General features: G+C 45.8%; 1 protein-coding gene and 2 pseudogenes across 3 annotated transcripts; 2 read left to right on the top strand and 1 right to left on the bottom strand.

The window, feature by feature from the left end:
* Positions 1 to 37,162: 37,162 nt before the first annotated feature.
* On the top strand, positions 37,163 to 37,582 carry LOC114693343 (annotated as a pseudogene).
* A 3,920-nt stretch (positions 37,583 to 41,502) lies between these two features.
* On the bottom strand, positions 41,503 to 54,494 carry LOC114693342 (annotated as a pseudogene).
* A 3,014-nt stretch (positions 54,495 to 57,508) lies between these two features.
* On the top strand, positions 57,509 to 138,520 carry Cpm (carboxypeptidase M). Of its 3 annotated transcripts, none has more exons than XM_037196745.1 (9): positions 57,509 to 57,984; positions 74,096 to 74,258; positions 108,218 to 108,315; positions 118,266 to 118,438; positions 120,210 to 120,394; positions 122,097 to 122,267; positions 126,303 to 126,455; positions 130,479 to 130,627; positions 134,113 to 138,520. In XM_037196745.1, exons 1-9 carry the CDS (start codon positions 57,634 to 57,636, stop codon positions 134,353 to 134,355), a joined length of 1,686 nt encoding a protein of 561 aa, XP_037052640.1. In that variant the 5' UTR covers positions 57,509 to 57,633; the 3' UTR covers positions 134,356 to 138,520. The 3 variants fall into 3 exon arrangements, with proteins under 3 accessions (XP_037052640.1, XP_028725471.1, XP_028725472.1); XM_028869638.1 differs by lacking the exon at positions 57,509 to 57,984 and adding an exon at positions 73,798 to 73,875; XM_028869639.2 differs by lacking the exon at positions 57,509 to 57,984 and adding an exon at positions 73,907 to 73,990.
* The last annotated feature ends 5,659 nt before the right edge of the window (positions 138,521 to 144,179 follow it).

Here is a 144,179-nt window from a genome sequence, read left to right as displayed (position 1 = left end):
GCTTTTTTTTTTTTTTCAATATTTAGGGAGCTCTCACTCTCTCTTAAAGGAGGCACACTTTATATAGTTATAGAGGAAAGTTTTTTAAAAATTCATAGGTCTAAGAGAATGATTTAACTGTATTGGAAAGCTGAACTTACAAGATCTGGGTGAAGTTCATCCACATCCTCCAGAAAACTGTTTGAAGCAGAGGTCTAGATTATTTTAATATGGTCCCACATCCCCCAAGCTAAACTGAGCCACAGTTGAGCTCAAACACAAGGCACATCTGAACAAAGAACTATGCCATTAACTCTCCCTTCATGGCCAAAACAGGCCAGTGCTTTCATAAGGGCTGACTTAGGGGAACAACGGAAACGATTTGTCCCTTGACAGCAATACAGGGTGCCCTTATCTCTTCCACACAAAAAAAGGGGAGATTGTCGAAGTGTTTAATAACTGGTATAGAACCAATCTGGGCTTGCCAAGTCAAGCTGACCCATCGTGGTGTACCCACCAGTCACTGGAACCAGAGCATCCCCCTGGAATAGGAGGTTCAGCAGACAACCCACACTTCAGCCTCAATCCCAGCATTCTGGAGGAGACCCAGGCAGGTGGAGCGCTGCAACTCTGAGACTAGCCTGGTCTCCATAATGGGGACTCCACTGTGAGACCCTGTCTCAAAAAAATAAAAAACAGTGAATCAAAAATAAGCCTGTATTAAAGAAATATCATTTAAGTTGTTTTTTTTTTTTTTTTTTACAAGTTTCTCATAAAAACAATTTTGGTTAAAAACAAGAAAACCATCACGTTAATAGTTTTATTTGTTACAGTGAGTCTAGAATAAAGTTTCCCACAGATATTAGAGCCGGTCATCTATAGCTACAGGTTTAGCCTACTACAGTTCAAAATTATCTTTGGGAGTAGGGAGACGGCCCAGTGGTTGAGAGCTCTGGTTGCTCTTCCAAAGGATCCAGTTCTATTCACAGCCTTCACATGGCTGCTCACATCTATGTAGTGGGTAGCCATTCCAACTTTGATCTGAAGTTCTAACCCCCATTGAGGCTTTGGTAACTGTCATGCCTACAAGGTGGGGCCAAGGGAGGAGCCTGAAGACTCGAGATCCAGATGTGCCGGCTCTCTTAGTTCCTGGACCCTGGATGCTGGAGGTAGACCGAGCAGTGTTCTCTAGAGAACACCGCCGGACTGCGCTATGCCTTTCCCAGACTCTGTAAACTATCCATTCACTTGTAAGTTACCCCACAAAATAAACCTCCCTTTTAACTACATGGAGTGGCCTGAATAATTTCACCAATACATCTATCTGTTACTCAAGTTCCAGGGGATCCAACACCCTCTTCTGGCCTCTGTGGGCACCAGGCATGAAGAAGGTTCACAGACACAGATGCAAGCAAAACACCCATACATATAAAATGAATTAATAAAAAATATGTAAGGGAAATGCGTCTATTCTGAATCCATACAGCCTTTTCTATGTCCTTATTCCCTAAACTAGATGACGAACAATCGTTCACATGCTGTTAGATATTTCAAGTAGTCTAGAGATGTTCTAAAATATACAGGAGGCGTGGATAAGTTTGAAGCAAATGGTGCACTATTTCATATAAGGAACATGAACATCCACAGACCTGGAAATCTAAGGAGCATCATAGAACCAGCTGTTGGCAGATACTAAGAAACCAGAAGAGCTGCAGCTTTATTTTATGTTTTAATTAATTAGTTAATTAATTAATGAGCATGAGTGTTTCCTTGCATATATATCTGTGCACCACATTCGTGCATGCCTGGTGCCTTCAGAAGCCAGAAAAGGCCATCAGATCCCCTGGAACTGGAGTTATAGATGACTGTGAGCCACCATGTGGGTGCTGGGAATAGAACCTGGGTCCTCCGCAAGAGCAGCCAGTTCTCTTAACTGGTGAGCCATCTCTCTAGCCCCCAACTGTAGCTTTAAGCAGTCATGGCAATTAAAGGAAAAATATATTAATTTCACATTTTTAAAAGGAACATCTCTTCAGTGTTAAAACATGGGAAAAATGAGAAAAGAGTTAAGATCACTACAGTCCATAAATAATCAGTGTAAATAGGACAGAAGAGATTGGCTCAGCTGGTTAGCATTTGTTGGGTAAGTGCAAAGAACTGGTGTGGGATATTAGTTGAAGATGTGTTACATTCATTTATGCTGTGGAATATTTGTTTTAATGATGCAAAGGTGTGTTGCATTCTTTTATGTTGCATTTGTTTAACTCTGTGAGGCTGTGTTACTGTGCCTGTCTAAAACACCTGATGGTCTAATAAAGAACTGAATGGCCAATAGCAAGGCAGGTGAGAGGAATAGGCGGGGCTGGCAGGCAGAGAGGATAAATAGAAGGGAGAGAAGAGAAGGAGCAAGAAAAGAAGAAGGAAAGGAGGAAGCCAGGGGCCAGCCACTCAGCCACACCACCAGCCATGGAGTAAGAAGGAAAGAAAGATAGATGAGTAGAGAAAGGTAAAAGCCCAGCAGCAGAGGTGGGATAATTTAAATTAAGAAAAGCTGGCTAGAAATAAGACAAGCTAAGGCCAGGCACTCATAAGTAAGAATAAGTCTTCTTGTATTTTATTTGGGAGCTGGGTGGCGGGTTCCAAAGAGCAAAGAGTGGAAAAACAACAATAACAACAACAACTACAACTACAAAGGCCTGTTGTATTTGTTTGTTTGTTTGTTTGCCCAGAACCCTCATTAAAAAGGCCAGATATGGTGGTGCATACACGTTATGCCATCACTGGGAAGGTCAGAGGCAGGTGGGCTCTTGGGACTCAATGTCCAACCAGCCTCGCTGACTAGGCAAGTTCCAGGCTGCTAAGAGCCCAGCCTCTAAACCCACACAAAACAACAGGAACAGTGGGTGGTACCCAAGACTGTCCATGGGTTTTAGTTTTTTGTTTGTTTGTTTTTTTTACTTATTTTTTTTTTAGGGGTTTCGCTGATGTTGCTCTGTACAACAGGTCTCATTTTCTAGTTACCTCAAAACCCCTAACCAAATCTTGGAGTTTACACAGGCAAGGGGAAGAGGAAGACCCCAAACAGATGTGATTAAAAGGACAAAATAAAAAATAAAGAAAAAAAAAACGGCAGTGGGTCCCCTGGAGGGAGAGAATCCTCTTTAAGTGCCCGGCAACAGCAGGAATCGCCTCGGCTTCTCCTCACCATTTCCATGACTGTCTTACCGCCCCTCCTGCCCCCTCTCACCCTTTCTGCCTCACTGGTGTCCGAGGAGTTGCTCCACAGGCCCCTGGAACTCTAACTTTGAACTCAACTCTGACTTTGAGCTTGGCCGGTGAGGAATTCTGACCAACGTAAGGACGTAAGGACGACCGTTAAGAACGGGAACACTGAGCAGCGCTTCCTCCCCATCTCCTTCCTGGTGGCGTGGCTCTTTCTCTCCACTGGAAGTCACAACCCTTGTCAACAGCTCCTGTCCTTGAACTCTCTGGGGCTGGCTTCTGGCAAGCATGCTCTCCCCTTGTCCCTTCAGACTTGGCAAGGGTGGTGGCGTTCTGATGTTACCAGTTCTGGGGTACAGCAGCACCCCTGTGATCTCTCTATTTTCTTAGTGAACTCTGCCCCAGGCATCCAATTTGAGGAGACCTCTGTTCCCTGCCAAGACTCTGGGTGATACAATTATCAAAACCATATGTTCCTCTTCCAAGGCTAGCATGCTTTCTTCATCTTGGGAATCAGACTATTGCCCGAGCGTCCCCAGCAGGGACATTTGGGGCTAAAAAATGTGTAAATAACTTCTCTCCAGTTCTATCAAGTGGTCATTTCTAACACTGCTGCTGCTGCTGCTGAGGAGGAGGAGGAGGAGGAGGAGGAGGAGGAGGAGGAGGAGGAGAGAGAAGAGGCCAAGAGTAATGACAGCCGTTGCCAGGCCTGAGCCAGATGCTCTTCAAAATCGGCCTTCATCCTCCGAACAAATCAGTGAAGTGCCTTTTGTTTCTACCTTTGTGTTTAAAACCATTTAATGTTGGAGTTACTAAGAAACTAGATCACTTTTACCCCATTTCACACAACCCAGGAGGAGAGAGATCTCTGTTTTGTTCGTTGCTTGAACAGCACTTGAAACAATTCTAGACATACAGTAGATGCTGAATAAAGCTTTGGAATGAAGAATGAATGAGAACGATTAAGTTCAAAGCCAGGTCTCTCTTGCTTGCAGGTCTTTGTTTTGTTTTGCTTTGTTTTTCTACACCACCTTCCTCACTCAGCAAGTCACAATCAAGGTGAATAGATAATAGCCCCAAAGAGGAAGGACAATAGCTTTACTTTTTTTTTTTTAACCAGACTCAGCTACTACACAGCCTGCTATGACTGCGATGTCAGAGAGCTAGTGAAAGGCAGCATACTTTCTGTTTTCAAAAATACGTCTACTGTCGAGACAGCCAGACAGACCCATAAGAGCATGTGGGCTTTGGCGGCAATGAGGCACCGTTTGGAATGCCCGGGAGAAGAACGTGGAGCAAGAGACTCTGGTGGGAAGAGAAGCCATCCGCTGTCCACTTAGTGCGGCGCTCGCTGGATGAATGGGAGCTTTCTTCCGGATCAGGGAAACGGGTGACACAATCACGCAGCCCGAGCACAAGGCCAACCGGGGAAGCCCAGGTTGGAAGCCATAGAACTTGCTCTGGAACTGAATTCGGAACGTTGCCTTGTCCTGGTTCCGAGGGAGCCCGCTGCTTCATTCCCAAGGTACGCGCTTAGGAAATACAGAAAAAATATTGGAGGCTGAGCTGGCGGCAGGAAATAGACACAACCATGGATGTACTGAGAGATAACGTCACCAGGTGACTGGAACAAGGACTGTGGCCGCAGATACAGAGGTCTCCATCCGTTCATGCTGCTATAGTAGCATGCCACTGGCTGGTAACTTATATAATGACAATAAATTTGTTTCTTACAGTTAGGGAGACTGGTAAGTTCAATATCAAGGTGCCAGCATTTATGAGGGCTTTTTTGTTGCTATTGTATCAACCCTTGGAAGATACAAGGGAAGATACGAGGAAGATGGAAGAGCAAGAACTTCCTGCAAAGATCTTGCTTTTGTTACAAACTTACTCCAAAGTTTTTTTCTCAGCATCGATCCATCTACAAGGACTCTAATCACCGTTTAAGGGTCCCACCACTTCACACAGTTGCCTTAAGGATTCAGTTTCCACCACGGTACACGGGGTACCCTGCCTACTCCACCACTCACCTTGATCTTGAGGAGGTTACTTAACATGTCAGTCTCTGTTTCCTTGGTTACATAGATGGGTGATAACAGCAGCTACTTCATTGCTATAATCCTTGTCCTGTAAGAGGTTCCTAACAAGTAAGAGCTCAGAGTGGCCATGATGCCTGGTAACTGAACTGGAATAGAGTCCTTGCCACCTGGCGTTCATCATTCTCTTCAGTACCAGATCCCCTCTCCTTACTGGGAGGATCTCCTTACTGGGAGTGGTCTTATTTTATTTAAAAGATTTTTATTATTAATTTGAGAATCCCATACACTGTATTTTGATCATATTCACTCCTCTCCATTTCATACCCAGCCTCCTTTTTTTAATATCATCCAATTTTTAATATCCATTTTTTAACTTTACTACTTCATTTTTTAGAAATACCCATTGAGGGTTGGGGATTTAGCTCAGTGGTAGAGCGCTTGCCCAGCAAGCGCAAGGCACTGGGTTCGATTCTCAGCTCAAAAAAAAAAAGAAAGAAAGAAAGAAATACCCATTGAGTTCAATTTGTGCTTCCTGTATACTCTTGGGTGTGTAGCTACCCACGGGATTGTTGCCAACCTACCAGACTACACTATAAAAGGAGAACTAACTCTCAATTTCCCATGAACTATCAATTGCCAATAGCTCCTCAGCTGGGGACGGGACTTCTCACCTACCGCCTCTCCATGCTGGGATTTTGTCTGGCTTGATCTTGCGCAGGTGTGCTGGACAGCTCTGTGTCAGCTCAACACAGCTCAAGTCATCCGAGAGGAGGGGGTCTCAATTGAGAAAACACCTCCATAAAATCGGGTTGTAGGCAAACCTATAAGGCATTCTCTTAATTAATAATGATTGATGGGGGGAGGGCCATCCCTGGGCTGGTGGTCCTGGGTTCTATAAGAAAGCAGGCTGAGCAAGCCAGTAAGCAGCACCCCTCCATGGCCTCTGCATCAGCTCCTGCCTCCAGGTTCCTGCCCTGTTTGAGTTCCTGTCTTGACTCCCTTTGATGATGAACAGTGATGTGGAAGGGTCAGCCAAATAAACCCTTTCCTCCCCACGCTGCTTTGGTCTTGGTGTTTTGTCACAGCACTAGAAAGCCTATGACAGCACGTTTTGACTCGCTGTTCCAACTGCGGTGGGTTCATAGGAGCAGCTGTTCCGCTGAGTGTGGACAACACCATTGCTTTATAGTTTCCAACTGCTGCTGGCCCTAACGATCTTTCCGCCCCCTCTTCCACAATGATCTCTGAGCCCTGAGAGTCAGGGGCCAATGGCTGGGGGTGGGAGGAGCTTTTAAGGAAGGGAAGACAGACACAGTGATAAATAAAGGAGGAAAGGGAAATAGTGGAATAGGAAGGGTTAAATGGGGCAAGGAGTGGGAGAGCAGGATAGAGTGGGGAATACAGAGATGGAAAACGAAAATGAACGACTGTCTAAAAAAGCCACATGGAAACCTACTATCACAGAAGCTTCCCAGCATACAACAGACACACTACATACAGAAAGAGTCCAATGGAGTTACCTGATAACAGGAAGACAACGCCCCTACTAGACACCACAGACTAACAAAGAGCCCAGTGCTAGGAATGGATTATCTCTATGGAGCTGTTGGCCAGCGAGTCCCACAGACCCTCAGATATTTACAGGCTATTGCCATGGTTCTCAGTTACCTTCCAGAACTTGGCAGTGAGACCCTATTTCCAGAGGAATGATTTTGACCAAAGACTTCAGAAACTGAGGTTGCATGGGTTCTGGGGACTCAGGGTCACCAGGTGAGGAATTTCTCTTTGTGTTGTTTTCATAGGGAGCAGGTAGAATTAAAGGCCTGACTTTTTTTTTTTCCTTCAAGACATGGTTTCTCTATGTAGCCCTGACTGTCCTGGATCTCACTGTTCCAGGCCTCAAACCTGGAGATCTGCCTGCCTCTGCCTCCCAAGTGTTAGGATTAAAAATGTGTGCCATCACCGTCCGGGTGGTTTCTGGTTCTTAAGCAACAACACTAAGTTCTCTGGGTGTCCCTCCCCAGAGAAAGGCTCTAAGCCATCCAGCGTCTTCTTAGAGATTATCTCTGATTACATTTTACAATTTCTATTAGAAATATGTTGAGACTTGCCCTTCAGTGTCCCTGGTGAGATCCGAAAAATATAACTGTCACCACGGACCTACAGTTTATTTCCTGAAAGAAAATAATGAAAGGAATCAGAGGCGCTCTCTCTGAGAACATGGCCAGACCCAGCAGGCCTAGCTGTGAGGCATGAATGAATGCTCCCTTTGTTCTATCCCCAGCAATTCTGTCTGCACCTAGGTAGCATCCGGGGGGTCTTCTGTTCCATTGCTCTCTATACTATTTTTGAGACAGGATGCCTCACTGAACATACTACAACATACTGATTCAACCACATTGGCTGGTGGTCAGTGGTCCCCAGGAGGGATCATCCGATCTCTGCTTCCCTCAGTGGTGATTCCAGTTTACTAAAAGTCTTACAGATGGCTAAAGATGCTGCCTTTAGAATTTGTATTTTAAAATGTGTATTACTTTCGGTGCCGGGAGGAAGAAGATAATGTTGGTTCTCGGGCTGGCACAGGGTGATAAGGAGAAAGAGAGAACACTGTGAACCCCTCTGGTACTGTGGAGGCGCCTCTCCAGACATGACAGCATGGTCCAGAGCTTTTACGTGTCACTTTCCACTTTGAACTACACCTTTTAAAACTGTTTTCCTCCTGTTCAGGGTTCCAACTTATAAATATTAACATTTCACTTGCACAAACAACAAGATCCAGTAATCACTTCAGAGTGTTGAGAATTTAATTAAATAATATTTTAAGCCTTTCATACAGTATTTCCAATTTTTAATACATTTGACTTGGGGGCTTTCCATGATCATCAAACTTTATAATGTGTTTATAATTCTTGTACATATGTCAATTAAGATTACAAAATCAATAAGCTTAAGTTCTTTCGTTGCCCATTATTGCTTACAATCCAGGTAAAATCACATTATTCCTCTGAGATCTAAATCAATTAACACTTTCTAACTTGTTACCTTAACTTGTCAGATACATTAAAATGCAAAGTTCTTAAATACTGCAGGCATAGAACCCTCCATACGGGTATTTTTAATTTAACTTAAAAGTATAAGTCAGGCTGGGTGATGGTGGCGCATGCCTTTAATCCCAGCACTCGGGAGGCAGAGGCAGGTGGATCTCTATAAGTTCGAGGCCAGCCTGGATTACCAAGTGAGTTTCAGGAAAGGCGCAAAGCTACACAAAAAAACAAAACAAAAAAAAAGTATAAATCATTGCCGGGCGATGGTTACACACACCTTTAATCCCAGCACTTGGGAGGCAGAGGCAGGCGGATCTCTGTGAGTTCGAGGCCAGCCTGGTCTACAGAGTAAGATCCAGGACAGGCACCAAAACTACACAGAGAAACGCTGTCTCGAAAAACAAAACAAAACTATAAATCATTTAGGAGGTATTTAAAGGTTTATACATTAAATTACAAATCTTTTCAATGAGGAGGCATTTTTCAGTCAGCCCAAATCAGGTTGATGTTTTTGGCCCAAAGCACTGAGTTTCTCTCTTGTGCAGATGAGGCTCCCGTCAAGGTCTCAGTATTCCATCCTGTTTTACTTAAACAGAAGAGGTGGTACAAAGAATGAACCCTGATGACAACGGTCATGACAACGTCCCATAGCTTTCCAAATCAGTTGATGTCATAGACCATCTCCCCGAGTTTGAACCATGTGATTACCTAATTCTCCCTTTGATCGATGGAAATCTGTAGCAACTTGTTCTCCAGCTGGAAGGATGGCCCAGTGGTTAGGAGCATTTATTGCTCTTCTAGAAGACCCTGAGTTCAATTCTCAGCACCCACATGGTAGCTTACAACCATCTGTAACTCTGGATCCCAAGTTCCAGGGGATCTAGTAGCTTTTTCTAACTCAGCAGTTCTCAACCTGTGGGTCAAGACCCCTTGGGATCATATATCAGATAGCCTGCTTGTCAGATATTTACATTAAGATTCATAGCAGTAACAAAATTTCAGTTATGAAGTAGCAACAAAAATAATTTTATGGTTGTGGGGATCACCACAACATGAGGAACCATACTGAAGGGCCTCAGCGTTAGGAAGGTTGAGAACCACTACAAAGCATACTCTAACCCAGGACTGTTTAAACCAGGGCGGGTCATCTGTGCGGCTGTAAACATGGAACTAATGAGCAAGGAAGAGCAGAATTTAACTCTGGAGCCCCATAAATGACCAGGAACCCAGTTTTGTCAACATTGCTAAATATTTAGCCACATAAATTACAGCTCTGTCACCTGAGCCTGATTAAATCCAAACAGGAAAGTCCTCTGGGTTGTTATTAGAAAATCCAGGTCACTATTTAGAGGACAGAACATTCTGTGCTTCCGCCGGCGGCTGATGGCATTAGAAAGTCCGCATTTTTGTGTCTTTAATGCGCCCATCCATTTCACTTACTCGCATTTTTGAGTACACTGGTTACTGCTCTTAGCAAAAACAAGCAGTAACTTAGCACAGTATTGAAAGTTTAATTCAGCATCATGTCATAGACCAGCCCAATGTGGGCTGAGTGGGGGCTGGGATCTCCTCAGTGCTGTTATTTGGGGACCTAGGTTTCTTACATCAATGTCTTCCATGGAATCATGAGTCCCTGCCAGTAGATGGAGTAGGAACATAAAACATGGAGACCTCCCGGAGAGGGGGCGTTTAGGAGGAGGGACACACCCTTATATGGTCTTCCTGACCTCTGCCTGTACCCTATTGGCCAGAGCAGAGCTATGTGGGCTTGTCTACCCCAACAGGAAGTCTACAGACCAGGGGAAGGAGTATGATGAGCTCTCATCCATCTCCACATTATAGCCCAACTATAACAACATCCCATGTTCTGTTCAGTAATTCCCTGGACAAACACAACTGTCTACACACACACACACTGCTGTCATTGGTGAAAAACTGGTCTCACTTGATCAGATGTGAAGGTCACCACGCAGTGGCATGGGAAGGCAATGTTGCCGCTACTTGTTTGTCACTTAACTTCCGGTATACTGTGTTTGGACAGCATTTTACACGTTGGGCTAACTATCACCTCCTTCATATCACCTCCTTCAGTTAAAGTGCTGAAGGAGGCTCTTGCTGGGTGAACCACCTGGGGGTTGGGAATGCCGCCTTTGACCGAGAGAGGGCTCTCTGAGGAGAACTTGGATGGAAGAACTTGGCTTAAGCATGTTGATTTGAGGTGTTACTGTAACACAAGAAAGTTATGCAAGACATGGGTCTGAGGAGAGCAAGACCTGGGTTTGGGTCCATGATACTCCATGAGCTAGCATGGACCCCTCAAACCCATCAATATCTCTAAGCTTCAGTTGTTTATCTGGGATGTGGTGATGATTAGACCTCGTCTCAGAGCTGCCGTGAGGACGATACATGTCTGTCTTTCATTAGAACTGAGGTGTTAGAGTTCTACTCACTGCCCTGGGCACAAGCTAAGTTCTCAGTGTTGGGCAATTTTATGATAGTTTAACAAAAAAAAATTTAAAATCATCATTATCCATGAAAAAGATAGCTAGCCTGCAGATAATAACTCAAGTTTTTAGTAAGAAGCAATATCCCCAAGACCCACAAGAAGGCCTGAGTTTCAGAGTCATGCCATTCATGAGGTTGTCAAGGGACCGCTCAGGTGGCTTGTTACTCGGCCTTGTAGGGTAAGGACAAAAGTTGAGAAAAAGCCTTTAAGAAACTTCTTCACCAATTTGACATGGGTGCATCAATTTACTAAGCAGGACATGGTCTAGTTAGGGTATGGCTTGAATAGAATCATGAACCCTATGTGATGTTGCTTACGTACTGGGGGGGGGGAGATAACTGTGTGTGTGTGTGTGTGTGTGTGTGTGTGTGTGTGTGTGTGTGTGTGTGTGTGTGTGTGTGTGTGTGACTGCATGTGAACGTGAAGACCAGACATTGGCACTGAGTATCTTCCTTAATTGCTCTTCGCCCCATTTTTTGAGACAGGGTCGCCCACTAACCTGGAATTCACTGCATGGGGACTGAGTGGCCCACAAACCCCTACGACCCTCCTGTTTTCCCTCCCCCATGCCACTGGGGTTGCAGACATGTGCCACCGCGTTCGGTTTCTACATGAGTGACGGGGATGCCAACTCAAGTCCCCATACTTGCTTACCCAGCAAGTGTGTCACTGACTCACCCGTCTCCCCAGCCTCCAGCAGGTCAAACCTGAGGTTCAGTCAGCTAAAAACTAAAAGTGAGTGAAAGGTGAGCCACAGGGAAGCATCTGCGTGTGTGCATTCAAAAGCATTTCTTCTTGGCAAGAGTTTCCACCTAAAACCTGAGAAAAAGATTCTAAAATGGAGCTAAAAACAGTTCCTAGTTGTTTCTCTCAAGTTAGTGGCAGCCTGTGTATTTGAGCTACTATGGTGGGTTCCTGGCGTGTGTGCTTGACCTGCAGTATGGTGGGAATGAGGCCTCTACAAGTGGCACATTAAGCTGCCTGGTGGATTTAGCTTTTGCTAGTACAAAACAAAAAGAGGTTTCTGGGCTACACGCTGCTTTGATAGAAGCATAGACCCACTATTTCTAAGAGTTGATGGCTCCCAGAGCTGGCGGAAAACGTACCACCGCCATGTTGGGAAGCTGAAGTGGGCGGAGCCAGCAGCCACAGCGCCGTTTCAGGCTTAAAAGGCTGCAGTTTAAAGCAATAGGCTCAAGGTAATATAAAAACATAAGCCACATAAAGATGGCTACCACACAGAGAATCTGGATTATGTTCTCTTTGATATTCGTAACTGAAGAAAAACATTTGATTGCAAAAGCTGTTGAGTTATGCCAAAACGTATATTTTAAAGGTACCTTGAATTCAAAATTTGGATGTAAGGATGTGTTGCTTTGAAAAGGAGGCTCTGCTTTTGTTTCCACAGAAAGCCAGAGGCTGTGGATTTGTTCCAGATTAAGATACATCAGGTTTGACCAGCCAAGACCCCCTGAAAGGTCTCCAATGACACCAAGGCTCAGATGATCCAACATCCAGAACCATTTCAAGGCAACTGGCTCAGATGATACAGCCTCACGGACTACTCCATAACCCTAAAATTTTCTTTGTGTCCGCATAAGATACAGTGCCCCCCTCCAGCAGGAAGTAGTAAGAGAAGCTACACCCAAATTCCCAAATATACCAAGCTGGCTTTGGAGATGTGTAAAAGTTAAAATCTTCCTCTTTAAAAAAAAAAAGAAAGAAAGAAAGAAAAAGAAAAAGGGAAGTGCTGTGGGATGGTCTGTATGTCAAATTGCTCTGATTGGTCAATAAATAAAACACTGATTGGTCAGTGGCCAGGCAGGAAGTATAGGTGGGACTAACAGAGAGGAGAACAGAGAAAACAGGAAGGCAGAGGAAGGAGACACTGCCAGCCACCGCCATGACAAGCAGCATGTGAAGATGCCAGTAAGCCACGAGCTACGTGGCAAGGTATAGATTTATAGAAATGGATTAATTTAAGCTATAAGAACAGTTAGCAAGAAGCCTGCCACGGCCATACAGTTTGTAAGCAATATAAGTCTCTGTGTTTACTTGGTTGGGTCTGAGCAGCTGTGGGACTGGCGGGTGACAGAGATTTGTCCTGGCTGTGGGCAAGGCAGGAAAACTCTAGCTTCATTTCTTTCTTTCTTTCTTTTTTTAAGACTATTTTGACAAAAGAGCTAAATTGAGGAAGTAAGCTTTATAGCCTTCCTTTTTAACCTTGATTGACTCAAGACACAAGCTCTGTGATACATACATGCTTCAAAATGCGTCAGGAGAAGTAAAGCCAAATCACGACAATGGAAGTTTCTTTGGAAGAAATGAAAGCCAAAGAGTTCCTCATGCACCAAGCTCAGCGGGTAGCAGAGGGAAGAAGGTGCTGAACCTGTAATGTGCTGCATACCTTTGGAAACGTACTGACTTGGAGATGTAATTCTAAATGGTCTTATTAAATAAGAAACACAGAGCTAAATGCAGAGTTAAAAGCCCAGAGATCAAGCAGTAGCCAAGAGCTAAGACCACCTCATCTTACCACTTGCTGCCATCCTTCCCCTGAGAGAGAGAGAGATCTTCTTCCTGTGTCCTGTCTTCCTCATCATTGCCTGTCTATACAGACCTCCAGGTCTCTATGGTTGGTACTGGGATTAAAGGCATGTGTCACCAAACTGGCTGTGTCCTTGAACACTCAGAGACTCCGCCTGCCATGTGATCGGATTAAGGGCGTGTACTACCACTGCCAGACTTCTGCTAAATGGCTTGCTATTAGCTCTGATCCCCAGGCAACTTTATTTATTAACATGCAAATAAAATCACATTTCAGCACAAATAAAATATCACCATACTGACTCAAATTATGTGAATTTTGTTTTACATTTTGCATAAACATTTAAAATGCATAAGCCATCCAGTCAGTGCATTTGTGCAGACAGTCCCCTGCAGTTAAAGGAAGTCACCAAAAAATGTGAGGAGCATTTGCATACCAAATATATTTTCAAAAAAGTCAAAAGAATTGTTTGGAAAAAAAAAAAAAGGAGGATTAGGTTCAATCCCCTACAGAGACAGATGTTAACTGCTTCACATCAAAGTGGATTTACAGGCTTCTGACACAGTAGCACTCAAGGTGGCAAAGATCAAACATTCACACCACTGCCAAGGCGTGGATGCAAGACCATGCCAAAGATGTTGACTTAAAAATTGGAGGGAGGGTTTTCCAGTGAATCTATAGCCTAGACAGATCTGGGGATCAGCTGATGATATGGAGACAAAAATCACGAAAAATAAAACTATCACAGTATTGTTATGACAACTACGTGAACGCACAGATGTTATTGCAACCGATCTTGTACTTATGATTTAAATGTGATTGCCATGGGAAAGACAGAATCTTTCATCTTCTTGGCCTTATAGCCAATAAACACATCTGCGAACTATATAAAACCAGAAAGGATTAGGTTGTCCAGGAATGTGTCTGGCATTTAGGATTCTGTGTAGGATTGTATTCTGAAGGCGCAGCTGCAGGTATTGGAACATATTCTGGGTTAGTCAGCCAGAGTAAGGACTTGGAGCCAGGGTGTAAATCAACAAACCACTTTCTCCATTAAGAGAGAAGTCATTGGAATGTTAAAATTGGTGGATCTGAAATCCCACAGAAAGGTCATTTAAATGGCACTATAATTTTAGAGGACTAGTCATTGGAACTGGATATTGGTAAAGGATTAGAAGAGAATATTGCTCCATATTCTGTATTTAAAAAATTAAAATGATTACCTGGCTTCCTAGGATTACTCTGAAACATCTTCCATTCTCCTGTGTGTCTGGTTTCCCCACAAAGCAGGAAAACTACCCACTTATACAATACTCCCTACAAGTGGTATGTTATCAACTCAAGCATAACTGGAGAATTAACAGACAAGTGTGTTTATCACATGAAATCCCTTAAATATTAATAGAACTGATCTTTTGTGTGTGCAGGTATAATTTTTATTTAATTATGACCGTAGAACAATGTCTGTGTTCATCCTCCGACAGTGCCCCTACCTCCAGGAACAACATGTGGGTCTTCATAATTTTTTTTTCTTCTTTTATGTTTGACCTGATTATATTTATTGAAATGAGAGTTTATATGTAGCAATCTAACAATAAATGGATTTAATGATTAAAAACAGATTTTGTGTGTTTCATTTTTAATTTCAATTTTTTTCTGAAACAGGGTCTCATGTAGCCTAGGCTAGCCTAGAATTCCCTGTGTAGCCAAGGTAATTCTAACTTGGACTTCTCCCCTCATGTCTCTACCTCCTACATGCTGGGATTAAAGGCATGGACCACACTGTCCTATTCATGAAGCACTGGGGATCGAACCCAGAGCCTTGTATATGGTAGGAAAGCACTGGATGTCTGAACTACATCCCCAGCCCCTGTTTCAATTTTGGGAATTCATTTTTATTATCCTAAAAGAAGCACTGATCTCTAACAGACTGACATAAACAAACAGAGAAAGATTCTTAGGACATCTTTGAAAAATGCTACTTTAGAGGATCAGCCTGATCAAGGGGTCCATGAGACCAAAGAGACGTGCTTATCTAGAACCCACAGTTCTGTTCACAGTCTTAGACCTAAGCCAATGGATAAGTTTAACCCAGATGGTGGAAGGAGAAAACTGAGTGCTACACAATTTCCTCTGATCTCTACACACACACACACACACACACACACAGAGAGAGAGAGAGAGAGAGAGAGAGAGAGAGAGAGAGAGAGAGAGAGAGAGAGAGAGAGAGAGGAGAGAACCGCAGACCCAAAAGGCAGGCAGTGTGTAAGTTGTATGTACACAAGACTCCTCACAGTGTGACTAGCTCCAGGGACTAGGAGCCAGCTCCCACAGCACAGAATTTCTGAAATTCTAAATCAGAACCGGTTATTAAAAAGTTCTATTTTTCCAGGCAGGACGATAGGATGTATGTAATGGTCGGCGGCTCTGATGACAACGTCAACTGCTTTGGACACTTGGAACACGGGCACTTCACCTGTATTATATGCAGACTGAGCCCGCAATCATTAGAGAAGCACCTGTCCAGATGTGTTGTCCAGATGTTAGCCACAAGCAGAGCCCAACTGGGCAGCCCACAGGCAGGGGATTATGTGAGCTAAGGACAGGCCGGAGCACATGAAGGTGCAGTCCTACACACAAACTCCGTGTTGGCCTGCCTGGGCACCGCCTGCCGGCAGTAGCACCCAGGCCTCTCTTTCTGTATCTTGACTTTCTCATCTGTCAGCTAGAGATGGTCACTCAAAGCGTTCCTCCCTGAACGGCTTTGAGGATCAGATGAATTGGTCCAGGGGAAGCCTAGCGAACAAACCTAGCATACAGTGAGCTCTTAATGCCAAGAGAGTGTCCATCCTAATGCCAAGAGAGTGGCCAGGTCCCCGAGGAAGGACCATGGCACAGGTAGAGCTGTTGCTACAGGAAAACTCCGAAAGCAGTCTAGAAAACATCCAGAGCACAGAGAGAGTCCTCAGCTCCCAACTCGGTGCCTGGCAGGGGGAGAGTGCTTGGTATACACGGATGGATTTGAGAAGAACCCAGAGAGTGATACGGAAGAGCATTGAATAGTTCACACAGCAGAGAAGTCAAACCTGCAGAGGCCCTGTGTAAGCCTACTGGATCCATAGACAGGAAATACTTTTAAAGGATATTTCAGTCCACAGGCAGCTAGCTTGAGATAGAGTGAGTGGGTAGATACGACTCTCTTTAGTTTAGCTTAGTAATTCCAGTAGAAACTACTCCTCCAAAAAAAAAAAAAAATTGACAGCGTAAGGAATGAGGGAGGATAAAAACAGTAGCTGGAGGGGGTGCAAGGTGGAAAGTTCTTTCATGTTGAAGGAGACACGGGCAGACTTGTTGCTCAGAGAAAGAAACTGGTGGGGAGAAAGGGATGATTAATAGGGCAGGAATCTGGATGCATGGGAGGAGCCCCAGTTAAAATAAAAAGCCCTGGGAGTCGGTCTTAAGCACGCCTGGGGTGGAAGGAAGAAGGACAGTCATGGAGGAGAGAGGAATTGGGGGGCGCGTTAAGTTGAAGCAGTTTTAAAGTTCGTGCAGAGACGCTTGCCTCTCTCAGGCAGTTCAACAGCTCATGAGTTGGGAGCAAGCGTTTCTCCCCATTGTGGTAGAGAATCCAAATTTGCTTGCCCTGTCTGTCTAGCCTGTCATCCCACACCATGGAGCAGGCACCCAGCTACAAGCTAGAGGCTGAATTTAGCCCTGGTGTCTGGTTTTGTACTAGAGATGGATTTCATCTTTTTTACTGAGGTAGAATACACATGACAATTACTGTCTTAATCCACTACCCAGGGGCATTAAGTCCGTTCACAATGATGTGAAGCCATCACCACTGCCCGTGCCTAGAATGCCACCATCTCAAACAGAAACCATGTGCCCATAAACAAGAACGCTTGGTTCCATTTCTGCTCCAGGTCCTGGTACCCTCTGGTCTACTTTCCGACTTTGTGTGTCTGTGTGTCCTGGGTTCCTTACATAGATGGAGTGATAATACACTGTTTGGACTTTAATGTCTGCTTATTTCACTTACTGTCATGTTTTCAAGGCTCATCCATGCTGTGGAATTTGCCAGAATCTTGTTTCTTTTGATATATATATTACTCATATTATTATATGAGTAAATATGAGTAATAATACTCATATATATGAGCATATATAATAATACTCATATGCGTGTGTGTGTGTGTGTGTGTGTGTGTGTGTGTGTGTGTGTGTGTGTGTTCTTTTTAATCTCTTTTACTATCCAGGGGCATTAAGTACATTCACAATACTGTGAAGTCATCACACTACCCGTCTCCAGAGTGCATGCCATCTCTTTCTTCATTTATTCATTTGCTCAGACATATTTGGACCATTTTCACTCAGATTAATCGTAGAGAAAGCTGCTGTGAACATGAGTCAGTGACCTTTGTTTGAATACTTGCCTTCATTCTGTTTGCTAGCAGATGTGTGTAAGGGCCACATCACACACTCATTCTGTTGGCCAGCAGATGTGTGTAAGGGCCACACCATACACTCATTCTGTTGGCCAGCAGATGTGTGTAAGGGCCACATCACACACTCATTCTATATTTAACTTATTTTGCCTTCTGCCAGCCATGCATGAAGTCCTGTTTTTCTCTGTCCACACCAACACTTGTTATTTCTGCTTTGTTTTTGGTTTTGATAACAACCACCCCAGTGGATGCGAAGTGGTGACCTGCTGTTCTCTAATGGTGGCCAAATATGCATATTGTGACCTTCGCCACCTGTAACGTTGGAAGAGGTGCAGTTCGGCAGCATTAGCACATTCAGAGACTTCCTAAAGGAATATCATCTGCCACCTCGAATGCACGCAAGCCCATGTGACTTCACAATGCCAACCGTAGCCCATATTCCAAATCGGCTCCCACATTGCAGTTCTTGACTAGATTGCGTTCCAGACAGTCTTCTACAGGCCCAAGACCACATTCAGCCTAGTGGGTCTGTTTCTGTACAAACCTCTCCAGGACTCCTTCATCTTTCCCATTAAACGATAGCTCTCTGTTCTTGCCTACTCTCAACGCCTAGCAATACCTACTCTATCATTTTTTTTTTTTTGTCTTTATGAATTTGACTGCTCTAGGAACTTAGAATCATGAGATCCTACATAGTGTATCACTGATGACTGGCTATTTCACATCAGATAGTATTCTCAAACGTCATCTACCTCAGAGCATGCGGCGCAACTTCCTTTTAGGGGTGAGTGATAATCTATCACATGTACACGCTCCGTTTTGCTTATCTGTGGAGAGGCATTATGCTGTTTCTGCCTCTGGCTGCCATGAGCATGGGGGGGCATGGGTACGGGACTAAATTTTTACTCTCAATTTTTCTGGGTTTGTGCCCAGCAGTAGGGTTATTGCGTGGTATGGTGACATTATTTTTAAGTATTTGAGGAATTGCTTCACTTTCCATACTAGGTATACTGTTTTAGTTTCCTACCAATAATGGACAAAAGTCACATGGTCACTGGCATGAACCGGGTCGCCCATCAACAGCCATTCCAGCCATGTGAGGTGGCATTTCACTATTATTTTCGTCTACATTTCCCCTCTGTCTACTATACTGCATTTTCTCTTGTGTTTATTGAGCATTTGCATATTTTCTTCAGCAAAAAAAAAAAATGTCTAGTTAAGTCCTTGGCTCATTTTTAATCAAGTTGTTTTACTGTTGGTATTGTTGAATTTTCAGCATTTTTTATAGTCTGGGTATTAATATCTTACTAGAGACATCATTCACGATTTTCTCCCATTCTGTCAGCTGCCTTTTAATTCTGTTGGCTGTACCTGTGAGAATCTATGAGCTTGTATGTGCTAGATGTGAGCTATCTAACAGCCTTTCATAATCCCATCCTGCTCAATGTCTAGAGGAAGCTTCTGTCATCTGCAACCAAAAAAAAAAACTGATTTCTACATGCAGTTGACACAGTTACAATTAATTAATTAAAATTATAATTGATGTGTCCTCCAAAGTTAATGCTTAGAGAGACACTCTCAATATTGTGATTTTCTCCCGACTATATTTACTGATCATAGACTTCTAATATCTGTAAAACTGGTTTAATAGAATCTATATGTAATAGGGTGGATACAAGGAAGATTATCCAAAGAGTAGACCCAGGATGTGGACATGAAAAGGAGATCGCTGGAAAATGGATGCTGGAATTTCACTGTAGGAATCTCCACCCCTTACCCCCACCCCCTGCCTCCACTCCTACCCCCCACCCCCACCCCAGCATTACATTGCTGTAACCAGATCATACACAGCGGAGACAGAGAAGATTTAAGCCCTGGGAGTTTATCTTTGTAAAGCAGAGGTCCTAAGAGCACCTCCACAGAAGGCCTGTGCCACAGGAGCGATGGTCGATCGTGGAGCTGGCCAGGTTTTGGAGGCCACAGAGAGGAGATGGAGGGTCGGTCGGCTGCTGCAGACCAGAAAGAATTCCGAATTCTCATCTCAGCTTTCCCACTTTCCCACTGAATGCGTCACGTCACTCAGAGCTGCTGCTGCTGCTGCTGCTTCCAGCCCGTAATCAAACCCTTAAAAAAATAATAATAAAGTTCTCTGATTAGAGCGCTCGCTTTATTGTTTTGCGTGCTCGATGTCTTGTGGGTGACATGTGGGTGAGTAACACTGACCTCATCGCAGAAACAGAGCTCTGGACATGACCTCTGTTACAGGAGCACACTTGCCTCTCTGGCTCTTCCTCTTCTCCCCTCTACCATTTGTCTCTCTGTGGAGGATTTTGCTCTTTTGTTCCTAATGCGAGCCTACTGGTCCCGTCGAGAAAGAAACCATTCCTGTCTTGTGTCCACCTCTCCCGGACAGAAAATGGTTTGCTTTGTTTTGTTTTTCAGTCTTACTCCATGTAAGGGTAGTTGAGAGAAGGACAGGAAGAAAGTGATTGAAAATGGGAAAGAGTAAGCATACACCCTAAACGCTCACGAGATGGTTCCCAAAGAGACCAGAACCAACCGAAACCACAGAGAGAACCTAAGACGTACGGAGTGAACGGTAGGCATGGGCTAAGTGCTGACTTCAGAGAAAAGCTGAGAAGGGGTTCTTCACATGGAAGTCCACACCCACTCTGTCACCTGGGCCACCGCCCTTTGTAGGCCAAGAACACCCTGCGTAATTTGTGCCAAGGCAGCTAATGACAAGCAGCATCAGACACTTGAGAAATAATTAACTGCTCGCCCTTCATTTTCAGCCTGCAATTAAACAAGAGCAGATGTAATTATTTGTGAATGTAATTTTTCCAGCAACAAATAATTGTGGCTAAAGAACTACCTGCATTGTGAAAGGGAGGTGTAATTGGACCCCCTTTAATAAGTCAGTGCTTAAAATATAAGTTGGTGTATAATTTGATTAGTGGAAAAACACCCATGGTTCCTTTATTGCATTTTTATATTTTAACAACTGCTTTCCCTAGCCCATTTGTGGGCCTCACTGGGGCATCGTCAGCATGGCACACTCTTAATTAAGCCCTAAGCAATGCCACATCACAGAGGAGACAGCGAGGAGACCTACTCAGACCTCGTGAGTACCCTGCAGCCAGCACAGAGGAGGCACAAATAAAAGATGCAAATTACTATGTCCTGCTTGAAATATCAAGGTATGGCCGAAAGGAACCGAACCCAAGGCCTGGCACCAGAGGACACAGCCAGTCACTCCTGGTTGACAGGGTGGACTCTTCCCTCTACATGCCCTCATCCTTGAAACCTGACTTCGCTTTGGCTCTGGTTGCTCATGTCTTCGTTTGCTTATCTGTCTTGCCCCTGTCTGGAGGGCTGCCGGAGGAAAAACGCTTATGACTTTCACATCATTTCTTTACCTTGGCGTATTTGCATCTCTGCGGATGGAAAGCCACTAAAATTAGTCCAGGCCAAAAACAAAATTAAACAGAGCAACTAGTCAACAGAAGGACCGCTGGAGAGATTGGGTTTCTTTCTTTTGTGTCGTGGCTTCCCCCTCCCCTTTGGTGAGCTGGCCTCCTCTGTGGTGAGCAGAGGAATGTTCTCCAGGTAAAAGGCAATATCAGCGTCTAGCTCTCCCATTTTACTACCAAGGCTGGAGCTAGTCCCACTGGTTACCTAGAATAAATTGCTTAAGCTTGTGTGTGTGTGTGTGTGTGTGTGTGTGTGTGTGTGTGTGTGTGTGTACACGCATGCGTGCGTGCGCGCACAAACATTTGAGCATGCATTTGGAAGCCAGAGACAACTTTGGGTGTTGTTCCTTGGGAGCTGTCTATTTTCCTTGTCCCTCCCTGGCCTGAAGCTCACCAAGTTGGCCAAGCTGGCCAGTGAGCCAGGGATCCATGTGTTCCTATCTCCCCAGCACTGGGATGACAATCATAGGCCGCCATGCATGGCTCTTTCACCTGGGGATTGAACTCAGGGCCTCATAGTTTCAAGACAAGCATGTTATTGACGGTGCTATCTCCATAGTCCTATGTGAGCTCTTTGAGTCTTTGTTTTCTCCACTGTAAAAATGGAGACAATAACATGACCTACTCACTTTAATAGACTGTTATAAATAATAAACACTGTAACATACATAAGGAATCCACTACGGGCTTGACACGTAAGGTGAGCTCATTAAAGGCAAGCTTTATTAATACTGAAAGGAAGGTGTGACCCAGGCATCTATCAACCCAATGAGAGTGGCCCCTGAGATGGTTAGTTTTAAATGTCAACTTGCCACAGCCCAGAATCACCTGGAAAGAGAGCCTGAATGAAGGCTCTCTTAGCTAGGTTGGATTGGCCTGTAGGCATATCTGTGGGCCATTGTTTTCGGGGGGCCATGCGAGGGGAGCAACAGGCAGCATTGGAACTCATGGGATATGGCTGGGTGGTTGGCAAAGCCACGCCTGAGTGAGCCTTGGAGAGGCAAAGCCCAGAGGACTGTGTGTCCTGAGGACTTCATGCTGTTATTGAGCACAGCTCTGATGGTCACCACATCCCTCATAATCTATGGGTTATATGAAAACTCCCAGGGGTTTCTAGCCCCTCACTGGGCAATGTTACTGGTACTTACAATAATAGTGACTGACTTTTTCCAAGCATTGCTGCTGGGGCAGATTAATAATTTAAACACTATCTTAGAAAAATTTTAGAAATGTAGAATCGTTAGAAAGGTTAGGTTAAGGTTTTTTTGTTAATGGCTTTAAGGTAGAAAATCTTGGGGGACAACTTAAAGTCTAGAAAGACACACTTTTAATAGTTGAACAAGGGACTCGTTGAGGTCACGGAACAGGAACAATGGCAACCTGGCTACTGCTGGCTGATGTACCTTTCTTGCTAGGATGGATTGGTGATCAAAGGTGATGATCAATTCCTTGTGACCATTTCTGCCCTCAGCTTTCTGATATGAAAATCTGTTGATGAGTAGGTATACACCCTGAGGATTTAAAGTAGTGCTGACTGATTGTTTTTCATATGTAAAAGTTTAGATTTGTGATTCTTTTAAGATTTTTGTAAGATTATACCTTTTGGGATAAATAATAAAATGGGGAGACATGGTGAGATATCTGTAAATGATAAGGACTGTTGTAATACACACAAAATCAGGAAGGTCAGAGAACTACTGGGAAGCAGCACAGAACTTAGAACTCTGAAGTCTTAGTCATGCCCACATGCTTGCTTTGGGGCATCTCACATCCTCACCATATGATGGGGAGCACACCAGTGAACACAGTTTCACTCCAAGTCATTTCCTGATCCCATGGTCTAATAACTTCCCATTGCTCAAGAGCCTATTCTTGGCCCAGTCACTGATAGAGAGAGAGAGAGAAATTTAAGAAGCTGGGGAGAGGTCTCAGTCAATAAAGTGCTTGATACACGGCATGAGAGCCTGAGTTAGGATCCCCAGCTGCCATGTAGACAAATCCAGCCATGGTGACATGCTCTGGTAATCCCAGTACCTAGGAAACAGAGACAGGAGGGTCCCTTAGGACCCTTGCTGGCCAGCTAGTCTTCCTAAATTGATGAGCTCTCGATTCAGTAGGAAACCCTATCTTTAAAAATAGGTAGATAGTATTGAGGAAGACAATGTTGACCTTTGGCTTCCATACACACACACACACACACACACACACACACACACATGATTTTTACACAGGTATACCACACACACACACACACACACACACACACACAGAGTAGGGAATGCTATGATGTGGACACGGCACATATTAAGAAAGACTTCTTGCCCTCACGTTTTGAGTCAGTCTGTGGGCTCAGGGCATTCTGAAGATGGTACGATGGAGTTTTCCCTCCAAACACCTCCTCCTCGTCGCCAGGTTTCCACAGACTTCTGGAAAATTGTTTGCAGCCGGTAATTCTTTTGCACACTTTCCTTTTGTTTGCCTCTTCTCCTGGGAGTCCTAGCTCTTCTGTGCACCAACACTTCTCAGTAGACACTGAGCACCAGCTGTGCATCAGTCAGTTCCACCTCTAGGATATGTTTCTTTGAGATTTGCTGACCTTTTGCTTCTTATAAGGTCTAGTAAGCAGAACTGCACACACCTTTAATCTCAGGATTCGAGAGGCAGAGCCCGACGGGATCTCTGTGAGTTCGAGGCCAGCCTGGTCTACAGAGTGAGATCCAGGACAAGTACTAAAAGTACACAGAGAAACTCTGTCTCAAAAAAAAAAAAAAAAAAGCTTCGTATCATGGTATGAGCACTGACAGCAAGAGGAACTTTATTCAATTTTATTGCAGTAAAAGTATTGTAGCAAAGAGGGAAAAAAATAAGGCCTAGTAAAGACTGCTAGCTGTTGCTTGGAGTGAGAAGGTCATGGAAATACCAAGGGCAAGAGGATTCTTGCTGTAGTGAGTGAAGAGTGGCCGGGTATCAAGGGGAGGAGGGGTTCTCAATAAATGGATACAGCACCATGATTCTCAATCTGTGGGCCGCGACCCCTCCAGAATTGAATGACCTTGTCACAGGGGTCGCATATCAGATACCCTGCGTATCAGATATTTGCACTAGGATTCATAACAGTAACAAGATTGCAGTTATGAAGTAGCAACGAAATCAGTTCGTGGTTGGGAGTCACCACAAAGCAAGGAACAGTATGGAAGGGCCGCGGCATTAGAAAGGTTGAGAACCGTTGACATGGTGCGATCTTGCTAGAACTGAGCTAGACAGGCGAAGACAGGAGAGAGGGGGGTGCCAGGGTGGAGGCCAGGTTGAGAAGAGTGTTTGGAGGAGTCCACTAAAGTCTGGGTAAGGAGGGAGTCTTGGTCACAGTGCTGTCATTTTTAAAGTGGCTCCAGGAAATGAGCAACAGAGCATAGACGTGATCTGAGCCATGTGTTCACACAGGAGTTGTTCTTGAGGTGGATGCCGAACGTCTCTAGCATCTAGCTAAGGTCGGCATTCGGTTGCTGTGCGACCACAGAGCACGCTACGTGTTGTTCATGATGAAGGTGGTGGGCAAACTCACCCTTTCTGATCTCTCCATTGCCTTCCTATCCTTCCTTGTCTTCTCGAAACCCAGACTCGAGCCATCTCCAATTGCCTACGGAATAAAATCCACCCACATCAGCACGGCGTGTAAGCCCATCACGAACTCAGTGAGTTTGAACGAATTCCCCCAAATTTGAAAACCTCAAACTATAAACCCAGATGGTCCTTTCTGAGGTAGAACCCTGGAGTGGAATACGGAGTAGCCTAAGAAAATGGAACTCCAGGAAGAGGCCCCGGAGAATTCCAGCATGCCCCTGGGTACTGCCGAGACCAAAAGTAATGAAGTGAATCAGGTGGCCAGATGGGCGGGGCAGAAAGGAGAAGCCGAAACACTCACCCCAGCTGAGCATTTCCAGGAACTAAGAAGAGAAAGGACCAAGAGTATCAGACCTTTTGATAAGACCGACCGCAGCCTCAGAACCTCCCATTGTCCTCTCCTTGCTGGGAATATGGTGCCATGCATGGGTCAAGGCTCTGGGGGAGCCAGCCTCATAAATACACAATAACGAATACTGAACAACCCAACTCCCACACTGTTAAGTGTCTTGAGCTAGTAGTTTGCGTGACTCCACACAGAGGTCAGACATCAATGTACTTAAGATTCTGGGGTGTCCTGTGGTATCACAGAGTTGGCTATGACACCCCAGAGCAGTGGTTCTCAACCTGTGGGTCACAACCCCTTTGGGGGTTGAATCACCCTTTCATAGGGGTCACATATCAGATATCCTGCAAATCATATATTTACATTACGGTTCATAACAGTAGCAAAATTACAGTTATGAAGTAACAACAAAATAATTTTATGGTTGGGGGGTCACCACAGCGTGAGGAACTGTGTTAAAGGGTCACAGTGTTAGGAGGGCTGAGAACCACTGCTGTAGAGAACCCTGATACAATCCCCAGGATCCACTGATTTGGTGGGCACATCCTTGATTGCTTTTATACAGTTTTCTCAAAAAACAAGAACAAACAGACAAAAACTTCAAAACAATCTTATTTTTAAAAATTTGAATATTTATTTGTTGGCTGGAATTGCTTTACTGGTGGAGAAAACTCAGTGAGAAAACTCCAAAAAAAAAAAAGTGGAAAATGGGGCCAAAAAAAATCCAATGAAACCCAAGAAAATGAAAGAAAGATCCATTTAACATGTGAAAGTATGTCATAAAAGACGTGGTTTTCTTTTTCTTTCTAAGTTATGGCCCATTACTATTGTTTTGCTTTGAGTTGCAGCTTCTGGACCTAGTAGAACAGCAAGGAGTTGAAGCTCATGCCCAGGGCAAAAAACGAAGATGTTTCTCTTCTTCCTCCTTCCCCTCCTCCTCTTCCCCCTCCTCCCCCTCTCCCTCCTCCTCTCCCTCCTCCCCGTCTCCCTCTTCCTCCTCTTCCTCTCCCTCCTGCCCCTCCTCCCCTTCTCCCTCTCCTCCTCCTCTCCCTCTTCCTCTTCCTCCTCCTTCCCCTCCTCCCCTTCTCCCTCTCCTCCTCCTCTCCCTCCTCCTCCGTTTCTTCTCTTTGAACACAGGAGAGTGAGGACAGAGAAGAGGGAAAAAGTGATTACCCTGCCCTCACATCCACTGCTATTTTTAAATATAATTACACATTTGGCAGATGTCTCTACTTCATTGCCTAGAGGCAGTCATGTTTGCATCAAACGCTGCAACGCAGGATGTTAGAGACGCTCAGGGCTGGTCAGAGCGTGGGCTAAAAAGGACTAAAGCATCTTTGGACTTGCACTCCGAGCCTTCCTTCCTCCTTGTCCTGCCCCAGCTTTTTGGTGGGGTGATGCTGTGGGTCTTTTCAGCTCTCCCTTCTACATTAAACATCTTTGTTTTTCAATCTCTGGGTCCATAGGACCAGATCACGGTGAAGCCAGCCTCCCACCGGGACCAGTTTGAGTGTACGGACTACAAAATCTCCCGTCGTTCAGGAAGCGGGGGAGGGAGGGCGCACAACTGTTGTTCCCCCAGCAGGAACCTTCACCAACCAAGCAAACAGGGCTCTCCTGGGGGTTCCCTAAAACCCCATGAGTCATAACCAAAGGGGAAGCAGATTGTGAAATCTGCTGCCGCCGCCGCCGTAGAGTGGTTTGAGAACCAGAGGTGCGTTTCCACATTTGCTTCCAGATTCATGAGCTCAAGTTTCATTCTCCTGAAATCGGAGCTGGTGGTAAAAGCAGAGCGAAAGTGGATGCCTTAGGAGCCCACTGAAAATCAGCATTTTCTCTTAGAACCGGGAACAGCGGGAAGGGGTTGCGCTCGACCCACAGAGCAGCTGTGCCGACATTTCAAGCAGCTGGGTCTGAGGGCGGCAGGGGACGCTTAGCATCGATCATTTCTAGGGCTGAGTTAAACGCTCCAGGCTCGCCCCACCACAGCGGGAAGCAGGCTCAAAGACAACCAGCTAGTGAAAAGAACCAGACTCCCCACCTACAGGGGTGAAAGTTTCCCCCTTTAACTAACTACCAAAGGGGGCGGGAGCCATTGTATTTTGAGTTAGGTATTACTTATTTAAAGCTGTAGCCAAGGCACTTATCTGTAGGCCTGCATTCATCACGATAATGATTTTGTTTAATGGTGTTTGCAAAGTTCAAGTCTGCAGCGGGAAAGATTCAACCCGTTCGCGCCATCATTAGGGAATGAATGAGAGTCCTGGCATTTAGCATTGAATGCTGCACCATGAAGACGCACCCTTTGAGGTTTTTCTTTTCCCTGAGGCCCAGGTAGAACTCTAGCTTTCAGGAACACGGAATGATTAAGGCACTGTAACTGCCAAAGCTCTCCCCTCTGACTTTAGAAGCTGATGGTTCCACAGCAGAAGCGGGGTGGGAACATTTTTTCCAAAGGCGAGGAAGAAAATGCATTCGCCCTTAACCGTGGCATTAAACAAGGCCAGCAATGAGAGAGCAGGATTGCTCAGAACTGTACAAGAGAAAGAGCGGGAAGGCGGACCCACAGACGGAGGCATCAGGAGCAGTCCAGTTCAGACTTGTGCAAGACAGTTGCTTTGGGAACGGCAGAAATGGAAAAAAAATACAGGTCCCGTGGCTTCAAACTGTACCACAGAGGAAAAATAAAGGGGCGCACAGAACGCGTGTTATCTACACGGGCACAGCACTCTGACAGTCTATGAGGGTTCGCGGAGGGAGACAGGAGCCATGGGCATTTAGGGGAAGTTCGGCGGTAGAATCCTCAGATGTGGGACCTCAGAGGCGGTGTTTCTGAGAAGCAATAATGGCAATCCACACATTCTTGCCTCTCTCAGGCCTCGATCCCCTGATCTGCACAGGGCTGGCTAACTTCTTTTCGTTCATTATCACAACCCTTGAACCTCTTGCCACTGTATTGCTCTTCTCAACCGCCTTCGCCTCTCTTACCACTTGACAAGAGGGAAATCAGGCTTCTTAAGTATGGCCGGTGTTTTTTCATCTAAGGGGAGCATGTCTTGGGGGCTAGGGTTCCAGAAAGCCTACAGTCACCAAAGCAACCCCAGGTTGGTGGCTTCTGGGTGCCTTGTCTTTCGAACTTGAAGAATGCATTTCATAGGTAATGTGAGGGTGGGTTTTTAGAAAGGAACATTATTATACGTGTGTAAGTGGCCGCTTAAGAGACGGGGAGAGAGCGGAGCTCCCGTACAGTGAGAGCAGGTGCTGAGAAAATAGTTGCCGCGGAGGGTCAGTGTCCCGGTATGGGAGGTGAGCTGGCAGTTGGGTTAGCCCACCCACAAGGCATCCATGCGCCATAGCCGTCTAGTCTGGAGTTTCGGTCACTCCCTCTCACAGCTTCCAGGCAGTTGTGTAAAAGACGAAAGACAAGAAGAAACAGCATCGGGAATCAGCCCTCAAACACGGCTGACATTTCTGGACTCTGGTGACCAGGACAGAACCAAAGACATTGCTAGCTTCGGGTCAAAGATGGAAGAATCGAGGGCCCTGCGTCTTACTGATGCCCGTCTCCTGTTCCCATCACTACAGCCTGCATTTGTCTTAGTTACGATCGCTGATGTAGCTATTTCACGTTCTGCCTCTTGCTTTGTTTTCTTCGTTTCTTTCCTTTCTGATTACCATACAAAGAAATGAGTGTGCGGTATATGCATGTATACATATCCATGCGTGTGTGCAAACATGTGTGGGCATATGGAGGCCAGAGGTCAGTGTTGAGCATCTTCTATCACTGTCCACCGTAGTGTTTGTAAAAGGGTCTCTCGCTGAACCTGGAGCTTGCGTACACTGGCGGCGCAGGAAGCCCTAAAGACCTTTCTGTCTCCATTGCCCCAGCACCAGAACCTCGGGCACACATGGCCATGCCCAGCTTTTGTGTCGGCGGTGGGGCTCAGACTGGGGTTCTCGGGTCTCAGTGATAAGCCATCTCCACAGCACTACCTCTCAATCATTTTTCTTAGAATTATTCCCTAGGACTGGAAAACGCTCATGGTTAAGAACACTGGCTGTTCCTCTGGAGGACCTGGATTCAATTCTCAGCACGCACTTTGTGGCTATCAACCACCTGTAACTCCAGTTCCAGGGGATCCTACACCCTCTTCTGGCCACCACAAGTATCAGGCCCATTAAGCAGTGGGTGCATGGACAAAATATCCGTGCCCATAAAATGAAATAAACTTTTTCAAAACCTTAAATGATTTCCTAAACTATTCAGTCTAGTAAATGACAACTAACTACACATCATTTACGCTGTCATTTTGCATTCAAAGTGATCTAGAGGTGATTTAAAGTATTTGGGTGAAGCTGAGCATGAGGAGGTGGAGCCAGGGGGGTCAAGAGGTCAAGAGTGTCCTTAGCTACGTGGGAAGTTTGTGGCCAGTTGGGGGGCTACATGGCTACATGAGACATTGGAAAAACAAAACAAAACAAAAAACAAATGTAGGGTCTGAAGAAATGTTGCCGGAAGACCCCCCCAGACTCAAATAGTCTGCAAGAACAAATAGCGTTTATTAAAACCACATGCATGTGGGGTCACTCACCTATGCAAAATGGCGACAATGACCCTGGGATGAGCGCTCGGTCTCCTTTGAAGCACAGCTAAGGGGAGTTTCGGGGTCAGTTATCTAATCGGTCAGTGTATTTCTAATTGGCTGAGGCTTAGTCTTATCGCTTTTGGACAAGCTTGGACGTGACGCAGAAGGGGGCTGCTGGGTTTGTCCTTGAGACACCATGAGGCTGACTTAGACCCTCTGGGTTTGTTCTCTCCCCAGACCCTGAACGTAAGGGTCTTGTAGATAAACGGCCCTTTGTTGGAAAAGACACCTGTTTGCCCTTCTCAGAGAACCAGAACCTAAATTCAGTTGTGGAAGTGTAAGTTTAACCTCTTCACTCACACACACACACACAAAAAAAAAAAAACTAAATAAATTTTTAAAAATCATAAAATTAAAAATAAAGATGGAGGATTGTGTAGGCTAAATGTGTGCGTGTAATATGCACATATGAAAATCTACATAAAGGACTTTAGTATCTGAAATGTTGGTGTCTTCCAGAATTAATCTCCGGAGGACGGACACACACACACACACACACACACACACACACACACACATGCACACACGCACATACCGAGGGAAGACTATTTGTGGGCAGGGTCTGAATTAATAAGGCAGAAGGCTGTAGGCATAAATGAAAGAGATGTAGAGAGGGAAAAGGAAACAGAAGGGCGGGACCTCATTCATCTGTCACGGGTCCGTGCACCTCCTCCAGCTTTGAAAACAGCTCAGTCGACAAGGCTTGTGCTCCCCAAAAGGGCTCTTCACAAAGACCCCCACCCCCACCCCAAGAGAAGGCTTCCATTGCATCTGCAATTGCAAAAAACCTAATAGATTTCCCCATTGGAACTTCATCATTCGCCAGCTCTGGGCTGCCATAGAATGTCACTTTCCACCACCACCCCTTTCCTCCCACGTGCCTAACTTTCCCACGTCCCCATCCCTCACCGTTCATCCTTTCCTTTGAGAACAAACCAGCTCTGTCTTAAAACCTTTCAACTTTGTGTAACGGCAGGATATTTCCACCACCGTGAAAAAGGGATAGATCCCCAAACGTGCAGGAAAACCATCCATAGGCATAAAAATAAATCAGGATGAATTTCTGTGGCTTCAGGAAACAAACGATCCATCCCCAGGTGCTGGGCTCCCCTCCTTATGGGGCTGCAGGAGATCACATGCAATCCGTGCACTGTGCACCGAGCAACTCTGTGAACAGACCGACTAGTTTTGCTCCTGGTGCCGAGGTTCCGTCTGTGACCTCCTGTAAATTCTTCATCCCTCCTAACCTTACCTCTTTGTCTACACAATGAGGTGCAGCTCCCGGTAATAAAGATTCTATCTTGGGTAGTAAAAATAGTATCCATCTTACACACCCAGGGAGGGTCATGTTGGACATTGTATGGTGAGAACTTGCCTGATCCCAGGGCCTGGTGCTAAAGGGTTAGAGTAATCATCATTAAATCATTCCCAGCCTCAAACATTACATGTATTTGAAGGTCTACAAAATGGAACTCCAAATACTCACTTGAAAACAGCTATTTAATGACTATTGTGTGCTTGGTACTTCAAAACAAGACAAAATGAATTAACACATAAATAAACATCCACTGAGAGCCTCCTGCGGGCCAGGACCTTGAGTGTCATATTTACTCTGCCAAATAACTCACAGAGTGTTCCTACTTCTCCAGAGGAGGACCAAGAGCTCTGAGAACTTACATAACTCACTAAAAAGGGACAAATTGAACTCTATACCCAGATCTATGGCACCTCGGAGCACTTTCTCATCCATGAATCTTCTCCTTCTATTCAAAAGTAGAGCATATGTCTCAGATTGACCAAATCTTTCTTTCTTCCTTCCTTCCTTTCTTTTTTTTCTAGACAGGGTTTCTCTGTGTAGTTTTGGAGCCTTTCCTGGATCTCGCTCTGTAGACCTGGCTGGTCTTGAACTCATAGAGATCTGGCTGGCTCTGCCTCCTGAGTGCTGGGATTAAAGGCATGCACCACCACTACCTGGCCAAATCTTATATTCTAAAGAAAAAACAAGGATGAGTATTCTTTTTTAATTTATTTATTTTTTATTTGTATTGGTATTTTGCCTTCATGTGTGTCTGTGTGAGGGTGTCAGATCTTGGAGTTAGAGACAGTTGTGAGCTGCCATGTGGATGCTGGGAATTGAACCTGGGTCCTCTGGAAGATCAGTCAGTGCTCTTACCCACTGAGCATCTGTCCAGCCCAAGGATGAGTATTTTGAGGTGTGACTGCAGGAATGAGATTAGTTCATGTGAGGCAGCCATTGAGCGTTACCTAATTTGGTAACACTGGCAAGACTGCAAATTGAACAGGGAGTTGGGGAAGGGGGTGAGCACCATGGGCTTCTCTTGCCCATCTTCATGACCTGTCCTTGTGCAATTCTGTGGCTTCCTGACAACTCCAGCCAACAACAGCTGATGTCCCCCTCTCCTTTGAAAAGTTCAAACGGCAGTGTCAGAACCTGCTATCTGGTGCGACAGCTCAGTCTGTAACCTGCCCGATGGGCGAGCACAAAGATCTGAGTCCAGATTTCTAGCACACATGTAAAAGCCACGCACGGTAGCATGCATCTGTAAGCCCACACTGCTCGTGAGCAGAGACCGACGGATCCCTGGAGCTCATTGGCCAGGTTCAGGTTCAGTGAGAGACCCTGTTTCAAAAAAAAAATAAGGTGAAGAGTGATGGAAGATGTCCAGCATTGACGTCTGGCCTCCTCATGCACGCACACAGATGTATACACCCATGCACATCTCCACGTGACCACAGGCATGTATCACATACATATACAGGCACATACATATGCACAAAATCGAACTCCCTGTTCAATTTGCAGTATTACCAGCATCACCAAATTAGGTGATGCTCATTGGCTGCCTCCCATGAATTATTCTCATCCCCACGGTTACGCTGTGCACATTTTAGCTTACTCTTCCCTGGGGTGGTGGTCACGGATGACGACACACTACTAAAGGTCACGCAGTGTTTCTAAGAAGCCACGCCAGCCACTCACAGAGCTGGGAGGAGGCGGTCACGGGCTGGTTGTTGGGAAAGGAAAAGTAACTTAAGAGATATTGCAAGTGTCTTGTCAGTCCTATGAGGGTGGGAAGTGTCCCTTGAAGAGAACACCATCATGTCAGAGACCCTGGGGAGAGGTTATTTTTTAGGGTCCAGGATAAGGATGGCTGCCGGAGAGAGGCTTTCTTTGCTCTGGACACTTGGTGCGTCTCGGCGTCGTGGAGTTGCCTGGACCACTTCTGTTGGAAGAGGGGACACCTTCCCTCATCTTCAGGGAGATAACCGGGGCGGGAGGGAAGGGTCAGGCCAAGGAAAGGGCCTCACCTTGGTGCTGACTCATTCTCTGTGCTAAGTGTCTTTTCCCCATCTGCGGCAGCCTTAACCAGGTCAGGGAGGGAGCCAACCAAAATGTGGGTCAGAATAACACAGGGGAATGCTGGTCCCTTCCTTTGGGGATGGACGGTGGAGCCTGGGGATAATGTCACCTTCAGTAAAAACACATAAATGTGCTGCATCTCCGTCCCCATTCATTAGAGGAGATGAAACAATATCTGCTTCTCTGGTGTCATGAGGAATAGAGAAAACTCATACAAAGAGACTAGAATTTGTGTAGACATCAGGGATTATTCCATTCATCCCGTGTTGCTTGTAATGAACTACATACCAAGCCGCGGGCAGACAGAATTCAGCCATGAGAAGCACGCGTCTATTGCTGCTCTCTGAAGTTCAGGTTCTTTTGAGGACAGGCCATACACATGATAAGCATGATGTCACAGCTGAGATGGCGATCTTGGGTATTCACCAAAGATGTTCTCAGGAAACACCTGCACAGGGCGAGGGGAGTGAGACAGGGAGATGAGAAGACAAGCTGGAGTGTCCTCATGCTGAATCTAGCTAGCCCTGACCTGGCCCCTGTGGCTCTGGACCGGAGGCTGCACCATCAGCACCGTGCTGGAAGGTGAGAGGCTGGAGAGATGGCTGAGTGTGTAAGAGATGAGGATCCGAGTTTGAATCCCCAGCACATACCTAAAAAGCCGCATGTCTGTGATCCCAGCACTGTGAGGGACTGTTGGGGCTTCCGGGTGGCCAGCTCAGCTCCAGGTTCAATGTTAAGGAGATGGAGCAGATGGAAATAGACCAGGACCCTGACCTCCTACTGCGGCCTCTGCAGTACATGCACCCCCACACATGCCCATACACCTCATGTACATACACCCCACACATACTCAGAGGAAGTGGCTATGGGTTTTAGCTGATTGTGGTTCAAATATTTCCCCATTACCGCACTCACAAAAACACAGGCATGGAATTTGATGACTGCCTGCTCCTCCAAGACTCAAAAAAAAAAAAAAAAAAAAAAAAAAAAAAGGATACATATAAGTGAGAGGCTCCACAATGTAAATTTCACTGGCTTCAGTTAAATCCCCCTCTGCCAGGCAGAGGCCCCGAAAGGAGTGATATACGAGCTGGGAGCATCTGTGTGACACGCAGTAAGTTACTGTGAGTTGGAGACACGTTGTAAATCCACTGCAGTCTTTGAAGGCAGAGGCCACTGGCTCCATCCTGAGACTCAGACCAACTTATAAAAGACAGAAATATAGCCTTTTCCCCTAGGAAGGCCTCTGAATAGAGACAGGCTGTGTTTGAGACCCTCCCGAAGTTACCCAACTTAGGGCCTTTGGCCACCCATGTGTGCGGGCGATGAACAGTTACTGGGTATCTGTGCAGCATCGGTTGGAATCAATTAAAGTGGAAATCTGGCACTTTCGGTTGTGATGCATATCTGTTCTCACTGGACTGCCTTGGGGGTCTTAGGGTGAGGGAGTCGCTCCTACCCGCCAGGTGCTTCCTATTAGAGTCTGGGTCTCCCAGGCTCATAATGATTTGTTTGCTTGTCTATCTCATTTGCGAAATGAGCGGCTGAACTACCAATATTTTCCACTCAGAGCCTAGCACCCAGCTCAGTACACAGAAGGCTGCAAGATGAATAATATAACACGTGACAGAAAGAAAAAAAAATCCTCTTAACCATTTTTTTCTTCTGCTTGCTCCTCGAATTCCCAAGGACAGGCAAGTTACTGCCTTGTTTAATTTGCTAAAATAACAGGGCTTCTCCCTGAGTAGTTTTGCATTTTAGGTCACGTGCAGAAAATACACGCAAGTTTATAGAAATAATTTTCACAGTGTAGAAAGTAAATAAGATGAAGAAGCCATAATAGACACTACAGAGTTTTCATTCTGGCCATTCTGCACCCAAATATGGAGCTGATTGCCTACCTTATTAGTGGAAAGGACAAGACAGCCGCTTGTCCTGGATCACAGGACCACTGTTCGCTTTGTCAACTGTGTCTGTAAAAGTCCCTGTGTTCATAAGGACTTCACGTGATACAGTGAACAGGTCGACCTGAACCTCATCATCAAAGGGGTGGCAGAAGGAACGAGGGACCTCTGTGGTTTGTTTTTGCTTTTTTGTTTTGTTTTGTTTTAAGTTCTGGGTTTCTCCTTTTCTTTGGTTTTCACAGGTTAAAACACACACACACACACACATACACACACAAAAATACACACACACATACACACACAAAAATACACACACACACAAATATACACACATACACACACTTCATTTTATACTAAAGCTGAACATTTCAAACTGACGTTCAAGATACTAATGAAATCTGACATCAGGCTGAGTAAATATCAAAGAAACATTTCCCTTGTATTTAAGCTACCAACTGTGTAAAGGCAACTTGAACCCCTGACCATCTTCAGAGTTCTCTGGTCTGAAAGTGAGCCTCCTCAACTCCAAATATTTTATAAGAAATAAGTAACAAAAATATTTTCTTAAAAATGAAAATCCAAATAAGTAAATAGAAAATTAAAGTTCCTTCTAGATCTTCTAGAAAGTTCTGTGTGTATCAAGCACTCATGAGCAATGCAAGAAAAGCGTTGTTTTCGTTAATGGGAGAGTAACAAAGCTGTACGATATAAGTTTATTATGTCAAAGTCAACCCAGGCAGCCCTCTAGCCAACAGCCCTGTTTTTAAGCGTCATTTGAGATGATATTGGAAGTTTTTGCCTAATCAGACTAAACCACCTGTCTATTTCACAAAGGAAAATCCCAGCAGCCACTTCTTTCTTGAATTTGCCTCATCCTTGATGTCTTAGGCTCAACTCCCAGTTTTACGAGGAAAGAGGTGGATGCGGGGCACAGGATGAACACTTAAAACCAGCAGCGAAAGCACAGCCCCTAAGAAAGAGCTGCTGTGCCCCTGGGAGGAACACACAGAACAGGGTGGTTCACATGCCCTTCCTGCGATCAGCTCTCTCACAGGGCAAGCCACCCTGGAATGCTTTCCAAGGAGTGAGAGATTACTTTCTTTGAGGTCTCTGCTCTGCCTGTGGCATAATGGTGTCCAAACCTTGGCCAGAGCTTTGGTACATTTGTTGTTGTTGTTGTTGTTGTTGTTTATACATGCCCTGTTAAAATACAATTTGTAGATGATGCTGCAATCCCATCACCCCTTGCGACCCAGGCACTGGCCATGGTGTAGCCACAGTCACCGCTTTGGCTACATGTACGGAGCCCATCTGGAGCCGGGCACGTGGATTTACTATGGAGGACCCCTCAGTAAGGGCTCTAGCTCTCTCTGGAGGATGTTTCAGGAGGTCCCTGCAGGTGCCATACAGGGAAACGAACCCCATAAAGAGGTAAGAATGAAAACCCGGTGCAGATCGACTTCATCAACTTGGATCTGACTTCGGGGAGTCTAATGACAGAGGGTTGATTCCCAATGTATTTAAGCTCAGTATAATTTGGGGGGAAAAAGTTTCTGGTGTAATGCAATCCCCATTACACAAGGAAGCGTAATTACATTGAAACTCAGCTCTGGGTACGCGTCATTTCCTTCTAGAAGATGGGTTCTAGAGATAGACTACCTGTACTAGCTTAAGGGCCTGGCCTGGTCTCTGTCATATAGATACTGTAAAGGTCATCTGGGCTATTAGCCACCTCTAGTCCTGGCTGGGGGAGCTTGGGGGAGCCTCTGACTATACGGGTTATTTAGATTACTAGTCACCTCCAGTCCTGGTTGTAAGAGCTTGATATGCCTGGCCTAACAGATAACACAGATCACCAGGCTGTTAACAACTTCCAATTCTCAGCTTTCAGGATAGAAGAACAGGTTTTTCGTCTTTCCCATTGGAAAGATAATCCTGTGTGCTTAACATTCCTGGTTTCTCTGGACGTCTGTGGGCTCAAGGACCTTCGGGTCTGTGCGCCCAATGGATGATGAGCAGTACCCACGCGCATCTCTCTGCCGTAAAGCAAGCATCGGGTATCTGGCCTTCTACATCGACCTCTACAACAGCAGAGGCTTCGTGATCAAAGGAAACCACATCTTTGGGCCACGCACACTCCTCCCACCGACGGTGGTCCAGTGGAAGGTGGGAATCCCATTAGGATATCACTAAAGAGAGCGGCTCCGCTTTCCGGATGCTGGAGCCTAGGACCGTCGGCACCGGAAACAAGACAGAGCAGCTGCAATCCCGTCAGGCAGCAGGCATGGCTGTGGAAGGGCAGGACACGCCCAATGCGTGTGCCTCTTTCAGCTTCCGGTGTCATGATGGTCAAGTGACAGGAGCTGCCCTCATTCCCCTCCTGGAGAGACTATACTCATCTCTTTGAGTCAAGTTGCAGAATGAAACGCCAGGAATTGTCAAGGAAGGCACTGGCGCTTTGCAGAGTTCACGGACTGTCAAGGAAGGCACTGGCGCTTTGCAGAGTTCACGGACTGTCAAGGAAGGCACTGGCGCTTTGCAGAGTTCAGGGACTCCCGATGTTTTTACTACAACTCTGCTTTTTGCCACTTTCAACACGGGCCATGCTTACGCAGTGTAGTAATTTATTATACTTATTATTGCTTTTCTTTAAAAAAAAAAATACCGCATGAGGACAAGGACTTTTTGTTCGTGGATATAAGAGAAAGCTGTGTGCTTGGTAGGTTCCCCATACATACTAGATTCTCAGTACGTATTCTCAGGGGTTCTTAACATGTGGATCATGACCCTTTTGGGGTCGCCAAAATCATCGGGAAAACACTAGAGATTTACATTACGACTCATAAAAGTAACAAAATTGAAGTTATGAAGTAGCAACAAAAATAATTTTATAGTTGGGGTCGCCACAACATGAGGCGTCGCGGCATTAGAGGGTCACGGCATCAGGAAGGTTGAGAACCATTATCCTAGATGAAAGAATGAATGAATGAATGAATGAATGAATGAATGAATGGGGAGTGAATGAGTAGATGACATGCACTCAACACAAAGTCTTCACAGAAAGCAGCTAGCTAGCATCAGTGCACAGCAGACCTAGCCAGCCTTTATGCTCTTCCTGTTTCTGGAGAGCATGGGTTAGGAGTGTGCAGCTAGCTGCTCATGAGGACAAGGGAAGAGGCTGCTACAAGTGAGTTCTGTTGTGTGGGGTCCAGTCCTGTGACTCAGAAACGCACCCTGCTCATCATGGAGGTGATGGGTCATACAGTTATCCTAAGGCCTCGTGCGTGCGCGCATTCTGCTTTCATGAAATGGCCATTCACACTCAATGAAGTGAAAATGACTCGGCTAATATAAGACTGAGGCAGAGGGCAGGCAGCCCAACTTTCCATCAACGCTCCCGTAGCTCTCCTTCACTTGTGATCTACACAACTTGGGTGGGAAACTATTTTTAGAAGCGGGTATACTTAATTACAAAACAAGCACAGAACCGTGGATGTCTACATAGGGCTGTGTTCCCTTGGAAACAGCAACAACAACAGTATTTACACAATAACGTAACTAAATATTAAACAACAGTGAATCAATTCAAGAAGGAAGATGTAGGTGTAGAGGAAGAGTCCTCTGCCACTTGACTTAAAGACAAAAGAAAACAACTGGATGAAAGATACTCTTTATTTCTGGGTGGAAAAAAAAGGCATTAACGCAAAGGCATCAATTCCCAAATCAATTTATAAATTTAATTTAAAAAAATCCCCACATCAGCTGGGCAGTGGTGGCGCACGCCTTTAATCCCAGCACTCAGGAGGCAGAGCCAGGCAGATCTCTGTGAGTTCGAGGCCAGCCTGATCTACAGAGTGAGATCGAGGACAGGCTCCAAAACTACACAGAGAAATCCTGTCTCAAAAAAAAAAAAAATCCTCACACCATATTTGGACCTATTCAGAATAATTATTAGCATCATCCAAAAGCCTGAACTTATAAAGAGCAAATTATACCACTTTTTTGAAGTCAGAAAAGCAAAGTTAAGGGAAAACTTGTCATCAGCTACCTAACAAGGCAAATTATAAAGCTGTAACAAAGTATCATAAATAAGATTACTAGTCATAATGTAATTCAGTTTATTATATAATTTGCTACGGGTCATGAGCTGAGGTTTGTGAAACATTAGTTTATAAATATCCCAAGAGACCATATTGGAAATAAATATGTACAGCTATTACAAAAACAATGTGTCAGAACTATATCGTTATCGCCACAGAAAGATGTTAACGATATGTTAGTGTGGTTTGAATGACAGCGGCCCCCATAGGCTCATATATTTGAATACATTGGTCCCCCGTGGGTGGAACTGTTTGGGAAGGATAAGGAGGCATGGCCTTATTGGAGGAGGTGTGCCTTTGGGTGGGCTTTGAGGTTTCAAAAGCTCACACCATTCCCATTTAGCTCGCTACTTGTGGATCAAAAGGTGAGCTCTCAACTACTGCTTCCGGGTCATGCCTGCTGGTGCTGTGCTCCCTGCCATGATGGTCACAGACTCCGACCCCCTGAAACTGTAAGCCTCAAACGAACTCTTTTTTTTCAGAAGTTGCCTTGGTCATGGTGTCTTATCACAGCATTAGGAAAATAATGAAGACAGTAACTCTTATAGTTGCTAGAATATAGTCGTTTGGGAAGAACAAAGGGTTGTACATGTGTGCATATAAGGAGGAAAAAAAACATGAAGAGTTTTGTGCCAATATATTAATAATAGCTACAATCTACTTGGCTGCAGGTGCTGAGCTTCTGTGTGAGTCAGATCTTTTTACTCATCCATGATGAATATGTATTAGTAATTAAAATACAAATTTCCAACATTTTAGAGTGGCCATAACACGTGGATTCCATTTATTCTTATTTTCAGCCTCATTCTCAGGGGAAATAAATGCAGATCTGGCCTTTAATGCATAGTTAATATTTATCATGATCCTCTATCAAAGATAAGCCTTCATCGAAAAAGTAATTAAATCAATTTGGTTGGATTCTCTTTAACATTAAGTTTGCAGCAGTTTGACAACCCACAAACCAAAATAATTATATTTTTGTTACAAAACTGGAAACGCTTTTTCCAATTCCTGCCACAGACTTCTCCAAGAATAATACAGCTGCTCGGCTATTTAACGGGGACAGTAGGGTCTTTTAAACCCATGCTTTGTGTGGACACTGGAGTCCAGTTGCCCCGGTTGCTAGGAAACGCCACTGTGCATCTTGCAGTACAACCTTCTGGGCCTGATGGTCCAGGCTTAGACCTGGCCCTGACCCAGCTGGGAAAATTCAGGATTTATTTATGCCGGGGCAGCAGAATAAGGCAGCTACTCATGACGACTTTGAACAGGGGACAAGTACACCCAGGAGATCTCAAAGAACAAAAGTCACAAGCAGACAGCTGAATGCGTGTGTTCGTGCTGGGAGAGGAACACTGGTAAGAGCTCAAGCTTGCAGACTTCAGCTCACACCTTCCTCTGGGGCTGCTCTGCTTGCCTAAGTCTTCAGTGTCTCCCTTTCTCGTTGCTGCCCTGAATTTGACCTTTTGTGTGTGTTCCGGACACCAGCCTGCCAGTGAGTCGGCTTTGACAGAATTTAGACAAGGGTGAAAAAAAAAATGATCCTTGAGTAAATTTCATAGATTATATCTCTTCTTCAAGACCCTTATGATAAGAAATGTTACAGTTTCAGAGTATCCAGCATTCCACTGGAAAACAAATTGTTAGACATCTATGAGTTGAAAGACCTAGTGAGGTTATTTTAAATAGAATCGGAGCATTTGTGAGCACATTGTCCGGCATGTGGGAAGTTTAATAACGTGATGGGCCAGTTCTCATAGATAGTGTGTGTTGTTTCCTCATTTACGATGGTAACATTGTATGTGGTAAATCTCATCTTAACAGCAGCCTAATATTCCAAGTTGTGACTTATATAATTATTATATAAACCCTATTTCCAAATTTTTGCTGCTGATAATATTATGATCACTACATGTGAAAAAAAATTCCACATTTCAGATGATTCCCTTAGACAACTCCCAGAGTGGAATTACCATTATAAACATTTTAAGGCCACACTGAAAAATTATTTTCTAAAGGGTTGTAGCAATTTTCATCTCTGATAGTAATGTATAAAGTAGCCACTTCCTTCCAAACTCATTCATTTTTAGAATCTCTCAATATCTCTCTCTCTCTCTCTCTCTCTCTCTCTCTCTCTCTCTCTCTCTCTCTCTCTCCCTCTCCCTCTCTCTCCCCCAGACTTAATTCACTCCTATTTCTTGCATAAAAACCCTTATGTGGTCCCTACAACTGGAGTGACCTGGGTCATCTGAACAGAGACTCTGGTGTGGGTTTCACAAGGTGGTCAGTGAACTCCTGATAAGGAGACTTGGTGAACACCATCTCCTGCCAGAGGTCAGGGGTCAGGTAGCTGTAGTCTTGGAGATGGCGTCAAGGGTGGCCCTGGCAAAGTTGTCCAGGGTGGCAGTGCAGACCTCTGATGCGTAGCAGGTATCAACACTGGCCGTCATCAATAGCTTCTTGGGCACAGGAACAGAGACCATGCCAGTGCCCCTGGGGACAGGGATGAGACGCACCAACACAGAACCAAGTGGCCTGTCACCTCGGATGGAACAGTGTGGGGATTGTCAGTCCACAGGGATGATGGACAGCTTGGCCAAGATGATGGCCCCTCGGAGGGCAGTGGCTACCTCCTTGGAGGACTTATCATCAAGACCAGCATGACCATTGTAGTCCCCAATAACGACCCATGCCTTGAACCTGGTCGGCTGGCCAGCCAGCTTCTACATTGGCATGGTCTTTAAACCTCATCCTTTAGGGATGCTCCCAGGAGAAAGTCAATAGAACTCCAGGAACTTGATCTTCATGTCCTTGACCAAGCAGTCCAGCTTGATGACAGGGATCTACTCATTGTCTTCAGTTTCACCTCCACAGCCACGGCCTTGACCACAACTGTGGCCCCAAGACCCCTGGGGGGGGAGGGAGGAATCCTCCGAGCCTATTAAGCCTGGGACCCCGCATCCTCTAGACCCTCCCTCTGTACCAGCACCATCGCCATTTCATAACCGACGCCCAATTTTTATGGAAAGCGTTTGTAATTCTTTAACGCACTGTGTACTTTATGTATTTTATTTAGACTTCTGTTGAACTGTAAGCTCGCAAAGCATGATAATTCTATTTTCCCTACTAGTACTCCCTATTGAGGGCAAGTTAAAAATTGATTGGAAAGTCAGAGATAGGCCTTGTCTTAGTTAGGGTTGTTATTGCGCCATTGCCAAGGCAACTTGGGGGGCCGGTTATTGGGCTTACATTTCCACATCACTGCTCATCATTGTCTTAGCCACTGTTCTATTGCTGTGAAGAGACACCGTGACCAAGGCAACTCTTACAAAAGAAAGCATTTAACTGGGGACTTGCTTACGGTTTTAGAGGTTTAGTCCACTCTCATCATGGCGGGAAACATGGCGGCAGGCATGGCGGGCATGGTGCTGGAGAAGTAGTTGAGAGCTGCATTGTTGTGTGATATTTTGTTTGTGTTCTGACTAATAAAGCTTGCCTGGAGATCAGAGGGTGGAGCTAGCCACTAGTTAACCATGGAGGCCAGGTAGTGGTGGCACACACCTTTAATCCCAGCACTTGGGAGGAGGAAGCAGGAAGATAAGGAGTTCAAGACCACCCTGGGTTACATGAGATTGAACCAGTCTAAAAGAGAAACATTGGGAAGGTGATGGTGCATGCCTTTAATCCCAGCACTAGGGAGGTGGAGACAGGAATATAAGGGGGTGGAGACAGGATCTCGGGTCCTCCATTCAGTCTGAGGATTCCTAGAGACAGGATCTCTCTCCATTTGGTCTGAGATTTCGTAGAGGTAAGAACTCTAGTGGCTGGCTGCTCTGCTTCTCTGATCTTTCAGCTTTCACCTTTGATATCTGACTCCAGGTTTTTATTGTTAAGACTAATTAGGATCACGCCTCACTACATCCTGGTTCAAAGGCAGAAAGATTGGGACAGGGCCTGGCATGGGCTTTTAAAACCTCAAAGCCTACCCTCAGTGACATGCTTCCTCCAACGAGGCCACACCTCCTAATCCTTCTAATCCTTTCAAAGAGTTCCACTCCCTGATGACTAAGCATTCAACTATATAAGCCTATGGGGGCCATTCTTATTCAAACTACCACAGATATAGAGATTTTTTTTATTTGTTTTTTTGTTTTTTGAGACAGGATCTCTCTATGTAGCCCTAGCTGTCCTAGGCCTCCAGTAAGTACACCAGGCTGGCCTCGAACTCAGAGCTCCACCTGCCTCTGCCTCTCTAGTTGCTGGGATTAAAGGTGTGAGTCACTATACCCAGTGTGGCATATAAATTTTAATCTTCACTCTCAATCCAGGGTGGACCCTGCTCACCCTTCCTCCATCCAGAACTCCATATTAGAATCTTAGACTATTTCCCCTTCAGCTGATCAGAAGTTCTGAGGGGGGAAATCTTCTAAGCTCTTGCCTGGAGGGTGGGGTCCAACAAACTGTCAGATGGCGGAGGCTGGAGGAAAAAAGGGGGTTATAGCTACCGCGTCATTGGGGGCAGTGTGCGAGCAGGTCCTGTACCTCAGGGTACCATTCCTTCAGTCTCCCAGCTCTTAATTCTGCTTTGTCTTCTGGGAGAAGACACCTCCAGTCTTCAGGGTTCCGTGGCCTCAAACACCCAGTGGCCAGGAGTGGAGCAAAGGACGGTCAGAGTTCAGAATTCCAGAACTCACCCCAACCCCCGGGGAAGGTAAAGGAAAAAAGAAATCACCGCCCAACACACACCATTAATGAATCTGACCCAGCAGGAAATGAGTTTCAGACGTATCTCTATCTTGAATTATTAATGCACACCCTACACACCCTGGCACGTCCGCTCAGCCTATGAAAGCATGGAAGCCCATTGCTTTGCCATCCATTAAGGAATGCCCACATAAACATTCGTCTTTTTGATGTGCTCTTTAGGGCACACCAAATAAGAGGCCTGTCGCGAGACAGTAAATGCTAAGCTGAGCATTTCACAGGAGCCTGAGCTCATGCTCACAGAGTGGGGAGAAGGACTTTAGTTTAAAAGTTGGACGTCTCAGGTTTGTACAGCATTCCACAGCACCTTGATAATTACAGTGATTACATGTCTGACGGCACTCGGAAAGTTCTATACTATCCGTGTTTAGGAAACTATCTGTGAGTTTCAGAGGGGCATGTCGTCACTCCTGCCAACTTAGACGTTCCATGGGAAGATGAAGGACTAAAAAGATGCCCATCCACTTAACATTCAAAGACATGGTTCTATACAGGCTTATCTTCTCCGAGTCCTCGTCCAAGTGCCTATTATTATTATTATTATTATTATTATTATTATTATTATTTATATCCTGACTGCAGTTTCCCCTCCCTCCTCTTCTCCCAGCCCTTCCCCCTACCTCCCCTCTGCCCCATTCTCCACTCCTCTGTTTCTCTTCAGAAATAGGCAGGTCTCCCATGGATATCAACCAAACATGGCATATCAAGTTGCAGTAAGACTAAGCACCTCCCCTCATATTAAGGCTGGGCAAGGCAACCCAGTATAAGGAAAAGGGTCCCAAAAGCAGGCAAAAGAGTCAGAGACAGCCCCTGCTCCCACTGTTAGGAGTCCCACACGAAGACTAACTTGAGACCCATGCCATGAGAGGGGGCCCACCCCTGACACTGCCTGGCACTTCACCTTCCCCATTCTGTATACCCCCAGCAAAGCAGCACAGCTCTGATACTACTCATTAGCATCCCATGCGTCTATTAGGGACTTTCTGCATTGCTTTGTGGTAAGAGCACAAACTCACATTCAAATGAACTCCGTTGATCTCTGCTTCCAAGTTCTGCCTCTTCCTTTCAACAGTCTACCACTCTCTGCTATAAATCATTAGTACATTGTGCGTCTGCTCACTCCCCTTATATCTACAAAGCGTTCCACTCCAATCTCTAACGAGACTTTCTCGTTGTCATTTTATTCCAAATGAGTCACATCTCTCTTCTTTATTAGGACAGGATTTATTTATTTCCCCTACACAAACAGAGGCTTCACATAAGGACTACAGTCTCACATATTTCTAACCAAAGTGGATGATGTGAAGGAAAGGGAAGCGAAGAACTGACAGAGAGGCCAGGTGGTCCACAGAACAAGGTACTCCTGAATCTCGAGGTGCCTCAATCACCCAGACATAAAGACGCCCGCCATCTGAACTTCATCAAACCCCATGAATTCCAAGAAGAATTAACAATGTATTAATGAGAAGACTGGGGGTGGGCAAAGATGGCTTAGCAGTTATGGCCTTAAGTTCAATTCCCAGCACATGTCCAGTGGGTCACAAAGGCCTGTAACTGCAGTCTGGGGGGATCTGATGCCCTCTTCTGGACTCTGCAGGTACTGCATACACATGGCATACACTCACCTACACACACACACACACACACACACACACACACACACACACACGAGGGAAAATAAATCTTTAATAAAAAGAAGAAAGAAAATAGTTTTTCAAAATCAAATATTTGTTTGCCAAAGCTCTCATTAACAACACTGGTTCCAAGCTAGCATGCTGGAACTGAAGACAGGTCAAGATCACTGCTCAGCTGCATTTAGGCACCTTTCTCATTGAATGGCCATTGGCCCATTGACGAAAAAAAGTTTATTTTGCTTTCAAAGCCTAGTCATATTCTGATGGTAACAATGGACAAACTCGGAAGGATTCCTTTGGAGACACCATTGTGCTTCTTTTGGATGGAGGGAGTCTCAATGGACCTCTTCAGAAGTACTTACAAAAAAAAAAAAAAAAAAAAAAAAAAGACTAGCAACCGAGGTGTCCATCTGTGGTTAAGTAAATTAACAAAATCTGGTAAAGGTAGGAGGACTGTAACACCCAAATTTTGCCACTTTGGCCTGACAATTATTCTGAGTAAAGGCCAAAGGCAGGGCAGGGCTACACAGTAAGGTCTCGTCTCAAAAAGAAAAACAAAACCAAACACCAAAAACCACCCAAAACTCAGACTTCTTTCTCAACTCTTCCATCATCTCTGTGGCTTCCGATTCCATTTATAGACGAGCTGGGCGGTGGACGACGGCTTGTGACTGGCAGTTAATTGTGTCACGTTCTTCCTGTTTCTTTGTCGCGTTTTATGCCTCTCTTGAGATGAATTTGCTTTCAGTTTTGATCTCCCCTTCTTCTAATTCTATTGGATCTGAGGACTTCCTTTCTACAGGTCTGTATGGCAACAGGTGAAAGTGAGGGTAAAAAATAAAGAGGAGGCCGGGCAGTGGTGGCGCACGCCTTTAATCCCAGCACTCGGGAGGCAGAGCCAGGCGGATCTCTGTGAGTTCGAGGCCAGCCTGGGCTACCAAGTGAGTCCCAGGAAAGGTGCAAAGCTACACAGAGAAACCCTGTCTCGAAAAACAAAAAAATAAATAAATAAAATAAATAAAGAGGAGATGGAGAGAGGGTAGCATTCAGTGAAGATGGGGGACAGGGACGTTCATAGATGGACATGTTACTCCAATTATCTTGGTGTTTCTTGTGAGTTAAATCCAGCCAACATCTACCTCTGACTGGGCAAAATTCATAAAGCTAATGCAGAAAGAACCAGGAAGGCCAAAAAGAAATGTTTCCATCCTGAGCTGAAGAACGAGCCACTTGTGCATTCATAGGTTATAGAAAATATGGGTCTTTTTTTCCAGTTTGGCAAAGCCAACACCTATCAGAAACAGAAATTCTGACTTTGGCTGATTCCGAGTGGCTCTCAAGGCAGCCCAATGGCTGCTCACGGGACGGACAAAGGACTCATTTGTGTCTTTATCCGGGAACGCCTGCCAGAGTCCATTCCAAATCAGTAAGGTAACATTTGCCTTTACAGCTGTTTATTTTGCAGAATTTCATAAACCCAGACGTGAACAGACCTTTGCTTGTAGAGAAATAAGCTAATATTAGGAAGGAAAGGATACAGCAGAGCTGAAATGTTGGTGCCTCGTTCCTCAACCACCTTTGATCTCACTGGCGTCACCAGAGAGTCCATTTTCTCAGCTTCTTGGAGCCCAGCTTTGAGCTTCACCTCCTCATCCAGGCTCTCATCAAACACTAGTGTGGGGAGGGACTCATCAACTCTCTTTCACCCCAAGATATCTCATCCAATAGCAATATTTTCACACAGTGGCCAATGGGGTGAGTATGACAGTTGGAATTTCCGATTGGGCAACAGAATTTGAAATCCTTTTCTTCATTATTCCATTTATTTATTTATTTATTTATTTATTTATTTATTTATTTAGATTGGGGAATAGACATTGGTGACACACATGTGGAGGTCATAGGATAACTTGAGTGAGCCAGATCTCCCCTTCTTCCATACGAATCCCAGGGATTTGACTCAGATCATCAGGCTTGGCAGCAAATGCCGTTACTTACCAAGCTATCTGTGATGGTTTAAGTGACAAGGGCCCCCATAAGCTCATATGTTTGACGGTTTGGTCTCCACTTGGTAGAACTGTTTGGGAAGGATCAGGAGGCGCAGCCTTGTCGGAGGAGGTGTATTACTCGGAGAGAGCTTTGAGGTTTCAAAAGCTCACACCATGCCCAATTCTCTCTGTCTCTCTCTATCTCTCTCTCCCTCCCTCCCCCGCCCCCTGCTTTTGAATCAGATGTCAGCTCTTAGCCATTGCTTTGGGGCCATGCTTGCCTGCCTACCTATTGCTAGGCTCCCACCATAATGGCCATGGACTAATGAACCATGAGCCCCTAAATGAAATGTTTTCTTTTATAAGTTGGCTTGGTCATGGTAATAGAAAAGTAACTAAGACTCTGTCTCACCAGCTCTGAAACACTGAGTCGCTTTATGAAGGTGTGGACAGGACTGGCTTTTTTCTAAAAGGCATTCTTCTGTTCCCTTACTCAATCCTTGAACATGCATTGAGGACTTTCTTTGTGACGGGGACTCCTTGCTACAGCAAAGAGATACATTTTTTTAAAAAAAAATAATTTACTTATTTTTATTTTATGTGCATTGGTGTTTTTGCCATGGGTGTCAGGTTCCCTGGAACTGGGATTACAGACTGTTGTGAGCAGCCATGTGGATGCTGGGAATTGAACCCAGGTCCTCTGGAAAAGCAGCCAGTGCTCTTAACCACTGAGTCATCTCTCCAGCCCAAGATACAACATTTAACACGATGACACAGTCCCTATTTGTCGTCTTCTTTTTTTTAATGTATATATGAGTGTTTTGTCTGCATGTAAGTCTGTTTCCCATGTGCTTGCTTGGTACTTGCAGAGGCCAAAATAGGGCACTGGATCCCCTGGAACTGGAGTTCAACTGTGGACAGTTGTGAGCCACAGATCAAACTCGGGTCCTTTGGAAGAGCAGCCAGTGCTCTTAACCCCCATCTCTCTTGCCCCCCAGGACCTTGCTCCTATACAGCATACATTCCAGTGCTTGAAATGAGATGCACAGACAAATCACAGGCAGGAGTTTAGGGTCTGGGGATGTAGTTTCATGGTAGAGTGCTTACCTAGAATTTGAACCATACCCAAAAAGTTTTTATTTTATGTGTATATGTGTGTGCTGTATGTGTTTATGTGTACATGATCATGTGTATGAGCATGAGGTTATGTGTGGTGGAGTACGTGTGTGTGTGTGTGTGTGTGTGTGTGTGTGTGTGTGTGTGTGTGTGTGTTGGGGACCTGGATAGTTTTATGTCAACTTGGCACAAGCTAAAGTCCTCAGAGAGGAAGGAACGGCAATTGAGAAAATGCCTCCATTATGATCTGGCTGTAGGCAAGCCTGTAGGGCGTTTCCTTAATTAGTGATTGACAGGGAGGGCCCAGTCCATGGTGAGTGGTGCCATCTCTGGGCTGGTGGTCCTGGGTTCTATAAGAAAGCAGACTGAGCAAGCCATGGGGAGCAAGCCAGTAAGCAGCACCCCTCCATGGCCTCTGCGTCAGCTCCTGCCTCCAGGATCCTGCCCTGACTTCCTTCAGTGATGAACTGTGATGTGGAGTGTAGGTCAAATAAACTCTTCCCCCCAGAACTGGCTTTTGGTCATGGTGTTTCATCACAGCAATAGAAACCCTCACTAAGACACCCACCAATGACAAACAGGAAAGGAGTAGCCATATCTCAGGACCGTGAGAGTAGTCCAGGCACCACGTGGGAAGCATCCAGAAGCTCAGTCTGATACGTATAGCTATTATGTAATGTTTTAATAGCCAGACACTTTAAAGTAAACCTTGATTTGGTGTACATTCAGCTGGTCTTTTTGTAACTGCTAATCCTAGACCTTAGAAACTTGAATATCATATACATTGTCTTTAAAACTCATTATCTATATACCTTAAATAACTTATTTGGCTCTTTATAACTGAAAAAGCCTTTAGTCTTTTTTTATTTTATAGACATATATTATTCTAACCTTTATATACAAATCTTTACTTACTAAAATGATTTTTATCTTTTATCTTTATAATATTTTAATGCCATGAGACAGAATAGTCATATAGATAGATCTTCCCTTTTCTAGTTTTTTTTAAATGAAATTAGTTGGGAGGGCCTGTTTAATTTTTTTATTATAAAGGAGTATTAATATTTAGCAAGTATTTTGTGATAGTTTTAGGCCAGCGCAGATGAAGGTAGAGAGAAAACAGTTATTCCATTTAGAAGATAGGTCAGGAGCCCTGTATTTGGTCTTAAAATTTACTTATTTGTTTGTATTTAAAGAGTCAAAAAAATATCCTTAAAGCTGGGTCGTGGTGGCACATGCCTTTAATCCCAGCACTCAGGAGGCAGAGGCAGGTGGAGCTCTGTGAGTTCAAGGCCAGCCTGGGCTGCAGCAGGAGATCCAGGACAGACTTCAAAGTTACACAGAGAAACTGTGTCTCGAAAAACAAACAAACAAACAATCAAACAAAAATCCTTAAATTCCTTTAAGAGTGTGGTGCGGTATGTGTGTGTAGCATATTGAAAGGCATAGGCATTATTTTTATCTAAAGGAAGGAACAGTCATGTCTTTTTTTTGTGGGGGGGAGGGGGTTGGTTTTTTGAGATAGGGTTTCTCTGTGTAGTTTTGGAGCCTGTCCTGGATCTCACTCGGTAGCCCAGGCTGACCTCGAACTCACAGAGATCTGCCTGGCTCTGCCTCCCAAGTGCTGGGATTAAAGGCATGAGCCACCGCCACCCAGCAGAGCCAGGCAGATCTCTGTGAGTTCGAGGCCAGCCTGGTCTACAGAGTGAGGCCCAGGACAGGCACCAAGACTACACAGAGAAACCCTGTCTTTAAAAAAACAAAAACAAAAAACAAAAAACAGTTATCTCTTGAGAAAGTAAAACTCAACAGAGCCGACTTCCACAGCTCCTTGCTGGCAGCAGTTCTAATTGTCCCTTGAGTTGTTGTTGAAATGTGTCAATCTTAAAATGTTAACCGTGTGTGTGTGTGTGTGTGTGTGTGTGTGTGTGTGTGTGTGTGTATTAGAAACTGTCTCAAAATTAAAACAAAACAAAACATTAAAATCATAACGTAAAACATCTTCTCAGCTCAAGGAAGCGGAGAGGGTGTCGGGAGAAGAACAGGGTAGCCTTTTACATCTCTCTAGGGAATGTCACCGGCTTCATTTTAGCTTTTACCTTTTGTATTTATATCTTAGGCTGTTTTGGTCTCCTTTTTCCTGTCACACAGGCAGAGGGACCGTCTGACCCAGGACATCCTGAGTCTCGTCTGGGAGGGCCAAATCCCATGTTCTAGAATCAGCTATTTTGGCTTATACAGCACGGGACAATTCGGCGGCAATGGCTGCACCGTTTGAACTGAGAGAGGGAGCTCATTACGCTATTAGCATGTCAGAGATGATTTAGGAATTGGGTTTAGAAGCTTAAGCTTGTAAAACCTGATGTGTCGAAATGATGGACAGGAGCGAAAACAGAAAAGAGGCTTGAAGGTGGGAAACACGTTCGACCTCTCGTCATCAGGAAGTTTCCTGGGTCCGGCAGAGCCTCTCCAGTCCCCTCTGCCCGAGGCGGCGGCGGCTCTGGCCATCTTTAAAACCACACACACACACACACACACACACACACACACACACACACACACACACCCGCGCTTATTACTCCAGCTGCCAGCCAGAGCTACATGGCCATTGCTGCTCCCTGTGTTCTTTCTCTTACTCCATTTTTTCTGTAAAATCTCCTGTAGCAGTAGGGGCACAGAGCTCTGCTGAATGGGTAGAAGCTGTTGTTGGTGATTTTACAAATTGAACCACTAAAAAGGGGATCTTTTTCCTCGTTCTCATGAAGTGAAAGTAATTTAAGAACTGATGCCATGTTTTCATGGCCAGGGCCTTCTCTCTCTCTCTCTCTCTCTCTCTCTCTCTCTCTCTCTCTCTCTCTCTCTCTCTCTCTCCTTTTTATTTTTGTCTTTGATCCCCAAGTCTGTTTTGGAGTAGCCTGACCAGATTTACAGGGCTGTTGACTCACAATTGAATCAACTTCACCCTGTGGATCGAAACGATCTCTAATCCAGTTTCACAGTGCAAACCCATCTACAGGAAACCACTTGGCCCTAGTAGGTGATATTTTTGTCTTTAAACGTTTATCTACACTTCTCCATGTCTTGAAATTGACAGAACCTTTTTTGTAGAACCGGATTTTAGAAACATAGGTTTTCTTAATGAAAGTAAGCAATTTTTCCAAACACTTTAGCAAGTTTGAGAAAGCAGAAGCAAGGGAAACATCTAAGGGGGAAAGATGTTCTTTAGAATCATCCTGAGTGACGTAACCCAGCCCCACAAAGACAAACATGGTATGTACTCACTCATAAGTGGATATTAGCTGTAAGTAAAGGACAACCATGCTACAATCCACAGACCCAGAGAGGCTAGGTAACAAGGAGGGCCCAAGGGGTGGGGCACATGGATCCCCCTGGGAAGGGGAAATAGAGATCTGGTTGGACTGGGAGCATGCAGACATGAGAACTTGAGGGATCAGGTTGGGGGGTGGGTGGAGGGGCACAGTGCTGAGAGAGAAGACTGAAAGGGAGGCTTTATGGAGTCAGGCAGAAGCCTGATGCAAGGGAAACTTCCACGAGTCTACAAGGATGGCCCCAGCTAAGACCCCCAGCCGCAGTGGCTGCAAAGCCTGAACTGGCCATCCCCTGGGATCGGATTGGTGACTCACCGGGTTGTCGGTTGTCATCATCAGAGAGCCTTCGTCCAGTGACTGATGGAGGCAGATTCAGAGACCCACGGCCAAACATGGGAGGCCTGCCCCTTCCTGAGCGATTACGGAGGAGGGGCGGGTTGGAGGGGGCAGCAGAGGGGAGGAGGGTGGGGAGGCTGCAGTCGGAATGTAAAATAAATAATAAATAAATAAATGAATGAATGAATGAATGAAAAGACTCCAGCTGCCCCACGTTTGATTCCCGATTCTTCTTCGCCTCTTTCTCCTGCTTGGTTTTTCTCGTTCCTATACACTCCAGCCATGCTTACTCTTTCTTCCATACCCAGGCGCCAGTTCCATGCAGAGCAGTGACAGGGTCCTGGGGAGGAAGGTCCAGGGGATCAGAGCTAAAGATGACAGACCAGGTAAGCTCAGGAGGTCTCGCACAAGCTGCGTCTCATGCCAACTGAGCTGATTAAGAAGTACAGCTCTTATATGCTATTTCCAGGGAAGAAATGGGACAAGGTCAGAAGAAACTCTCGTGGGAGGCAGTCAGTGGGCAGCTAATCAAACAATGTTGCCTGCATCTCAGGAACCTTGTAGACAGTGTACATGGTGGTCTTGGGACCAGAGCCCCCAGTGGAGATAGAGAAGGATTCCTACCATCAGAAGCCACAGCTCTCCAAGGCCCCAGGCCACGACTGACCCTGCTCAGCATGTTCCAGATTTCAGAGAAGGAGCTATGTGTCTTCTCCACACATCCGGGCCTCAGGGAAAGCCTTGGCCTAGCCCAGGTCTCAACGGGAAGGGGCACAAGATCAATCTTAGCTCTTAGGTTTGGGGTTGAGTAACTGAGTACGGGATGGCGGTGTTTCTCAAGACAAGATTGGGGAAATTAGAACAGGTTTGGAGAGCAAAAACTTAGAATTGACGTTTTTGAAACCATGCTGCCCCTGAGGTGCTGTGCAGATATCTGAGTCAAACTGTCCTGTGCACCTGTGAGTGTGTGAGTCTGGGGCACAGAGAGGCAGAAGCAGAATGTGCACATAAGTGTCCTGGCTCCAGTCATCGTCTAGAGACAGAGGAAAAGGGGAAGAACTGAAGGCAGCGTTCCCTAGCCAAGAAGTCAACAAGGACTCGCCACTACTGAGTTGGATGGAAATCCGGACTGGGTGCGTGCCGTGCGTGTCTCAGAAGACAGAAGAGGTAGTACTTACAAGTCAGGGAGGGAAAACTGAGCCCAGGACCGATGAGAGCGACGCCAGAGGCCGACAGATGTGTGACCTTAGAGGTCTCTGTGACTGGAGCTGTTGGACAGCAAAAGAAACAGGGTGAGGGAGCTGAAGGAGCGGTTAGATCACCCCCCGCCAAATGGGGTGATGCCCCACCCCCCAGTGCTGAAATGAGTGGTGTTCTTAGAAGCTCGTCTTTTTTTTTTTTTTTCCAAAACAGAATGGCACATATAGAACAGATACACAACAACAAAAAGACGCTGTAAAAATTTCATTGCCACCCACGCATCTCATAAACTGTGAAGAGCCATGAAGGAGCTCCTGAATGACCGGCATTAATAATTTTATGGGGCAGCTCTCCAAGACATCCTGAAAGAATAACTAATAAAAGCAATTGTAAAAAGCTGAACAAAAATAGAAAAACTGGCTGGGAATAAATCACGACTGGTGAATATCTATGTTGTAATGCTACGGAAACAACCATAAACACAGGGCGATGACGTCTGTGGTTACCAAATTCCTAATATAACAAACCCCATAACTTGCAAAACACTGGTCTAGAATTGTAGCCCACTTTTATGGGACTTGTCCACAAGTGGCTACCGAACTTGTATCGTGTGTTCCATTTCATTCCACAAATGTTTTTAAGTGAGCAGATAGGAAGGACTGTCTTTGTGGCTGAAGGAGACAGAGATGAGTCACAAGCAATCCATGCCTTCAGAAGCTAGCAAGAAACCTTCCTGCCACCAGGCTGGCTGCTACAGTATTAAGGACAGGGACTCCTTCTGTCTGGGCTGAAGTCATCTACCCACAGCGGTTGAAGGCGGTCAGTGTCAGGGGATGTGTGGGTAGAGTCAAAAGGAAGGTAATGAGCATATTGGGCACACAGCTAAATAAACGAATACGTTAGTAAACAGACATTTTAGAATACGTTGGGATAAATAGGAAAATATGAGCAAAGGGTCATTGGGTGAATACTGTCCAAAAAAAAAAAAATTACTGAAAAATTGTGGCCTTGAAGGCATGTTAGCTAGACTTTCAGCAGGTAGAAGGAGATGGAAAAATACACTGGGCACAGAAATGAGAGGACAGGGCTTCCATAAGGTGTTAATGAGAAGGGTCCTTGGGTTCTTGAAAAAAAAAAAAAAGTCCCTCTGTGCACAAGGGTGTCCTTTTCACCCATAGCCCGTACTCTCTTGAGTTCATGTCTCACCACTGAATCAAGTGTTCTGTAGGCACAGTGTGTATGTATGCCCAGCTTGGTCTGCAGGGGGAAGGGTAGAAGTATGGAGGGGGGGTGGGGGGGAGGGGGGGTGGGAGGAGCTCTATTTTCTTTCTCCTCTGACTGACATTGTCTTCTTCCGAAGGAGCAGACGGGACCAGGTCACCTGGACATTTTGTACAAGAGTGGTCTTGCTAGGTCGCCCCAGCAAGATTCCTGCTGTAGACACAGGCCGAAGGCAGCTCCATGTTCTGTTGGCCTCTGTAAACACAGGGGAAGTGTTGGTTTACCACAGATGGCCTCCCTCCTGCCCTCCTGTGGTCCGTTGGTAGGTTTGTTTCGCCGTGCTAGGTGACCGACCAGAGGCTCGGCCACCAAGCCACACCCCTAGCCTCCCACTGTACTTTCAGTTTCACCGGGAAAACCTAGGCAAGTACCAGGGACCCCTGACGAGTAATGGACCAGATGGCAGCTCCTTGGAATCTCTTCCTGTGAAATTCAGAGCAAGCAGAGACTCGGGGAGGGCTGAAAAGATGATGAGCAGGAAAAACTGGAGGAAGATTCTGTGTCTCCAGCCTTCACCTGGTACTCCGCCTTAGAAATGTCCCCGTATGTGTGGGAAGGGTGGGAAGGGTAAGCCGAGGGGCTATGTTGGTCACATGGTGCTCAGGGCCCTGGATCAGAAAGAGCTGGTGCTTGGTTGAATGCTCTGCTGAAATCAGCTCAAAATCCTTAATGATCTCATTTTGCCTCACACACTCCGGAGATAGAAGCCAGCGAGCTCGGGCGTCACCTGGGACTGGGACCTTTAGGTGGTCTCTTGACCTTTTCCTCCCAATGTTAGGGCAAAGGGACGTGGGACTGTCTGATGTAGGTCTGAGGGAGGAGCAGGAAGGTTTAAAACTCAGATTTTTATCCTTTAGGAAAACATCACAAGGCTAGGGATTTGACTCAATGATAGAGGGCTCGCCTCGCATCCGTAAAGCCCTAGGCTCAAACAAACAAGACCATTAACAAATGTGTGGGGCTGGAGAGATGGCTCAGCAGTTAAGAGCACGGGGTTGCTCTTCCAGAGGACCTGAGTTCAATTCCCAGTACCCACATGGCAGCTCACACCTGTCTGTAACTCCAGTTCCAGGGCCTTTGACACCCTCACACTAATGTCCCTCCATAAAGTAAAATTAAATAAATTATTCTTTTAAATATGATTTAAGGCCAGGTGTGCTGTGGGTACATACCTGTAATCCCAGCACACCTGAGGCAGAAGCGGTAGAAACCTGAGTTTGAGGCCAGAATAGGCTGTAGTTTCCAATGTGTTTTGAACTATATAGTGAAACTTTGTCTCAAAGGGCAAACCAAAGAAAAATCATGTTTATGTTCTGTTCCCTGAGCTATCTGTCAGGCGTGTTTTCAAAAGACGATACCACCGCAGCCCCAAAGCAGTCTTCAAGTAATGCGGATGGCTCCTGAAGACTCTGTCTAGTTATCCCCGGGCTAGGAAGACCTTTCGGTCCTCCAAGCTCCTTCAAGCATCGCAGCGCTGGAGGGCAATGCATGCACTACAGTGCAGAGATAGAGCGCCAGTGCCACAGAAGCCCACCCTGGCCACAGTCTGCTCTCCCCTCACAGGGCTCCTCCCAGGCTGTCACAGGCACACACCTAACAACACAGAAGTGTCTGCTCTTTGTCTCCACCCTTCCCCCTTGCTGGAACACAGCACTTCCTTTCCACTCCAGCCCCGACTGTCTTGGGAGTCCCATTGGCTTCAGATTCAACCTTCTCCTTGCGTGCACTGCTCTGCTTGCCTGGACTCTGGCCTTCTCCAGGTCTCCACTCCTACTCCCCACTTTGGACGCAAGATCCACCAGTGTCAGGAATGTGGCCAGCACTTGGCCGATGGGATCCGAACTGCAACAACGATGAGAACCGCCGGGTCCCGTCCAACCTCCTGGGTTTGCACACGCACATGGTCCTTTCTTGTAGAGATCTGGAAGCACCCTGCTTGCCTGGTCTCAGATCTCAGTGTGGCTGACATGGCCTCTGGGACTCTGTATTGTTAGTACTTACAGTTGTAGCACTGTGAACCAACTAGCTGACGGAAATAACCCAGTGTGGGGGAGGTTTGTCGGCTCACTGTTTCAGAAAGATACGGTGCAGCCTCTCTGTCTGTGGCAGCAGGAGCGTGGTGACCCAAGAACCAGGAAGCAGAGAGCTGCAGGAGTTGGGGACAAAGTATCAGAGTCCCCCAGCATCCCTGCCTCTTAAAAGCTCCCCCAAATTCTCCAAAATTGCACCACCACCTGAGGAGCAGGTGCTTACCACATGGGAAGACCATTTCAGATTCAAACTAAGAAAATGCCCCCTCCATGCGCTATTCTCCCCCCCCCCACACACACACACACCCCACTCAGCACCAAGACAAAGCCACTGTCTCTGTCTTCTGGCCATAGGACCCAGAGCGCATTGCCTGCGCTCCTGTTAACCTGCTGGTATCCCCCACAAACGCCTGTGTCGGATCAGCATGGGAACCTTCTTGCCTTGTTCTCCGCTGACTTCCCCGAACCTGGCAAGCCAGAACGGAGAGGTAATTCTACTCTTGGAGACCAGCCATTGTTGAGTGATTTCCCTTTGTTGTATCACAATATTCCTAGAAGAAGCAGGTTCTAGCTTTCAGAGAAGCTGCCTAAGGTCCCACAGTGGGAAAGGATGCATCCAGATGATCAGCTTTCCATTTCCGCGTGCTTAATGCCCTGCTCCATCCGGGCTTCCATCTGAGAGGCAAAACCACCAGGGATGATTCCAAGTGATTTGTTTTTAAGGACTGGACTTTGTGCCATAGCAGGAACTCCTTACATGCTCCACACAAGTCTGTTGCTTCTTTGTCTGCTCCCAGTCAGCCTGGCAAAGAGAGCTGGGCATGAAGGAAACGTAAAGAGAAACCCGAGTCACAGGGATGAGCGGCTAGGACTCTCCATCATGGGCCGGAAACCATGCTGGCCTCTCTCCATCTCCAACCGCCATCTGGATGTAGCTTCCAGGAGCTACAAGGCCACTTTGTCGAGAGCACACACACCTCGGCCCAGGGTCCCAGATGCTGAAGGAAGTCCGGTAGGATCTGCACGGCTGCCACCCCACACCAACCAGGTAAGACAGTGGTCCAGCCGCCCCAGCCCCAGCCCCCTGCACTGACCCTGGTAATAAAAAGAGTCAACACAGCGCTCCCACTTCCCAAACCACAGGCACAGTGGGGGGTTTTTTGTGTGAAGCAAACAACACACAACTCTATAGGGAAGGGAGTTCTGGAACCCCTAGTTCCTGTTAACTAAAGAGATGCAGTACAAACCTACTTCATTCTCTTTTCTAGTTTTTTGTTTTGTCTTTGGTGTGTGTGTGTGTGTGTGTGTGTGTGTGTGTGTGTGTGTGTGTGTGTGTGATATTTGGGACATGGTCTCACTTTGTGGCCTTAGATAGTCAGGAATGTGCAAGCTAGACCAGGCTGGCCTCGAACTCACAGAGACCCAACTGCCTCTGCCTCCCGAGTGCTGGGATTAAAGGCGTGCACTTCCTCCCCACCTTCCCCTTCCTAGTTTCTTTACTATTACAAATTAAAACAAGATTTCCTCTCCCTGATACCCAATTTTAGATCATTGATAGAATGTCATATAACACATTAATCTCCTCAATAACTAAATCCATGACCAGCTGCTTCCCATAATTCTGAAGGGGGCAGGTTTGGACCTTCGTCAGTTTTTCTTAGGTTTGCTTTTTCTGGGACCACCCAGGAAACTGTCGCTGCAGTTTGATTCAGCTGAATAGTCTGAACCAAAGAAGTCCCTGGAATTCTCCAGAGCTGGGATTTCCACAAAGAGCACTGAATTGAGAATCTGGAATGTCGACAATTCAGAGGGATGTAAGAGAATGTGACAGACACCAATTTGTTTTTTTCCTGCATACAAGGCATTCATTGACCTTCTGGAAACACACGCCTCAGTTTCTTTTGGCGGCACCAGATCTTCCTCCAATTGTGGTCCTTTCAGTTTAAAAGCTATCTCCCTTTCTGGTCCAGAAGTTAGCAAGTCCCAAGCCAGAGAGTACATACATAGTACCCATGGCCACAGCGATGGGCCCTCCACAGCCCCACCTGATCCAGCGAGTCCACGGTACCCACGGTGGGGTGGACACGGGTCCAGGGTACTTGGCAGTCCCATCCAAGCCAGTGAGGCTTCTTCTGGAACTTTGATTTGAGGAAAATGAGCACTCCTGAGACTTGAGCCTAGGTCAGCATGGCTGAGGATGGAGCCAATGCAAGCTGAGTACCCCATCCCCACCCCACCCCCAAAGGCTCAACCCGAAGTCAGCTTCCCATTAGACTTCACAGTTGCTGTGTTTACCCATGTTCTCTTACCTGAGCACCCGCAGCATGTGAATAATCCCACAACTTAACATACTTCTCAAAGCACCTGCTGCCCAACCCCCACTAATAACTTTTCCTGATGGCCGAGCATATTGTTAAATGCTTTACATGACAAATGCATTTAACCACGCCCCCCCCAGCATCTGTATGATATAGATGCTGCCAATCACCTAAAAACAAGACATTATAAGCTTAGATATATGCTAAGTGGTGAATACATAATTACAGCTCTGCACACCAAACCCATGGTCATGCCCAGCTCTCGTGGTTTGAATCCTTATCTATTTAACTCTACAACCTGTTCTCAAAACCAGAGTGGCTTCCATTATGTGCAAAATAATGTGTTGGCCAGATGGAGGATACGGTGATTAAGAAGCCTGTTTCCTGCCTTTTGTTTGTGCCTGACCAGTTGCTAGAGGGATGTGTGTGCCCACAGACAACTACTACCTTAGCCTATCATCCCTGAGACCAATATCTGACAGAACCAACTTAAGGGAGAAAGAATTTCCTCTGCTCACAACTTCAGAGCCTTCCTTCTACCATGGTGGGGAGTAGGAGTGGAACAACCCCCATCATGATGGACAAGAGGCAGAACTAAGTAATATAGGAAGGAGCCAAGGTACTGTCAAGCCCCTAGGTACCTACACCCTCCAGTTCAGCCCCATCCACTTTTCACCAACTCAACAATACCGCCGTATTTGTGATGGTCAGTATTGTCAATTTGACAGAATCACCAAGCATTTAGAGTAAGGAATTCTTGAAGGCAAAAGCAACATCTTGATATCTCTCTTGGCAGCTACAGGGGGTGGTGGGGTGGGAAGGTTGTGCAAGCAAGCAGTTAAATACAAGCTAAGATAAGCAGTTAGTTGGAGGAGGGTGTGTTCTGCACAAGCAGGCATTTTAACAAAAGCTAAGATAAGTTATCTGGGACATCTTGACCTTGGGATCCTAGAATAGAGTTGGGTAATTTTTCACAGGACTTACAATAAAGGAGATCAAATTGTAATTAAACCTAATGGCCTCAGCAAGAATACAAGATGGAGAAACCTTTGCATTATCTTGCCCCGGCATAATGTTAATTGAGATAGGAAGGCCCATCTTATTTGTGAATGAGGATGTTTCCTGGTCAGGGGATCCTGGACTGTATGAAATAGAGTAAGTGAGCTGAGCAATAACAAGCATTTAGGGGTCTCTGCTTCATCGTAACTGTGGATACAATGTCGCCAGCTTCTTCAAGCCCCTGTCCTGTAACTTCCTCGCCATGACCGACTATAACCTGCAACTGTGGGCCAGAATAAACCTTTTGTCTGGTAGTTGTCTTTGGCAGGGTGTTTTATCACAGCAACAGGAGAAGAAACTAGGATAGTATTATAAATCCATGCCACGATTAATCCATAGACTAAGTCAGAGCCAGGACCTTTAAAGGGGGCGTGTTTCGATCTGCAACTCTACACAACTCACAGCAGCAGTGGAGATGCCCTGCACCTGGCCATGGTGGGTGATGATGTAACCTACGGCTGCCACTGCCACCACCAAGGCACTGAAGGGCAGAATGGCGGGGTGCCAATTTACAACAATAACAGTTTGGGAACTGTGTGATGGTTACGATATGTCAGACTGAGCCTCCTAAACTCTTTACATTAACTTATTTAATACCTGCAATACTATATGATTCCTAAGTCCTATAAAATCAGTATCACAATTCACTCCACCCTATAGATAAATACCTGAAAGAACATAGAAATTAAATGACTTATTCAAAGCCAGGCAGTTAGAAACAGAGCTGAGGTCTAGCCTATAGCAGCATGCTTCCATTGGTTTGTCTTAGTTAGGGTTTCTTCTCATGTGAAGAGACACCATGACCACGGCAACTCTGTTAAACTCAATTGAAGGAAAAGATTTCATTGGGCTGGCTTACAGTTCAGAGGTTCAATCCACTATCATCAGAGTGAGACATGGCTGCATGCAGGCAGACACGGTGCTGGAGGAGGAGCTGAGCATCCTACATCTTGCAGGCAACAGGAAGTGGTCTGTCTGTCAAACTGAGAGAAGCTTGAGCAAAAGCCCTCCCCGACAGTGACGCACTTCCTCCAACGAGGCCACACCTACTTCAACAAGGCCACACCTCCTGACAGTGCTCTTCTATTTGGGATTATGGGAGCCAGTTACATTCAAACTACCACAGTTACTATGTATAATATGTGTAACTATGCAAAGTTTTAACAATGCACCATTTGGTTACTAAGTATAATTCTGTGTCCTTTCTCAAGTAGCAGTTATCAGCCCCCAGGTATACACTGACCTCTGACAGAGGCTATGGAAGAAACAAAGCAACTCAGCTGTCTGGGCTTTACTCAGGCCCCCTCAGGAACTAAATTAGAGTTTCTTTCAGCTGCTGGGCAGATCAAACAGCATCTAAACTTGAACTTTGCTCCACTGCCAGTAGATACAATGTTGCATCTAAGTCACCCCATGCAGCATCAAATGCAGCACAAAGCAATGAGGGTAGATGTAGAGGCAGAAACGGTAATGTCAGGTCAACACCCTCACCCACGAAGGCCCACCAATTTCCTAAAGCGTGCGAGGTTGTGTAAAGGAGACCTTGGCTCTTGTAGACTGTGAGCTGCTCGGAGGCAGGGATTCGGCCTGTTGTGCTTCTTAGGACCTAGTAAAATACTGGGCACAGAGTAAGTAATAAATAATTAGTGGGTGCATGAGTATAAGAGAGCCAGCAGAGCAGAAATAGGTATACTCCCACAGTGACGTAATGCAGAAGGGAAATGATAGACAGAATGATGACAATGGATGCTTTCCTAACCACTGCTATCCATCATCATTATTATTACTGCCACTGTTATTATTTTCCTTCACAACTAAGAGTGACATTTTTTAATGACTTAGACAGTACTTTTAATCCATTTACTTCTTCCTGTGGACCATCAAAAAAAAATTCCAGAAGTCCATCAGAACACAAGTGATGTTGGAATGCCCCAGAATGCTACTGTACCAACAGTTGCTCACCCAAAACGGAAGAACAGCTCTGTTTGATTTTTGACAGACAAGTTGTATAGCAAACAGAAAACACAGTCACAGTTCTTACAGAAATCCTTCTGAAAGACACACAGCAAAAAATAAATAAATAAATGAATAAATAAATAAATAAATGAATAAATAAATAAATACGCTGGCCGGTGGTGGTGCACGCCTTTAATCCCAGCACTCAGGAGGCAGAGGCAGGCGGATCTCTGTGAGTTCGAGGCCAGCCTGGTCTACCAAGTGAGTTCCAGGAAAGGCGCAAAGCTACACAGAGAAACCCTGTCTCGAAAAAACCAAAAATAAATAAATAAATAAATAAATAAATAAATAAATAAATAAATAAATAAAATAAAGACAATAATAAACAAAGGAACACCTTTTTATAGTCCTAGGACAGAAAAGATAGAGCTCTCGTCTTAAATAGAGGGCTTGAGTTAAACTGTGTTCTTCAAACATCTGCTTCACAGTGTTTCCAGACAATGCTGTGGAAGTCAGGGCAAAGACAGCCACTTGGTCTTGATGAAAACTGACTACTTTTCACTAAGAACTTTCTCTCTGACCGAAAATTGCCAGCGTTCCATCCTAGAGCATCATAAAGACACATTCTTCTTTCCTTTCTCTTGAGAACTAACAGATTTGGTTTTGATGGAAGTTGAGATCTGATTTGGGGCCCTCACTTGAAAAAAAAAAAAAAAAAAGACAATAATAAGAGTGACCATGAGAAGCGGGCTTAAGATCAATGCCCAAAAGGCCTAAAAGACCTCGGAAGTAGTAAGCATTAGAATCATGGAGGGGCTGTAGGGATGGCTGAGGGGCTCAGTCTGGCTTGCTTTTCTAGAGGACCAGGGTTCAATTCCCAGCATCCACATGATACAGCTCACAACCACATATGACTCCAGCTCCAGAGGATCCCAATACCCCCTTCTTGCTTCCGGGAGCACCAGCACCCACGTGGCATACACTCACACAGACACGCACGCACGCACGCACGCACGCACACACGCACGCACGCACGCTCGCACGCGTGCGCACACATAACTAAAGATGAAAAGGCTCTGTACTTGTATGCATAGAACTTCAATAAAACTTGTCTTAATATATATATAAACATATAATTGTGTTGTATTGTAATACATAACAGGTATTTTATAAGTATGTTATATTTAACTCTAAGTTATATATTAAATATATATAAATTAAATTTTCCCTGTCATGTTGGGTGAGTTATTCATGAAGAATGGATTTTTTTTTTTTTTTGGTCAGTGGGGGATTCAGTCTTGACTGTGCCATTTGCTGGCTGAGTGACCATGTGTGCATTATTTAATCACTCAGAGCTCTGCATTCTCATTTGTAAAAATAGAAATAATGCCCTCCACCTTCTAAGCTCTTTGGAAGGGTCTTGTGAGACATGTGTGTAAATTATACATATGTATAATTTGTGTACTTACATATCTAAGTGATGGCCTGGCAGTGGTGGCGTGCAAAGCAGGTGGATCTCTGTGAGTTAGGTAAATTACATCACTAATCATCTGAAACATTCATCCCATCCAACAAGGACTGGGTAAGGGCGCACTCTGCATCTGCTTTGTCCCGTCGTGTCCCGTCCCCCCCCCCCCCCGCCTCTCCCATACACACACAACCATGTGACCAGCTATTCACAGGACTCAATCCCACAGAAACACTGGCATGCACGTGACCACACTACTTCCTTGTCTGACTCTTGAGACTTCGTTGAAGTTAATAAGTTAGCCAGCTACTACTGCTTCTCCAGAGTTCACAGAAGGTGTGAGATTCCTGGATGAAAGACAGAGAATGCTGGCATTCCTTTCCTGAGCTATTTGCTTAGCCACAGAGTCCTGCAGGGGGGTGGACCCAGGTGCAGGGGGGCGGTGTTACACAAATCTTAAAAGGTCTTATTAATAAAAACAAACCCAGAGCCAGGTTTTAAGGTGAATGGTGGAAGATCAGAGAAGCAGAACAAGCCACAGCTTCCTCACCTCACCAGTTCCTCAGCTGATCCTGTTTCCTCAGACTGGAAGCTTCTGAGTCCTCATCCAAATGGATCTCAGCTGAACTGCTGCTCAAAAGTATAAAAGCTTAACCAGGCTCTAGTTCCTGGTCCTTATATACCTTTCTGCTTCCTGCTATCACTCCCTGAGATTAAAGGTGTGAGTCACCATGCCTGGCTGTTTCCAGTGTGGCTTTGAACTCACAGAGATCCAGACAGATCTCTGCCTCTGGAATGCTAGGATTAAAGACATGCGCTACCACTGCCTAACCTCTATGTTTAATATTGTGGCTGTTCTGTTCTCTGACCCCCAGATATGTTTATTAGGGTGCACAATATTTTGGGGAGCACAATATCACCACAGAGTAGACCCATGTGCAGGGAGTGGACCCAGGGGGCGGACCCAGGGGCAGGGGGCGAACCCTGGTGCAGGTGCTGGTATAGGGGATTTATATAACACCCCAGAGTGCTGAGCTTAGAAACTCGTGCTTATTAGCCTTGCAGACACCATGGAATACCTGTGGTGGCCAGAGGACAACCTGTCGCTCCTCTCCTTCCACCACGTGGATTCTGGGGATTGAACTCAGGTCTTCAGGCTTGGCTGCAAGCACCTTTACCTACTGTGCCATCTCACCAGCCCCCTCCTTACTTTTCTCTGCTTTATAAGAAGCAGAGACCACATAGTTCATTGTCCTAGAAGAAGAAATTACTTCATCTCAAGGCTGCAGCTGACAAACACAACTCCAAGGAACAGCTTTTAGGGTTGAGTTCTTGGCACACTCAGCAGGGACATGCAGGAGCACTCCGGGTTTATGGGGGAACTTTCTGTAGTAACAGTTTTCATCCAAGAAGCAGGGAGAATAAGCGCATATGACTCATATGGCTGCGGGGATCAAATGGGGGTAATACATACTAAAATGAGAACGCTGGAAATGAGAATCCTTGAAATGAGAACACTTCAAGTAAGTTAGCAACGCCACGCACAAACGTGAGTAAGAAAAGGGGTGACTGCTAATGGGAACAGCGGATGATTGGGAGCAGGTGCTGTTTCATGGTAGTGAGCTGTCGTGGGGGTGCAACACCAGCATACTCCTACTGGGTGACAATTACCGAGATTTCACTCCATAAGTCACTGCGTAAATGTCCTTGCATGCACTTTTTCATGTAGTAGCCGTGTGCTGAGTCAGCCATACAGCTTAGCGAAAGCCCTGGGTTCAATCCTCCAGCACGAAAGAAAAACCTAAACCAAAGCTACAATTTTCCTTGTTACACAGAAGGAAAAACAAAAAAACTAAGGCACTCAAGGGAGTTTTATTCCCCGAGGTTAAACAATAATGAAATCGGGATTTGACCTTTGTCTATAAATAAAGACGTTAGACTGTATTTGTTGCTGTGACTAGATGAAAGAGACTGAGCTTTGAGCTTAGCAAAAAGGTTATAACTTTGGATGCGGGTGTTCTTTCTCCTTACTTTTCTTTAGTGTGCACTGAGGATCTAGTTTGTTTGGCCACCTGACAGCGTTAGGTAACTTTGCTTCCTTCTATAGTCTAGTATGTCCCTGACATTGGCGTGTAATAGTCATGCAGAATTCCCGCCTCACTGATTCAGGCCAGGAAATGGGAAACAAACATAGGGTTTGCTACCATTTTACTAAATATGAGATATGTTGGCTAGTTTTATGTCAATTTGACACAAGCTAGAGTCGTTTGGGAAGAGGGATTCTTATTTGAGAAAATACTTCCATAAGATTGGCTTCTAGGCAAGTCTGTGGGGGCATTTTCTTGATTGATGGTTGATGTGGGAGGGCACAGACAACTGTGGTTCATGCTGCCGTGGGCGTGTGGTCCTGGGCTGTATAAGAAAGCAGGCTGAGCGAGCAATGGAGGGCAAGCCGGTGAGTAGTGTTCCTCCATGGCCTCTGCTTCAGTTCTGGCCTCCAGGTTCCTGCCTTGAGTTCCTGCCCTGGCTTCCCTTTAAGATGGACTATAAGTTGTAAACAGAAATAAGCCGTTTCCTCCCCAAGTTGTGTTGGGTCATGGTGTTTATCACAGCAATAGAAGACGAGCTTACAAAGATCAACCATCAACTCCCATAGCAGTCATTAAAAGTCGCTTTCATATTACAATAGCCAAAGCCACCTACATACACAGTACAATCTCTATTAAAGTCCTAATAAATAAATAGAAAAGAAATCATTCTAAAATCCAAATACTCAAAAAATGAACTTGAAAAAGGAAAACAAAGCTGTAGACTTGCTGGCTTCAAAACATATTACAAAGCTATCATCATCAAAACAGCATGGTAGAGACATAAACACAAGACACGAAGTTCAGCAGAACATAAGAGAGAGTTCACACAGAAACCCTCATCAATGCAGTCAAATTATCTGTGACAAGGGAACAAAAGTGACATGGTGTTGGGGAGAAGACAGCCCCTCCCACAATGATGCTGGGAAAGCCGTATCTCCACATCCAAAAGGAATTAATTTAGACCCATGCTGTACACCGTGTGCAAAATTTTACTCAAAGCAGTTAACAACCAAACTTAGGACCTAAAACCGTAAACGTAGAAGAAAGCAGGGAACGTTCAGGTTTGGAAAGGATTTCTTGGAAAGGACACTGAAAGCACAGATAACACGAGCAAAAAATGGGCACCGGGGACAGCATGGCACTGAAGAACACATGTAGAAGCAGGGGTGAGATGGCTCAGTGCACAGAATGCATGCATACACACACACACACACACACACACACACACACACACACCTCCACGTGTACACTGCGGCACGTGCACACCCATGCACACGTGTGCACACTAACACACAAATCAATGACTAGATGGAAAACAATGGAAAAGAACCTGTGTGCAGCAGAGGAGACAGCACCCAGAGCGAGAAAGGCAGCCTATGCGAACAGAGAGGGCGCTGGCAATCGTCTGCTACTGAGGACAGACGACAGCTGACTAAATCATAAGCAAAAGGCAGGACTAGACAGTTCTCTAGAGAACACACCCAAACGGCCCACAAGCGTACAAAGAGAAACATCATCACTAGGCACTGGGAAATCTAATCAAAACCTCTAGGACAGCCAGGCTTGATGGCACGCACCTGTGATCCAAATGCTTGGGAAGCCAAAGAAGGATGCTTATGAACATGAGGCTAGCCTGGGCTACATAGCAAGACGATACCCCCCCCCCACATGCACACACTCCATCTCAACAAAACAAAAGTATAAAGAGCTGTGTGGCAGTACACACCTGGAAAGTCAGCACTCAGGAAGCTGAGGCAGGAGGATCTAAAGTTTGAGGCCAGTCTAGGCTACATATCAACACCTGCTCACCCAACCCCCATGCCCACAATGCCAATAACAGGAAACCTGTCAGGGGTGGGATGGGGTGGAAGAAAGGGGTGTGTGGGAATTCTGGGTACATGGGAAGTCTATGTACTTCCCACTCAATTTTTCTGCAAACCTGAAATTGCTCTAAAAAATTCAGTTAACTTGTTTAAATGAGACCAATGCAGAGGGGAAAAAAAGTAAAAAAATAAAAAAAACTAAAGGAAAATACAAATTAGTAACTAAGAAAAATGTTGAATTGGTAAGAAAACTCTCTCAAGAAGAACAATACAGTCTGAGAGGTGCTCAGTGGGAACAGACTCTTGCCTGACCACCCCGAGTTCCACCCCCAGGACCCCACATGGTGGAAGGAAAAAAATCAACTCTCACAAGCTTTCCTCTCACCTCAACACCTGTGCCATGCCACACACACACACACACACACACACACACACACACACACACACACAAATAGATAAAATAAGAAAGCAACTCAATTTTTTAAAAAGAAGAATACTAAACGTGAAAAATTGGGAGGGGGGATGAACAAAAGATATGAATAAACTATTTTAAGCAAAATTTCTTTAAAAAAGTGTGTGTGTGTGTGTGTGTGTGTGTGTGTGTGTGTGTGTATGTGTGTGTTCAGTGAGAACACACACACATATCATGGAGCACATGTAGAGACCCGAGGACACCTTTATCAGATGTCTGCTCGTCCCTGACACCCGTGGGTGTGTGTGTATGTGTGTGTGTGTGTTCAGTGGGAACACACACATCATGGAGCACATGTAGAGACCCGAGGACACCTTTATCAGGTGTCTGCTCGTCCCTGACACCCTGTTTTAGGCAGGGGCTCTCTTGTCTCTGCTGCTGTGCTGTGCACTCCGGGCCGGCTGGCCACACGAGCTTCCCAGTAGTTCTCTTTGCCTCTTGTCTGTCCACAGGCACTGACGTCACAGAGGAACACCACTGTGTCTGGCTTTTACTTGGCATGCAGAGCTCATGGGTCACCAGGCTTATTCAGTCAGTGCTTTGGGCGAACCGTCTCTTGGTCCCTTTATACTCCCTTCAACCCCTAAGTCTTACATCCACTCCTTGATATCCTTGTGGTTTCTTCACTAACCAATCAAAATAAAAGCTTGGCCCATGCTTACTCTGTGCTTTTCTGAGAAGTATTAATAGTTTTATTTTTAAAGATTTATCGTATTCATGTGTGTTTGTTTTGTGTCTGTGTCTGTTCAGGTGTTTGCAGAGGCCAGGGTGGGCATCAGATCCCCTGGAGCTGGGTCCACAGACATTTGGATGTGGGTGCTGAGATCTAAACAAGGCAGAGCAGTCAGTGTTCTGTCCAACCCCGGCATTTCACACTTTGAAAATAAGTTTGATATTTTATAGGAATGAAACTCGGACCTAATATTTTATATCTTTGAAATGCATGTACTCCTGTAGCTAGAAAATCCACATTTAAGAATTCATCCTAAGGAAATAAAGAGTGCTCGAAGAGTTTGCCCCAAGAATATCAATTGCTATGCTGTGTGTGAGGATGAAATCCCAGCAGGACGTGTCCTTGTTGATTGCTGAGTAGCATCTACATGTGCTCGAAAACGGTTGTTTCAAAGCAGGTGAAAACTTTTCAAAGCATCCCTATTTACTTTGAGTCATATTTTCTTGTGACCTTTCAAAAAGCTGGAAAAGGTCACCAGTGAGGTGTCTCAGCAGCCAAAGGTTGTCACCAAATCTAACAGCCTGGGTTTGATCTCCAGGCCCCACTCAAGGAGAGAGCTAACTCCTGCAAGTTGTCCTCTGGGCTCTGCGTGTGCGCACCTTCTCACACAAAATGTGTAATTCATTGAGCGTGAACTGCAGCTGGGGGGGGGAGGGATACAGGGGGAGGTACCAAGTCTAGTGACACTGTTCTTTCGGTTCTGGTCAGCATCTGCTGGGGTGTTGAACCGCTGGCTGTAGTTTTTCCCTCTGCTCCAATTCCTGCTACTATTTCGGGGGACTCAATGTCCTCCGCATGAACTCTCCAACACCTTAGCTCTTCAGTTCCTTACTATCCCACTTTTCCAGTGACCTTTTACTTCCTCTCCGGTCCTGTGACTCATGCCAGTGACATTTAGATGTCATCTTCCTTCGGAACCGTTCGTCGCTAATGCTTCTGTGCTTTCTGCTCAGCTTTGATTTCATATGAAATGCCCATTTTCAATGAAAAGAAGTAAGGAAAAAAGTTGTTCAGAAAATACATCATTTGAAAGAAAAAAAAAAAAAAGCCCAATGAGGGGGCTCAGTGAGAAGAGGCACTTGCTGCCAAGGCCAGTGTTGACCTCAGTTCATTCCTAGGCTGGCTCCATATGGTGGGAAGACGGCAAAGATTCCCTTCCAGCTGTCTGTCCTTCGGTCCCCACCAGTGTGATGACGTGGGCACGCGCACACACACCCATACACAAAGAAATAAGCGGTTTTGTTGTCTTTTTAAAGAAAGGAAAGTTAAAACACTGCTGCCCGAGGATTGCCAGTCAGTCTGCTTGAAAACTGTTCAGCATTTTGCCAGAAATGTTTTTTTTTTTTATCTGTTGTACCTCCAGAGTTCCTACTTTTTAACTTTGATCTGCCCTTTTTCCACTAAATGATCTGTCTTCCCAAGGTGATAAGCTGTAAGCGTATCCTCATTGTTATGACTGAGAAATAACTTGCAGAGCGGTCGTGCTATTATTCTTCAGCTGACTTAAGACGCCTCACCCCTCAGTATGATTGACACTTCTGCCTGGATGAGTCATTGCTGAGGCAGGAAATGCTAATACACTATAGAGCAATGGTTCTCAACCTGTGGGTCATGACTCCCTTTGAGACTGGATGACCCTTACACAGGGGTTGCCTAAGACCATCAGAAAACACGGATATTTACATTATGATTAATAACAGTAGCAAAACTACAGTTATAAAGTAGCAACAAAAATAATTTCATGGTTGGGGTCAGCACAGCATGAGGAACTGTATTAAAGGGTTGCAGTGTTAGGAAGGTTGAGAACCACTGCTATGGAGTCTTGATAGCAATCCCTCCCCACCCACTGCCTCAGGACTAGGGTGAAAACTTTCCCCCAAGTCATAACCATCAAAAATAGCTCCAGGTATTGGCCGGGTGGTGGTGGCACACGCCTTTAATCCCAGCACTCGGGAGGCAGAGCCAGGCGGATCTCTGTGAGTTCAAGGCCAGCCTGGGCTACCAAGTGAGTTCCAGGAAAGGCGCAAAGCTACACAGAGAAACCCTGTCTTGAAACACCCCCCCCCCAAAAAAAAAATAGCTCCAGGTATTGTCAAGGGACTCTTTGGGAAATATTGCCCCAGAGAGAATCACTGTTGGAAGCGGCCTGCTTAGGCCGCTTAGGTTAGACCTTTAGGTTTTATTTACTTTGTCAGGATTTGAAAGCAACACTGACTCTTCACATTCAACACAACACATTTTAAAATGACCTTAAAAGAAGAAATCGCACCCATGAAATGTTGCTATCTTTTCCCAGCAAGTGTAACTGCTTATAACACAATTGAAAGAACATAAATACCATTTCCTGGTATTGTCAGTCTTTTAAAAATCATATCTAGTGATTAGCAAAACAAAATATTATCTTCCCCTTTTGATTTGTGATTCTTTGATTGCTAGCCAGGTGGTAACATTTCCTGTGTTTATTGGCTATTTATATTGCTGCTTAAGGACCTGCCCATTGTCCGTTGCCCATTCTTGATTTTGTAAGAGCTGTTAATTCTGCCTTCTGGTATGTCAATCAGCCTTTGTTGCTATGGCAAAAGACCCGAGGAAAACAACTTACAGGAAGAAAGATTTATTTGGGTTCAAAGGTTCACAGGGTTCAGCACATAGACTCTTGGTTGTCCTGAGGCAGGTCACAGTAGGAACATAGGACACAGCAAAGCCACTCAGCTCTTTGGACGCAGGAAGCAGAGAGTGAGCAGAAAAGGCCAGACACAAGGCATGTCCTCGAAAGGCATGCGCCCAGTGACCTACTTCCTCCAACCAGGCCCTATCTCTTAGTTTTCATCATCTTGAAATAATGCCATCAATTATGTACACACCAGTGGATAGATCCACTGATGAAGTCAGCCTCCACGATCCAATCATGACTCAGCCTTCAACACAGGAGCCTGTGGGGGACATTCCTATGCAAACCATGACATCCGGTTTTGTCTTTTATTTATTTATTTGTTTGTTTGTTTGTTTTTGTAAGCTTTGTGCCGGGTTTACCTATACAGAAACCATATGCTTTTGTATCGCCAAATTATCAGCCGTTACACTACGGTTTTGCTTTAAATCATTCCGTGATAAGGAAGATCACCTCTGAAACCATAAACCTGAGGGTTTTTTTTCTCTATTAGCTTAAATTTTTCTTTTTCCACAGGTTTCATAGTCTGATAATGAACCTTTTCTTTTTCTCTTTTCCTCTCTTTCTTCCTCTAGAGCAGTGTTTCTCAAAGCGGTATGCAGGATGGATCTCTGAGCTCTGTTAACGCTTGCAATGGGATGAGAGATCCAGAATTTTCGGCATGCTCCAGGTGACATCAGTGTTCTTAAGACCACATGCAGGGTCACTAAGTGCTAAATCTTCAGGATCCCAGGCCTCTGGTTCCCCTCCCCCATCCTCTGACTGGTCCTTCTTATCTGACATGAACCTCCAGGGCAGCGACTGCAACTTTTCCTCACCTCTTCATTTTCCTGGAATTGGGAGGGCAATCCATATCAGTACTGATGAAGCCACCACCTCCCAGTCTGCAGCCAAAGAAGCCACCACAGCAGGGGTTCTCGACCTCCCTAACGCTGCGACCCTTTAATCCAGTTCCTCATGCTGTGCTGACCTCCAACCATAAAATTATTTTTATTGCTGCCTCATGACTGTGATTTCGTTATGAATCATAATGTAAATGTCTGATACGCAGGCTATCTGATGTGCGACCCCAAGGGGTCATACCCCACCTGTTGAGAACCGCCACTTTAAACCATTAATTCTTTTGTTATTATGTATGTGCATGGGGGGTGGGGGGGAGCAGCAAGGATCACTTTGCACCTGTGGAGGTCAGGAACAACTTGGTGAAGTCTGGTCTCTCCTTCTCACTTTACATGGGTTCTGAGACTCAAACTCCAGTGGCCAGTTTTGCAACCAATCTTTACCCTCTGAATCATCTCTCCCACCCTCAAGGGCCCTTTTAAGAATAACCCCCTCCTTTTGTGCTCCGGGAAGGAGATTTCACCCCATCAGATTGGGATGGCCGGCCCCTGTCGTCACTGTTTTAAAAACCTGTTCACGAGTGTTATAACTAATCAGTAGCTTTTGAATTTTGTTTTCATCAGACCCTTGCAGGAGTCGGTATTTCTCTAACAGGGTTCCGCAAATCCACCGGACAGTGGGACAGCGGGACAGCGCATGTGGTATCCTGTAGAGCATGATAGTCTGTGTCACGGACTACTGCTCATTAGTCACCGTCTGTGTTCAGCGGGATGGCCAGTGTCCCGACGCACTTCTCATCATCAGTCGTGACCTGTGTTCTGTTTAGTGCAAACACAGCCCACCCCATCCTCCCAGAAAGCAGCATTTTAGGAAGAAGCGCCGGAACTGGCCTGAGGAATCCGAGTAGCAACAGCGGCTCTGCTTCTGTCCTGCGAGTTGGTCGCAAACTTAACTCGGATTTGGTCAAATCTCGTCTGCCGTAGACTTTTGTTGGACATGCTCCCGTACTGCACGACTTGGCACTTAGAGCTCACACAACACGTTCTTTCTTAAAAGCCCCCACCCCACCCCACCCCAGCCCAGCCCAGCCCAGCCCAGCCCAGCCCAGCCCCAGCTTCACCCATGGCCGCCCAGGGCTGGAAGCCAGGTGACCCTGCACCGCCCACCGCCCTACCGCGGGCACCGTGTCCACCACCACCACCACGGCCGGCACAGCGGAGGCCGTAGGCGGCTTCTGGGCAGTGTCTCCGGGCCGCGGTGGCCGAGGGCAGGCGGCACGTCCAACAGGAGCCGGGACAGGTCGCGCTCCACACCGCCCACCAGCAGCTCAAAAACCCCGCGGGGCTCGCAGTCCCGGGAGCGACAGTGACCCCGCCCCAAGGGGCGGGCAAGGCGCCGAGTGGGCGTGTCGGTGGGCGGGGAAGCCCCGGGCCCCGCCCCTCTGGCCGGGCTATAACTCCCCGGAGCGCCCGGCGGCCGCCGGCGGGCGGAGACGCGCGCCTGGCAGTGGTGAGACGGGGCGTGCGGGAGGGTGCTGCTGCCGGGACTGGGGCGAGCTGCGGGGCTCCGGATTGCAAGGGGCCACCCTCCTCTTCCACCTCGGAAGCGGGAGCGTGGAGCTCAGGTGCCCGCCGGGTGTCCTCGGGGCCGGGAGGAGTCCCGGCTGGAGGTGCCCGCGCTTCCCCCTCGGCGGTCCCCAGCAGCTCTTTGCCTTCTCCTCCATCTCTAGGACATGGACCTCGCGCGCCTGTGGCTGGGGCTTCTGCTGCCCGTGGTGACCGCCCTGGATTTCCGATACCACCACCAGGAAGGGATGGAGGCGTTCCTCAAGAGCGTTGCCCAGGACTACAGTTCGATCACGCACTTGCACAGCATCGGGAAGTCTGTGAGAGGTAGGTAGGTCGCCTCCCGCGCACGTCCCCAACCCTCAGCGCTCCCGTTCAAAAAAAAAGTTCATTGAATGGCAGCGTCTGGTGCCCGGTCGGTGAAGCTCCAGGGACGCGCTCCACAGGTAAAGCGTACCTGGCCCGATCGGTGGTTTTGTGCTCTGTTTGTGGTTTTGTTCAATTTTGTTAGATCAGGGGAGTAATAAGAGGAGGACATTGTTTATCTGAGGGGTGTGTTTTCGTTCCCTTTCAGGGTAAACATCTCCCTAAGAAGTCTGTTTAATCTAACTCAGTTTCCCTTGTGGTTGGCTTCCTTGCATACTTATTTGGGACTGTTCGCTACTGTTTCCTCGAGTTGCTTTTAAACTGGACAGTGCCATAGTTTTGCTGAGTGCTATGCGTGTGTATTTAACCCCATGGCTTAAAATTATGAGAAAAAGCGGTTCTATGGATAAAGGCTGCTTTCAAATATATCCACTTAAAGGACACGCCTGCTAGGTAATAAGCAGCGACGGATGATAGTTTTAGCAGCCTCGTGTTTGTCACTTACTTTGCTTTAATTTAGAAACTATATATTCTCGGTGGAGGAAGCAGATGTGAATCATAGAAATTAAGTATTTTGGTCAAGTCACCTAGATGGCGGTTTTATTCACTATTTGTATTTGTTTATTTATTTATTTCACTCCTGGAGATCGAACCCACGGCCTCAGGCAGGCACTCCATCACTGCCCTAACACCCTCCTCCGCACCCCACCCCACCCCCAGCCACAGATGGTGAATTTTTAGCCAGGATTGACACCCGATCATTTCGGGCGGGACAAATTCAGTAGGTATCATTATTCCTTCATTTTCTGTTACTACATTGATTCCTCCCAAAACGTGGTTACTGGAAAACGTAATGCTTGACGTCAAAGATTCATAAAATTTCGTGTGGTTTGGATCTCAGCTTTGGAAGTTGTGTTCAGATTTTGCCTGAAGTTTTAGCTCTGGTCTTTTGACTCACTTGAGGGTCTCATAACCATATTACTAAGCAGTCACTTTTCCTAATGGTTAATATCATGATTCTTATAGCAAAACATTGAAGTACAATAAAAAAAAAAAAATCTTGGGCTGTGTGACAGAAGCTGTACTTTCAAACGACATTGCCAAGGAGTTGGTGCCAGAAATAGTCTGAAGTAAGTTGGGCTCCACAAGGCCACACTACAGAGGTTAGTTATGGGAAAAATTATATCTTGAATCAGCGTCTATATCGAACCCCTTGAAATAATTTATCCCAAGGGCCGGAGTAAATCAATTTTAATAAAGGATTTAAGAATGCTAAATATATTAATAAAAGAAATGTACAACCCAACTAACTTGATGCCATTGTTCAGTCATTTTGAAACTACAAGATTATGGGATGCTGTAAATACAAGGACGAAATGACTCGTGTGTTTTTACGTTTCCAAACACAAGGTGCTTGTGAAAGATGGCTGGGACTCTCTGAATGTGACATGAATCAGCCACTCTGACCTGTCCCACCTGAAACTGAACCACAGTGACAGCCAGTAGGACTCGGTTTTGACTTTAGCCTCGTGTGCACTTTTGTGGGTAAATAAACTCTGGCACCAGCATCAAATGTTTGTGTTGAGTGTGCATCTCTAAGCAGTTACTTAGATTAGAAAACAATCTCGAATCTGCAATTGGGTTCCAGGCAGTAGGCTAAAGTGTAGTACTACCTGTGATCAGGAGCCTGTTGCCAAGGTAGTCCTGCCTTTTGGTGTGATAACTGAGGCATGGTGCTTTTCTCCACCAGCTAAGAAATTTTCCCTGGACATTTTGCCCTCTACTGTGGGATGGATATGTGTACTCAGCAAACAGGATTACTCTAGATTTTCTTTCTCTGTGGCCAATATGGGCAGCCTCACCCAGAAGAGAGCATAATGCAAAATTGGCCAAATGTGTCTTGGGTTTTGTAAATATCCATCCCATTTCCATTGCTGCAATTATGAATTCAACCTTTTTCCTATTTCACGCTGCTTTATTATTTATTTTTCCGTAAATATGATTTGGACTACTGATTTGAATTCTTTTGATTTTATACTCTGGTTATGTGTATTTCTTAGTAATTTTTTTTGCCTCCTTGGGACATTGGAATACTTCCTGGTTATTTCTGTTATAAATGATGATATAAATCTATTGATACATATCTTATATACTTCTAGTATAACTGAGATCTTTAAGATTATTTGATTTTATTCCATGTGTATGTGTGTTTTGCTTGCATGTTTCACTGACATGCCTGCAGTGTCCACATCATCCACAGAGAGCATCGTGTCCCCTGGAACTGGAGTTCTCACTGTAGTGAGCATCCATGTGGGTGCTGGGAATCGAACTCCAGTCCTCTGGAGAAGCAGCCAGTGCTCTTAACCAGTGAACCATATTTCCAGCCACGAACTTTTATTTTTAAAAAAATTGAAACCTGCACAATAGCTGATCACAGATTTACTTTTTAACCTAGATTCAGGCATGGTCGATGAACCACATTCAACTCGAGGCTTTGAAGGAATTCTTACGACCTATTGACACACTGTAGAAAAATCTTAGGTTCAAACAAGAGAAGCAGCTCAAACCTGATGGCCAAGTTGGGATAGTTTTAGAGGGCACAATATCCACTGTGTGTGTGTGTGTGTGTGTGTGTGTGTGTGTGTGTGTGTGTGTGTGTGTGATGAACTGTATATTTGTTGAGCAAACAAAGATGTGTCCCATGTGCTGCTTGCCTTCAGGTATCCTCTTTCAGATATAGATATATTTATTATTAATTTCTCAGGCTTAGCTGTTTACACCTCACCAAATCATTTTAGGACTATTGCTTGCTCTGGGTTGTTTTTTGTTGTTGTTTTGTTTTTTTCTCTGAAAAAGGTTTTGGGTTTTCTTGTTTGTTTGATTGTTTGTTTGTTTATTGAGACAGGGTCTCACTATATAGCTCTGGCTGTCCTGGAACAGAACTCACTCTGTAGATCAGGCTGCCTCCCAAGTGCTTGAATTAAAGGCCTGTACCACCATGCCATCTTTTTGTTTTGTTTTGTTTTTGTTTTTCAAACAGGGTTTCTCTGTGTAGTTTTGGTGCCTGTCCTGGAACTTGCTCTATAGGCCAAGCTGACCTCGATCAAACTCAGAGATCCGCCTGCCTCTGCCTCCTGAGTGCTGGGATTAAAGGCATGTGTGCCACCGCCGCCCGGCTCCACCATGCCATCTTGAAGCAGTTTTAAATGTAGCTTGGTTGGCCTTAGCTCACTGTAGAGTACAGGCTTGCCTAATCACGTGGTCTGAGGGGCCCCTGCAGGTGTCATACAGGGAAGCTAATCACTCAAAGAGATAAGAATGAAAAGCAGTGTGGAAGCCGGGCGGCGGTAGCGCATGCCTTTAATCCCAGCACTTAGGAGGCAGAGGCAGGTGGATCTCTCTGAGTTTGAGGCCAGCCTGGTCTACAGAGTGAGTTCCAGGAAAGGCACAAAGCTACACAGAGATACCCTGTCTTGAAAAAAAACAAAAAAACAAAAACGAAAAGCGGTGCGGACTGACTTGTCAACCTGGATCAGACTTCAGGGAAGTCTAATAATAGGGGGTTGATTCCCGATGTATTTAAGCCCAGCATATCTTGGGAGAGTGTTTCCTGATGTAATGCAATCCCCATTGCCCAGAAAGTGTAATTACATTGAAAGTCAACTCAGGGTACATGTCATTTCTTCCAAGAAGATGGGTTCTAGAGATATGCTACCTGTACTAGCTTAAGCCCCTAAGGGCCTGGCCCAATCTCTGTCACTGTAGAGGTAGGTCATTTAGGCTGTTATCCACTTCTGGTCCTGGTTGTCTGGGTTGTGGGGGGCCTCTGGCTCTAAGGGTCATTTAGATAACTAGCCACCTCCAGTCCTGATTGTAAGAGCTTGATACGGCCTGGCTCAACAGATAACGCAGATCACCGGGCTATTAACCACTTCCAATGTGCACCTTTCTGGATAGAAGAACAGGTTTTTCATCTTTCCCATTGGAGAGACAATCCTGTGTGCTTAACATTCCTGGTTACTCTGGAGATCTGTGGACTCAAGGACCTCTGTGCCCCTAACAATGGCCCTCCTCTTCAGCTATTGTAGTATTGGAATTGTAAGCACGTGCCACCGTGCCCAGCAAAGGCTGACTTCCAATGGAGTACAGCAAAAGAGCCGTTTCTTACATATAAAATCCCAAAGTAGCGTTTGAAATGAGTTTATTCAGGATCTGAGTTGAGAATCTGCCCTTGCCTATGACCAAATCTAAGCTGCATTTTATCTGAACAAGCAGTGTTGCAAGGCAAAGGGGTAGACAGGAATTTCTGTTACCAACTATCTTCCATTTACTGAGTGTTTGAATATAATAGTTCACTATCATTGACTCGATTGGCATTATCCTGCAGAATATGTTGAGTGGGTCATGGAGAACTTACATGGGCAACATCATTAGAAGATTCAAACTCAGGGCTGGGGAGATGGTTTATTCCATGAAGTCCTTGCTATACAAGCCCAAGGACCTGAGTTCAGATACCCAGCACACATGTATATAAAAGGCTGTATGTGGTCCTTTGCACATGGAACCCCATCTGGGCACAGGAGGATTCCAAATCAGGGCTTGCCTAGTCTTGCCAAATCAGGTGAGCTCCAACTTCAGTGAAACACTCCGTCTCAACCATAAGGTGGGAAAGCAATAAAGAAAGATGCTCACTGTCCCCTCGCGCCTCTCCACACAGGCATGGACACACTCGTAAGCCACGATTCAAACTCATCTGCTAATCTTCCAAGCACATCTCCTTTCTCTTCAGAGATATGCCTTGCCACAGATGGAAATGGTTACAAGGTCTTTAGTTGATTTCTAAACTTCTCCTGTTGTGTGCGGTGCTGTGGTGAGCATCTTCAGAGCTAAGACAGCATGGTTTGAGCGCACACAGGCTTTGGAACCCTGGTACCCAAGTTCAACGTTTAGATCCTTAATGTTGCAGCTGTGAGTCCTGGACCTAACCCAAAGTAAATGCTATGTATGTAAGAGCTGATACCGGTGAATAATAATGTCATTGTGGCTATGTTTCTAAAAAGAAATTACTGAGTCTAAAGCAGTTTTAAGAACCTGATCTATATCGGGCTGGTGAGATAACTGAGTGGGTAAGGGTGCTTGTCTCCAAGCCGGACCAGGCTTTGATCCCTGGAAGCCACAGGGTGGAAGGAGATAACTGACCCCAGCTAGGTGTCCTCCTGCCTCCACACCTCACTGGGGCATGCATGCACCCGCATCCACTCATCATACAACAAAATAATTAGAACTTGATACATATTGAATATGCATGACCAAATAATTTTGTACAAATAACAAGCAAATGCCTTTTTAAATTAATTTATTGGGCCAGTTATACGGCTCAGCTGGTAAAGGCACTTGCTGGCAAGCCTGACCCGGCCTGAGTTTGCTCCCTGGAAGAACCACCTTCCACAAGGTGTCCTTTGACTTCCACACATGTGCTGAGGCATACATGCAACACATACACACACACACACACACACACACACACACACACACACACACGCACGCACGCACGCACGCACGCACATATACACGCACTCAAATTTTAAAAGTAATTAAAAAATTTATCTATTATATTGATTTATAATCTCTCAAGAAATGTATATTGGGGGAAAAATCTTCCCAAACTTACACTGTTTATAATATCTCCTATGATTAGTTGGAAAATCACTGCAGTGACTTTTCCATCATGGTTGAAGCATAAGGAGGGATTTCTTCTTCTCACTTCTTTCTCGGGGATCTCACTTCCACAGGTTGGTTAGCGCCTGTATGCCATCTCAGCTGTTCAGAAGTCTCCCCAGAATTGGCCTAGATTCTTGCCCCACAGGGAGGAGACTGAGCTTACATGTGGCCTCTCTCATGCTCTCCTGCTCTGACTGGACAGGTTACAGGCAGTGGTTTATCCTGGAGGGAGAATGAGTCCCGTATACAAAATGTGGGCACAACAGTTGGTTTTCATCACTTTCTGCTCACTTTCCAAACACACTCCCCAAAACCAATTTGCTTGAGCTCCTGAGTAAAACAATGAACATAATTGACCTATCCACGCTAAACCCCAAGACAAACACTAAAAACCTTGGAATTTCGGCTCTCACTGTCCGTGTGTGTGATTTAGTCAGATGCACTCATCAAGCACATTTCCTTTTTAACAAATCTAACAAATAAAGCCTTATTTTATAAGTACTCAAGCGTCTTAAGCATATACTACATTTTTCAAATGTAAGGAAATGTGTTATATATTCTCTGCATTTTTAGTATGATATTTTAAGTGGAAATTGAGACAGAGAATATCCAAAGAGTAAGCTAGCATTTTACTCTGCTTCATTTATAGCTGTGCGTTACAAATCTCAAATACATCTAAACAGAAATACTTTAGGGCCTTTAAAATGTAATAATGATAGCGTGCATCAAGTAACTTATGTTTTCCTGGCTGTGTGTGTGTGTGTGTGTGTGTGTGTGTGTGTGTGTGTGTGTGAGAGAGAGAGAGAGAGAGAGAGCTAATCACTCTGACAGTGATGTACAACACTATTATCACCACCTTGATTTATGTGTAAAGAACTGGAGATGGAGAGATGGCTGTGTTCAGAGCACTTGCTGCTCGCCTAGAGGACTGGAGTCCCGCACTCACATCCTGTGGTTCACAACTGCCTGTAACTCCAGCTCTAAAGGATACGATGCTCTCTTCGGGCTTCTGAGGGTACACACACACACACACACACACACACACACACACACACACACAAATCTTTTACAAATAAGAATTGGGATTAAATAACTTATCCATTCTTGGCTTAACTAAGATCAAAACCTACCTTGGCCAAGAGCTGAATCTGCAGCCTTCTGGCTATAAGGTTCTCCCAGCTATCCTTTTCTCTGTTCTTGTCCCTGCCCTGCCCTTCTATCTGTCCTCACTTGCCCTTGGACCCTATGGTTCTAGGAGTTGACAAGGTTATTAAACGCTCTTCACGGGCAGAGTGATCCCTAGTGGAATTCTTCGAGCCCTTTTTGGTACTCATAGTTGCATCCAAGTACTTTGAATTCCATCTCTTGGTATAGTTAGCCCACTCTCTTAGCTCAAGTGCCCACCGTCTTGGATTATGAAGCAAAAGGAGGATCTCTGAATTCAAGGCCAGCCGCGTCCACACAGCGAGTTCCAGGCCAGCCAGGCCTACACAGTGAAACCCTGGCTCAAGACAAAACATGCCTCTGATTTAAACCCTTTTCTTAATCTTCAAATCCTCAGGAGGTCTCCAGGCAGGACTTTCAGTGGGTGTTTAGGGAAATGGAACTCAGGAGAAGTTTGGCCGTGAAAATGAAGTTAGGAATCATCCTGCTCCTGATGATATTGACAGCAGTGAATGTAACCAAATAACCCGACAGGAGTTTGAGACAAATGGAAGGCTGGAGCAGAGCTGCAGGGCAGACCAACATTTACAGACTGGGAGAGCCAGGAGCCGACAAAGGAAGGAGAAATGAAATCAATACTGAGACAGATGAAAGCCAAGAGTAGAGCCCCAGGAAGGAGGAGGTACCCGGGGTCCCATGACTATCCACTAGGGATTTGCTGGAAGGACTCTTTTTGTTTGGTTGTTTGGAGTTGTTTTTTGTTTTTGTTTTGGAATGACTCTTATAAGTCGAGGTAAACTCACACTCAAGGCTGAGATTGCAGCAAGAATACAGAAACCTGTAGGCTGAGTCTATCATGGCAAGAGCTGGAGAGGGCCACGGAGGTTCTGTACTCCCCCTCCCCCCAGTAGCCAGTTCACACGTTGCACGTCTCTTCCCAGCTGTAAACTGTAGGGACACATGCAAAATCCCCGCATCCAGGGAAGCCCACTCAAGCCATGTAGTTCAGAGTTCTTCATAGCTGTGTGACCGAGCAGCAGGATTACAGACCTCTGGGTACCAGCTGCACGTCACACCATTTTGACAATGCTTTTATCCTCCCCCACTGCTGTGGGATTCAAAAATAGCATAACCAGTGAGCATTTCAGGACTTTAGTGCTCGGTCTGGTTCAGGGTCACTGCCAGAACCACAGGTGTTCCCAGAGATAAGCAAGAACTGAAAACAGGAGATCGGTCTGTGTTAACCATTCCCTCTCAAGGTCACAGTTAATATTAAATGTGGCTGGAAGTCAAACCTGAGAGCCATAAACTTGAGTAATATGACCCAAACTATAGTTAATGAAATCCCATTTTTCTGTAGACAGGTTTATTTGCTTTAGCAGTTGTTCAGTGCCTGAACTAGTTGGTGGCCTGGGCTGGCCTAGGAATATGGAGGTAAAGAAGTTAGACATGAAAGAGTTGGCATGAGCAGGGAGAAAGCAAGACAGCCGGAAAATATAGACATGATGAGTCCTGGGGTGGTGGGCAGAGAGGGCAGCGTGGCCAGGCTGAAGGATAGTCAGCCAGGTAGGAAGGAAAAGGCAGGACAGACAGTAGGGGCCTGGGCTGAAGGAGCCCGTCGACTTAGAGATACAGAAGAAGCTGTTATGGCTGAGGGGAGAAAGGAGGCAGGAAGGCAGACTGAGGGTCTTAAATGCCCAGTCAAAGCCTTTTTGCTTCATCTAAGGAGCATAACCATCCTGGGGGTTGACTCCTGGTAGGAAGGCAACAGGTTCATTTTCTTTCTTTCTTTTTTTTTTTTTTTTAAGATTTATTTATTTATTATGTATACAGTGTTCTGTCTACTTGTACCCCTGCAGGCCAGAAGAGGGCGCCAGATCTCATTACAGATGGTTGTGAGCCACCATGTGGTTGCTGGGAATTGAACTCAGGACCTCTGGAAGAACAACAGCCAGTGCTCTTAACTGCTGAGCCATCTCTCCAGCCCCAGGTTCATGTTCTTGATCGAAAAATTTCTAGCGATTTTATAATTGGATAGATTATTTTTTTTCTTTAATTTATATTTATCTCTCCCCTCTCTCTGTGTGTATCACAGTGTTAGTGTGGAGATCAGAGGTCAACTTTTGAGGGTTCATTCTTCCTTTCCACCATATGGGTCCTAGGGACCAAACTCAGTTTGTTGGCCCTTTACAAGAATGAATATACATTATATATAATATATATTATGAAATATATATATATATGTTACCTACGAGTGTGAGCAAACAAACACAGAAACAAACAAACGAATCAACGACTCCAGATTAGATCTTAGCTACTGACAGATTTGGTTCATTAACCCAAATCTGCCACCTTTTAGTAATTCATTTATAAATGCATTTAACACATACTTGTTCCTTGAACCCTTCCAGGAGGATATAAAGACCAGAACCCAGGCTTTCTTCCTTTCAGCACTAGAGCTGAGGGAGCTGAAACCCTGTGGCTGTGATGGGGAAAAGCATTGTTGAAAGACCATGATTCCCAGGTCTGGCCCCGGGATGCTTGGTAAAGCTGAAAAAAAGCTCATAAGAGAAGCTGATGCTTGGCCAGTGATTCCGATGCTCCTAGGCAAGCTTGCAGGGAAGAGGAATTCCAGGTGATATGGATAGGCAACCTCACTTGCTCACCTAGCCGGTCAGTGCTACATACTGGCCTGACGGACAGTACAAGGGGCAGCCCCCACCTTGTGTGTGCGGAAGAATTGCGACCTACCTCCTATGAATGGTCCAGGATGAGGGTTTGTTCCCGTGTGTCTTAGCATCCACACCATCTTAACCCACACTCACCGAAAAAGACAGCCTGGGATGTTTTTGTCATTGTGTGCTTTATTTTTGAAAACAGAATGTCCGAAGAACAGTGGTCGAGCCCGGAAAAGATCTTTGACTCCCGAAACTTCTCACTAAAACTGTCAGGCAGTATTTGCGGTCCCGGGGGAGCTGTTTCCACTGGACATTCTGTTCTTTGCCCTTGGGAAACTATGTCCCTAGAAATAAACGGGGTATGCGATGGTGAGCAATGCAGCCGGGCTCCTTCGCTGAACGCTTAGCGCTAGCCCTTACATCCTCACCCTCGGGAATGAGACACTGCCATGCTCATTTTGCAGATGAGCTACCGAGGCCCAGGGAAGGTGACTTAGCCAGTAAGGAATGGAGTTTCGTCAGGATTCAGAGCTCCAGTCCCAGTTTTCTAACAGGTCTCTAGGACCTGGTGGCTTCCATGGAGTTTAGCTGGGCTCCTTCCTCATTGAGGAGACAGGAACACTTAGGGCTCCTCACCCCAAGCCAGAGCAGCACAGCCTGGACTTCTTTCTACATTGGGTTTCCACGTGAGATCTTACTGGCATCTAGGCTCAATTCCTAGTCATGAGTATCGTGAAAAACCCTGCGTTGACTTGGGATCGTTCCAGAAGCAAACTGAGCATGCGCTATCAGGAGCAAACTGAGCATGCGCCATCAGCAGGTTAATGGGTAGAGACGCTCTGGAGGGTTCGCAAGTGGTGTGAGTCCCTGTGCTTTGGGATGCAGCATTCTAGTTGAAACATGCACGTGGGACATTTACAAAGGCCTGGAGCCTTCCGAACTTAATCGAACCAAGATGGTTAAGATGAATGGATCCCTATATTAGGCCAAATAAGGTACGCTTTACCTCTTCTCTCGAGTTGCCCGCGCTCAGGAGCCTCTCTGCTCACAACCGAGCTTTCTATTTAGACAAATTATGTAGAGGGACAAGATGGAATAAGAAAGAAAGATCCAGGGCTGGAGAGATGGCTCAGCGGTTAAGAGCACTGTCCGCTCTTCCAGAGGTCCTGAGTTCAATTCCCAGCAACCACGTGGTGGCTCACAGCCTTCTGTAATGTGATCTGGCGGCCTCTTCAGGTCAAAAGAACACTGTATACATAATAAATAAATCTCTAAAAAAGAGAGAAAGAATCCTCAGGGACGAGTGGCATCCCAGACACTATAGGTGCTAAGAATGCTGGTCCCCTGGGGCAAAAGAGTCTCTACTCAACACCTTCCCAGTCTGGGAGAAGATGCCAGTGCAGTCCTGGGCTGCGGGGAGCCGCTCCTGGACTGCTGAGGTCCCGGGAAGGGGGTTTCTATTTACACAGAATCGTTATGTCCTCGCCACTGTGGGGGTGGCGTCAGCTGGAGGGAGAAAGCCTTGCCGCGTGCACTCACTACAAGTGGAGACAGGAGTGAGTTGAGAGAAGAACACAAAATAACCCGTGGCTGACAAAACACTGAGGCGTGCTCCGTCAGCATTTCCTCTAAGGAATTACATTACAAGCGGCTGTAAAGGTGCGTGTGATCTTGTGAGAAACTGTTCCGGTGTGGAGGTGGAAGCTAGGGGAACAGAGCGAGCTGGTGGAGCGGAAGAGGTCACAGAAGCAAAGGCAACAATTTGTGTTGCCTTGACCAGCAATTTGAGTCCAAAACCACATTAGGCTCACAGGTCACGGTGTGATCTCGGTGGTCACAAATGACCAATGAGAATTTTTATAACGGCTTTTCTTATACTTCTTATTTTGACATCACCCTAATAACAAGTAATCGACTGGTAGTTATTGAAAAAAACAATGAGGCCAGGTGGTGGTGGTGCACCCCTTTAACCCAAGCCCATGGGAGGCAGAGGCAGGCGGATCTGTGAATTTGAGGCCAGCCTGGGCTACAGATCAAGTTTCAGGATAGCCAGGGCTACACAGAGAAACCCTGTCTCCAAAAAACCAAACAAAGAAAAGGAGGGAGAGAGGGAGGGAGGGAGGGAGGGAGAGAGAGAGAGGTGGAGGGAGAGAGGGAGAGAGGGAGGAGGGAGATGGGTTTCTAGGGACTGGGCATGGTAGTGCTTGGAGTTCCAGGTTCTTAGGAAACTAAAACACTAAAACAGAGGTCCCCTGAGGCCAAAATTGGGGCCAGCCTGGGGTAGGCAGACAGGGAAACAAGTCCCTGGGTCCTCAGAAAGAAGGAAAGGTTCCTGAACTAGGTGGGAGTGTGGAAATAAACTGGCAAATTCGTCTATTTGCTAACGGGGCATCAGGCTTTGTGTATGCGAGGCCGGCTCTGTACCACTGAGCTTTGTCCCCAGACTGCCATCTTGGTTTTTGAAAACTTAAGACCGTTATAACTCATATCAGTTATAGGAACTGGGGTACTATCAAAAGGAAAACACCGATTCGCGTGTTTACCCCAAACACACAGGTACGTGTAGAGAAAAAGGCAGTTAGTAGTAGCTTAGAATACAGACCTTACAAACGGGCTGGGTTCAAATCCTGGCTCTGCGGCTGAGTGGCTGTGATCTTGTCCTGGTGTCTTTCCCACTCTCCGTGTCTGTGTGGCCTCCTTCACAAAGTGCGTATAATGGTCCCTGCCTCATACACGGTTGAGAGGGCTAAACAAGCTGATGTCAGGTGCACAGAGGACAAGCCGCACGTGGACACGGTGGACGTGTGCACTGATGTTGCTGTTCCGTGGACTGTGCTGTTTGGCCGCTCTGGAGTATGACACTGACTTGGACCTCAGGGTGCCCTGAGCCACTAGGGAGTTCCTAACCGTTTGGGGCCTGGGGCACCACATCGGCAGAACTTGGCTCTCTGTTGCTGACCGGTTTTAGGCTGACCTTGTTCCTACTGTCAAATGCCGGCACACACCGGGACCTGGGCCACACGTGTTACGACATCCTGAACAGGCTCCTCTCCTGTTCAATAGGATCCTGAGGGCACAGGGTGAAGGCGGGTACCAGCGAAGAAGTTATGATGTGTGGATTAGGAAACTAGACCTCATACCAAAGCGCTGTGTCTTTTTTTTTTTTAAAGATTAATTTATTTATTATGTATGCAGCATGTATGACTGCAGGCCAGAAGAGGGCGCCAGATCTCATTACAGATGGTTGTGAGCCACCATGTGGTTGCTGGGAATTGAACTCAGGACCTCTGGAAGAGCAGTCAATGCTCTTAACCTCTGAGCCATCTCTCCAGCCCCCAAAGCTGTGTCTTTAGGTAGGTTTAGGTAGGGCCCAGCTGCTTGTGGATGTGTGGGGAAGAAAAGGAAAAAAAAAACAAAACAAACAAAAACCTCAGGGAGGTGGGAGAGGTGACTCAGTAGTTAAGAGCCCTGTTGCTCTTGCAAAGACCCAAAACCTACATGGCAGCTCCTAACTACCTCCAAATCCAGTTCGAGGGGACCCGGATCTCTCTTCTGGCCTCTGTGAACACCAGGCAGGCATGTAATGCACATGCAGACATGCAGACAAGCACTCACACCCATAAAATAAAAATAGGTCCAGATGCCGGCTTCCTTATGAACACTTCCGAGTAGCAAACCATCCTCCTCGTTCACAAGCTGTATGACTGTGCACTTGACAGGGATCAAAATTAGCTTCTGGGGGGTGGTTAATTTTCTCCGGACTTTAACGTCTCCTATCTCGTTCAAATGCTTAAAATCACATTCTGGAATAACGCAGCAGTCTTAGGGAAGGACAAACCCATTTTTCTCAGCCACCCTTTGTCTTCCCCCCTGTCCCTCATCAGAGGCTTTCTATCCTCAGGAAACCTTTGCACAGACTACAAAAAGGGACGGAGATTTGCTGCCTGGAACACAACAGTTAAAAGCAAAAATGCAGCCCTCTGGTTACAACAACCCCAAACGGCTAACGTGACAAATGTTGTTACATGGTGTGGCACAATTATCATTGTCTTGTTTTTTGAGTGGTTTTTTTTTTTTTCTCAGTAATTGTTTTAAAAACCTACTTTACAAGGTTATAAAAAAGCAATCTGAGAAGTCGGGTATCATGTTTGTTTTCAAATGTTCTTATAGGAACGTCTGTTTCAGTTTATTATAAATCCTTCTAATTTAGTTACTTGTGCAAATTTCAGATTCAATCTTCTGTTACATGGGGCAGATGAGGATGGTTGTGGACAGGATCTAATCCTCACCATGGTCAGGCTGGGGTATGCCACAGCTGTCCTTTCTCATTTCTTCTTCTTCTTCTTCTTCTTCTTCTTCTTCTTCTTCTTCTTCTTCTTCTTCTTCTTCTTCTTCTTCTTCTTCTTCTCCTCCTCCTCCTCCTCCTCCTCCTCCTCCTCCTCCTCTTCCTCCTCCTCCTTTTTTCCTTCTTCTTCTTCTTCTTCTTCTTCTTCTTCTTCTTCTTCTTCTTCTTCTTCTTCTTCTTCTTCTTCTTCTTCTTCTTCTTCTGTTAGTTTTTTGTTTGTTTGTTTGTTTTGTTTTTTGAGATAGGGTTTCTCTGTGTAACAGTCCTGTCTGTCCTGGAACTCACTTTGTAGTCCAGACTGGCCTCATACTCAGAGATCTGCCTGTCTCTGCCTCCCGACTGCTGGTGCCACCACCACCCAACATATATTTTTATTTTTGAGACATGGTCTCAGTTCATATCTCTAACTGGCCTGGAACTTGCTATGTAGACCAGGCTGGCCTGGAACTCACATAGCTCCACCTGTCTCTGCCTCCCAACTGAAAACGATTCCTTAAATCACTTTTTCTAAATGGGTTAGTATGACACATGTATTCAGTGACTAGTCATATTTAATTTCTCACACTGATTCTTTTTTTTTTTGATATATATTTTTTATTTTACAATACCATTCAGTTCTACATATCAGCCATGGGTTCCCCTATTCTCCCCCCTCCCACGCCCTCCCCTTACCCCCAGCCCACCCTCCATTTCCACCTCCTCCAGGACAAGCCCTCCCCCGAGGACTGTGATCAACTTGGTAGACTCAGTCCAGGGAGGTCCAGTCCCTTCCTCCCAGACTAAGCCAAGTGTCCCTGCATAAGTTCCAGGTTTCAGACAGCCAACTCATGGAATGAGCACAGGACTTGGTCCCACTGCCTAGATGCCTTCCAAACTGATCAAGCCAATCAACTGTCTCACCTATTCAGAGGGCCTGATCCAGCTGGGAGCCCCTCAGCCTTTGGTTCATAGTTCATGTGTTTCCATTCATTTGGCTATTTTTTTTCAATAATTGAGTAAAACTGAAATTTATTATATGCCACAGTCGTCCTAGGGACCTCCATGCTATATATATAGCCTCTATGGTTCTATGGGTTGTCTCACACTGATTCTTAAAAATTAAGAATGTGCCAGGCGTTGGTGGCGCACACCTTTAATCCCAGCACTCGGGAGGCAGAGCCAGGAGGATCTCTGTGAGTTCGAGGCCAGCCTGGGCTACCAAGTGAGCTCCAGGAAAGGTGCAAAGCTACACAGAGAAACCCTGTCTCGAAAAAAAAAAAAAAAAAAAATTAAGAATGTAATACACCACACACCATTGAATTGTTACATTTTAAGTTAGTAAATTGTGTGATGTATGAATTGTATCTTAATAAAGATTTTTTTATTTTAAGAAAACAGAAAATTGGTAAGCATATAGCAAACCCCATCAATGGAATAGTATACAACTTTTATAAAAAGGATAGAGTAGACTTATTGTTTAGACCTGGCGTGATGCCCAGAACATGTGAGGTAAAAAACACTCAGGCACAAATGTGTTTTTGTTCCTCTACAGTTCTTGTCTATGAGCATCACCCTTACAATAACTGCCCTTCTCACCTGGTGTTGGCCGGCAGGTACCGACCTCATCCTTTTTTTTTTCTTTTTTCTTTTTTCTTTTTCTTTTTTTTTCTTTTTTTCTTTTTTCTTTTCTTTCTTTCTTTTTTTTTTTGGTTTTTCGAGACAGGGTTTCTCTGTGTAGTTTTGGTGCCTATCCTGGATCTCGCCCTACAGACCAGGCTGGCCTCGAACTCACAGAGATCTGTCTGACTGGGATCAAAGGCATGCGCCACCACCAGGCTCTGACCTCATCCTTTTAAACTGCTTCATAATTACTCTGTGCTATGCTTTTTTTTAATCATGATCTATCTCATTATCCCACACCGGCGAGCATTCAGATTGTTTGCACCTTTTAGATATTCCAGACAAATGCTGTGATAAGGGCCTTTGAACAAGCGCAGGTGCTCACTCATTTCCCAGGGCGGGCACTGCTAAATCAAAAACTCCACACAGGCATCTGTGCTCTTCTTGGTAGATCCTGACCCCTACCCTTCACTCGAAGACACACTGTCTGTGCTCTGATCTCCACATGAAGCATGTACATTTGTCCCACACTCCTAACCAATGCCTGAACCTTACTTTTCCTATCTTAGGACTGAAATTGAGATTGAGTGAGTTTTCTTTTTTTTTCTTTTTTCTTTTTTTTTTTTTTTTTTTTTTGGTTTTTTCGAGAAAGGGTTTCTCTGTGTAGCTTTGCGCCTTTCCTGGAACTCACTTGGTAGCCCAGGCTGGCCTCAAACTCACAGAGATCCGCCTGGCTCTGCCTCCCAAGTGCTGGGATTAAAGGTGTGCGCCACCACCGCCCGGCAAGTTTTCTTATTATCTAGCAATAAGGAAGTGCTGGGGGACACCAGGGAAGGTGCCCAGTTGCTGCCCTTGGGGGCCTGACCTTCAGTCTGTTGCCCGTGGACATTTTCTCACGCTCCTTTCCAATTTGTCTACTAACTTGTAGACTGTCTTTGGCATCCTGTTATAAATATAGCAGACATTTTCATCTATTCTATGGCTCGTCTACTGGATTTTGTTTTCAATATTTTTTTTTCCCTGTATAAGTTTTTTAATTCTTACAAGCTCCTATTCATCAGGCTTTCTCTTTAAGCCATTACATTCCATGCATCATTTTAAAAAGTCACCTTTACCCGAAGGTCATAAACATAGTAGTCTAGCATTTTTATAGTTTCATTTTAGGACCTAAGTTCATCTGGAATCTCAGAGTAGAGGGCTTTGTTAACAGATTTCACATCCCATAATGTATATGTATGAATGTTCACATTCTCAAGGATCAGTAACTTTCCATAAACAGAAAGAACCATGAGAAGTTTGAAAAGAAATCAAGGAATGGTGTCTAGGAGAGGAAAGGAGAAGGGATGAGGAATAGGGCCATAGCCTAAGGAGAAGACTGAGGTTGGAATGGGTCCACGTGGGAACAAGAGACCAGAAGAACAACCCGGGCTTATTTTGTGTCCCGGGAGCTAAGGTACCTCAAGAAACACAGGAAGCCTAAAGAAATGTCACAGCTTTACAGGAGCCAGATGGCAAGTCAGAAGGAATCAGGGTTGTAATAGAACCTTTCAGTCCATCATCTGAGACAAAACTAAGCTTGAGATAATACTCTGTCCCAAAGGAGACCCCAGCTCTGGATTAACTGTTGATTATTTCCATTCCTTCTGCCTCGGAAAGGTGGTGGGCTGTGAAAGTGTTTAAAGGTGTTAATTAACACTCTCTTTAGATTCTAGAACAATAATGCTCTGTAGCAGAAGAATGGATAATTAATGGACGGGATTGGGTGGATAACTATTTAAAGATGGCGGAGTCAAACTCTAGGCTCACCTGCCCAAACTACCACCGTTCCTTTCCTCCTTGGGCTTTGGACCCTGTGACCCTTAGTGTCTGTGACGCTGAGTTTAGAGGTACCAGTGGACTGACCCCACACATCTGCTCCAAGAGCCTTTGGACCCTTGGCTCCTTCTCTTCTTTTTCTTAACCTGCAAGTTATATTTATTTTTCTTAAACCAATGCTTGTGTGCATTAAATAGGCAAAATGTCATTTTTCAGATCTTGACGTGTTACACTAATTCTTCCTCTCAAAGGTAAATTACAACCTTCATTTCTCTGTAGTAATAGTTTTTGAACTTTCAGTTTTTAACTTTTAGTCTTAGAGAATTTCAAACATGAAATATGATCACTTCCCATCCCCCCCACACCTCCCCCTCCCCCAGAGTACCTTCAACATACCCTCCCCTCCCACCACCAACTTAATAAAATAAAATAATCCACACAGGCCTGCTGCTGATTAACACTATCACTGATCTGCTCGCCCCTGGCCATACACAGGGCTCTGTAAGCAAAGAATTATCCAAGAAAGACTAAACTCACGTTACAGGATGTCTGTTCATGTATCCTTTTACTCACGATTTGAAAGAAAATTGCACAATAATGCAGAAGTCCGACATGAAATGCCTGCAAGCAGGTTTCTTGGTCTCCTCCTCATGCCTACCATGAGAGATGTTTTAAGACCCTTCCCATCTTTTAAGTGCAAGAAAGATAAATGCCAGCCCTGACTGTATTCTATCAGATTGTATCTCCATCAGGGGGAGTCAACCGTGTATACCTATCATATGATTCTTCCTCTGTTTCATCTCCCTCACATTCCACGTAAATGCCAAAGCTGTGGTTAAAACTGTTTCCCCGCCTTCCCTCTGGGCCTCTTCATGCCGCGCCTGCCCACTTATAAGCATGTTTGATGAGATGGTGACTTGAACATCTTACCCCTGGTTTTTTTGTTTGTTTTTTGTTTTTTTGAGACAGGGTTTCTCTGTGTAGCTTTGCACCTTTCCTGGAACTCACTTGGTAGCCCAAGCTGGCCTCGAACTCACAGAGATCCGCCTGGCCTCTTTCTGCATGGTGGTTGGGCGTTGCCCTATTAGTGATTCTCTTGCTAGCCATTGCTAACTTGGAGAGCAAGGAGAAAACCTTAACAAATCCTCTCCCCAAGAATCTGCCTCATCCGTTCAGGCCACCATTTGGCTGGGCGGTGGGGTAGATCAAAGATGATGACAGCCTCATTGTGACTCGGGTCCGCAGATTTCTTCCACTTCACTGAGGCAAGATACGCTGTCAGAGGTTCAAGGCCGGCCACCAAGTGCTGCAAGGGACAGGGCAAAGTTGTGACTGCGAGCCAGGCCTGGTGGTACACACCTGTGACCTCAGGAGGCAGAGTCAGGAGAATCCTGAATTCAAGACCAGCCTGGTCTGCACCGTGAATCTGTGGCCTGGCTAAGCTACATAGTGAGACCTTCTCTCAAAAATCACACAAAAGTTCTGATTATGCCAGTGAATTTGACGTAAACCAGGACTCCTTGAGCCCACTATGAAAAAAATCTAATGTGGTTAAGAGTGTCTTTGGAAAGTCCCTTATGATTTGGGGGACTGTCTACCAAGGTTTTCTGTATCATTCCAGAGACCTGGCTTGTACCAACCATGCACACATGTTCATTAAGTCCATAGCAGGCCTCTGGATATGGCTCGTGGCCCACTCTTTCTTGAGAATGGCTTGCCAGCAAGCCGTGTGCCATATGACCAAGCTGCCTCCTGTCCTTTGTGAAATTGTTGGGTGTGAATTGTTAATTAAATGAGTACAAGCTGAGATGAAGATAAGACACACTTGAGTGGGCGGGAAGGCTCAGCTGCTGACTGGAGAGACCGCCTGCATCACGTTCCTTCTGAGAGGTGGCGTTTCTCAACGCTTTGGAAGGCAGAAGCCGATCTGAGATACAAGCTAATTATAGTTGGATGAGGCTACCCAAATTGGGCCTTCAAACCTCCGCGGAGGTGGTCCACGTTATCTTGGATCTTCCGGCCAATGAATAGTTCAAGGCCTTAGTGTGCAACATACCTGAGCAAAAGTTGTAATGGCAGGTAGATGCTGACGTCACTGACGTTCCAGTCTCCAGTTTGGGGAAGACTTGAGATCCGGCGATTTGCAGAGTAAGCTGTGGGTCTTGCCTAGCATGTCTGGGCCGACCTTAGGGCTGGCGCTGACTCTCAACTATAAGCCGGTGTCCACGCTCTCACAGACACTAGAGAAAACAAACCAATGGCTCCCCAGGAAGCAGTGGCTTAGGGATGAGTCTGACGTCATCACCAGAACATCAGCCTTTGCTGTTGTGGGATGGGAAGAGGGATGGGAGAGGTAACGCTCTTACTCTGTTTCCAGAGTTGGATGCCTCAAGTTCTCTGTCCTAAGAAAAGAGAGCATCTGTAGCTAGAGTTTTCTTACACAACCCAGGACCACATGCCCATGGCAGCATGAACCACAGTTTTCGGGGACCTCCCACATCAAACATTCATCAAGAAAATGTGTAACTAGAGTTTTCCTGTCCTGGAACTTACTCTGTACATCAAGCTGGCCTCAAATTCAAAGAGCCACCTGTCTCTGGCTCCCAAGTGTTGGGATTAAAGGCGTGTGCCACCACTGCTTGGCTAAATTCTATTGATTTTACTGAACCATTAGAAATAGTAAATAGTGTGCCATATCCCCTCATGGGTCTCCTAAATATAACTTCCACCTAGTCACAACATACTATCTTTAAACTAAGAAACATAATAGTTCAATAATATCAAGCGACATACTTCATTATTAAAGTTCTCTATGGCTCCAGCAATGCCTTCTGTAACTTTTTCCTCTCAGAATTTTTTTTTTAATTTTATGTGTATGGGTATTCTGTATATATGTATGTATGTGTGCTGTGTGTATGCCTGATGCCTATGGAGGTCGGAAAAAGGGTGTTGGATACCCTGGAATTGGAATTGGAGTTACAGACAGTCATGAGTTGCCATGTGGGTCTTGAGAATGGAAGTCCTTTAAAAGAGCAGCCAGTGAGTGCTCTCACCCCCTGGGCCATCTGTCCAGCCTTATAATGTGGGACAATCCCTTTGCCCTGTGTTCACATCAACCAGTCATACTGAGCAAACTTTCTGTAGTAGATTGATGCCTAATGAGCCAACTCCCATATACAAGCCCTCAGCTTACCCTCCTTTGATGGTGCCTTGTAGTCTCTCTAGAGGAGCCAAGCTAGAGATTTTTCACATGGCTTCCAGCCTCATTAGCACAGAGATGGTTAAAATCTGCATGGTGACCTCAGTGCCTTCAGAAACAGGCCATGTGAGAAAAACGTTGTGTAAGATGTTTGTGTTTAATGATCCAACACAGCCAGCAAAGGTGACTTATCTTCCGGCCCTGCCCTCACGGTGGTGTGTGCATGCCACTTCCAGGCTGGGCACTGTCCTCTGGCATCATGCCCTGGGAATTATGAATGAGTTTAAAATGCAAATTCAGTCGATGCCTGATGGCGTGAGCTTCCATGGCACGTGTTCTGCTAAGGCCTTCGGAAGAGCGTGTCTTCTGAAGCCGTACTCCATTTTCCCTTCTGTGGACATCAGTGAGTGTTGCTCTATTCAAACTGAATGGCAGATTTCCTGGAGCACGCGCCTCTGCTGACTGCTGGCCAAGTACTCCATCACGTGCTTTGGACACTCTTTATGTTTTGAAATGCTGCTTTAATTGCTCTAATGAAGCGCTATCCGGAAGGACTTGAGGTTTGTCCTTTAACAAACATGTCCTTTTGTAGTTGTTTGTGTTTCATGGTGCATGGGCTCGAACCCACAGCCTCGAGCATGCTAGGGAAGTATTATACCACTGAGCCACTTCCTCAGCTCACTGGCAGTGTTTTAAGGATTGAGAGGATTAAGTGATATGGCACAATCCCATGAAGTATCAGTACTCTTAATCCCATGACATAGATGAGAAAAGTGATCCCCTGGAAGAGATGAAACATCTTGTCCCATGTCACATGGCTAGCGAGTGACAGGGCAGGATCTAAAGGCTGGCGCTTCACTTTTAGAACCAGTGAGTACCATGCCATATGTAACTGCACAGTATCTAAGAGATGAGAGACGCATGCCGCTCAAATACAGGTTTGCTCTCCTTACCAAGCAAGTGATCCATTTGGAGATTTAAATATCAGAACGGTGCTAGACATGATGGTGGCTCAGTGTCAGCACCGAGGGGGGCTGGGTATGAGGATCCCAAGCTCCAGGCCAGTCTGGGCTGCATAATGAGACCATGTCTCAAAAACCAATAAGGATGGGGAGGTAGCTCAGTGATAGAGTAACAAGCCTAACATGCCCAAGACCCTGGTTCCACCCACCCCACCCCAGCACTGCAAATGAGATCCAGAAAAATAACAATAGTAAAAACAGTCCATCTTTGTCCACCAAATCCATCAAATGTCCTAGGCTGGTCCCTGAAGGAATTTCATGTGGGTGACTTTAGACTCTTTGCTGGTTCTGGGAGTGTGCCATCCTTCATTCAAGGCCCTGGCTTGCTTGCCATTAGAGTGAAAGACTTTCTGGCTCAGACTCAGGCTGGAAGAGCCTGCCCAAAATTAATCTCTCTTCTCCAGAATAGCTTCCGGGAAAACTAGCAAATTAATGACCTTTATTCCCTGTCACCAAAAGATGAGTTCTCCTAATAGAGGGAAATAACGATGAGGATAAGCAGGCTACAAATACACACCTTTTGGGGGAGGAGTCAGTGGCTCAAAATTAACCCAGTCATAAATTACGGAAGTATGCATCTATAGACACAGTATGATGTAAGAACACCACTTTGCAGCTGGCGAGATGGCCCCGCAGGGAAAAGGTCTTGCTGTGCGAGCCTGGCAGCCAGAGTGTAATCTGTGGACCCGTGTAAAGGGAAAAGGAGAGAACCAACTCCACGACACTGTCCTCTGAGCTCTGCACATGCACTATGGTATGCAAGTCTCTACCCCTCACTATAGAAATGGGGGGAGGGAGAGGGAAAGATGGAGGGGAGGAAGAAGAGAAAGAGGAAGGAGGAGGAGGAGGAGGAGGAAGAAGAAGAAGAAGAAGAAGAAAAAGAAGAAGAAGAAGAAGAAGAAGAAGAAGAAGAAGAAGAAGAAGAAGAAGAAGAAGAAGAAGAAGAAGAAGAAAAGACAACGATGATGAGGACATTGACAACCAGCAGTTAGGCTAGAAGGACCGCAATCTCACTGTCATGGGGAGGGCCCCGGTTTTTTCCTCTGGTCTCAACTTCAACAGCTGTCTCTCGGTCCTTGTGCTCCCCGAAGAGAAGAATTCAACAAAACACAAGCAGTGTTCCAATCAAGCAGTCGAGCGTCTAATTAAAGCAAGCAAGGAAACGATATATCATCAGAGAGACTGCCCTTTGCAACAGATGGAGACCATTACAGAAAACCACAGTGAACCACAATGCAGAGAACAGTGGCCGAGTGGTGCCCGGCCCCAGCCAATCCATCCACAAAGCGACTCCTGCACCTACATGGAGCTCGGGGATCCTTGTGGAAGATGGGGTGGAAAGTTGGTAAGAGCCAGAGGACCAGGAAATCTGCCGTGAGATTGCTTCCCCTTAGAAATGTCGGGGAGGCAACACCCGTGGAATCTCAACCCTATGGCTGCCTAAGCAAGACCTGGGCAAGGATGACTCCGGTAGACTCGCTAAATCTCACCAAGCACCCTCCTAGACAAGGAGGGCAACAGACTACAGGCAACCAAATAATGCTGAGGATGGGAGAACTAGTCTTCCCTGGGGAGGAGCCCCCTGTTGGTTGTCCAATCCCCAGTGGTCAGTCTTGGGATGATAGACATGTAAGTATTATTATAGGATTATAATAGCACTCAAAGAAAAGAGGCCACGCATGAGAGAAGATGGGGTGAGGGAACATAGAGGAGAGCTTAGAGGGTAGAAGGGGAAGGAGGAAAATGATGTAATTTGTAACAGGATTTGCTAAATGGTCTTATTAATAAAAAAAACCCAGAACCAGATATTGGGGTGAAAGCTGAAAGATCAGAGGAATAGAAAAGCCAGCCACGTTCTTATTGTTAGGAAATCCTCAGCCCAAGAGATCTACTTCCTGTATACTCACACTTATACACCTTTCTGTTCTGCCATCTCACTTCCTCTCTCTGCCCAGCTACATCACTTCCTCTTTCCGCCCAGCTCTATCACTTCCTGTCTGTCTGTACAGACCTCCAGACCTCTATGGTTCACTAGTGCTGGGATTAAAGGCGTGTGCCACCATGCCTGGCTCTGTTCCCAGTGTGGCCTTGAACTCACAGATCCAGATGAATCTCTGCCTCCCGAATGCTAGGGTTAAAGGCCTGTGCTACCACTGCCTCACCTCTATGTTTAATATAGTGGCTGGCTTTGCCGTCAGATCTCCAGGTAAGCTTTATTTGTTAAGAGCACAAATAAAATATCACCACAGTAATTTGATTTTAATTCCAAAAAAAAAAAAATGTTGGTTTATTTTTTTTAAAAAAATACTCTTTAAAAATAAATAAGAGGTCTGAGTCAACCAGTCACTGGGGCTTAGATTTTTCTTCTCTCTCTTGTCCTTCCCTTGTGCCTCTCCCAGGCCATCTTCTGGAAAAATCCCCCGTTATAAGTAAATGTGTAGGATGCAAGAACATGTCGAAGAGCTTAAGTACACCTAACGTTGCAAAGTTCTCTAGAGGGAAGGGTAAGAGCCTTTTGCTTTTGTTCCTCTGGTGGAAAGAGATCTCTAAAGTCGCTTTGATCCAATCTAGGTACTGTTCACTATCACCCCTCATCCTTATTCCTGTGTTCGGAGGCCTGAGCTGGCGCAGTGACCACGATTACTATCGTTCTATCCTGACCAACATTATCTTTTATGCTGTGTCGGGGTCTCGAGTTGACCCACCCATTGGCCTTTATGTCGTATGTTTGCAGGCCAGTTAGTTAGTGCGTCCTGGGTCTAACCTGCCCGACGTCATCCCGGAACCGGAATGCTTCTGTCAATAAAACAGAAATCCCGAAGGGCAATCCATTGTAGAGTTTGCAATGGCGACCGCATCTTTTAAAACCCAAGACACTGGAGGTGTAGAGTGTGTATGGCAGAGCAAATGCATAGCATGTGTGAGGCCCTGGGTTTACCCCAACACCAAAAACATTAAAGGGACATCTAAGACATCTCTTTAAGGACTTGTTTGCACTTCAAGAGGATGCTCAACTTCTCATTATGATTACTGACCTGCCCTTCAAGAGAGGCAGATTGAGTTGCTATCTCTCCCCCAAGGGACCAATAAGGGAAGCTGGGGCTTTTTATAGTATGAGACCTCTAGAGGGTTTTTTTTTTTCCAGCTTTGGGGATTTAAAACAAATTTCCTGTCTCTGTGTGAAAAAAAAAGAAAGAAAAGACTAGGGGAAAAAAAACAGACATTATGATGGTTGGGACATGATGATATATGTCTTTTTTTTTTTTTGAAAACTCATTACACATGAATAATTTTCAGTTTGTGGTGTGGGGAAGGAGAAGAAATAGAGAAGGGGACCTAGAGAGAGGAGGGTAGCGGGGGACGAAGATGAGGATTCACCTTGGCTGTTCTGTTTGGTTGATTGCTGCTCGTTGATGACATGCATTCCTGTGTTCTCTAGGAGCCTTAACCATGCTGATATCAAACAGAAGAAGAGAATATATTCTTTCCCCTTTTCAATTAAAAACGTACCATCAGGCTGGAGGTAAAGCTCCGTGGTAGAGGGCTTGCCACTAACCACTTGTGTTCTTGGTAGAGCACACACAAATCCTGGGTTTGATGCCTGGCATTGTTTATGGCTTTGTTTTTTCTTTTTTAATAAAAAAAAAAGATAGATAAAAATGGAAAGGCCTTTTGATTTAGGAATGAAAACTCCGCAAACCACCCTATCACCTGAGAAATAAAATGAAGCCTAGCTTCGACGTTTCCATCCATGGGGACAGATGTGTGAGCAGATGAAACCCCATCCTTCAGTGTGTACTGGCAGAGTCTAACCCAGAACCAGATGTTTGCTTTGAACCTCAGGACTCACTTATACGGAAGTGCTGCAAGCAGGTCCAGCTATTCTGGAACTAACTAGAAAACTGACTCCTTTCCAGAGCCCACCCCAGAAGGCACTTGGTTGGCAGGTCACAGATGTTTCCATCAATGCTGGAAAAACCAAAAACGTCCAACTAATCTCTGGGCCAGGGGTGACCTCAGCTCCAACTGACCTCCTCTGATTTGCCTGTTCATTTAGCTGCTCGTCTGTTTATTCAGCGTCCCTGAATTGATCCTCTACGGTATTACGTGCCAGGACCGTACTAAATGCACAGAGAATCATGGCTCCTGGCCTGCATATAGCCCGTGGTCCCAGTAAGTGTGGAGAGCTGCGGGAGGAGCATCCAGCCCAGCCTGGCGGGAGGTGGGAATATGTAAGAGAAGAATAAAAAAGATGTTGGAGGCCAAGTGGCCTACGCCTCTAGCCTCGGCACTCAGAGCCAGGCAGAGGCAGGATGACTATTGCCAATTCACCATCAGCTCGGTCCACAAAGCAAGTTCTAGGCCGGCCAGGGCTACAGAGGGAGAGCCTGATTCAAAAATGTACAAGGTGGGAGGGGAGGAGATGGAGAGAAAGGAAAGGAATAGTGGCCGGGGAGGAAGAGGAGAAGAGGAGGAGGGTGGATGGAAACGGAATTTTTCTTGAGTGAGTGGAAGCCGGCCACTGCGGTCACACTATTCACGCATGTTGGCTCTTTAGGGGGCAACACATAATGAAGGCAGGCTAGAGCCTGTCCTGCGGCACTGAGCGGGGTACTCAAGGCAGGATGGAGCAGAACCTCGTGAGCCCCAGTGTGCTGCTGAAGGACACGGACTTTCTGTAGATGCCACAGGAACCATAGCAGATATAGCAACTGGCTCCAGTCTCGGGGGACTAGTCCCCCAAGACACAGTTTCCAAGCACGGAAACAGCATGCTTGCTCTGGATCCTTTTCTTCACTGATGGATGAAATAGTGATTTGCATTTGTTTCAGCTGGCCAGATGCCGGGTTCGAGAGACATCTATAAACATTTGTTGAGTGAATAAAAGATGGAAGTAGAGACCCGGCGGTGGTGGGACATACCTTTAGTTCCAGCACTGGAGAGGTAGAGGCAGGTGGATCCCTGAGTTCGAGGCCAGCCTGGTCTACAGAGCGAGTTCCAGGACAGCCAGGGCTACACAGAGAAACCCTGTCTCAAAAAACCAACAACAACAACAAAAAGTGAATCTGTGTACAGGGTGGTTGTTTGCGTGATGAACACATGTCTGATTTTATTCATGTTCATGTCAGGATTTATAAGTGGGTCATTTCCCCCTGATGGCTTCATTGACCTTGTCAAGGCCACTGATTGTAATCTAGTCTCATATTTGTAGTTTGGCCAATAGGTAGTCTAGTTGACTGTCTAGTTCCTGTGTGTGTGTGTGTGTGTGTGTGTATGTGTGTGTGTGTGTGTGTATGTGTGTGTGTGTCTGTGTGTGTCTCTGTGTGTGTCTGTGTGTGTGTGTCTGTGTGTGTGTCTGTGTGTGTATGTGTGTGTGTCTGTGTGTGTGTCTGTGTGTGTGTCTGTGTGTGTGTGTCTGTGTGTGTGTGTGTCTGTGTGTCTGTGTGCATGAGAGAGGAAGAGAGAGAATGGGTATGTTCATGTGTGTGTAAACTGGTATCTGAGGTGTGATATCTGTGAGCTAATTATTTGGAGGAGATTTCTTAGAATTCTTTGTTGTGGCCGGGCGTGGTGGCGCACGCCTTTAATCCCAGCACTTGGGAGGCAGAGGCAGGCGGATCTTTGTGAGTTCGAGGCCAGCCTGGGCTACCAAGTGAGCTCCAGGAAAGGCGCAAAGCTACACAGAGAAACCCTGTCTCGAAAAAACCAAAAAAAAAAAAAAAAAAAAAGAATTCTTTGTTGTGGAACTCACAGTACTTGGAAAGAGGCACTGCAGTGGTTGCCCTATTATACTGAGCACAACACAAGTGAAAATAAGGTCGACCAGACCCTGTAAACACAACCAGACCAGATCCCACAGCTTTGGAGCGAGCACAGTCACTACGCTTGCCTGGAGGCCCGAAGAAAGAGGAAGCTGGGCAGACAAGAGCAAACGCAGCAGAGCCCCGTGAAAAACAGACAGAAAAAACCGGGCAGCATCTGCAACCTCGCAAACCCCTTCCACAGACCCCCTCCCCTTCTCCCTCCCTCTCCTGTTCTCCTCAGGGTAGGAAGCTGAAAGTCTCCCCCATCCGAAGTTGGGTACACAACGAGCTTAACTCAGACCTTTGTGTTTGTGGGTGGTTTTGTTGTTATTGCCATGCTCATTTGAGTGTGTGTGTGTGGTGTGTGTGTGTGTGTGTGTGTGTGTGTGTGTGTGTGTGTGTTTGTGTGTGTGTGTGTGTGTTAATCTTGCTTTGGTTTTTGTTTTTTTTGCTTTTGTTTTGTTTGAGCTGAGGATCGAACCCAGGGCCTTGCGCTTGCTTGCTTTGGTTTTGTAATAACTTCTTTTCCTCCACTTCACATGCAGAGGACATGTGAACTTTGGAGACAGATTTGATTTGAAGAATTGGGGTTATACCGACCTAGAGAGCATGTGGCACTCAACTCCTCAGTGGACTCGCCATTATTTGCATGTTGCACGTAATAAGCCTCTTGTGTGTATGGTAATGGGATCGTATGCAGGGGAATGCCCTTAAGGGTTGCTGTCAGATCCAAGATCATCCTCAGGAAGAGTTAAAAGGAACTCAAAACAGTCAATAATAACTTGTTCCTGGGCACCCTTGTAGCAGCTTTCCGGTGGGCCGATTACTCCTTCTGATCTTTGAGGAAACTGAAACCTGGTACACAGGGGGAGTGCTCGCAAGCTTTGACTTAGGTCAAAGGGCACTTGTAAGGCCACAGAGAGACACGTGGAAGTCTGGGAAACCGGAAACTGATTTAGTAGTCTGAGTACCAGATACTACATTTGACAGACTCATGACAAACTGCATCTGCGGCTCTCTGCTCCAGTGGCAGGGCCATTCAAGGTCCCTGCTCCTCTCTGGACGTGTCCACTGGGACCCTCAGATTGTTACATCCACACCCACTCTGGAATGTTCCTAGAACACAGCCTCCGGTTCAGTCACTGCCAGGCAGCGAGCAGAATCCGCTCCAGGGTAAACCACAGGACATGGCGGCACTGCTTGCCTGGGGCCTTTTCCCAGGATGCACTTGGAGACTGGGGCAGTCTGGTGTTGTCAAAGAAGTCTGGGAATCAGAAGGGACTGGACTTGAACTCAGTTTCCTTGGCTATAAATTGTGGCCATCGCCCACCTCACGGAGGTTATGGGGATCAAACAGCATGAAGTGTGAACCTGACATATAATAGCTGTGCTTAACAAGTGCTATCTTCGTGTGCTGATTAATTAAAAATTGGGAAAATCAAAATGTGAAAATAAACTATTTAGTTTTCTCTCCTTATCACTTAGCTCCTTTCTCGATGCCTCCATTATTTAATTTAAAGCTTAATTTACAGATTAAAGTAGTATATTTCTCTCTCTCAACACAGAAATAAAAAATCAAAACAAACAAAAAGCCATTAAGACAAAAATTATCAAAACAAAATGAAACAAAAAGCCCATCTTAAAAAAAAATCAAAATGACAGGGCATGGTGGTGCACACCTTTAATCCCAGTACTTGGGAGGCAGAGGCAGGTGTGTCTCTGTGAGTTTGAAGCCAGCCTGGTCTACAGAGTGAGTTCTGGGATAGCCAGGGCTACACAGAGAAACCCTGTCTCAAAACAAAACAAAACAAAAAAACCATGGAGTTCATTTCGTGTTGGCCAACTACTCCTGGGCCTGGGGTCTGCCCTGGAGTGCAGTTGATTATACCCAGTGACATTCCATTATAGAAAACTGATTTTCTTTTCCCAACAGGTATCAATTGCAAATAGCTTCCTGGTTAGGGGTGGGACTCTGTGTCCACTTCCTCTCAGTGCTGGGATGATGTCTGCAGGCTTGAGCCTGTGTGGGTCCTGGGCATGCTGCCACAGTCTCTGAGTTCATGTGGGCATCAGTCCTGTCGTGTCTGGAAGACACTGTGTCCTTGGTCGTCATCCAGCCCCTCTCTTACAATCTTTCTGATTCCTCTTCCACATAGATCCCCAAGCCTTGAGAGGAAGAGTTTGAAGAAGACATCCCATTTAGGACAGCATTCAAAGTCTCTCACTATGCACATTGTCTAGCTGTGACTCTGTTAACTCCCATCTACCGGGAGATGAAGCTTCTCTGATGAGGATTGAGTAAGGCAGTGATCTATGGGTATAGCCATATGTCACCAGGAGTCAATTTATGGCCACATTCCTTTAGCAGAATAAGAGTAGTGAGTTTTCCTCTAGGCCTATGACTTATCCAGTCTCAGGTTCTTGGCCATTTCAGCAGTAGAAGGTCTGGGTTTCCACACTGAGTGGACCTTAAATCTAATTTTTTAAAGCTGTTGGTTACATGAATAACGTTTACGCCACTATTGCACATGCAGGTCACTGTTTTAGCTGACACCCTCTTCTGGCCTCCAGGCATATACGTAATGCATGTGCATACATGCAGGCGAAACTCACATACACATGACATAATTATATAACTAAATCTAGAAAGTACCCATTATTATTATGTGTACACATGCCTATGTGATCTGTATATGCATGGGCACACGTGTGCCCTGGAATCCGTGTAGAAGTTAGAGGGTAACTTTTAGGACTCAGTTCTCTCCTTCCATTGTGGGTTCTGGGGACTAAACTCAGGTCACCAGGTTGGTGGCAGACACTTATACCTCCTGAGCCCATCTTCTATATTTCAGTGAATGCTTCTAAACTGTACATCCTTTCCTGATCCCCCATACAAACCCAGTTGAGCACCCATGTGACAAACCCAGGATTTCTGTCAAACCCATGTCAGTAAATCAGATACTGAAATATCCTGAATCCGAGTTTCATTTGCTCAGTGGTAAGGAGAAAGCTGGTTCTTACCTTCCACCAGGACTTCGGCTCAGGCTTACCCAGCAAGCTGTTTTACTTGCTGAGCCTTTTTTCCCCACCTAACTCAGATCTCTTGAGCACCCCTGTGATTTGCTACAACTTTGGGAAATCAAGTACTTTCAACCTTATACTGGGGGAGGGGGAGAACTTGCTTAAATTTTACTTTGGCAACTATAGGGTTAAAAGCAAGTGGTTTGTCTTTTGCTTGTGTATTGAGTCCAAGCTAGAGAACCCAGTGTTGGTAGAGAGGGTGGTTAAAGCCCTTGATGAGGGTCCTCATGCCAAGAGGATTCTGCATTCTTCAGGTGACTGATTGCTCCTCCTTCTCAGACTTGGAGCCATTGAGGTCACTCAAGGTCAGTTTCTTGTCTTGCAGTTCACGTAGAGGTCATCCACACCGAAAGTGGGATAGAGTTTCCCCCTTGAAGGATTTTTTTTCCCACTTACATTTGATTGATTTGATTTCCTTTATACTAAATAATATTGGGTATCCATTTCAAGTAGAGTTTTGTTGTCATTCACTGCCGTGTATGGGACAAGCCAGTGACTGCAGACTTTGAATTATGAACAGCAGCTGTTGTTACGATGGTACCGAATTTTCCCCTCGACCAAGAGGAGCAAGACTATACTCAATACAAACCTGTGATGACCTATCCTTGGAAGCACTGATAATTACCAAAAAAAAAAAAAAAAAAAGAGAGTGTTTCTCAGAACAAACTCAAAGAACCATGATTAACAGCTGCCTCATTAAAACGAACAAACAAATACAACTTTGTTTCCTGTAAAAATGTTAGCCCTGTAGGACTGAAGTTCCAGATGACCAGAGAGCTCGCAGCAGTGAGGAATGGAGGAATTCTGGGTAACTAACTTCAGGTGGGGAGATGATGGGGTGGAGTGTGTCCCTCCCCACACGGCAAAGCCAGGGTCTCTCTGGAATCCTGTTCAGAAGCAGCATTGTGTTTGGAGCCCTGTAGAGCGCGTTACAGTTTCCTGCTGGGAGAAGGGTAACCATCTCTTCTTTCATTCTGCACACAGAACGGCTCCCTACAGGGGCCTCTATTGTTATATATGCCACACTGGTGTGATTGTGTTTGCATATTGCTTTGCTTCACTAAATCAGAAATTTAGGGGCTGCAGGCATAACGAAGTGGGAGAACACGGGTTTAGTATGTTGGACTCAAGTCCCGGTACCCTCGTAAAAGATGTAGAGCATGACTTATTTGTACACTCTGAATTAGGGTAGATGGATGACTGGATATAGTGGTCTTCAATAAGCTGATGAATGAATGAATGAATGAATGAATGAATGAATGAGTGAATGAATGAACGAACGAGAACTCTGCATAGGGCAGGGACTATGAATCAACTAAACCACATTCTGGGCATTGTCTAAGAGTTCTTGCAGTTTTGCTGAGTTTAAAGCATCGCTCTGTCATGGCAGAGTTCCCTAAAGTTTTATTCCAATTCACTATGGATACATGCTGATAAAGATGAGCCCAGTGTGTGCTTCCCCTTGGTCCCTCGGGACACTGAGCCTTCCTCAGCCCCTAGGTGTCCCTGACTGAAGGAGCTAGATCTGAAACCCTGCCGACGCCTGCTCAGCATTAGCCCATTTGTTGCTGTTTTTCTCCTTTCCTAGGCTCTTAAATTCCACATATAGCACAGTTATCACAGATACATGGATTCTGTGTGTGCGTATATGTATTTATATTGATGTATATATGCATGATATATCTATTTTATAATTTTTTATATATGTTTATATATTTATATAAATCTCTGAAACTGTACTAAAAGAGCTAGACAATTTTAAAATCAAAAGAGACTTCTTAATCTAGGCTTATTGGCAAGAGAGGGGGTTAAGGCAGTGTTTTGCTATATGGCCATGGCTTGCCTGGTACTTGCTTATGTAGCCCAAGGCTGGCCTTGAACTCATGGCAATCCTCCTACCTCGGCCTCCTGAGTGCTGGGATTACAGGCGTGCACCGCCATGCCTGGTTTGACTTCTTAATTGTGTTACCAGCTTGGAAATTTAGCCCCTTGAAGAGGAGTCTTGTTGGTTGGTAGGAGGAATATTAGAATTGAAGTCAAGGATTCAGTTCTTCACTCTGGGGATCAAGTCATAGTCTCTTAGTGTGTGATCATAGCAGTCTGCATAATAGCTTCTCAGGTGTGAAGTTTGATCGGCAGTCCTGCTCAGTGGTTCACGACAAGAAAGCATTTATGATTACTTGCAGCAGAGTGCCAGCTGTACGGCCTGCCACACACACAGCCTCGGTGACCCTGTTTCTGCCCTTGCTTGCCTTCATCACAGTCTGCAGCCAAAAGGGGACTTGCAAGCTTTTCCTTGGCATTCTTAGCTCAGGCTGTGGTTTCTGGCTTACTTGACGGAACTCAATAGACTCAAAGGCACAGCCAAAGCCAGGCATGGCAACTCATGCCTGTCACCCTGGCACTTGGGAGAGCTACGCAGAAGACTTGTTAGTTGGAGGCCAGCCTGGTCTCAAAAACACCAAAGAGGGAGGCTAGAGAGATGGCTTAGCAGTTAAGAGCACTGGTTGCTCTTCCAGAAGACCAGGGTTCAACTCCTGGCACCCACATGGCAGCTCACAGCCATCTGTAACTCCAGTTCCCGGAGATCCAACACCCTCTTCTGACTTCCTAGGCATCAGGCACATAGAGGTATGCATACAATGCATGCATGTGTATACATACAAAAGGTATACATACATGCATGCATGTGTATATTCATAAAAGAGGTATACATACATGTATACATGTGTATACATACATGAGGTATACATGCATGCATGCAATGTGTATACATACAAGAGGTATACATGCATGCATGCAATGTGTATACATACAAGCATACAAGCAAACACTCATAGACATAAAAAAAGATAAATAAAGCTTTAAAAAAAATGAGAGGGTGAGAGAGGATGTTCATCAGTGGGCAAGCACATGCCTTGCTGGTGTGCTGAGCTTTGGATTTCCCACCACTGGAAAGAACAAAACACAACACAAAAGGTACAAAGGCACAGTCAAGGCCACATCAGCACTAGAATACAAGGCCTACAGTATAAGACAAGAATCCAAGACCTTCCTTACTTTAAAAAAAAATCTCCCTCCTGAATTATAAGTTTTACTTTCTTGCTTACAAGCTATGGCACTCTTCCAGTCAACCATCAACTGTGATTTCACTGTATAATTGTGTGTTTCAGCAAGATTGTTGCTACAAGGCTCCGGGATCCCAGAACACAGTATGTAAACATTTGGAAAAATAAGATCAACGTAACCTAATATACTGCTCTTTTAAATTACATTCTAGGATAATAAATGTTTTTATTAAGCCGAGTTTCTTTTCACTCTGATGGTAAATAATGAGCATTTGAAGCATGGAAATGTTCGTCCCATGAACATAAGTCACCATGACATTGTAAAGTCTCCAGGAGGGAGAAGCGTGCCTCCCTTCCCATTCTCTCAGAGTTCAGTTGTCATTTTATGAGATAACTTATTTTTCTCTCCTTCTTCCCTGTGAAGGTAGAAACCTGTGGGTTCTCGTCGTGGGGAAGTCTCCAAAGGAACACAGAGTTGGAATTCCAGAATTCAAATACGTGGCTAACATGCACGGGGATGAGGTATGTACCCTGGGTGAAATTTCCCTCAGGTTTCTCGTGGTCTTGTGTCAACACGGACGAGAAAGCCTGGATGAGGATCACGCATCATCGTCAAGCAGCCAGGGCCCGAGAGGTCTTCCCTGGGAGGCCTGGGAGGAAATTGAGGGAGCCAGCTCAGGGAGCATCAGACGATGTGGCTGTACGTTTGGTCCCTTGAGAGAGTAACCAGAGCTGCTTTTGTGTTGGCCCTGTGAGCTGCCTCCAGCCCTGTCCAGCGGCTCCTTTCTGGGTTGGTTTCCCATCTCCTGTCGATGTTTAGGGAACCCAGCACAGGAGTTCTGTTGTACTTGAACTCAAAGCGATGAGGAGACACCAAACAGCCCTCCAGACTCCCAGAACCTGGCATTCTTAGTTTTCCATTTTTCATTTTAATCTTTATTTATTCATTTATGGTGCTGGGGGTTGAAACCAGGTCTTGTGCTTTCTAGGCAAGTACTTCGTTCCCGAGCTGCTCCTCCAGCCCACGAACATGACGATCATGGCGATCGGAGCTGTCCGTCACAGCTCCGGTGCGTGCCTTCAGGGTGCAAGCTTAGATGCACACGGCGTTCCTTCCAGCCACCATTCCATCATGACACTTAGACTCTTTAGTACGGTTTTTTCCAAATGAGAGGAGATGAGCACTGTTTTTATTTTGTTCCACAAAATACCCTTTTACCACTCTTGCAAGAATGGCTGGCGCCCCAGTTTGCTCTCTTCTGCAGAGATGAAGACCATGACCAAAAGCATCTTGGAGTGGGGGGAAAAAAAGGTTTATTCCAGGTCATTGAGGGAAATCAGGGCAGGAGCTCAGGACGGGAACTGAAGCAGAGATCCTGAAGGAAAAGCTGCTTACAGCCTCTTTCCCTAGCTCACAGTCAGCTTCCTTTCTCATATGTCCTAAGACCACCTGCCTAGGGGTTAGCACCGCCCACAGTGGGCTGGGCCCTCCATCATTCATTACTCAAGAAAACACCACCTACGGGCTAGTCTAATGGAGGCCTTTGCTCAACTCAGGTTCCCTCTTCCCACGTGACCCTAGCTTGTATCAAGTTGACAGAAAACTAACCAGGTGTTGGTTTTTCCCACCTTGCTTCCTCTGGATACTTTCAATGTTTTCTGTGTACCAGACTCCACACAACTGAGGAAGAAATAGTAGCACCCAGTTACCACAGTAAGGGAAATTGATCGGGGATGTGTGAGGGACCCTATATAAACTGCATATTTAGCCTTTAGGAATTTCAGAGTCAGTGCATATGGCAGGAAGCACAGCCTGCCGGTTACCAAATCATTCTCGGTTTGCAATAGCTGGAGTGGGATGCTCTCATCAATGCTGAACCTTGTGACCCGATTTAACCTCCTCAAGCTCTGGTTCCCTAGGACCTGGGCTCCACCCTCTATGACACACACGGCCAACCCTCGACAAGCATGTCACCCAACCCGTCCTGATGAGAGGATGTTTCTTGCAGCCGGAGTTAAAATGCAAATACATGCTTGCAAGAAAGGAACCTGATTTGGGGTGGGTAAAGAACAATGCAACTGTTTGTTTTTTGTTTTTTGTTTTTTAATCCTAATCCTAATGGACTGTTTCTTCAAAAGACTTTATGTTGCTGGGAGTCTGCCCAAAATTGCTTTTAATGAACGGCTGTCTGTTCCACACAGCAGCCCAGACTTCCTTTTCCTATCTAGTCCATTGATCAAGGGTCCCTGGAGTCCATTTTTAATATGAGACAGGTGGCACCCATTGTCTTCAGGAAGTTATTTATTGACTTCCCAGGGATTCAGAGGTCACAGGCTGCTGCTCAGAAATTAATCCTCAGCACTGAAACTTCCAGAGAGAAGCGTGGTCTCTGCTCTCCCTGCCTAGCTATGTTGCTTGTCCTTTCTGTGTTCTTTCACAAACTCTTGGTCCTCTCTCTCTGGAGCATCACTATGTCCCATCAAACCCAGGCTCTCCACTTCATCCCCAGTCTTTAAGGAACGCAGAGAACGGATTTGGGGTGGAGGGATGGCGGAGAAAGCCTTCGTGTGTTCTGAGTGGGGAATCTGAAGGACTGTGAATGAATGCCTTCTATGTCCCAGCCCATGGCTGTGGCTGTGGGCTCCACGGGCCTATTAAATGTGTTATTCTGCCCCCTTACTGGTGCCTCCAGGAGCTGGAGACAGGGATGACCTACCTGGAAGCAGAGGAATTACTCTAGGCATAAAATCTGAGCCCCCCCACCATGTTCCTCTTAGATCTTTTGGAACTGAAAGTATCTTCAATTCTTGATGATTTCAGTCCTCCTAAAAATCAGCATAGCTAACATCTTGGGCAGTGGCTTTATCCCTTCTTTAGAGGTATTTCTTGCTTTCCTGATATAAAGTTGAACCTCTGACCCCCAGATCTTTAGCGCTTCCGGAAGTTTAGGACCTTATAGTGAATTCCTGTAGGACGCATACACACTGAGTGGCATGGCAGACCAAATGTACCACACAATTTTTTTTGAGGACATTTCCTCTCTCCCCTAGACACGACCATATGGCAGGGAGGGGGGTCCATAATTGGTTCTATTTGCTTGACGAGATTAGTCGCAGCATCAGGGCCCATTTCTGTCCCCTTGTGAATTCCCACTTTGTCTCTTTAGCGCCTTCTTTGAAAACCATGTATCTTTACATTAAAATAATAATGTGATGGACCAGTGAGGTGGCTCACAGGGGTAAAGGCACCTGCTGCCAAGGTTGATGACCTGAGCGTCATCCCCAGGACCCGGGTGGTGGAAGGAGAGATCAGACTTCCAAAAGACGCCCTCCGACCTCCACACACCCTGGGACATGTGCACCTACACAAATAGACAGATAGACAGACAGACAGATAGACACACACATACAAATTGAGTAAATGTACATTTAAAATAATAATAATAATGTTAGCTTTTCTTCAATAAGTGCAAGTACTGCCTGGCCGGGGTGTAGCTCAGTTGGTAGAGTATTTCCTTACCATTCCTAAAGCCCTAAGGTTCAATCTCCAGCACCCACACTCATTAAATTAGACATGGCGGCCCAAGCCCACAATCCCAGTACTGGGGTGGAGAAGGCAGGAGGATCAGAAGCTTGAGATGATCCTAAGCTACATACCAAGTTCAAAGCCATCCTACGATACATGTCTTTAAAAGGTATTGGAAAAATACTGCCTTCTAGCTTCACCTGGTTATTATTCCTAGAAAAGCTTAAATATATTAAAGACAAAAATTGCAACCTATTAAAAAAAAAAAACGGGGGCTGGAGAGATGGCTCAGAGGTTAAGAGCACTGCTTGCTCTTCCAAAGGTCCTGAGTTCAATTCCCAGCAACCACATGGTGGCTCACAACCATCTGTAATGAGATCTGGTGCCCTCTTCTGGCCTGCAGGGATACATGCAGACAGAACACTGTACATAATAAATAAATAAATCTTTAAAAAAAAAAACCTAAGAGGAAGCCAGTGGCTCTTTAAAAAAAAAAAATCCATTATTACAAATTCAACATACATGTGCCTTTTAAACTACAAAAGGAAACATTGAGCCGGGCAGTGGTGGCGCACACCTTTAATCCCAGCATTCGGGAGGCAGAGCCAGGCGGATCACTGTGAGTTCGAGGCCCGCCTGGTCTACAAAGCGAGTTCCAGGAAAGGCGCAAAGCTACACTGAGAAACCCTGTCTCAAAAAACCAAAAAAAGGAAAAAAAAAAAAAAGGAAACATTGTAGATTGACATTCCAAAAACAAGAACTTTAATTCCTTCTCATTTTTATCCTTTCAGATAGATGTGTAGAGTGTGTGCTTTACCACACTCTTTCACCCTTTGCAATGTTTTAGGACCCTTTCATATCAATAAATGTTTGTCCTATCTTTCTTTACCTTACTCCTGCCTTCTAGAGATTCTCAGGTTGTCTTCAAAATTGTCCAAATCAGGATCCAGTCCAGAACCATGAATCACGTCTTGGTGACATGCCCTTCATTCTTCTTCCAAATAGCACTTGAAGAATCTTTTTATGATGCTAGGCTTACAGAACAGGCCAGCTCAGTGGTCTCCTACTGCAGAACCCACATTCTGGGATTGCTCCCTTACAGTACAACTGTGGCCCTTGTCACCTGGTTACATGATTCTAGAAGTAAGAAACAAGGTGTGATGGTTAGCTTTTATTGTCAACTTGTCACAACCCAGAGCCACCTGGAAAGAGTCTCAATGAAGGATTAGATACATTGGGTTTGGCCTGTGGACATGTCTTTAAGGATTGTGTTAAATTAATAAGGGAAGACCGTGTCCACTGTGGGTGGCACCATTTCCTAGGCAGGGAGTCTTGAACTATGTTAAGAATGGAGAGATCGCTGGCCTGGTGGCTCACACCTTTAACCCCAGCACTCAGGAGGCAGATCTCTGATCTCTGAGTTCCAGCCCAGCCTAGGACTACAGAGTGAGACCCCCGTCTCAAAAGTGGGAAGGGACTAAGTTAAGCACAAGCAAGCAAGCAAGCGAGTGGGCGTGTATACATGCCTGCTTTCTGCTCCTGACTGTGGATGTGATGTGAGGAGCCTCCTTGGGTCCTTTGCTTTGTCTCCTCCAAAATGATGGACTGCAGCCTGGAATTGTAGGCCTACTGAACCCGGTCTCCCCTGAGTTGCTTCTTGTTGGGGTGTTTTATCAGAGCAATGAAATGGAAGTAAAACCCAAGTGTTTGCCTACGTAGGTATTTCACCTACGTTTTGGCTAATGCACATCTTGGGAACTCTTCAGGGCTAATTCAGTTGATGCTGGGCCGCGCTAGCTCGCACGCGAGACTATAAAAAACAAACTGTAGGGGGCAAAAAACAAACTTAAAATGGCCATTTGCAGGCAAGTGTGGCTCTATAAGTGAGACTTTCATAAAACCCATTCTTGTTTTGTACACTTCCACGTCTCTCCTTACCGAGTTCGGATGGAGGTACTCCAGAAGAGCCCCGAGCGAGGGTGTCTCGCTTGTCTTCGGTGGCCTTGTCTGGCGTCTTTTCTGTGACATCAGCTCAGTGTGCTGCTCTAACCAGTTAGCTCTCAAAGGCAGAGCAGTAGTCAATGCTTCCTGGGCACGGGGCGACGCTGAGATCTCTGGTTGCCTCTGCAGAGGGTGGGGTTTTGTTCTGTTTCTTTTAGGAAGCCCAGATGGGGAAGGACTTCCTGGGTTTTTTTTCCTGCCAAATTCTTCCAGATGTTAATCTTAAGGTAGCTTCCTCCAGTCTCTACTCTCCTAGCTGGCACCTTGAGACTGTCAGAGGTGGGACTGCTTTCACCACCATTACCACGCACGCACGCACGCTCGCACGCACGCACGCACGCACGCACGCACGCACATGGCATGAGGTGCATGCATGGCATGTCAGGGGTGGGACTTTGATCACCATTACCACGCGCGCACACACACACACACACACACACACGCATGCACACTTCCTTCCGCTTCTGGCTTTCTTTGGAGAAAAATATAGCCAATTAAAATCGAGCTTGACTGAGAGCCACGGCCACACCCTGACACCAGGATGTTTAGCATCCTCAGCTTCCGTGGGATTGCCGGAGAGAAGCATGGGGAGGGACCCCTGTTCTCCCACGAGCTCTTCCCACTGTTTTGGACCTATTTTCTAGCCCGTGCTTTTTAAATTTTTGTAGAAAAAAAAAATGACACATGCAATCCCCAGTTTCATAAACCATCTCCTCTTGTTCTTAGGAGGAAGTACTTAGGCAGGTCACAGCTGTGCTGAAGAAGCCAGCGGCCAAGCCTTCAGCTAACCCAGCAACAAAGAGGAGGTCGGAGCCCGGGCGCTCGCTCAGGTTCCCTTGACCTCAGGGCCCACGTCCTGATTACCGTAGAAATAAATACTCAGTGAATAGTTGTTAAGTTTAACTGAACTGCAATTCTGTTTTGTTTTTTTTTTTGTTTTTTTTTTGTTTTTTTTATAGTGGTGGGGCGCTAGGGTTTTTAGGGGATTTTTTTTTCTAAAGGTTTGTATCATACCTTCCCATAATTCATAGCAATGAATTGTTTTTTACTCTGGTTGTTTATTTGCTATAGACTTTGAAAACTCCATCACATGTCGTAGCATTATGGATGTTATCAATGATCAATTTGGGAGGGTCCAGCGCACTGTGATGGTGTCAGGTGGACCTGGGTTGTGTATAAGCCGCACTCGTCCATGGCCTCTGCTTCGGTTCTTGCCTCCAGGCTCCTGCCCTGGCTTCCTTCCTAGTGGACTACAAGCTGTAAGATGACTTCAAACCTTTCTTCCCCAAGTTGGTTTTGGTCATAGAGTCTATCACAACAATAGAAAATAAACTAAGACAGCCTGGAAGGTGTGTAGTTCAATGGTCAGGGTTCCACATTTATAAAAACAAAACCCAACAGTAAAATTTGCCCTTCCAAATGTCACTTCCCAGATTTGTTTTTTTTTTTTCTTCCTATTACTGCTCTGCGTTCTCATGTAGGCAGTGTGGCTTCGGATAATTCAATTCTTCGTTTGGGGATTTAGGCAGAACTAATGAGTATTCCAGGTGAAGTAGCTAACTGATTTGAAGTATGTGTTAGTTAGACTGCTCATATGATCAGCCTGGTCTTTGTCTCCCTTTGGCCTAATGTGACCAGATATCCCGAGTTCTTGCCATAGCAGGACTATCTATCAGCTCTCACTCTGCAAAACCTGCTTAACACTGAGAGTCTTTTGGCTAAATTTATCACGTGCACATTTCTCCCTGAGGGCCTCTTGCTTCTTCCTTAGAATAGTCCTGATCTTGTAACGTGTTTGGCAATGGTAATTTATTAGCAGTTGTTCATTGGATGGCCTGCTATGCCAGAAGCTAGGTAAGACAGTCCCGAGGACCTGAGGGTCAAGAGGAGAACAGTTGGGATCCCTCCTCTGAAGGCTTCAGTGGAATGGGCAGGGGTGGTTAGTTCCGAGACTATAGCCTGTTTTAGTAACAGAGATGTCCAATGTAATGGGGCCGCAGCCCAGACGTGGAGACCAGAGAAAGCACGCTAGTTAATGTAATAGTTAGGCCAACATTTGAGCAAGGAGGACCACACAATCAGACAAATGGATTAACCCTGTAACAACCCAAATGAACAGACTTATTGCTGCTGCCACCACCCCCAGCTGCCTTACAGCATAGTTTTTGATTGTTTGTTTGTTTGTTTGTTTTGAGATTCAGCCTCACTATGCTGTCCTGTCTGGTGTAGAACTCACTCTGTAGACCAGGTTGGCCTTGAACTCACAGATTGCCTGCCTCTGCCTCGGGAATGCTGGGATTAAAGACAGGTGCTGCCATACCCAGGGAGCAGTTTAAAAACAACTCCCCCTGGTTCAAGTTTTCTCCTCCCTTCCTTTCATTCTCTCTCTCTCTCTCTCCTGCTCTCTCGCCCTCCTCCTTTCCACCTGCTCTCTCACTGGTACCTGAGAGATTCTTTCAAAATTTTCCACTACTTCTAAGCATTCTTTGTAGAATGAGACTCGGACTCGTTTTTACCTGTCTGGCCAGCTTCCACTTGGCTGCATTGAACTAAACTGATCAGGAATTTGTTTTCTGCTCTCTGAGTTGAGTAGAGAAGGGGGAGGTTGGGGAGGGTGTCCCAGGAGCTGGCGTGTGTCTCGGGCCTGCCATCATTCTTGGGGACCCTCGTGAGCCATCTGCAGTCTCTAGCAAGTCCGTGGGGAGAAAAGCTGGTTAAGCTAAGGGGCCATTTCACACCACATCCTGTCTTCACGTTTGAGCGCCCGAGGTTTCAAACTCCAAGCCTTAAACTTAAGGAAGAAAGGGAGGTTTATACATAAAACATGAATGAGTATTTGAGGCATTTATATTCGGGCTGGGAAGAATACATTTGAATAATATTTGTCATAAATCACAGGGGCAGCAAATAGGGCCCCATAAAGAAAATAACAAGAGGATTCTGTTTAACTCCCTCTGAGACATGGTGTGTGTTTGCCTCAGCCTTTTAAACTAACTGGTGCCTGGTTGTTTCTTCATATTCATGAGACTTTTTTTTTTAACCTTCTGTAGTTAAGCATTAGGGATTTATTTTGGAATATTAAGACAGACACTTCTCTGGTTACAGACAGATTTCCTCTAAAAGAAACGTTTTATTATTTTATGAAGACAACGTGGGTTTTCTCCAGTTTCAAACGTGATACTAGAAAAATAAGCATTGAGAAGCAATCCAGGAACTATCACCCAGAATGGCCGTTGTTAATATTTTCAAAATCTTTCTAGAAATTCATATCTTTCAGGAGAAATTAAAATAATCTGGCAGGGGAGGTGGGAGGAGTCTGGAGAGATGGCTCAGCAATTAAGAGCACTGGCCGTTCTTCAAGAGGACCCGGGTTCAGTTCCCAGCACCCAATGGCAGCTCACAGCTGTCTACAAGTCCAGTTCCAGGGACCTGATGCCCTTCTCTGGCCCCACCTGCCATGCGCGTGTGCACAGACATACGTGCAAGAAATACAGCCATACACAGAGAACAAAATTTTAAAGTTAAACAGAAAGTTTAAAAATCTAGAATAAAATGTGTGGCATATTCGGTATGTAAAAATGTATGAAATTCAGTCAAATTTAATGTATTAACCAGAAAACAAAACTGAAGTAAAACTGCATGGGGAGGGGCTGGAGAGATGGCTCAGAGGTTAAGAGCACTGACTGCTCTTCCAGAGGTCCCAAGTTCAATTCCCAGCAACCACATGGTGGCTCACAACCATCTGTAATGAGATCTGGTGCCCTCTTCTGACCTGCAGGGACACATGCAGGCAGAACACTGTATACATAATAAATAAAATAGATCTAAAAAAAGAAAAAAAAAAAAAACTGGATGGAGAGGTTGATATTCTGGACTTTTTTTTTTCAGTTTCTATATTATGTGTTATTTATTGGGTGTACTTGAGAGAGACGGTGTGTGTGTGTGTGTGTGTGTGTGTGTGTGTGTGTGTGTGTACACGTGTACGTGTGTGCAAGTGTTTGGGCACACACGTGTCACGGGCTTACATGTGGAGGTCAGAGGACAACCTGTTGGAATCAGTCGGTTTTGCTTTAATTTTTGATTACTAGTTTTATTTTATGTCTGGGTCTTTTGCCCACATGTATGTGCACCACATTAGTGCTTGGTGCCGACAGAGGCCAAAAGAGGGCCCTGGACCCTGGCACTGGAGTTATGAGCTGCCATGTGGGACTCGAACCCGGGTCCCCTGGAAGAGCAGCCCAGTGCTCTTAACTATAGAGCCCTCTCTCCAGCCAGAAGTTTTACTTCCCATGTAAACAAGAAAGTAAGCGTATTTGAAGAAAATGGAAATAACAGCATATAACACATTCAGATGGCAAAAACTGAATGGTATGTGGATCATAAGCAAACAATAAAGTTATTATTTGCCATGGCCATGAGAATGCAAAAATCAGAAATATACAGAAAAATAGCACAGATGTACAAAAGCAGAGGCTGCCAAAGCAGACTATGGAACTCTGAAAGCCGCTTCAACCCTGAGATTACTTAATGAAATTAACCACATTAAAACCCAGTATCCGGGCGGCGGTGGCGCACGCCTTTAATCCCAGCACTCGGGAGGCAGAGCCAGGTGGATCTCTGTGAGTTCGAGGCCAGCCTGGGCTACAGAGTGAGCTCAGGACAGCCAAGGCTATTACACAAAGAAACCCTGTTTCAGGGGAAAGGAGAGAGGGAGAGAGGGAGAGAGGGAGAGAGAGAGAGAGAGAGAGAGAGAGAGAGAGACAGAGAGAGAGAGAGACAGAGAGAGAAGAAAAGGAAAGAAAAGAAAACCAATGATCTCACAAATGAATTTTGACCTAAGATAGCAAATGTGGAGACCCCTACAGGAGGAGCTGTGCTTTGGGGGAACTCTTTCCTCGTTACTTCTGACTTAATAACCATAGCCCCATGCCTCTTTTGCACACAGACCGTGGGGCGGGAGTTGCTGCTCCACCTGATCGACTATCTGGTGACCAGTCACGGGAAAGACGCCGAAATTACACACCTAATCAACAGCACCCGGATCCACATCATGCCGTCCATGAACCCCGATGGATTTGAAGCCGTCAAGAAGCCCGACTGTTACTACAGTAACGGAAGGTAAAGAGGGCTTGCTCTCCCATCAGGCACCCACCAGCCCTGCCCGGAGGGAGTCACCCCCCAATAAAGCACCCCAGAGCCAGTGCTTGCCACAGGTGCCCTGAGGCTCTTCAGGCCTCCATCCTGGAGGACGATACACGGTGCCTACCTAGTCCCTGGACCTCTCCTGACCACTCCTCACCCTCCCTGCTTCGTGCGGCCTCTCTCTTTCTCCTGGAACTCTCTCGGGTGCTTTCTCAGCTCAAGTCCTGTGTCCATTCATTTCCATTCTTCACCCCCATCAACTGCCGGAATAGCATTCCCACAAAGACTCTTTTCCCACACGTGTAGGTAGCGTGTATTCAGTCTCCTGTGTGCATTCCGACCCTCTGACACTATACCTTCATGGTACAATTTTTATTATGTTTATTTATTTATTTGTGGGGCATGATTGAGGGCCTGCCACGGTGGGCATGGAGAGATCAGAGAATAACTTATGGGAGATGATTCTTCTTTTCACCATGTGGGTGGGTCCTGGGGAGCAAATTCAGGCCACCGGGCTTGATTGGCATCGGGCACTTTACCTGTTAACCCATCTCACGGGCCCCTGAAGTCTAATTTCTTCTTTAATATCTTTCTCTCCACAAACCTGCAAGCTACTAAGGGCAGTTTATCATTGTGTTTCTCATCGTTAGCTCGGCATTGGCCTCGCACAATGGTTCTCAACCTTCCCAATGCTGCAGCCCCTTAATCCAGCTCCTCATGCTGTGGTGACCCCCAACCATAAAATTATTTAGTTGCGACTTCATAACTGTAATTTTGCTACTGTTATGAATCACAATGTAAATATCTGATATTCAGGATATCCGATATGCGGCCCCTGTGAAAAGATTGTTTGATCTCCCCAAGTATGTCGTGACCCACGGGGTTGAGAACCAATGCCTAAGCATCATACACAGGCCCTCCCAAATGACCCATTGGTTTATTAATCCAATACCCTAAGGAGTGTGGGTGTTATGGCGCGGTCTCATAGTGTATTTTGTTTCAAAGTGCCTCAGGGAGTTTAGAGTTTCTCTGTGCTTCATAGACAACATGTATTTGCACGGTTTATAAATTTGTTGGGTTCCCCAAAAATAAATAAGTAAACTCTCACTACTGGAATCCTTTCATCTTGAACCTCCCTAGCACAGCTAAGCCTGGTCACGTCGGCGTTCTGAGGCGTGTTTATATAAAGTGACCAGTCTCTGCCCTCGGGTGCAGGGTAAGGAGCCACTGCCAAGCGTGGTGACCGGAGCCTTTTTATGGACTGTTGGTTCCAGAAGTCCCGAATTTAAGAGGGGGCAAAGCTGGATGGATGTCAGTCCCTGCTTCATCTGGGGCCTCAGCTCAGGTCTGAGACAGTTAGCCTGGGGCTGTGTGTCTGGCGTCGTCCTCGAATTCTGGCTGTCACCTGTTTCCTCATTGTTCTGCACAGCCCACATGTGGCTACCCGTGGTGCCTCGGTGTCTAAAAGGCAGTGTTCCAAGAACAAAAAGTCCCAGAATGCAGACAATTGTCCAGCCTTCTGCTGGCGACACAGTAGCTCACGTCCCATCGGGAAAGCAAATCACAGCACCGTAGGGGACGGGGAACTTTAGGTAGATTCGTGAGAGGTCCCCACATCAATCATCCGCGGCGCGCTTGCATGCACATCTGGGAAACACCTGGAACCCAAGTCTCAGGTCTGTGCGCAGCAAGACCCCACTCCCCCACACCCACGCACCCCAATAAACAAAATCCCTTTCTTTCAAAGGGAAAATTACAACAATTACGACCTGAACAGAAACTTCCCGGATGCCTTTGAAAACAACAACGTGTCAAAGCAGCCTGAGACGCTGGCCATCATGAAGTGGCTGAAAACGGAGACGTTTGTCCTCTCGGCGAATCTCCATGGCGGTGCCCTGGTGGCCAGCTACCCCTTCGACAATGGCGTGCAAGGTGGGTGATGTCCCCCGCCCCCCCCACCTCGCTCTGGCAGACCTGAGCTGCATGCACTCCACTCCCCCCCACACCCCCATACCCCCACACCCACCCACCCCACCACCCCACCCCCCCACCCCACCCCCGAGCAGAATGAACCCTGCAACCCTCGATTAACTTTTTCTGGCCGGAAAAAGAGCCTTGCTGTCCCCAACCCTGAGCAACCCTTCCTGTCATTGGGTTTTTGATGTTGTTTGTTTGTTTGTTGGTGGGAGAAAAGGAGTAAGAATGAATCTCATGTGTCCCAACCAGGGCGCCTGAAACAGACAGACTCTGCGCCTGAGAGTGGCCTTGAACTTCTGACCCTCACAGGCATGCCCCACCAGGCCTGATTTATGAAATACCGGGGCTCAAACCCAGGGCTTTGTGCATGCTAGGCAAGCACTGTGGAGCCTGAATGACATGGCCAGCTCGTTCTATAATTCTTCAACAGTGGATGGGCAGTGTGGCTTGAAATGACAGCCAGTAACAAGATACCCGTGGGTGAAATCCCACAGCCAGACGTAGATTGTTTCACAGACGTAGCTCAAGTGGTTAAAAGAAAATAAAACCAGAATGGTTTACCTTTTTTTTTTTTTTTTTTTTAAATCTCATGAACAGTGTTGACTCTAGTGGTTCTCAATCTGTGGGTGGCGACCCCTTTGCAAGTCCAATGACCTTTTCACAGGGTTGCATATCGGATGCCCTGCCTAACAAATATTTCACATTATGATTCAAAACAGAAGCAAAATTACAGTTATGAAGTAGCAACAAATAGAATTTTATGCTTGGGGGGTCAGCACAGCATGAGGACCTGTATCAAAGGGTCGCAGCATCAGGGAGGTTGAGAACCCAGCCTTAGAGTCTGTTGAATGAGATGTGTTTTAAGTATAAGGGCCAGGCATGGTGTTACACGCCTTTAATCCCAGTACTTGGGAGGCAGAGGCAGGCGGATCTCTATGAGTTCAAGGCCAGCCTGTGTACATAGCGAGTTCCAGGACAGCCAGGATTACATAGAGAGACCTGTCTCAAAAAACAAAACAACTACAAAGAATTGAAAGTATGACAGCAGCATCCATTAACCCCTAGCAGCACCTAAGGGGAGTTGCTGGACTCCAGAAATGACAGGTATGATGAAGAGGTGACTTCATTTTTAGACTACTTTGTGAGATGACACCCTTGTTGGTTAAAAAGTAGAAAGAAGAAGAAGGGGGGATGGCATATCTCAGTTAGGGTTCCTACTGCTATAAAGAGACACCATGACCACAGCAACTCTTACAAAGGAAAACATTTCATTGTGGCTGGCTTACAGTTTCAGAGGTTCAGTCCATTATCCTCATGGCGGGAAGCATGGCGGCATGCAGGCAGACACGGTGCTGGAGAAGGAGCTGAGAGTCCGACACCTTGACCCACAGGAAGTGAACTGAGTGTCACACTGAGCACATAGCTTGAGCAAAAGAAACCTCAGAGCCCGCCCCCACGGTGACACACTTCCTCCAACAAGGCCACGCCTCCTAATAGCGCCACTCCCCATGCGCTTGTGGAGACCAGTCACATTCAAACCACCCCCGGGGGTGGGCGTGCCAAAGCGGGATCGAGGCTGTCTGCGCATGCTGTGATTGTGGCTGTGATCGCGTCGGCTGATGTGTGTTGGACGTGCCCCTTTGTCTTTCTAACGCAGCCACAGGGACGCTGTTGTCCCGAAGCCTCACTCCAGACGACGACGTCTTTCAGCACCTCGCGTACACCTATGCTTCCCGGAACCCCAATATGACGAAGGGAGACCAGTGTAAAAACAAAAGGAACTTCCCCAATGGAATCACTAACGGGTACTCCTGGTATCCGCTGCAAGGTGGGCTCCTCTTCCCTATACTAGCCTGTTGCCTTCGGCCGGAAGTACCAGCTAGTGTCAAAAGATCTTTAAGGCACAAGGCAGTCCCTCAGTCGGTCTCCATCCCATAATAGCACAGGAGCAGTGGAGGTGACTGGAAGTTCTGGAAGATGACCAGACATGGGCCTCTCTGCTCAGGGCCTCCTTCACTCACTCAGATGTTTGTCTGTTGACTCTGTGGCTCAGCAGTTAAGAGCACTGGCTGTTGTTCTTTCCAGAGGTCCTGAGTTCAATTCCCAGCAACCACGTGGTGGCTCACAACCACCTGTAATGAGATCTGGCGCCCTCTTCTGGCCCACAGGCATATATGCAAGCAGAACACTGTATATATAATAAATAAATCTTTAAAAAAAAAAGGTACGGTGTTGCGAAGGGGTCTACTACCCTGCTGACACCAGCAGGGGGCAGTGCAGACCTTGGAGGGAAGTGGTACTTAAGTTCTTCTTATGAGGACAGCTGCCGCCAGGCTGCCACTGATTATGACCGTGCAGTAGTGGAGCCCATGTGGCTAGTCTCTTTCCAAAGATGGCCAGACAAAGGAGGGTGATGATGGAGGAGGGAGGGTCTCAGAGGAAGGCTATTCCGCTTTTGTTTTGTCCTTTATTGTCTTCTTGGCCGTATTGGGCAGTGAAGCCAGGGCTTTGCACGTCCAAGTGCAGATTTGAAGTGCTCTAACATTGAACTAGTTCCCAACCCGCTTTTTTACTTCTCTTTGGAGACAGGGGCTTCCTAAATTGCCCAGGCTGGCTTTGAACTTTCAAATCCCCTGCCTCGGCCTCCCAAGCAGCTGGAATTTACGGGCCCGCAGTACCCTAAGGCGTGGCTCACACTTATCAGAAAGAGTGACGTCCACACAGAAGCCCGGGGGTGTGTAGAAACCGGGACTAGTCTAGATACTGAAAAACTCGAGGAGGGATGTAGGGAGAGAGGGCAGGAGGAGCTTCCTCATGCTAGAGAGGAGCAGACTTTCCTCCCAGACTAGCCGGCCTGGTCCACCGACAGCAAGCTGAAGCCTGCATGTCTGCACACAGGCCATTTCCACAGGCGCCTTCCCCGGCTGTCACTTCGGGTGCATGGGCTGTCTGGTAATCTAGCACAAACTGGTACTTTTGTGTCTGGTGGCCCGCTGCCAATTTTCCAGACGAAGTAAATAAGCATAGGCCAGAATTGATGGTGTTCAGGCAGTGGGCTCCGCCAGACACGGAGGCACCCTAAAATTCATCCCGCTGCTCGAGGTCTGCTCCCACCCACCTCAGGTCACCAGCAGAGTCCTGGACCTCCCTCTTCGTCTCGACAAAGGACCTTCTGTTCCGTGGCACAACTGTCCTTCACGGCCACTGTGACTGCCAAGACGAAAATCCAGATGTGTGGAAATTCCCAAAGCGGTTGCGAGTTATTCGCAAGTGTGTGTGTGTGTGTGTGTGTGTGTGTGTGTGTGTGTGTGTGAAAATGGATTCAGAGAGGAATAAAAAATCCTTAAGATTAAAAAAAAGAAAATTGAAAGGACAGAGGAATTCTGTCAGTAGAATCTGCGTCTGTATAGATTACTTGACATTTTAACATTTTCTTTTTGAGTTTTTTAAAAAAGATTTATTTATGTATTCATTTTCTGTATGCGAGTGTTTTCCCCTGCATGTGTGTCTGGGAACCACGTGTGTGCTGTGCCGCAGAGGCCAGAAGAGGGTGTCAGCTCCCCAGGAGCTGGAGTTACAGAGGGTTGTGAGCTGCCGGGTAGGTGCTGGGACCCAAACTGGGTCCTCTGTAATTGCAGACAGTACTCTTACCACACCACACACACACACACACACACACACACACACACACACACACACACACACTCACCACAGTCATCTCTCCACCCCTTGACCATTTTGTTGAAACTGAACTTCTCCGATACCTGGCGGGACTGAGAAGGCCCTTTTGCATTTTCTCCGGCGGAAACTGTAGTAATTGCTTTTATCATCACTGACAATGGCAGGTGCATCCTAGAGGAAGGAGGCTTTCCTTCACCTCACACTGGCATGATGGGTTGGGGCCGGGGGTTGGGGGGACCGTTGGCAGATCAGGAAGCAGAGGCCACTAGCCAGACCCCGGGACGGATGCCACCCTGCCTCTGCCAGGACCAAACATGAGCCTCCAGGAGGACATTTCATATTCCAACCAGACCAGGTATCAGGTGTAAGAAGGTAAAATCCACTTCCTTCAAAGCTACTAGAGGGCTGGTGATGTGGCTCAGGGGTGGGCCACCTAACCAGGATGATGAGACTTCAGTACAGTACAGGAGAAAGAGAAGAAAAAGAAAATGTGCTGCATTTCATCCAATCTAAGATGCCCATTCCTATAAAATACAACATGCCACCAGGGAAGACGATTCTAGAAATCTCCTCAGTTAAATACAGGTTTTTCAGGTATAAACTTTAAGCACATAAATCCAGAGATGTCACGTATGAAGCTTCACGCCAAACAAAATACGCTCTAATTATAACCTTTTGAAAGGAGGGTCTCCTAATGTCAAAAACTTGGAAAGGGAACATGAGCAGTAACAGCTGGAAGCCACAGGGACCTGAGTCTGAGCCCAACAGGGTCCTTTCTCTGAGCCTCAGAAACATTTGGTCATAACGTGGGCCAAAGCCACAGGGGTCCTGCAAAATGGTTACACCCTGGTCTCTGCCACCCACAGGCAAGAGTCCCTGGACCTGCGTGACTTAATATACTTATGGCTGCTGCCCTGAATAAGGGACTGCTGTCCCGATTGGATGAGGTGATAGAGAGGTCTTTGGAAAGTACCGAAAACACTGAATATTCAGTAAATATTAGACATCATTATTTCCTCTAAAACTAGTGTTCTTGGATTGAGTTCATGGATTTTTATAGCTTACAGAGATTTTTTTTTAAAAAATTTTTTTTATTCTGTGTGTGTGTGTGTGTGTGTGTGTGTGTGTGTGTGTAGTGTATGCCACATGTGTGCAGGTGTCTGAGGAGACACGGAGGGTCTGGAGTTATGGCTGGTTTTAGCCACGTGATGTGGGTGCCGGGAGCCGAACTCGGGTTTTCTGGAACAGTACCAAGTACTCTTAACTGCTCTGTGTTCTCTCCAGCTCTACAGAAATGTTTTTAAGAAGAATCAATCTTATTCCGCTGTCCTGGGCAGCCCCCTTGACCTATACTGCAGGCAATATGACTACTTACCCCTCTGCCCTTTTGTGGCAGAGTCAATAAACGGTTTTTTTTTTTTCTTTTTGCGTGATGCTTTTAATTGAAAATGTTTATGAGGACATGAGTACCAGATTTACATCATCCCCTCTCCTCCCTCTCCCAAATAAGTTACTCTTAAAAAAAAAAAAAAGAGCCGGGCGGTGGTGGCGCACGCCTTTAATCCCAGCACTCGGGAGGCAGAGGTAGGCGGATCTCTGTGAGTTCGAGGCCAGCCTGGGCTACAGAGCGAGATCCAGCAAAGGTGCAAAGCTACACAGAGAAACTCTGTCTCAAAAGAACCAAAAAAAAAGAAAGAAAGAAAGAAAGAAAGAAAGAAAGAAAGAAAGAAAGAAAGAAAGAAAGAAAGAAAGAAAGAAAGGAAGGAAGGAAGGAAGAAAGAATTCCTATTCTAGCTTGTATCCATATAAGATATAACTTCTGCCTCTCAGGCATATCCCTAGTACTTTCCACTTAAAATGCAGTTTAAGGAAAAACTGTTTGAAATGTAGGATTTCAAAAACCAAAAAGGGATCTTTCTGCACCTCTCACTTAATTTTGGTGCCTAGCTCAACTTCGGTCAGCTCCAACCCAGTTACCTCATGGGCTTCTTTGTGTCCGTCTGGTCACGTGGTGATAAAGCTGTGAAGCCCTGATGTGACGTGTTAGTTAATACAGCCGAGGCCTCTTTTTCCATGTCTAAGCCCTTCCTTGCGACTGTCTCGCTCACGCATTTCCTAGGCACGCAATACTTGGCTCCTCCGGCGTTAGACCTTAACTAAAATGAAATGTGCTTGTTTTCAGGTGGAATGCAAGATTACAACTACATCTGGGCCCAGTGTTTTGAAATTACGTTGGAGCTGTCCTGCTGTAAATATCCTCGAGAAGAGAAGCTGCCCATGTTTTGGGATGATAACAAGGCCTCTTTGATTGAATATATAAAACAGGTGCACCTAGGTCGGTGTCTAATAATTCCTGTTAACACACACAGCATGCCTAGAACCTTTGGGTTAAGCATGTACAAAACCTCTTGGGAGCTTGGGGCAGGACCTCATTTTCAGTACCGGGACTAAGTGTTGGAATTCCCTACGTATATTTTATCTGCAGCGTGTGAGAGGTGCTGTGCCCGGCTGTCCATAAGACAGGAAGGTTCGTGTTCACTTGATCTGAGGGTGCGAAAGCCCAGGGCGCCCCTAACTTTACATATTGAATGATACATCAATCCGGCAAAAGGGCAGGAAGACCTGATGATAGGCTTTTGCAGCATCTCCAATTAGAAGCCTAGTCTGAGCCCCCTAGGTGGCTCCGCAGGTGAAGGTGTCTGCACCACGCCTGATGACCTGAGGTTAGCCTGGGAGCCCACAGGGTGGAAGGAGAGACTTGACTCCTGCAAACTGTCCTCTGACCCCCCCCCACACACACACACACACGTATGCCGTAGCACGCGTGTGCCTCCAACCCCCAATAAATAAATCAATGTGAAAATTTTTACGCAAGGCCAAATCTTCCCAGCATCTGCAGAACACTGCAGACCTATTCATTGTCTCTTCCCCCCTCCCTCTTGTATAATCGCTCTGTCGTTTCCTCAGCTGTCACTCCGACATTTCAGCTTTCACCGAGTCCCCATGAGTCCTGGAATAATTTCACCGGTCCACCGGAGTTCTCCCAATAGCGATCCTTCATGGTGTTACTCTGAATTCTTTTCTGAAGCTCACCCTTTGTCGGTGTCGTTGGGGAAGTGTGACAGACGTGCTAGGTCTCTGCCCCTCACCGCTTTCCCTGTTGACTTCTAATCTAGCTGTGCAGAGGACTCAGAGTCAGGGCGGGCTTGCTCGCCATGTGGATAGGATAGGACTGTGAAGGAGCTGTACAGCCCGAAAGTTACCACACAAATTGCATCATAAGTAGTGTTAGTATCAATGCAGAAGTAATAATACAAGCCCATTTAATCATGTTGTATCGAGAATATTTGTCTGCCTGTCCCTGTAATCAGCTGGGAACTCACCTAACATTATGTTTATTAGCATATCAACCCTGCCCCCTAGTGGTTTGAGACAGGAATTTTTTTTCTGATTTAAAAAAAATGAAACTTTCAAATTACTGATGCGTGGTTGTTACTACTTAATACAAAGTCTCGGTCCCTATTAGTGCCCTGCCTGGAGTCAAGGGGCACTTTTATTTGTAGGTGATGAAGGCAAGTGCCCCTTTATCGGTACTCCCTGATCTCTGTCACACCGTATTCATCTACTGATTCAGTTCACCGCGTACTAGGAGGCTTCAGAGTCTGAGATGGTGACCCATCTGGAAGTCTCTACCTTCCCTATCTGGGATGGAAAAGCCTCCGCTGTATGTAGCACAGGGGCCTGGCCTGGAGGACAAAAGTCACTGTAGATGCCACACGGCTTGGTCACGCAGCCTCTTTGAAAGCTCAAGAAAGCACTAGACTTGGGTGGGGTGGACTGAGAGTTTGGAACAAGATATCCTCCCTGCTTCGAGCCAGCCTGTTCTGTGGCTTCAGAGGGGCTGCTGGGACTCACAGGAGACCTCAGTCTGAACCTGGGCTCCGTGGTTCCGTGTGGCTGTGTTAGAGGATGTTCTTGATGTGGCCTGGGAAAGATATCTAGAGATGTTAACACCCGAGGTCGCTCAGACAATAAGTCTGAATTCTGGGCATGCAATGTCCTGCCCTGGGAGGCAGAGTACAGTGTGACCAGCCGCTGCCCTGGCCCTCCCCTGCACTCTAAGGCAGATCTGGACCTAGAGGCTGAGGAATGGCTTAACCCACCACCACCACCATCCCCCGCCACCCTGCGATAACTAAGCAACCTGGCTCTGAGAAACTGGATAGGTACTGAGCTCCAGAACGATGTTGGCCCAAGAGATGGATCTTTCATCGGATCCAGAACAGGGTGCCGCATGATCAGCAGGCTTGAAGGCGCACTTTTCTGGGGACTGTCTGGCTCCCACCCTGAATGGTGACCAGATTCCAGATTCTACCATGGAGAACTCAGGAGGCTGTGCGTGTGTGTCTCCCAGGGAAGCTCGCACCCTCCGGGCACCTTCACGTTTGACAACAGGGCTGGTGTTTTTTGTTTTTTTTTTTCAACCGGTTGGCTTTCCTCTCTCTTGCCATCCTAGGTCTTTCTGAACCTTTGGGTCTTACTGGTCTCTTTTCAGTCTCTCAACTTCAGTACCCTGAGTAAATAGTAAGAACAAATATAAACGGGAAAAGCCACATGAAGATGGGTTTGCGGAGCTGACCTCCACAGACACCGTGGAGAGGAAACATGGCCTTCAATGACCCATTCCCTGGGGAATGAGCCGGGAACTGAACGGAAAGGCCTCAGCAGGCCATCTGGGTCAGAGGTTTGCTTCATGGTCGAGATAAGGACTTGGTGGCTAAATGTCAAGACCTTCACCTTTGCCCTCAATCTTTTCTAGAGGACACTGTTGAATGTGTGCCCGGTGGTTTTCTTCCGTGGCAAGTAATGGCTGAGTGTAGCTATTTGCAGATAGCCCATGGTCTTGTTATCATGGTGGCAGCCTTTTCTTGGATGTCATTAGGCATAGATGATTTCACTTTAAGATACCCTGGCTTGTCACTGGAGGGACAAACTGGAATATGTGGCCGGTGTGGTTCAGGGGAGAGTTTCCTGGGATGCAGGAGGCCCTAGGTTCGATCCCCAGCATGGGGGGGCATTGAAGTCTTGAAGTGGGACAAGTCTAATAGAATGGGATTCCAGAGACCGGCATCTCGGGTCCAGCTTTGCCACTTAGGTGACCATAAGACAAAGGATGAGGGCTGGAGAGATGGCTCAGGGGTTAAAAGCACTGGCTGCTCTTCCAGAGGACCTGAGTTCAATTCCCAGGACCCACATGATGGCTCCCAGTCATCTGTATGAGATCTGGCACCCTCTTCTGCCCTACAGGCATATATGCAGGCAGAACACTGTATATGTAATAAACAAATCTTTAAAAAAAAGACTAAGAGGTTGTTTAGGGCATGGATTTGATCCCTTGAAACACCACCACCACCCCAAAAAAAGACGAAAGTTATTTTAATCACTCAAAGCCTTATTCTTCACATTTGCAATATTTTGTTTTGTTTTGTTTTGTTTTGCAGTCTTGGCGATTGCTTATCATGCTTTGTGGCCATTGCTTATCACGCTTCCTCCTAGACAAGAATTTTACCACTTAGTTACTCCCTTGGCCCTGTAAAAATCTGATAACAGCCTTGTCATCTTGTAAAGTTGATGTGAAGAGTCATTGAGAACATGCACCCGTAGCCTGGAACACAGTAATTTCACATTAAATGTGGGCTGCTTTTACTAAAAAGAAGACCCCATCAGTCACTTCCTTGGTTCAAGCAACATTGTGGTTATAATTTTGCTTCCCACTTAGTTTGCCTGGTGTGAAAACAAGCCTTTGAAGTCCTTAAATGTTGACAACGATCTTGTGAGTGAGTAGTTTTTGTTGGGGACTTTAGAGCATTCACCACCATCATGTGTCAATGCAGTGTGGTGAATGAATAATCAACTTGGAAATGACAGGAATGGGTATTCTTGTTTCTGATCTTCCATTTTGATAATGTGTGCTAAAAACTGAATAGCCAATAACCAGCCAGTCTAGGCTATAAACCAGGCTTGTAGCTCGGCTGTGATTGACAGGCATCAAAATTACTCCCTTTTCTTCAATACTGTTAAGACAGATGAATACTAAGAATATATCTCTTAAGTCAATAAAGAGGAAATTTCTTCCACGTTCCAAAAAAGGTTTTATTTACTTTTAAATTCTTCAATTTTTATTATTGTTGTGCCAGGCAGAACACATGTGGAGGTCAGTGGGCAACTTTTTAGGGAGTCTCTTCTCTCTTTCCACTGTGGGTTCCAAGGCTTGCCCATCAGGCACTTTTACACGCGGAGCCATCTCACTGACCCCAAAAATCTGATACTTATATTTAATTTTCTCTTTGTCTTGCAGGTGTAAAGGGTCAAGTGTTCGATCAGAGTGGAAATCCATTGCCGAATGTCATCGTGGAAGTCCAAGACAGAGAACACATCTGCCCGTTTCGAACCAACAAGCTTGGAGAGTACTACCTGCTTCTCTTGCCGGGGTCCTACGTGATCAACGTAAGTGTGCAAGGCCAGCTAGTGTGAACACAGAATGCACAGTGCTCACCTTGGACGGCCCAAAGTAAGGGGGGAAAAAATCTTAACTGTGGGCACAGCAAGGGAGAAAGAAAAGAGAAATCCGACCGGAGATAGGAAAGGAGTGGAGAAGGCGGGAATGATAGGAACAAACCAGGAAGAAAAATCATGTGTTTTCCTCACTGGCAGATAATGCTCAATGGAAGCCAAGCACTTTTTTTTCTTTCAATTTTCCCATGTACGTGTACGTGTGCCATGGCACACGTGCAGAAGTCAGAAGGCGGGGCGTGGGGGGGCGGGGCGTCAGTTTGTCCTTCCAGCAAACTCAGATTAAACTGAGGTTGTCGGGCTTGCAAGGCAAGCGCTGAGGGGCGGGGGCTGTTCTAATAAACACGTGCAACCCCGTTATTCAGATCAGGAGCAAGCCGCGGTGAGCCAAGGTGCCTTGCACGGCCCCCTGGCCGAGAGAGGCCAGGGCAGCAAAAGGAGACGCTGCATTGTCGGGATGAATGAGGGGGAACTCATTCATCCCGACAGAGGAGTAGTGACACGATGGTTGGGAAGGAACCCAGAGAAAAGAAGGAAGGAAACGCCTGGGAACTTTCAGCCCTGCCTGGCCCCGCCCCCCGGGGGAGGGGCCTACGGGAGAACTGACTGTCGGGAAGGCAGGGGAGTGCCAGCAAGCTCCAGGGTGACCATGAATGCAAAGTCAAGCTCTAGACCCAGTCCGGGGAGCTGATCTGAAAAGTGGCTCTCCCGCTCCACCGAAGGCTGTCACTTCAAACTCTTCTTGCCAATCCACAGCCGCGCCGTCTTGGCGTAGGAGCTGGTAGCCCCACCCTGGACTCTGACAGAAGACAGACCCCTCAGAGCCCAAGCCCAAGTGCCATCTCCTCTGCCCTGCAAGTTCCAGGGACGGCTCTGCCAGCCACAGCCTTGGCACCGCAGCGAGCCAACGCCTCCGTCCACAGCTTCACTACACCTGTGTCGATCAGGAGCTTAGACAGGTGCCCGCTGAGCCCCACAGCTCCAGCGACAGAGCTACCCTGTGGCTTCAGACCAACCACTCACCTGGCTCCTCCCCAGCCACAGCCTTGGGACCACAGCTGCAGATGCAAAACCGTCTCAGCTTCCCTTAGGGAGCAGGTACCTACCAAAGCCTGTCTGCGAAAGGCAGTACCATCCGGAATGGGGAAAAGCCTAAAACATGCACTCTCGGGTCAGGAACAAGGCAAATACAGGAGGTCTTAGCAAGTGCAATTAGGCAAGAAAAAGAAAATGGATATCAAAATTGGAAAGTAAGAAGTTAATTATATTTACAGATGTCGTGGTTTTATGCTTAGGAAAACCTAACTTCCATCAAAGAGCAGCTGAGCTTTACAAATTAATTCCGAGGAGTTACAGGATGAAAGAATCAATATTTAAAAAAAACAGTAGCATGTATATGTATCAGTAATAAACTTGGTGAAAAAGAAATTAAGACAGCAATTTCTTTCACAATAGCTACAAAAACAAATGAGATATTTAAAAATAAATTTAACCAAAAGATCCATACCATATAAATTATAAGCACGATATGGTGGTACATGCCTTTAACCCCATCACGAGAGAGGCAGAGCTCCAGGGCAGCCATGAGACCCTGTCTCGAGAAAAGAAAACTGCAAACCACTAATAAAAGCAATTATTAGAGAACACACAAAAATACCCCATTCATGGACCAGAAGAGTCAACATCATCAGAATACCACACCACCCAAAGTGATCTAGAATCAATGCAGTTCCCATCAAAAAAAGCAATGACTTCACAGAAATAGGGGGAAACGCGCGCGCACACACACACACACACACACACACACACACACACACACACACACCAAATTCATATGAAACCAGAAGAGCCAAGCAATCCTGTTGGGGGCGGAGGGAGAAGGCAATACTAGAAGCATCACAATACTTACCTGTAAAACATACTACAAAGCTACAGTAATTAAAGCAGCATGCACAGGCATAGAAACAGACATGTAGGCCAACAGAACAGAATAGGGAACTTAGAAGTTATTCTGTGTTAATATGGCCAGCAGATCTTAGAGGAAAACACCAAGAACATACAGTGAAGAAAAGATAATCTTAATAATAAATAGTGATGGACATTTGTATAAGAATCAAACATGATCTTTAACTCTTAATATACACAAGAGTTAACTAAAAATGGACCAAAGGCCCAAATATTAAACTTGAAAACAAGGGAAACACCTCAAGACATCGTGTAAAGGATGAATTTTTTTAGATAGGGCCCCAAAGGTACAAAAGTTAAGACAGATAAGGAGATAAACAAATTAAGAAGCATGGCAAAGGAGCCAATCAGCAAAATTCAAGGACAGTCTTCAGAACTGAGAGAAAAGAAGCTGGTTTCTAGGATGCATAAGGGACTCAAAAGGAAGCCTTAGACAGCCTTAGACATGGATTCTCTTGAGTCCATGGCCAACCTGGACTACACAGTGAGTTCTAGGCCAGCCAGGACCTCAAGACACAAAGCAAGCTCAATCTAGCTGAAGATGCATAGGAACAAAGCTAGAAAAACCCAAGTTGTTTTTTGTTTGTTTGTTTGTTATTTTTTAAAAATCCGTGGAAGGGCTCAGCAGTTAAGAAGACCCGGGCTGGAGTCCCAGAACCCACATGGCAGTTCACAACCATCTGTAACTCCAATTCTAGGAGATCTGATGCCCTCTTCTGGTCTCTGTGAGCACTGCATGCAAGTGGTACATAGATACGGGAGGGGGGTGCATTTTTTTTTAAAAAAAAAAATTAAGATTTACTTATTTATTTATTATGTATACAGCATGTTTGTCTGCAGACCAGAAGAGGGCGCCAGATCTCATTACAGATGGTTGTGAGCCACCATGCGGTTGCTGGGAATTGAACTCAGGACCTCTGGAAGAGCAGTCAGTGCTCTTAACATCTGAGCCATCTCTCCAGCCCTAAAAAAAAAAAAAAAAAAAAAAAAAAAAATTTAAAAAGGAGTAGAATTGTACACTTAGATCAATGGCAAAGAGAGTGATAGCAAATTGTGGGGGAAGAGTACTTACAATCTTGATATCCAGTACGGATACTGAGTATAGGATCGGTGGTACAAAGGAAACCATCCTTACCGCGGCGCGCTGTGAAAATGACTGCGGTAGAATCAGCCTGCTGCTTCCTCCTCTCCTGACTCACATCACCAGATGCTGAACCTGTCCCTGACCTAGCTTCCTTTTGTAATTCTTGGTATCAGCAGACAGACACCGGGCAAACTCAGCGGGCACGAGCCCCGCCCCCGCCCCCACCCTCCCCACCACCCCCACTCCCAGGCCTGGCAGGCTGTCACTCAAGGCGCAAAGGCTGCCTCCTCGTGGCGGGGATGGCGTCTTCAGCCTGGTCCCCACCACGCATCTGAAATCACTCATGCTACTGTTTCTTTTTCCTCCTCAGGTTACAGTCCCGGGACATGACCCATACCTCACCAAGCTGACGATCCCCCGGAAGTCCCAGACCTTCAGTGCTCTTAAAAAGGATTTTCACCTCCCGTTGCGAGGGCCGCTGGATTCCATCCTTGTATCAGATCCTTCGTGCCCAACGATTCCTCTGTACAAACTACGGCCAAACCACTCGGCTGCGACAACACCCAGTTTCTTCGTGTTCTTCGTGGCTCTTTTGCACATATTTTTCAAATAAAGTAGAATGTGAGACTCGAGCCCCGTCACCACGTGGAATCAGGGATTGGTCACCCCAGGTTACGGCAACTGTCCCTCTTGGGAGACGGCAACCGGGATAAACTCCACTGCTTTCCCCAAGAGGAACACTGGACGTTTCCAAACCCAGCAGAGAGCAACAGTACCACCATAAAAGAGATCCTCAGTCTGGATGAATGGAGGTCACTGCCTAGCAAGTGCCGCCCACATATGCTCCATCTTGAGGTAGTCCCGGAAATTTGAAAGAAACTTGAGAAGCAAAACAGACATCCCTAGAAGAATTTTAAAAAAAGTTAATTTTTGTATACAGAAATCCAAATGGATCCAAGCAGCAATGATGGACACTTCCTGATCACGTTCTATGCACGACCTTGCCATGAGTGCTGTTTGTAAAGAGCTAATACTACTACGTACAAGTGGTTCTCCCTACAGGAAGAAATTTCTAGATAACAGGACTAAGAACATTTACTTTTCCAGCGTTCTAAGGAGAAATGAGAGGAAATGGGCAAACACGCCCGACGTGTGTACAGAACGCAACAGACGAAGTGGCCTCTGGTGCCAGTGCCCTTGCCTCCCTGCACCTGATGCCACGGTCCTGTTAAGATGCCCCCCACGTAGGTAATCCTGGTCTCTTGCCTGAGACCCCGATGCAGGCCAAGCTGCTCACTAGACACACCCACCTGGATAGACCTATACGAACTTCACCACATCCTGTTGACGGTTGAGACACCACCCGCCGCCGTGTGAGGGCTGATCCTGCTCCGTGCGTCCTTGGTCCTTTCTTCATTACGTGGATCCAGTCAGTCACTGAAAGCGGCTGTATTGATTCAGCCCATCCTCTCCAGGATAGTTAGCTCCCCTCACTGCTGACCCAGCTCCACTGTCTCTCGCTCCCAGGTATATCTCTTTGCCAGGTCCATCTTCCACACAGCCCTGGAGGAAGGGGGCTGCCCAAAAGCCCTTCCGCTCCCTAAATGCAACACAGTGCTCTAAGTCCCAGATCTGGATGTCATTCTGATTGTACCGCATCTTGTTTCCCACTCAGTAAAAAAACTCCACTCCAAGCATCATCTTCAACCAGCCTTGGCTTTCCTCTCGCGTGAAATTCCAAATGACCTGGGTCAAGGCCAGTCCTCTTGGACCCTTCAAATGAGCTGGTTGTCTTGGTTACTAGTTTCCAGCACAACGGTGCTATCTACTTCGTGCTGGCTTTCTCTGGTACAGCATGGGCTCTTCCAGGCCAGGCTCTACTTGTTGGAAAAGCTCACTCCTGCGTCCTCAGAGCCTAGCACAAAATAGGAAAGAAATGGTTGGGGGAAGTGTCTCAGCAACCTGCTACAGACCTTCCCAGAACGGTAGAGATTTGAGCAGTTTTATGGAAGTAAGTTTTATATTTGGCAACATCCAGCTCACTGGTGGAGAGAGAGAGAGAGAGAGAGAGAGAGAGAGAGAGAGAGAGAGAGAGAGAGAGAGAGAGAGAGAGAGAGGAGAGAGAGACTTTTCATGGATACATCAAGAAAAACAATTCAAAGTGAATGCACTGTAAGGCTGGGTATGAGGGCGTTTGCTAGCTGTTAGCTGCACTATGCACTACCTTCTAGACCAGAAAAAAAAAAATCTTACAATCAGTTGGAAGTAGAAGTGTCCTTCTGTGAAAGTAAATTTATTCTAACTCACTGCAAGAATTAAGAGGAGGCCAGGTGCGGTGGCATGTGCCTTTAATCCCAGCACTCAGGAGGCAGAGGCAGCTGGGCCTCTGAATTCTAGGCCAGCCTGGTCTACACAGCAAGACACTGTCTCAAAAACAGATAGGTAAATAAATAAGGATAAAGAGCAAACAGGAAAGTCAATAGCAACTCTGGTTCCCGCGCGCGCGCGCTGTGAGTTTTCCATGGGAACTGAGTCACCTGGCTCTTCAAACACAAGCCTTGGATGGCTGTGAAACCAGGCAGGGCCTGGCACATGGTGAAGCCTTGAGACTCTAAAGGACTGAAGGGATACATGGGCCCCTTGATGCCCTCTCTTGGTGCCAAACTTACTCTATATTTTAATCGATAGTATGTGTAGTGTTTTTTTTTTTAACCACTTCTAAATTTGAAAATAGCATGAATATCTTGATCACTGTATTTAAGTAAGCCTTAGCTGATATCTTGGAAAGTGTACATTAATCATAGTTCAGAAAGTGATTTGGGTACATTTACATTTAAAGTACATAAGATTAAGCCAGGGGTGGCGGCTAGCGCCTGTAATCCCAGCTCTTGGGAGGCTGAGGCAGGAATATCGACACAAGTTCAAGACCAGCCTGGACTATAAATGAGACCCATCTTAGAAAAACAGTAAAATTTGTTAAGAGTGAACTTGGTTTGCCATCAGCTGGATGGTCTGAATTCTGATCTACCCTTTTCTAGGGTCGTTTTTAAAGAAAATGGGCTTTTTTCTGAATTGGCTCCTGGACCTAACAGAAAACGTGTTACTAAAACAACTTGCACGTGGATGTGTCTTACTGGAGAGGCCCAGGGCTTTGCACACACAGGAAGAGAGCTCTGCCGTGGAGGCCCAGCTTCTCTTTTGTTTTGTTACTTTTTGTTTTGACGCAAGGTCTCACTAACTCGTGTGGGCTGGACCTGAAACTCCATGCTGGCTTTGAGTCTGCCTGCCTTAGCCTCCGGAGCAGCTATTACGGTCTGGACTATGTCCTTCTTAAAATAACATTACTTAAATCAGAAGTCTGTATCAAAACCCAAGGTAAACTCAAACAGGGAGAGGAGGTGTGGCTCGGTGATAATGTGCTTAGCTTGCGCAGTCTTGGGTTCAGTCTCTACTAACTACCCCCACCCTCAAGACAAACCATGACCGTGAAATTATTCTATGGTCTGGGTCCTCAAAAGTCTGAGGTTCCAAATTCAGGGGTAACCCTTGCAGAGAGAACAGTGCACGCTGGATGAAGAGCCAGGCTCACAGTGGTCCTGTCGGGCAGCTGCAGCGGAGGTACAGACCACGTTTTGGTGCTCCTTCAGGTAGAGAAAGCACAATGAATACTTGGGTGAGTAACTCCTTTGAAGGCAGCTCACCGTCTCAAAGGTGAGCTGGAAACGAAAAGACTGGTTAGCAAGAATCGTGTCATTTCCAAGGAAACTTTCACAAAGTTGACCTAGCTCACTTGTGTGCCTATTCAAACTGGGATGGTTGAAGTCCCAGCACTCAGGAGGCAGAGGCAGGTAGATCTCTTGAGTTTAAGGCCAGCCTGGGCTACAGAGTGAGTCCCAGGATTGTCAGAGCTACATAATAGAGACCTGTCTCAAAAAATAAAAAATAAAATAAAATACCCAGCTAAATGAATGGGGGCGGATGTTTAGAGAGACGCTAAGTTGGTGCTTCATTTTTTTCACTCAATAAACTGCTGAGCAAGTTAGAAATGTTTGGCCTCCTCTACTCAATTCTCAGTGTTTTTCAAGATTCAATGCCATGCTTTGTCCCAGAAGCAAATCTGCATGTGTCATTTGTCTCAAAATGGTGTACGCTAGCTCTACTTTCCAGTGTATGAATGGACTCTGGGTGGAGAAGTATCTATTTCTAGGAAATGTGTATGAATCTGCATAGCGTGGGTATTCTCCTACGCAGCAGAAGTTTGGCTCTATTCTGTGAGGCAGCCATCTAGTGGACGTTTGTGAGGTTACTTTTGCCTTCCTCGTGATCTTGTGGGTGGGGTGAGGGGGCGGGTGATGGCTAGATGAGGTAAAAACACTGTTCTGGATGCCTACAACAGACTTCACACTCCTGGATTTGTTCTGGAACTTACATCACTAATAGGCAGACACTACTGTTACTCACGGGCTATTTTATCGTATTTTAGCACACAAGCCACGGCCCTTCGCAAGTGGCTTCTTGCTGATTTTTTTATTATAAGCTTCTCAGTGATTCTTATCATTAAAGGACCAGTAAGCAAGATGCTCAGATTGAGCCAGCCCAGTCCACAGAGTGAGTTCCAGGACAGCCAGGGCTACACAGAGAAAATATGTCTCAAAAAACAGAAAATAAAAAGTATGCTCAAATTGTCTAAGACTGTAACATTTGCTGTGGAGGGACCATGACTACCTCTGAGCTTATTAAATTTATCTGTTTATCAATAAAAAAATTCATTTAGTGAATGCTGTCTCTTTCCATTACTTTTTTGTTTGCAAACATAACAAAATCTACAAACTAGAAAAGATTACCATCAAATATACTCTAGGAGAGACCAAATTTAAGGTCTTAGACAAGAATGTTTCAATAATATTCCCAAAGTCCAGATGGTCCTTCCAGGACCGTGTATGCTATCTGTGACATATTCTTAGTTAATTTGAATTATGTGGCTGTGTGTTCCATGGACAAGATTATGGGCAAGGGTGTCTTCTGATCAAAAACAGTCTGGGACAAAGGATGCAGCTCAGTGTGGAAGTGCTTACCAAGCTTGCACAAGGCCTGGATTCAGTCTCAACACCACAGAAGCAAAATGCTTTTGGAATATTCACATTAACATAGTAAAGGATCTGAGAAGTCATGCGGAAGAGAAGCCAACTTCTGAAGTACATTTAGCCATTGAACCATTTCTTAAATCATCAGCCTCATATAATCTTAGATTTCCAAACACATTTTGAGGAACCCTGACAAAAAAACATTTGTCCTGAGTAACACATTTTATTGGCTCCCAAGTCCTTTTGTTGAAGCATACAGCAGAGTTGTAAACAAAGAATTTGCTTCCAGAAGGAGCTGGGAAACTTAAGGGTCCTCACCTCATCAATAAAAAGCTTGTTATTGTGCCTTCTAGTCAAGGACATGTTGATCAGAGTGCACATCTATCGCCAAAACTGCTCACAACTGGGATTATTTATGTGTATGGGTGTTTTGTCTACATGTATGTCCGTGGATTATTCCAGAGCACAGAACTGTTTTCTCCCCCCCATTTCTTTCATGAGTGTGAGAGGGCTGAATTCTCTCCACAGCTCAAACCCCAGCCTCCAAGTTTCCCATGTTGCTTTTATAATGGGGGAAAGAGGCAACTGGCTAGCGATGTCCAAACAAAACAAAAGTACTAACCAAGGCCTCTGTCCAACAATAAAGCCTCATATTTTGTAGGCATGGTGTTTTAAAAATGAAATTGGTCTCGAATTCTTTGTTCTGTTGACCAGCAACTTTTCTTCTTGAGCTATTCTCGTAGTAGTTAGGAGTCTCCCGCTAACGGGTGCTTAAGCGCAGCCCTCCCGACAGGCCGCTTCCAAGTCACAGTTCATGCTCACTCTGGAAATCTGTTTCTATAAAAAGAAAATGTCTGGAAATGGGTATTGGGAATACATAAAATTATATAAGGGGTTTGGGGGATTCTTTCTATATTACAATTCTGACCTGAGTCTTAAAGACCAGTCTTCATGGAACTTTTTAGGGAGGGACAATTTTTAAACCAACAGTATTTTTTTCACATTTTAAGAAGTTGTCTTCTTTGACATTAGGAAAAAAATCTAACGTGCGGAGCTGTTTTCATTGCCTGTCAACATCCTGAATGCCCCAGCTGTCTATACAATGCATTTTAAATGATTTTAATGATAGCTTGAGGAAGGGCACAAAAGGAAGCAACCATCTTCCCAGGGAGAGAAAATACAAAGGGACCTGTGACCACTTTACCTGTGACCCTGTGTCTGAACAGATGGGATCTGGGCTACCTGTGTCTGCACAAATGGGATCTGGGATACCTAGCTGGGTTCTGGAAATGGCTAGTCATGCATGAATCCAGTTAAGCTGAGGTCAGTTCAGGCTGGCTGTGCCACACCCCTCCTAGTCTCTACACTTAACCTGAGTCAGAGCTCACCAAAGGAGTAGCCTATCTGTGATCTTGATTTTGATCTCCCACTAAAGGAAGCTTATGAATACTAGTTGTAGATGCAACCAACCGTCTTATTAAATAAGAAACACAGAACCAATGTAAAAGAGAAAGCCGAGAGGTCAGAGCTCAGAGCTAAAATCTCACCCTTCCTCCTGTGGTGCTCCTAGCTCCCTGAAAGAGACCTACTTCTTGTGTGTATGTCTTTAAATAGTCTTTCTGTTCTGCCTTCTCATTGGTTGTAAACCCAAACACATGACTGCCTCCTCACTGCATGTAAGTACAGCCCTCCAGTCTTAAAGGTGTATGTCTCCAATGCTGGCTGTATCCCTGAACACACAGAGATCTATGGGATTAAAGGCGTGTGCCACCACCGCCACGCTCTTTCTATGGTTCTAATAGCTCTGACCCCCGGGGAACTTTATTTATTAACATACAATCAAAATCACATTTCAGTACAAATAGAATACCACCATAATTAGTTTTAGAATGTGAAAAGCAACCATTTCAGAGGACTCCAGAGGATGTGGTTCAGTTGGCAGCATGCCCAGAATGTAGAGTCCTGGGCTTGATGGCGCACTGTGATCTCACACAGAGGTGGAGGTAGAAGGATCAGTCAAAGCCATCTTTGGCTACATACAGGTCAAGGCCATCTGGGTTACATGAGACTATCATAAAAAACTAACCAACCAGACTTTGGAACCAGACATGATGGCACATACCTGTACTTTTAGCATGTGGGAAGGCAGTAAGATCAGAAGTTCAAGGCCAACCTCTGCTACACATCAAGTTTGAAGTCAGCTTACTGGGGTGTTAGTATAACCCTATATGAAGCCCCAATTAATAGGCTTGGAAAACTGTGAGCCAAAATTAGACCAGTACAAAAATTTAACTCCATGACATCCATCCAGAATAATGGCAGTAAATTTAAAAGGTTAGTTTGGGAATTCAGAAGGTGAGAGACTATTTTGAAGACTTCATACTGTTAGATAGCATTCTGAAGGCAGTGGAAATACTGATTGAAACAAAAAATAATAATTAAAAATCGTTAGGGCAGCACTTTAGAGTTAGTGGATTATTAACAACAAAAAAAAGGCAACCACTATGCCATGACATCACGAGGGAGATGTGAGGTATCTGAAAGAAACTGGGAGTGTGGATATGGTCTAAATACACTGTGCTTATGTATGAAATTACCAAATAAAAGCATATTATTATTATTATTATAATTTTATACCTTTCTAAAACCTTCAAAGGAGAGAGGTTTGGAAAAGCAAAGCATGGGCGGGGCTCAGGGCCTGGCTGTCAGTAGAGTGCTTGATGAAAGCGTGAGGACCATTTGGATCCCATCACCCACGTAAAAAGCTGCACCGAACCGTCCACATCTAGTGATTGCACAGACAGACCGGCAAATGCCTGGGGCTTGTTGGTCAGCTGGCCTAGCCCCATCTGTGAGCACTAGGTCAGTAGAGACCCTGCCTCAGGGAGGAGGACGGGAGAGACAGCTGCCTGGTTAGGAGCTCTTGCTGCTCCTGCAGAGGACAGGGTTACAGTGGCACAGATGTCTGTAACTCCAGTTCTAAGGGTCCGATACCCTCTTCTGGCCTCCTCAGGTGCCGCATGCACGTGGTTCAATGCACTGTATGCATGTGAACCTTACATACACATGTAGACAAAAAAAAAAAAATTAAGGTGGAGTGTAGATGTAACCAACCGTCTTATTAAAATAAGAAACACAGAGCCAATGTAAAAGAGAAAGCCGAGAGGTCAGAGCTCAGAGATAAAATCTTACCTTCTGCAGTGCTCCTAACTTCCCCGTGAGAGAGCTTCTTCCTGTTTGTCTGTCTTTAAATAGTCTTTTTTGTCTGCCTTCTCATTAGTTGTAAACCCAACCACATGACTGCCTCATCACTGCCTGTAAGTACCGCCCTCCAGGTCTTAAAGGCGTATGTCTCCAATACTGGCTGTATCCCTGAACACACAGAAATCTACCTAGCTCTTCTAACCACCACGCTCTTGCTATGGTTCTAATAGCTCTGACCCCAGGGCAACTTTATTAACATAAAATTAAAATCACATTTCAGTACAAATAAAATATCACCATAGTGGAGAGCTATGGAGGATGGTCAGTATTATTAATCTGTAGCCTTTACAAGCACTTACATACATGCATGCACACACCACATCTACCAAGTGTACCTACCCAAACCTGTACACAGAGGAAAGAACATGTAATTCAAGTCTATTTCAATAGCATCCCTCTTCTTAAAAAACAGAAGCAAAAAAAAAACTATGATTCTCCTTTACCAAAAATACTTATTTTAAATATCTCAACAACCCATAATAAAACATCGAATCAATGGACTGTCTATCACCTACCTTCTGCTTTTATTTATTTATAGTTTTTCCAGACAGTGTTTCTCTGTGTAGCTTTGGTGCCTGTCCTAGATCTCACTCTGTAGACCAGGCTGGCCTCGAACTCACAGATATTTGCTTGGCTCTGCCTCCCGAGTGCTGGGATTACAGGCGTGTGCCACCATTGCCCAGCCTTCTGCTCTTTTATATTCTATCACTTACCACTGGTTAAATTCAGCCCACTTTAGAACTCAGTACACTCAGCTCCTTCCATCAGGTGCTTTCAGGTCATTTTTGTTTTGTTTTGTTTTTTAAATAATTTACTATTTTTATGTTCATTGTTTTGCCTGCATGTATGTCTGCGTGAGGATGCCAAACCCCTTGGAACTGGAGTTACAGACAGCTGTGAGCTGTCATGTGGTTGCTGGGCACTGATCCTTGGTCCTCTGAAGAGCAGCCAGTGCTCTCAACTGCTGAGCCGTCTCTCCAGCCCGTTTTTCTTTTTCTTTCTTTCTTTTTTTTTTTAAATAATTTACTTATTATGTATACAGGGTTCTGTCTACATATATGCCTGCAGGCCAGAAGAGGGCACCAGATCGAATTATAGATGGTTGTGAGCCACCATGTGGTTGCCGGAGATTGAACTCAGAATCAGAACCTCTGGAAGAGCAACCAGTGCTCTTAACCTCTGAGCCATCTCTCCAGGTCCCGCCCCCCCCCCCCCCCCCCGTTTTTCTTCTTAATACACTATTTATCATTGGCAAAACTCCCTACAAGGGCCATGGATACAGCTGAGGGCTTGCACTCAAATCTCCAGCAGCCTCTCTCTTCACATCTACATCTATTTTTAACACACGCACACAGTTGATCAAATGACAGAAAATATGGTCACAAATGTGTGTGTGCACATGCGCGCGTGAGCATGTGCAGGTACAGATACACATGCATTGTCCAGTTAACAAACAAAACCAGCCCAGAATGATCCCCCTCTATCAAGAGAAGTCCTCCTCTTTGATCAAGCAGACAGCTTCAGGAGAGACACACACAGGGGGCATCCACCTAGCCAGCCAGATCAGCTCAACCCTGATGATCAACGGAGTAATAAATGTCACAGATTGACTTTACATTCCCACTAAGATTTCAGGGCTTGTCTTAGTTAGGGTTTCTACTACTGTGAAGAGACACCATGAGCACAGCAACACTTACAAAGAAAAACATTCAACTGGGCTGGCTTACAGTTCTGAGGTTCAGTCCATTATCATCATGGTGGCATACAGGCAGACTTGGTGCTGGAGAAGGAGCCGAGTCCTACATCTTGCTCCAAAGCAACAGGAAGCAAACTGAACTAGGCATAGCTTGAGCATGGAAGACCTCCAAAGCCCACCCCCACCCCCAGTGACACACTTCCTCCAACAAGGCCACACCCACTCCAACAAGGCCATACATAATAGTGCCACTCCCTATGACTTATGGGGACCAATTACATTCAAGTACCACATACTACAAAGTCAAATCTAGGAGCCACCAAGGCGGCTCATCAAATGCTTACTGCCAAGCCTTGATGATCTGAGCTCAATTCCCAGAACCCACATGATATA

This window comes from Peromyscus leucopus, chromosome 18 (assembly GCF_004664715.2).
Source record: "Peromyscus leucopus breed LL Stock chromosome 18, UCI_PerLeu_2.1, whole genome shotgun sequence".
NCBI lineage: Eukaryota > Metazoa > Chordata > Mammalia > Rodentia > Cricetidae > Peromyscus > Peromyscus leucopus.
Note: the sequence above shows the minus strand (reverse complement) of the source record. Positions and strands in the feature narration are given on the sequence as shown.

What these genes read in the sequence shown, in the direction of transcription:
- Cpm (XM_037196745.1), top strand. Translation starts at nt 57,634, where the DNA reads ATGATTCCAAGTGATTTGTTTTTAAGGACTGGACTTTGTGCCATAGCA. An exon ending in TGCCACCCCACACCAACCAG is followed by an intron (nt 57,985 to 74,095) that starts GTAAGACAGTGG and finishes CTCCATCTCTAG; the next exon opens with GACATGGACCTCGCGCGCCT. An exon ending in CTAACATGCACGGGGATGAG is followed by an intron (nt 108,316 to 118,265) that starts GTATGTACCCTG and finishes TTTTGCACACAG; the next exon opens with ACCGTGGGGCGGGAGTTGCT.